At 36.6% G+C, this 127,224-nt stretch overlaps 2 protein-coding genes and 1 pseudogene across 4 annotated transcripts; 2 read left to right on the top strand and 1 right to left on the bottom strand.

Annotated features, from left to right (window-relative positions):
- Positions 1-6,023: 6,023 nt before the first annotated feature.
- GLIPR1L1 (GLIPR1 like 1) lies at positions 6,024-42,653 on the bottom strand. The gene is made up of 6 exons (XM_049627454.1): positions 42,360-42,653; positions 24,428-24,673; positions 20,648-20,748; positions 11,250-11,338; positions 6,266-6,292; positions 6,024-6,177 (listed from the first exon to the last, which is right to left on the bottom strand). The coding sequence occupies exons 1-6, from the start codon at positions 42,633-42,635 to the stop codon at positions 6,086-6,088; spliced, it is 831 nt and encodes a 276-aa protein (XP_049483411.1). The 5' UTR covers positions 42,636-42,653; the 3' UTR covers positions 6,024-6,085.
- Positions 42,654-49,633: 6,980 nt separating this feature from the next.
- CAPS2 (calcyphosine 2) lies at positions 49,634-106,818 on the top strand. Of its 3 annotated transcripts, none has more exons than XM_049627443.1 (17): positions 49,634-50,032; positions 53,299-53,405; positions 58,755-58,804; positions 60,455-60,500; positions 60,935-61,096; positions 65,697-65,819; positions 68,871-68,938; positions 72,927-73,046; positions 77,864-77,938; positions 79,086-79,181; positions 79,270-79,363; positions 83,084-83,202; positions 84,635-84,708; positions 89,582-89,736; positions 92,148-92,267; positions 95,652-95,748; positions 100,585-103,029. In XM_049627443.1, the coding sequence occupies exons 2-17, from the start codon at positions 53,328-53,330 to the stop codon at positions 100,758-100,760; spliced, it is 1,653 nt and encodes a 550-aa protein (XP_049483400.1). In that variant the 5' UTR covers positions 49,634-50,032; positions 53,299-53,327; the 3' UTR covers positions 100,761-103,029. The 3 variants fall into 3 exon arrangements, with proteins under 3 accessions (XP_049483400.1, XP_049483401.1, XP_049483399.1); XM_049627444.1 differs by lacking the exons at positions 49,634-50,032; positions 100,585-103,029 and adding exons at positions 50,091-50,392; positions 105,131-106,818; XM_049627442.1 differs by lacking the exon at positions 49,634-50,032 and adding an exon at positions 50,091-50,392.
- Positions 106,819-114,542: 7,724 nt separating this feature from the next.
- On the top strand, positions 114,543-119,282 carry LOC125919886 (cyclin-G2-like; annotated as a pseudogene).
- Positions 119,283-127,224: the final 7,942 nt, after the last annotated feature.

The raw sequence follows: 127,224 nt of genomic DNA, 5'->3' as shown, positions 1-127,224 counted from the left end.
TTAGTAGGGTGTTCTTTAACCTCCATGCTTTTGGAGGTTTTCCAGACTTTTTCCTGTGGTTGATTTCAAGCTTCATAGCATTGTGGTCTGAAAGTATGCATGGTATGATCTCAATTCTTGTATACTATGAAGGGCTGTTTTATGACCCCGAATGTGATCTATTTTGGAGAATGTTCCATGTGCACTTGAGAAGAAAGTATATTCTGTTGCTTTGGGATGCAGAGTTCTAAATATATCTGTCAAGTCCATCTGATCCAATGTATCATTCAGGGCCCTCGTTTCTTTATTGACTGTGTGTCTAGATGATCTATCCATTTCTGTAAGTGGAGTGTTAAAGTCCCCTGCAATTACCACATTCTTATCAATAAGGTTGCTTATGTTTGTGAGTAATTGTTTTATATATTTGGGGGCTCCTGTACTTGGCACATAGACATTTATAAATGTTAGCTCTTCCTGATGGATAGACCCTGTGATTATTATATAATGCCCTTCTTCATCTCTTGTTACAGCCTTTAATTGAAAGTCTACTTTGTCTGATATAAATATGGCTACTCCAGCTTTCTTTTGACCTCCAGTGGCATGATAAATAGTTCTCCATGCCCTCACTCTCAATCTAAAGGTGTCCTCAGGTCTAAAATGAGTCTCTTGTAGACAGCAAATAGATGGGTCTTGTTTTTTTATCCATTCTGATACCCTATGTCTTTTGGTTGGCGCATTTAGTCCATTTACATTCAGTGTTATTATAGAAAGATATGGGTTTAGAGTCATTGTGATGTCCATGGGTTTCATGCTTGTAGCGATGTCTCTGGTACTTTGTCTCACAGGATCCCCCTTAGGATCTATTGTAGGGCTGGTTTAGTGGTGACGAATTCCTTCAGTTTTTGTTTGTTTGGGAAGACCTTTATCTCTCCTTCTATTCTAAACGACAGACTTGCTGGATAAAGGATTCTCGGCTGCATATTTTTTTTCTGTTCATCACATTAAAGATCTCCTGCCATTCCTTTCTGGCGTGCCAAGTTTCAGTAGAGAGATCGGTCACAAGTCTTATAGGTCTCCCTTTATATGTTACAGCACGTTTATCTCTAGTTGCTTTCAGAATTTTCTCTTTATCCTTGTATTTTGCCAGTTTCACTATGATATGTCATGCAGAAGATCGATTCAAGTTACGTCTGAAGGGAGTTCTCTGTGCCTCTTGGATTTCAATGCCTTTTTCCTTCCCCAGATCCAGGAAGTTCTCAGCTATTATTTCTTCAAGTACACCTTCAGCACCTTTCCCTCTCTGTTCCTCCTCTGGAATACCAATTATGCATATATTATTTCTCTTTAGTGCATCACTTAGTTCTCTAATTTTCCCCTCATACTCCTGGGTTTTTTTTTATCTCTCTTTTTCTCAACTTCTTCTTTTTCCATAATTTTATCTTCTAGTTCACCTATTCTCTCCTCTGCCTCTTCAATCCGAGCCGTAGTTGTCTCCATTTTATTTTGCAGCTCATTGATAGCATTTTTTAGCTCCTCCTGGCTGTTCCTTAGTCCCTTGATCTCTGTAGCAAGAGATTCTTTGCTGTCCTTTATACTGTTTTCAAGCCCCGTGATTAATTTTATGACTATTATTCTAAATTCACTTTCTGTTATATTGTTTAAATCATTTTTGATCAGTTCATTAGCTGTTGTTATTTCCTGGACATTTCTGAGGGGAATTCTTCCATTTCGTCATTTTGGATAGTCCCTGGTGTGGTGCAGGATTGCAGGGCACTTCCCCTGTGCTGTCTTGAATAACTTGCCTTGGTAGGGGAGGCCGCAGTCAGACCTGATGTCTGCCCCCAGCCCACCGCTGGGGCCACAGTCAGACTGGTGTGTGCCTTCTCTTCCCCTCTCCTAGGGGCGGGATTCACTGTGGGGTGGCGTGGCCCATTTGGGCTACTTGCACACTGCCAGGCTTGTGGTGCTGGGGATCTGGCGTATTAGCTGGGGTGAATCGGCAGGGTGCACAGGGGTGGGAGGGGCAGACTCAGCTCGCTTTTCCTTTGGAGATACGCTTAGGGAGGGGCCCTGTGGCACCGGGAGGGAGTCAGACCCGCCGGAGGGATGGATCTGCAGAAGCACAGTGTTGGGTGTTTGCGCGGTGCAAGCAAGTTCCCTGGCAGGAACTGGTTCCCTTTGGGATTTTGGCTGGGGGATGGGCGAGGGAGATGGCGCTGGCGAGCGCCTTTGTTCTCCGCCAAGCTGTGCTCTGTCGTTGGGGGCTCAACAACTCTCCCTCCTGTTGTCCTCCAGCCCTCCCGTTCTCTGAGCAGAGCTGTTAGCTTATAACCTTCCAGATGTCAAGTCCCACTTGCTGTGGGAACACACTCCATCCGGCCCCTCTGCTTTTGCAAGCCAGACTCAGGGGCTCTGCTTGGCCGGCGGGCCACCCCTCCACCCCAGCTCCCTCCCGCCAGTCAGTGTAGCGTGCACCGCCTCTCTGCCCTTCCTACCCTCTTCCCTGGGCCTCTTGTCTGCGCTTGGCTCTGGAGACTCCATTCTGCTAATCCTCTGGTGGTTTTCTGGGTTATTTAGGCAGGTGTAGGTGGAATCTAAGTGATCAGCAGGATGCGTGCGGTGAGCCCAGGGTCCTCCTATGCCGCCATCTTCCCAGGATCCAACATTTATTCATTTTTGAGAGACAAGAGAGAGACAGAGCGCGAGGAAGAGAGGGAGACACAGAATCTGAAGCAGGCTCCAGCTCCTAGCTGTCAGCACAGAGGCCTACACGGGGCTGTAACTCACAAACTGCGAGATCATGAACTGAGCTGAAGTTGGTTGCTCAACCGACTGAACCACCCTGGCACCCCTCTTTAGCATTAATTTTTAATTCATTATTATGTCATCCTTTTCAGGTTCAATTATTGTGTATTTTAAGATATATATTGCTTTATTATAAAAATACATATGATGCATGTAATTAAATGATACATATATACTTTTTTTTTTAAAGTAGGCTCCATGCCCAATGTGCAGCTTGAACTCATGACCCTGAGATCAAGAGTTGGATGCTCCACAAACTGAGCCACCCAGGCTCCCCAATACATTTTTACTTTGATTCAAGTTTAGGGTTGCCAACTTCCTGGTTTGTTAGGGAATTCCCTGGGTTTAGTGTGTTTTTCTGTCCTGGAGAACTCCTCAGTCTTACGCAAACCAGGACCGTTGGCCACTCCCACTCTACTATATATATATATATATATTTTTTTTTTTTTCTCAGAAGGATGCATAATCAAAAAACTATAGAGACTACTGTTTAAACCATTTGTTCATGATTGTTTCCAAGGGGTAAGGATGGAATCAATCTGGCCCAACTAAGACTGATGAGTGTGATCACTTTACCTCTAAGTGATTAGCCAAATTTGTTTAAAATCAAACATAGCCTAGTAGAACAAGAGGATCCCCAGAAAAAAATACACTGTTTAAATCCTAAGCTAACTGCCTTCAGTAATTTGAAAAGGCCAAACCCAGAAGAGTTTGTCTTATAGTTGCAACTGAGTGAAATAGGAGGGTTATTTAAGGTCACAAAAGATCCTGCTCAGAGTAAAAGAACTGCTGTGATGTCAGGCCTCCCAAGATACCCTATGAAGAGTCTGTGGTTGTGATCATAAGGAATAGAAGAAACAATTCCTTGACTGAGAATTTTTTCTTCTTGCCAATGAGGGAAAGCCCCACTAAGTAAGACACCGTGTACTCCATTTACCCAGCCTCAATGTAGATAGAGAACTCTGCAAATAGAGACCCCCTTTTCTGAGAAATCACACTACTTACAAGTTCCTATAGCAGAGCCAACTTAATGTTCTGACAAATATTTCTTCAAAATCAGTGAATATGATTCTATAAAAATTCATTTTTTTATGTGTTCTGTAGAATTCAAGTTAATCTGATTTAAGGAAACAAGATTTTGGATGAATAAGGTATCTGCAGAAGTAAGGAGGTGATTATATTAAAAATCAGAGGATAGTTTTAATTATTCATGAGAAAGTTCAGTTAAAAAAATCCATGAGGGGGGTGTCTGGGTGGCTCAGTTGGTTAAGCACCTGACTCTTGATAATGGCTTAGGCCATGATCTCATGGTTCGTGGGATCTGTGCTGTCAGCGCAGAGCCTGCTTGGGATTCTCTCTCTTCCTCTCTCTCTCTCTGCTCTTCCCCTGCTTACTCTCTCTCTTTCTCAAAATAAATAAACGTTTAAAAAATCCATGAAGGCAACATAATAATAATACAACAGATAGTTAAGTGTATGTGTATGTGTCAGTTTACCTTTAGTGTATTTCAAACTGCAAGTTAATTAATTATGGATTTGAATCTTAACAATGCAATAGTTAAACAAATAGCAATAGTTTACTAAAAAGATAATTATTCATTTAATAGTTTACTAAAAAGATAATTCATTTTTTTATTTGATAATTTATTTTCAAACGCATGATGTCAAATAGCAGTGTGATGGATAATTTTATGTGCCAGTGTGGTTAGACTATGGTGGCAAGTGTTTGGTGAAACACTAGTCTAGCTATTTTTATAAAGGTATTTTTTAGATGTGATTAACTTTACAATCAGTTGGCTTTAAGTAAAGCAGATTACCCTCCATAATGCGAGTGGGCTGTATCCAATCAGTTGAAGGCCTTTAGAGCAAAGACTGAGATTTCCAAAAGAATGAATTCTGCTTTTAGATTGCAACATAGAAATCTGCCTAATTTCCCAGACTTTAGGCTCAAGACTGCAACAGCAACTCTTACTTGCCCTGCCAGCTTGTCCTACAGATTTCAGAATTGCTAGCTACCCCAGTTGTGTAAGCCAATTTCTTAAAACCTCCCCTCTCTCTTGGTCTCTGTCCCTGTCTCTGTCTTCCCTGTTGGTTCTGTTTTTCTGGAGAACCCTGACTAATACAAACAGATTTGAAATATAAGATCACTTTTCTTTTTTTTTTTTAAAGAATAGTAACAATCATCCAGCTATATGGAGATTCTTAGGTATTTGGCAATATAAACAACTATTAGTCATGTTAAAAATACATTTCAAAATGGTTTTTAATACCTATAGCTGAGGAAAGTCAGTGGTTGCTTTAGCTGAGAAGAAAAAGATCTAGATAGTTTAGTCCACAGGAGTGAACAATTCAACATAACTGATTTTTAAAACCGAATTAATTGAATAATTTTTTTTTGTCTTCAGACAAAAGAAATGCTGCAATTGACTAATTCTTTGGTTTGTAGAAGTGTTGTTAACTGTATATTACAGTTGTATAGATTTAAAAAGGTATATTATTTTATACAGGACACATTTTAAAATAAAATCTTTAAGGGCTTAAAATTGAATCGATTTCCCTTTTAGTTTAATCCATTTCCCTAACTATTGATTATGCCCATAATATGACATTATACACTATCTGATACTTTCCTTAATAACATTTTGTTTCTGAATAATGTTCATGGTATTCTTAAAGAAAACTACTGGTGTATGAGGAAAATATCTAATATCTGAAATGTTCTTTAAGTCTACTGTAACTAAAATGACAATCTAGAAAATTAGAGAATGGAACTTTTTTGGTCCAGTGTAAAATTGTAATTTTTATTTTTTATTTTTATTTTTTGTTTTCTGAATATAATTGTAAAATTGGCTTACATACAACACCCAGTGCTCATCCCAACAAGTGCCCTCCTCAATGCCCATCACCCATTTTCCCTCTTCCCCACCCCATCCACCCTTAGTTTGTTCTTTGTATTTAATAGTCGCTTGTGGTTTGCCTCCCTCACTCTCTGTTTGTATCTTTTTTTTCCCCTTCGCTTCCCCATAGTCTTCTGTTAAGTTTCTCAAGATCCACATATAAGTGAAGCATATATCTGCCCTTCTCTGAGTGACTTATTTCACTCAGCATAATTTTTTAAAAAAAACCTTTTTTTGTTGTAACCCTTCTATACTACAATACGCTTTTGTTAAAATCAGACATTAAACTCAGATAACAGACAAAAGTGTAGAAATTTTAAGAATTAAACTGATGAGAGTTACATTTAGCCATAAACTATTCGTTTATTGTCATGTCTGAGAATTTTTCTTGTATGTAAATGATGATTAAAATAGTCTCAGAAGAACAGAAACTAGGCACAATAAATTACATGATATCTGCTGAGGTGCCTTCCCTTGTGGACTCCAATTTGGATATTCTGTCAATAAAACACAACAGTTAAAAGCTCCATTTAGTTTCAAGGGGAGGAAGTAATTGAATCAATATTGAAATAGTTTGATACGTACTTTCAGTCTTATCAAGTTCTTTATTACCTAAGATAGAAAAATATTAGAGAATTAAAGACATTCACTTGCTTTTCTGGCCTTTTAAATAAGATAATAAACTTAGGAAACTTAGTTTAGCTCTAAACTTAGTTTAACTTAAGAAAATTAAAGCTTCCTCCCCCAATCCCACAGTGGTTAAAAATCTATATGGTATCCCTGCCAGCAGTCATGTCAACAGATATTTCTAGAGCAGCTCTCATGTTGAAGGCAAAAAAGCCTAAACTCAACAAAACTATATAAAGGAGTTAACTTTACTTGTGGCACTCTGCCATGGCCTTTATTCCCTGAAAAAGAATGTAATTCTTTCATGTTGACTTTTTAGTACCCAGAGCCCTCCATTAAATATTTCATTCCTTTCTGGTGTGGTTCTTGTTCCAAAATTTGCTCTATGTCTTTCCCTCATCATTTTTTCTTTTCCCTGTCTTTAACAAGCTCCTGCATTTTTTAGGAATTCATTTGTTTATTTTTTATTCATTCATTCACTTTTTCAGTGTCTACTATGTATCGAACATAATTATAGGCTTTGGGTATAAATAGTTATCAGGAAAAAATAAAGTTTCCTTACAGAAAAGTAAGGGGAGAAAAATCTATCATCAATTTTAAAATAAATAAATAAAAATGAATAAAGTTTATCATTGCAGAGAGTGATTAGTGCTATGAAAAACACAAACTAGGTCAAATGATAGAAAATAATGAGGCCTTAACTATAATAGTAGCCAAAGTTTATTGAGAACTTCTTTAACTTGGGGACAAATCACTCACCTTCTGAGTTAAGCCATCTGACTCTAAGACCTATACATTTAGCCCTTATGCTATATCTCCTCCCGTCTCTCAAAAAGGAAGTCAGCAAAACTAAAAATTGAGTTTATATAAACACTGGTCAACATAAAAGAGAAAAGGCACAAATTAAAAATCATAGGCTTTAAACAAGTGGAAACCAGAGCAAAGATGTTTCTTTCCCAATTTATCTATAGATTCAATGTAATTCCAACCAAAATTTCAAGGTCTTCTGTGGAATTGATAAGCTTATCCTAACATTAATTTGCAAGAGCAGAGGTCCAAGAAGAGCCAAGTAATTTCTGAATAATTTAGAAAAGAAACAAGTTGGGAAAACAGCTCCTACCAGACAGCAAATGTTAACATAGACTTTGAAGCTGTGTGGTGCTCTCTTGGAAACCCATTGTTAATAACTGCTGGAATCTTGGGATGTAGAAACGTATGACAGACAAAAGTCCTCATTAAGCACAACTAGAAAATCCAGATAAAGTACAACAAGAAAGTGTTTAAGAGCCTCAGAGATTTCCTAAAGCAACAAAGACTGGAGGGTCAAGATTTTAGAGCTGTAGATCCACGGAGAGATGGGCTGGTGTTATGAAAGCTGCTTTTTTCTCTGGAGCCATTTGTTCATTTGGGGCACAGGTATAGGGCTAAAAATCTGGGCTTTGCCCAGGCAGAGGTTGATGTTTGGGAAATAGAACCAGCAGAGCTTTTGTTAGTCTTGTAAGACTAGAGAGAGAAAATTGGAGAATTGAGTAGTTCAAGATCTGGGTGAAAGGTAAAGGTGGAGGAGAGGAAATGAGCCAAAGAGATGGCCATTTTGTACTCAAACTATTTGTTTAATTTGGAAGCTATGAGGGGCAGGAGGCTAAAATCCTAGGGTGAAATTCTCTGGAAAGCAAAGCAGATTTTTCAGTAATTTCAGAGTGCTAAAGCAATAAGCATTGGAATTCAGAACCCATTAGGAAAAGGCAACATTGAACACACCAGTGTCTCAGTGGAAAGTCCTAGAAGTCTACACCCTTAGAACAGGGTCAAACAGTGGAAAGCCCTAGAAGTCTACACCCGTAGAACAGGGCCAAACCCTTACATGAATTCTAAGCCAGCGTTGACTAAGTTGTGTTTGGATTAAGGTGAACAACCCCGACTCTTTCTGTTCAGCAGAGGAAAAGGAGAACTCTACATTTTTGTTTTACACATGTTGTTAGATGTTTAAAAGAAACTTAATAGGCGTATACCAAGTGTTTTTGTAATGTACTGCTATGAAGCAAACTTCCCGAATTAAAGAGCTTAAAACAATAACAATTTGTTATTATTTCTTACAATTATCTGGATTGGCTGACTCTGGCAGGCAATTATTCTGCTCCATGTAATGTCATCGGGTCTCAAAGACATAGCTGCCTATAGCTGGAGTGCAACCGGGGTTGAAACAGAAAGATGACCTGTCCTCTTCCGAGGCTTTTCTCAGTGTGACCTCTCCAGCAGGAGGGGACGAATTTCTGGAAATGCTGGGAGCTTCCATCAGAACAAAAACCTAAGTTGCCAAGTCTCCTCTAAAGGGTAGGCCCAGAACTGGCACAACATGAAGGCCTTATTCAAGGGGAGGAGAAATAGTCTCCACTTTTTTGGGAGGAGTGGCATATGTATAAGGAGGAGAGGAATCACTATTGGCCATCTTTAAAGACAATTCACCACACCAACAAACAGAGCATATTACCAAAACCAAAAGAAAACAAAACAATCTTGGAACTAGAAACAGAACCACAGGTGATCCAGATGCTGGAGATTTCAGAAAGAGGATGGAGTATTTGAGGGTGGTGTTCATGGAGCTTAGTGTGTCAAAAGGAGGATAACAAAAAATGGTAGGGGAGAAAAGGAAGAGCCAGAACGATCATGCCTGGGCTTGTTGATCTTGGAAGACAGTCATATTTTTCTCTAATTGGAGTAAGAAGAAATTGAGGAATTTTAAGAAAAGTGATTTGGGGGTGCCTGGGTGGCTCAGTCGGTTAAGTGTCCAACTTTGGCTTGGGTCATGATCTCACGGTTCGTGGGTTCAAGCCCCACATCGGGCTCTGTGCTGACAGCTCAGAGCCCAGAGCCTGTTTCAGATTCTGTGTCTCCCTCTCTCTATGCCCCTCCCCAACTCATGTTCTGTCTCCCTCTGTCTCAAAAATAAATAAACATTAAAAAAAAAACTTTTTTAAGTGATTTGATCTCGATTTTCTGTAAAACAATTTGGAGAAGAGGAGAAGTGGAAACTACTAGTTCAGGTGAGAAATAACAGTGGCCTACATACTGGACAGGAAGGAGAAGTAAAAAAAAAAAGAGAGAGAAAGTGCCAAATTATGGAAAGAGTCCAAATGTCCATCTACTGATGAATGGATAAAGAAGATGTGGTATATGTATATACATATATATATATGTATATATATATATGTATATACACATACACACACACATATATGTATACATATATACATATATATACATATATATATTTATATACACATATATAATGGAATATTACTCAGGGATCAAAAAGAATGAAATCTTGCCATTTGCAACAACATGGATGGAACTGGAATGTATTATGCTAAGTGAAAAAAGTCAGTCACAGAAAGGTAAATATCATATGATTTCATTCATATGTGGAACTTAAGAAACAAAACAGATGCACATAGGGGAAGGGAAGGGAAAATAAGATAAAAACAGAGAGGGAAGCAAACCATAAGAGACTCTTAAATACAGAGAACAAACTGAGGCTTGCTGGCCGGGTGTTGAGTGGGAGGTGGGATAAATGGGTGATGGGCATTGAGGAGCGCACTTTTTGGGAAGAACACTGGGTGTTAAATATGTAATGGATGAATCACTAAATACTACTCCTGAAACCATTATTACACAATACATTAACTAACTTGAATTTAAATGAAATTTGAAAAAGAAGAGCGATACATATCACTGTTATTTTTATGCCCTTTTAATTAAAAAATATTAATTTTCAAGTAGGAGATATATAATCAATTTATGTTTTAAGCTGCTTTGAATGAAATTTAAAATTAGAGGGGCCATACTTCCGACTCATTGTTTAACTGAAGTATAATATGAATATGGAAGTATGCGTACCTCATAAATGGAAAGATTGATAAATTATTACAAAGTGAACAGATGTAGATCACCATAGCATAGGTGTAGAAAGTCATTCTTGCATCCTCTTCTACTCAACTAATTCCTCTTTCCTCTCTAAAGGTAACCATATCCTGACTCCAAATGCCAAAGGTAGGTTAGTTTGGCTGATTTTTGAACTTTATATAAATGAATCATTTAATATGGATTCTTTTTGTGTCTTCTTTTGTGGCACCAAATCTTCTCTTCCTACTCTTCTCCTTCCTAATCCCCCTCCTCCTCACAATTTTCAGGTCATCTCTCTTCCCGTTTCACTCAAAATTCTTTTTCAATACAGAATATAGGCACTTATCCTTAAAAAAAATCCTCTGTTGTGAGAACCAAAAGGCTGATAATGGAAGAGAAACATAGTAGCTTTAAATCGCAATTCATTTGGACATCGGTTAATGCATTACTTCTGAATGAGCCACTATTTTAACAATAACTAATAAAAGGAGGTGATTAGAAGCAAATACAAATATACCTCAACGAATAGTTATTTTGAGTATAGTAGCAAACTGGATCATACTTATATCTTACTCCTTTCTGTCCTTTAGCTTGAAAGGAAAAATAATCAGTGAAGAAAGGAGGGATCATCTAAATTTAAATATGATAATTAGTTCATGGGATGCCTGGGTGGCTCACTAGGTTGAGCTTCTGACTTCAGCTCAGGTCATGATCTCACAGCTAGTGGTTTCAAGTCCCGCATCAGGCTCTGTGCTGACAGCTCAGAGCCTGGAGCCTGCTTTGGATTCTGTGTCTCCCTCTCTCTCTGACCCTCCCCCACTCATGCTCTGTCTGTCTCTCTCCCACTCTCTGTCTCAAAAATAAACATTAAAAAAATTTAAACATAATTTATGACGAATGATTTATATCATCATATAGCAGCAATCAAATCTTGTCAATAATTCTCTATACACTTGAGGATCCAAATTTTAAAATACAATTAATTCATGGAAACTTTGCTCTCAGAATAAAGTGAATTTTTTTTTTCCTTTTTGCTTACGGCAGAGCTTGTTTTCACAGGTTTCTTCTTTTGCACACAAAGAGCAGGATACTCCTCTAGTGTAAGGGGGCCTATTTGGAAAATTTCCTCTGTAAAAAAAGAGAATCATTGGTTAGCCAAAGGGCTATTAATTTCTCTAAATTTGTGCATGAATTTATGCACGTTGTTTTGGTCACTCACTCATGAATGTTTAAAAGGAAAAATAACAATTTTTGTCCCAAGTTTATGCTCCTTTATTTTGTAAAATGAAACCATTAGAACTGTTCTTTACAGATGTCCCTAATCCACACAACAGTTATATTCTTGAATATTCTATAGAATACAAATTAGGTGTGAATCCAATATAATTATGCATGGGATAGCCACAAAGTTTTTGTAGTAAACACTGAGATTATCTCTTGATTTTATAAATGGAATAAATACAATTTAAATTGCAAGTGGAAACATGCTTTATATACAATACACTAGTTCTTACGTAGTTCAGTTTGATGAGGTACCAAAAAGATTTGCAACTATTATGCCTGCTTTTCAGTAAGGTAAATTGTTACATTTAAGAAACCTCTTCTCCACCCCACACCCATCTCTGTATCTGTGGAACACTTTGAAAAGTATTACGTACCTAGAGTACGCAAAGAAAAGCATTAATAACATGAGTAGTAGTGTTCCATTAAAGAATATGCTGCAATTTATTTATTCAACTGTTGATGGACATTTGGGTTATTACAGATTTTGACTATTACAAATAAAGTTACTGTGCACATTTTGAACATTATTCTACAAGTCTTTATGTGGACCTACATTTCCTTGGATAAATACCTAGAAGTGAAATGAATAGATCATGTGCTAGGTGCATATTTAACTTTTTATGTAACTACCACACAGGTTTTACAAAGTAGTTGTAACACTATATTTTTGCCAGCAGTCTTGAGAATTCTAATTGCTTTACTTCCTTGTCTGGATTTGGATTGGCCAGTCCTTAGCCATTCTAATTGTGTAGTGGTATTCATTGTAGTTTTGATGTGTGTTTCCCTAATGATTAATGATGTTGAGAATTTTTTCTTGTGCTTATTTGCCATCTGCATTTCTTCCCTGTTAATCTTTTGTCCATTTAAAAAAAATTTAAATTTTAAGTTTTCCTAATATTGAATTGTGAGAGTTCATTGCATATTCTCAATATAAGACCTTTATTATAGATGCTTTACAAACATTTTCTCCCTGAGGCATGTTTTTTTCATTTTCTTACCAGTGTCTTTGAAAAACATTAATTTTAAATGTTAATTAAACCCAATTTATCAATTTGTTCTTTTATGGATCATGGTTTTGATGTGATAGCTAAAAAAAAATTGGGGGCTATCTTAAGGTCACAAAGGCTTCATCTGTGTTTTCTTCCAACAGTTTTGGGTTGGAACATTTAGGTCTATGATCCGTTTTGAGTTCATTATTATAGGTTGTGTGTTGTGTAGATCTAAGTTTATTTTTGTTTTTTATATATGGATGATAAACTGTTCCAGAACCATTTGTTTAAAAATCTTTTTTACATTGCATTGTCTTTGTGCATTTTTGGAAAATTAGTTGAACATATGTGAACAACCATGTATGGGGTTTATTTCTGAACTCTACATTCTGTTCCACTGATCTATTTAATTTTACATTAATATCACAATGTTGTGATTATTCTAGCTTTAATAATTCTGAAAAACATAATGTTAGCTCTACAATTTTTTTCAGCATTGATTTGGCTATTCTAAGTCCTTTTCATTTCCATAAGAATTTTATGATCAGTCTGTCAATTTCTACAATAAAAATCTGGAATTTTTATTGGGATTGTACTGAATTTATAGGTCAATTCAGTGAAAATCGCATCTTAACAATATTGAGTCTTTTAATCCATTAATAAGGTATAATCTCTCCCATTGTTTCTTTGTTAATTTCTGTCATGAATATATTTTTTAAATGTTTATTTATTAATTTTGAGAGAGAGCACGTACACATTGCACAACCAGGGGAGTGGGAAGAGAGAATTACAAGCAGGCTCTGTGCTCTCAGTGCAAAGCCCAGTGGGGGGGCCAATCCCACGAATGGTGAGATCATGACCTGAGCTGAAATTAAGTGGGACACTTAACCAACTGAGCCACCCAGATACCCCTGTCATGAATATTGTGTAGTTTCCAGTGTATAGGTCTTTTGTATCTTCTGCCAAATTTATCCCTAGATAATTTATATTTTTGATGCAGTTATAAATGGTAGTTATTTTAATTCAATTTATGATTGTTTATTGCTAGTATATGGACATGTAATTGAGTTTTGTATATTGATCTTATATCCTGAAAAATTGCTAAATTTACTTAATAGTTTTAGAAGAATTTTCATAGATTCCATTAGATTTTTTTTATATAGACCTATAGACCAGAAGTCAGCAAAGTATGACACATAGGCCAAATCTGGCCTGCTTTTGTGTAGTCCGCAAGCAAAGAATTTTTTTTTTTTTTTAATTCTTAATGGACTTTTAAAAACAAAATAAAAACAAAGATGAAGGTAACAGAATGTATATGGCATGCAAAGCCTAGCATATTTACTCTTTGGTACTTTGCGAAAAGTGTTTTACTATTGGTATAATATTATATATAGGTTTTTCACAGATGCCCTTTATTAGGTTTAGGAAGTTCCCTTCTGTTTCCAGCTTGCTGAGAGCTTTTATCAGGAATGAATGTTTGGCTTTTTCTCAATCTGTTGAGATGATCATGTGATCTTTATTTTTAGGTTGATTTCTATGGTGAATTACAGTGATGGATGTATTTAGAATGCTACATCACCCTTATATTCCTGGAATAAATTCTATTTGGACAAGGTGTATTATGCTTTTACTATATTGTTGGATTCAAATGCTAAATTTTGTTTATAATTTTGTACCTATGTTCATAAGAGATACTGCTCTGTGGTTTTCCTTGATTTCATTTATCCTTTGCAGTTTGTGTTCCTGGAGGAACTTTTCCATTTCATTCAGGTTGCTTCTTGATTAACCCTACTGTCATTTTGAAACGACCTTCTTTATTTCTGGTATTATTCTTTGCTCTATAATCCACATTATCTGTTATTAGTATAGATGCTGCTGCTTTCTTTTACCTAATGTTAGCATAGTAAACCTTTTTCCATTCTTGTACTTTTAATCTATTTTTGTTTGTTTTTTGATTTATTTTAATTGTATTTATGTATGTATGTATATATTTATTTATTTATGTAAATTCCAGGTGTAGTCAACATGCAGGGTTATATTAATTTCAGATGTATAACATAGTGATTATACATATATAATGTACATTATATGTATATATTATACATATATTATACATAATATATATATACATATAATACATGTATATATTATACATATATGTATAATATAGTGATTCAATAATCACTATACATTACTCAGTGTTTATCATGAAAAGTGTGCTCTTTTAATTCCTTCCTATTCCCATTCCTCCACCTACTTCCCCTCTGGTAACTATTAGTATGTTCTCTGTTGTTAAGAATCTGTTTTTTTGGTTTGTCCCTTTTTTTCTTTGTTTTGTTTCTTAGATTCCATAAATGTGAAATCATATGATATTTTTCTTTCTCTGGATGACTTATTTCACTTAGCATTATACTGTCTAAATCCATCCATGTTCTTGCAAGTGGCAAGATTTTATTCTTTTTTATGGCTGAGTAATATTCCATTATATATATATGGCTTCTTTACCCATTCATCAATTGATGGACAGCTGGGTTGCTTCCATAATTTCGCTATTGTAAATAATGCTGCAATAAACATAGGGGTACATATATATTTTTGAATTACTGTTTACATGTTCTTTGGATAAATACCCCGTAGTGGAATTACTGGATCACATGGTAATTCTGTTTTCCACAGTAGCTATAGCAGTTTGCATTCTCACCAACAGTGCATGAGGGTTCCTTTTTCTTCACATCCTCACCAATACTTGTTGTTTCATTAGTTTGTTATATTAGCCATTCTGACAGGTGTGAGGTGATACCTCATTGTGGTTTTGATTTGCATTTCCCTGATGATAAGTGATGTTGAGCATCTTTTCATATGTCTTTTGGACATGTGTATGTCTTCTTTGGAGAAATGTCTATTCATGTCTTTGACCCATTTTTATTTTTGTTAATGTTTATTTATTTTTGAGAATAAAAGAGTGCGTGCAAATGCACACACAAGCAGGGGAGGGGCAGAGGGTAGGGGGACAGTGGATCTGAAGTGGGCTCTGTGCTGACAGCAGAGAGCCTGATATGGGGCTAGAACTCTAGAACTCACAAACTATGAGATTATGACCTGACCTGAAGTTGGATGCTTAACTTACTGAGCCACTCAGGTGCCCCTGTTTGACCCACTTTTAATTGGATTATTTGTTTTTGTGTGTGTGTTGACTTGTATAAGTTCTGTATACATTTTGGATACTAATCCTTTATCACATGTCATTTCCAAATATCTTTCTCCCATTCAGTAAGTTGTCTTTTAGTTTTGTTGATTATTTCCTTAACTGAGCTGAAGCTTTTTATTTTTATATAGTTCCAATAGTTTATTTTTACTTTTGTTTCCCTTGCCTTGGGAGACATATCTAGAAAAATGTTGCTATGACCAATGTCAGAAAAATTACTGCCTATGTTCTCTTACAGGATTTTAATGGTTTCATGTCTCACATTTAGGTCCTTAATCCATATTAAGTTTATTTTTGTATATGGTGTAAGAAAGTGGTCCAGTGTAATTTTTTTTCTTTTTCTTTCTTTTTTTTTTTTTTTTTTTTTTTGCATGTAGCTGTCCAGCTTTCTCAGCACCATTTGTTGAAGGGACTGTCTTTTTTCCATTGCATATTCTTGTCTTCTTTGTCAAAGATTAATCGACCGTATAATCATGGGTTTCTTTTGGGGCTCCCTATTCTCTTCTATTGATCTTTGTGTCTGTTTTTGTGTCAGTACCATGCTGTTTTGATTACTATAGGTTTGTAATAGATCTTGAAATCTAGGATTGTGATACTTCCATTTTTATTCTTTTTCAAGATTGCTTTGACTATTTGATATCTTCTGTGGTTCTGTACAAACTTTAGCATTATTTGTTCTACTTTTGTGAAAAATGCTATTGGTATTTTGATAGGGATTGCATTAAGCCTATAGATGCTTTGGGTAGTATAGACATTTTTAACAATACTTGTTCTTCCAATTCATGAGCATGGAATATCTTTCCATTTATTTCTGTTGTCTTCGATTTCTTTCATCAATGTTTTATAGTCTTTCACCTCCTTGGTTAAATTTATTCCTAGATATTTCATTATTTTTGGTGAAACTGTAAATTGGATTGTTTTCTTAATTTCTCTTTCTGCTACTTTATTATTAGTGTATAGAAATGCAATGAATTTCTCTACATTGATTTTGTATCCTGCAACCTTACTGAATTCATTTATCAGTTCTAGTAGTTTTTTTGGTGGAGTTTAGGGTTTTCTATATATAATATCATGACATATGCAAATAATGAAAGTTTTACTTCTTCCTTACCAATCTGGATGCCTTTTATTTCTTTTTCTTCCTGATTGCTGTGTCTATGTTGAATAAAAGTGGTGAGAGTGGACATTCTTGTCTTGTTTCTGATCTTAGGGGGAAAACTCTCCGTTTTTTACCATTGAGTATGATATTAGCTGTGGGTTTTTCATATATGGCCTTTGTTATGTTGGCGTCTGTTCCCTCTAAACCTACTTTGTTGAGGGTTTTTTATCATGAATGGATGTTGTACTTTGTCAAATGTTTTTTCTGCATCTATTGAAATGATCATATGTTTTTCATCCTTTCTCTTATTGATGTGATATATCATGTTAATTGATTTGTGAATATTGAACCACCTTTGCATCCCAGGAATAAATCTCACTTGATCATGGTGAATGATTTTTAAATGTATTGTTGGGTTTGGTTTGCTAATATTTTGTTGAGAATTTTTGCATCTGTGTTCATCAGAGATATTGTCCTACAGTACTCCTTTTTTGTGATGTCTTTATTTGGTTTTTCTATCAAGGTAGTAGCCTCATTGAATGAATTTTAAAATTTTCCTTTTTCTATTTTTTGGAATAGTTTGAGAAGACAAAGAATTACTTCTTTAAATGTTTGGGAGAATTCACCTGTGAAGTCATCTGGTTCTGAACTTTTGTTTTTTGGGGAGTTTTTTGATTACTGATTCAATTTCATTTCTGATCATCAATCTGATCAAATTTTCTACTTCTTCCTGATTCAGTTTTTGTAGGTTATATGTTTCTAGGAATTTATTCATTTCTTCTAGGTTGTCCAATTTGTTGGTATATAATTTTTCATAATATTCTCTTAGAATTTTTTATATGTCTATGGTATCATTTGTTATTTATTCTCTTTCATTTATGATTTTATTTGAGTACTGCCTCTATCTTTTTTTTTTTTTCAATGAGTCCAACTAAAGGTTTATCAATTTTGGTTATCTTTTCAAAAACCAGATTCTAGTTTCATAAATTTGTTCTATTGTGTGTCTTTCTTTCTTTCATTCTTTTTTTCTTTCTTTCCTTTTTTTTTTTAGTTTCTATTTTGTGTATTTCTGCCCTAATCTTTATTATATCTTTCCTTCTGATGTTTTGGAGTTTTTTCTTTTTCTTTTTTAAACGTTTATTTATTTATTTTGAGAGAGAAAGAGAGACTGTGAGTAGGGGAGGGGCAGAGAGAGAGGGAGAGAGTCCCAAGCAGGCTCCAAGCTCAGCACAGAGCCTGATGTGGGGCTTAATCACACAACCCTGGGATCATGACCCAAGCAGAAATCAAGAATCAGATGCTTAACCAACTGAGCTACCCATGTGCCCCTGTTTCTTTTCTTTTTGAGCTCCTTTAAGTAAAGGTTAGGTTATTTATTTGAGATTTTTCTTGCTTCTTGCAGTAGGTTTGTATTATTATAAATGTCCATCTTAGAGCAGCTTTTGCTGCATCCCAAAGGTTTTGGACTGTTGTGTTTTCATTTTCATTTGTCTCCATGTATTTTTTGTATTTCCCCCTTGATTTCTTATTTGACTCATTTGTTGTTTAGTAGGGTATTACTTAACCTCTGTATATTTATGTTCTTTACAGACTTTTTCTTGTGGTTGATTTCTTGTTATTTCCGTCTTTATATTTAAAGTGTGCTTTCATAGGGGTGCCTGGCTGTGTCAGTCAGTGGAGCATGTAACTCTAGATCTCAGGGTTCTGAGTTAGAACCCCACATTGGGTGTAAAGATTACTTAAAAATAAAATCTTAAAAGAAATAAAATGTGCTCCTGCAGGCAGAATATAATTGGTTCTTGAGTTCTTATCCAATCTTGCAATCTCCTCCTTTTATTTTGGGTATACCATTTACATTTGATGTGATTATTGATTCAAGTTAGGTTGAGGCTATCATTTTATTTATTCTGTTTTTCTCATCTGTTTGTTGTTCCCTTTTCCTCTTTTTCTGCCTTTCTTTGTATTAATTGAATATTTTGAAATCTAATTTTACATGCTTTGCTGGTGTCTTTGCTATAGCTGTTTGTTTTATTATTTAAGTAGTTACTTTAGGGTTTATAATATGTATCTTCTACTTAACACAGTCAAGTTAAATTATTGCACTTAATGTAGAGTAGAAGAACTTTAATATACTTCCATTTTTCTCTTTTAACCTTTGTGCTACAGTTCTCACATATTTTAATTTTATGTAGTTGTAACTCTCACAATATACTGCTGTTATCTTTAATTAAATAATTATCTTTGAAAGAGAGTTAAATAATAAGAAAAACATCCTATATATTACCCATGTGGTTACCATTTCCAATGGTTTGTTAATTTTGAAAGATTTTCAAAAGATATAAAATTTTCAGTGGACAGTTTTTTTTTTCTTCCAGTATTTAAAGATATTGCTGTTCTGTCTCTGACATTATTTCCACTGAAAAATCTATCATCCTTATCTTTTCCTCTGTATGTAACATGTCTTAGTTGTCTGGTTGCTTTTAAAATTTTCTCTTATTAGTGGTTTTGAAATTTTTTATTTTAAGGTGAGTTGGTGTAGTTTTCTTTCTGCAGATTTGGGATTTGTTAGCCTTCTTGGGTCAGTGAGTTTATAATTTTCCTTAAGCTTGGAAAGTTTTGGGCCATATTTCTTCAAATATTTTTCTGTCCCTGTCTTTCAGGAAACCATTTCTCCCTAAACTTATCTCACAGATAACTGATGCTCTTTTTATCTTTTTTGGATTCTTTTTTCTCTGTGTATTCTATTTTGAATGGTAATAAATAAGCATTCAGTGGTTCTGCAATTTCTCTGGTATTTATAAAAATTGTACTCTGCCCCAAGTTTTAAGGGTGTGTATTTGTCATTCTTGTTTTTATTTTTAACTGAGAGAGAACCATAGAAAATACAGAAAGAGATGTACACATTTTGTACCTCTCCATAGCAATTTTTGCACATATCAGATTGGTTTTGCAAATTATATATATTTATTCTTTGCCTGTGTTTTCATTTTTTTGTACATTTTGTTTTTAAAATTTTGTTTGTTAAAAGAGTTGAACTACTAACTGATTTTTATCTTCTTTCATGTTTCTATGTATTGGGATAAGAGTTCCAGAATTTCATTGTTTGGGATTCCCCTTAGGCTAATGTTCTATTTCCATTTAGATATAAAGTTATCAGCAAGGCAATTAAAAATTATGATATTCTTTTCCTAGAAAACTATGCTTTTCACTGTCATTCTCAGTCATTTACTCTTCCCCAGTATGTTACACTAAATAAGCCTCTGCCACCCTATTTTGTGTTCCAAATATTTAGATATTACTGTGACAATGTATTTTGTTATCTTTTTTTTTAAACTTTAAAGTTTCCATAATATTCACTCTCAAGTTTAATTATTTCATGACAGGTATAATTTTTTTACATAAGGTAATATTCTCTCACCACCTTCTATTTTAATGTATTTCTTTTGAGTAGTGTTATAGAGAGACTTCACTTATCAATTTTAGTATATGTGCTGCCGAAGCGAGCACGAGACTTCACTTATCAAAAATATACTTGTCTCTTTAGTATAAGGTTCTATTTTGGAAACAATTCTTAACATGTATTTTATTTTATTTTATTTTATTTTTTTCAACGTTTTTTATTTATTTTTGGGACAGAGAGAGACAGAGCATGAACGGGGGAGGGGCAGAGAGAGAGAGGGAGACACAGAATCGGAAACAGGCTCCAGGCTCCGAGCCATCAGCCCAGAGCCTGATGCGGGGCTCGAACTCACGGACCGCGAGATCGTGACCTAGCTGAAGTCGGACACTTAACCGACTGCGCCACCCAGGCGCCCCTCATGTATTTTAATTTAAAATATTTGAATAGCAAAATAACTTACGCAGGTCCATAGTTGCATACATATATGGCAGTTTCATGGTTCCCAAGTGTAGGACACATTGTAATTGCACAACCGACTTTATATGAATTGGCCCAAACTACCTATAAGGAAAGGAATTTTAAAATAAAATATGTAAAACAACTTTATGGAAATAATGCATTATGAGAACAGGTCTAATCTTTATCATGCTATCAAAAATGAATGCACGCTATTTATTGTGTTTTTTTCCTTAATTTTTACTATTAAACAACTATTTTGTTAAGTCTGCTCTCCTGAGGCCTAACTAGTTTTTCCTCACTGTTAATTCTCATAAATCAAAAGGAGAATATAACATAAACAGTTATATTTTTTAGATGACTTATGAAATATATTTAAATTTTCTCCATGGGCATATCATACAAATGATATTAAAATCATAATATAAGGGAAAGCAATAATGAAATTTTCTTTCTTTTTATCAGAAATATTCTACTTCATTTATGATCACATTTCAAATTTTGTGGTCTTAACCATATTCTTACCTTTGTTAAGTCACAAGAGACAGACAGGGATAGAGATTAAGGACATAATGAGTTTACTGAAGAAAGATGCCTGACACAGATATGGTGAATCTTTATTTTTGTCTAGTTGCAAAGAATAGCAAAGTTATTCAAAAAGAAGAAGACTCCTATGGAAAACCAGACATGGGGAGAGAGAGAAAAAAAGAGAAGCAGATTACTATTTCTTTGTGACAATGATAGAAGGGAATTTTTCTCTATTTCCTCAATGAATTAAGGGAGAATACTGATTTCCTCCATTTGAAAAGCAAAATCCTCCAAGGAAAGTTAAAATAGATTTTGACAACATAAATGAATTTTCTGAATTCATTTATTTTATAATTCGGTTAACAAAATTTATTAACATATTTTATAAACTGATGTGTTAGTCACTATTTCCCATGGCGTAGGTGTAGCCAGAATCAACAGTTTTGCAAAATATATTTTAATGCCTCTTTGGTTGCCTGAGAAAAAGCAAAGGGTAATAAAAAGGACAGTGAACTGAGAATTAAGAAATGAGTTTTGCTTCTAACCATGTCTGTGGCTTTAGAGACTGACAGATAAATTCTAGTTTCCTACTTAATAAAATGAAATTAAGCTAGATCCAAAAGAGATCCTTTTCCTTTTGAATGTTTCAAAAAGTTAATAAGTGGGGCGCCTGGGTGGCGCAGTCGGTTAAGCATCCGACTTCAGCCAGGTCACGATCTCGCAGTCTGTGAGTTCGAGCCCCGCGTCAGGCTCTGGGCTGATGGCTCGGAGCTTGGAGCCTGCTTCCGATTCTGTGTCTCCCTCTCTCTCTGCCCCTCCCCCGTTCATGCTCTGTCTCTCTCTCTGTCCCAAAAATAAAAATAAAAAATGTTAAAAAAAAAAAAAAGTTAATAAGCTATACAACTGCAAGCATGTATATATTTTAGGAAACCATGTCTAAAAATTTGGTTCACGAATAAATGACAACTCCATAAAATTCTGTTTGTTTAATGTATCTAAGTTGTGATTCTGTTTTGGCTTTGGGAATGGTAAAAGTAAATATTGACTATGTGTAGGTTTAAAATGTATTGCTTTCATTAAAGGGACTAGATGTGACAATGCAAACACTGCTTGTAACTTCAGTATGAATATCTGCAATGGTAAATGCAAGAAATTTTTGGCTTATTTTGTTTAGAACATAAGCAAGATATAGTTGTTGAACCAATAGGAAGAATGCACCCATTCCTAATTACCTAAGCATATGTGTAAATTAGCCAGTGAGGAGTGAACTTCCAATTCTGATGCAGCAATGCTAGGGGAGGAGGGTTATTTGGGAAAAGGTTCCTTTTTTCTGGAAACAAAAGAGAGAGAGTCAAAGGATTATATAAAGGTTGTAACTTGGTCTTGATGCCATATTAGGGATATTGCATTCTGCTTGTTATCAGTACACCTGACATTTGGATTCTATTCTTTCAATTTTCCCAGCAGTAGCCAAACTATATTCTTTGCAGACAACATCTATCCTGAGAAGAGTGTCCAGACTTACAGTGTCCTGTTATTGGGCAAAGGGTGAATAGAGGGGGAGCATGGAAGCTGCTAACCTCTTTGTTCAGTGCTTCTCTGATAAAAATGACTTGCTTTGAGTCATTGTATACATCTTATACAGATGAGTAAGTTTGGAGAAGACAGCCCTTTCTGTCACTCAAATGAGGCTTCATAGGAGCTCAGTGCCATTTTCAGGATTGGCTTAGCTTAAAAGTGACCTCTACTTCTCACCAAAAATTCCCACTGAAACAACCAGAATACTTGGAAAAATAACAGGAAATAATGTTTTCAAGGTACTAACATCAGGCAACTAACATCAATGCCCGCTGTGGTTTGAGAGGAAAAGATTCAGGCTGTACAATTGTTCCACATTATTGCTGTGAGTTTCCAGGTCATGGCAGGGGAAGTGGGGGGTTGAGGTGTGGGAAACCAGGAGAAGCTTGATGGATTCACACAGCTGAATTCAGCTGATTCAGAGGCAGAGCTGAAAATGTGGGGAGACCAAGGAGGCAGGAACATAGCACCGGGGTGGTAAAAATCGTATAGTGACACAACTATAGCGATCTACAAGGAGTCCTCACCATCAATTCAGCAGAGCATTAATCAGCATGCATGTGAAGAAACTACCCTAGGTCTGGGAAAGAACTACCTATAAAAACTAGAGGAAAGAATGCTAAGACTTAAACAGGGCTGGGAAGGGAGCCTATTTCTACTAGCCACACTGGAAAATATCAATTTCTGGGGCATTGGGTAGAATCTGCATTAAGAGTCTTGCCTTACAGGAACCAATTTTCAGATGAGGTAACTATCCCAGAAGACAGTTCAACAATATTTATAGTTATATAAATAAATGCAGCATCCAAAAAGGCAAAATTTACAAAGTTGAAAATATAATAAAATTTCTCCAGTGGGGTAAGTAGCAGGAAAATTTGACCCATAACGAAGAGGAAAAATCAATCCATTTAAACTAACACAGAACTAACATGGATGGTAAATTAGGAAGGAAAACATTAGAATAGTGAGTATAACTGTATCCCATGTGATTAAAAAGCTAGATGAAAGATTAAACATACTAGATACAGTCATTGATGATATTAAAAGAGGAAAAAATAGTGAACTTAAGGTATAGCAATAGGACTCTTTGAAATTAATCATAGAGGGGAAATAATCAAGAGAGAAGAAAACATCAGTCAACTATGGAAAAACTTCAAGTGGTCTTCTACATGGGTAACAACTCTGAAGGGAGGAACAAGTGAGAATGGTAAATATTTGAAGAAATAATGGCAAACATTTTTCAAAATTTGATTTAAACCATAGACCTACAGTTCCCAGAAGCTTAGTAAACGGCAGCACAAAAAGCATGAAGAAAACTGCAGTGCATTATTATGAAACTGCTGGAGACCTGTAATAATGGGAAACGGTTTAAAGGCAGTCAGAGCAAAAAGACACATTAAGTACGAAAGAATAAATAAAAGATTATAGTAGATTTCTAGTTGGAAACGATGCAAGTGAGATGACAGTCTCACTTTTTAAGATTTTTAAACTTAGAAAAACAAAACAAATACACAAAAAAAATCAGTACATAGAATTCTATTCCCAGTATAAATAGCTTTCAAATAAAGGTGTATTTTTTAGATACTCAAAAGACACTTAAAAGAAAATGCTCAAAAAGTTGTCTTTTGATCGAAATGTGCATAAATAAGAACTAATCAATAAAATATCAAATATTTACCTGTGTGTAATGGCCACAAACTTTGGAACATGATAGGGTATTATAATCATAAAATGCAGTTTCATTAAACCAAGCAATAACAGCAAATCTTGGTGAAAATATGCTGAATCCACCTAGCCAGATATTTTCTCCAACATATTGAAAAGTCGGATGACATCCATAGGATTTTGATAAACAGGAGTTGTGTTTGAACTTGCACTTGTTTGCCCACGCTTTAGCAACCTGCGCTAAACCATCATCCCAAGACTGAAAGAAAAGAATTTAAATTCAATTGTGCATGTTTGCTTGGATTAAAGTTATTCTAATGATTGTAATCAATTCAACTTTTTAAAAATTTATTTTAATAAAAAATATTTTTTTTGTATCATGTTTGTAGTTAGTCATTATTTTTAGTTCTGCTTCAGAAACATTTAGTACCCATTCTATGACAGTTTATCTTTGTATTTCCAATACCTCGCAGATGGCCTGGTACAGTAGAGGCACTCAACAAATGCCTCTTTTGAATGTGATTTAAATAAGCCAAGAGGGGCGCCTGGGTGGCGCAGTCGGTTAAGCGTCAGACTTCAGCCAGGTCACGATCTCGCGGTCCGTGAGTTGGAGCCCCGCGTCAGGCTCTGGGCTGATGGCTCGGAGCCTGGAGCCTGTTTCCGATTCTGTGTCTCCCTCTCTCTCTGCCCCTCCCCCGTTCATGCTCTGTCTCTCACTTTCCCAAAAAAAAAAAAAAAAAAAACGTTGAAAAAAATAAATAAATAAATAAATAAGCCAAGAGTTCTTGGTTTAGTAATTCAGGTCATGAAAATATATCATAAGTGAAAGATGAATACCCATTCATAGTTAAAAAGAGAAAGTGCCTCTTAGATTGCTAGGAATAAAATGTTTTTAATTTGATTAAGAATATCTACCAAAACCAAAAACAAACAAAAAACTCTTCCATGGGCATCAAGATATAATGGTAAGATATTGAAAGCTTTCCCCCCAAATTGGGAATGTAACAAGATGTCTCATTATTTTTATTTAAAATAATACAGGGGACAGGACACCTGGGTAGCTCAGTCGATTGAACAATCAGCTATTGATTTCAGTTCAGGTCATGATTTCGAAGTTCGTGACATCAAGCCCTTCATCAGGCTCTGAACTGACAGTGTGGAGCCTGCTTGGGATTCTCTTTCTCTTTCTCTCTGCCCCTCCCCTGCTCTCTCTCTCTCAAGATAAATAAACATTAAATTAAAAAAAAAATAATAAAACAAAATAATAAGGGGGTTAGGTGGTATAATAAAATATGTGAGCTATAAATACATAATAAAAAAGATATGAAATGTATCATTATTGGAATCTATTATTATTCATACATAACAAGACTGGGTTACATAGAAAATTCAAGTGAATGCACCAACAATACTGTATGAAAAAAGTGAAATTATCAGTTCCAAATGCTAGGAAAATACAGAAAATTGTATTTCCATATATACTTTAGAAACAAATAGCTTCAAAGATAACAAATATATAAAAATATATCCAATAAATGACATAAAAAATCTGTACACTGAAAAACTACAAAATATCACTAAGATAAATTTGTAAAGACTTAACTAAATGAATAGATATAAAATGTTTATGAACTGGGACAGTTAATATTAGAGAGGATTGGATATTGAAATTTAAATAATTTCTAAAGAAAATCCACATAACTTTTTCTTTTTTGGTGGAAATTGATTTCAAAATTCAAAGTAAGTCTTTGAATATAGACAGTATTTTTTTAATTTAATTTTTTATTTTTTAAAATTTACATCCAAATTAGTTAGCATATAGTGCAACAATGATTTCAGGAGTAGATTCCTTAGTGTCCCTTACCCATTTAGCCCATCCCTCCTCCCCCAATCCCTCCAGTAACCCTCAGTTTGTTCTCCGTATTTACGAGTCTCTTCTGTTTTGTCCCCCTCCCTGTTTTTATATTATTTTTGTTTCCCTTCCCTTATGTTCATCTGTTTTGTCTCTTGAAGTCCTCATATGAGTGAAGTCATCTGATTTTTGTCTTCCTCTGACTAATTTCACTTAACACAATACCCTCCAGTTCTATCCACGTAATTGCAAATGGCAAGATTTCATTCTTTTTTATTGCTGAGTAATACACCATTATAGTATAGATATACCACATCTTCTTTATCCATCCATCCATTGATGGACATTTGGGCTCTTTCCATACTTTGACTATTGTTGATAGTGCTGCTATAAACATGGGAGTGCATGTGTCCCTTTGAAACAGCACACATGTATCTTGTGGATAAATGCCTAGTAGTGCAATTGCTGGGTCGCAGGGTAGTTCTATTTTTAGTTTTTTGAGGAACCTCCATACTGTTTTCCAGAGTGGCTTCACCAGCTTGCATTCCCAGCTAAGACAGTCTTTAAAAAGTAGAACAAAGCTAGAGGACTTACTGTACCAGATATCAAGGCATCATAAATCTACATACATACTCTATATAATTTCAATTGTCCTGAATTTGTTATTTTCATTTTATGGCTCAGAATATGGCCAATTGTGGTTAATGTTCCAAGGCACTTCCTAAGAATGTATATTATTTAGTTGTTAAGTGGAGTGTTCTTCTGTAAATGTCATTAGATCCTAGTTGGTTAATGGTATTAGGTTCTTCTACATTCTTGCTGATTTTCTGTCTGCCTGTTGAGAGAAGAGTGTTGAGATTTCCAAATATAATTGGGAACTTTTCTATTTTTCAAGTTGTATCAGTTTTCCTTCCTATATTCTAAAGGTCTGTTTTTTAGGGCATATAAAACTTTAATTAAAATTTCTTTAATGGATTGATTGTTGTATCATTATGTAATGTTGTTCTCTGGTAATTTTCTTTGCTCTGAAATCTACTTTATCTGATATTAATAAAGCTACTCCTACTTTCTTTCTTTTTTTAAGAAATTTTTTTAATGTTTATTTATTTCTGAGAGAGAGAAAGAGAGAGAGCATGTGCGTGCACAGAGAGAGGAGAGGGGCAGAGAGAAAAAGAGACACAGAATCTGAAGCAGGCTCCAGGCTCTGAGCTGTCAGCACAGAGCCCAAGGCAGGGCTGGAACTCAGGGACCTTGAGATCATGACCTGAACCTAAGTCAGACTCTTAACCAACTAAGCCACCCAGGCGCCCCTATAAAGCCACTCATGCTTTCTTTTGATTATTATTTATATGACATGTCTTTCTCTAACCTTTTGCTTTCCACCTATCCAAATCATTATATTTGAAGTGACTTTCTTGGTTATAGCATATTGTTGGCTCACATTTTTAAAAAACCCATTCTGATAATCTGTTTTTTAGTTGATGTATTTGGACTATTTTACATTTAATGTACTTATTGATAAGTTAAAGCATAAGTTTACTATTTTATTGTTTATTTTTTATTTGGTCCCATTGTTTTTCATTCACTTGTTTCACTTTTCCTGCCTTCTTGTGAACTATTTGAACATTTTTTAGAATTCCACTTTGATTTATACATACTTCTTTTTAGTATATATATATATGTGTAATTTTTAGAGGTTGCTTTAGATATTACATAACTTATGTAACTTGTCACGAACTACTGGTGTCAGCATTTTACCAGTTTGAGTGAAGTATAGAAATATTACTTCCATTTAGGTTCCTTTACCACTCAGTCCACCAATACTATAACTGTCTTAAATATTTTTTCTACATGCCTTAAGAACCATATCAAACAATATTATAATTTTTGCTTCAACTGTCTAACATAATTTAGAAAACATTAAGGAAAAATGGTTTCTTATATTTACCCATACTTTTACTTTTTGCTTTTTTCTTCACTCCTGATGGTCCAAGAGTCTTGTTTCATCATTATCTTAGTGTTTGAAGAATTTCCTTAGCTATTCTTTTAGAGTGGGTCTGCTTATGACAAATTATCTTAGTTCTCCTGAATCTGAAAGTGTCTTAATTTCACCTTCATTCCTGAAGTATATTCTCCCTCTGGGTAGGATTCTTGGTTGACTATTCTTTGAAATTGAAATTGAAATTGAAAATGTTGTGCCACTTCCTTTGGGCCTCCATGGATTTGGATTAGAAGTTTGATGACCTTGAAATTGTTGTTTTCCATTAGGTAATGCATTGCTTTTTTCCCACTGCTTTAAACATTTTTCCTTGTCTTAAATTTTCTAAAATTTGATTATGATGTATCTTGGCATGAACTTCTTTGAATTCATCACATTTGGGCCTCACTCAGATTTATGTCCATGTTTGTACCCAAATTTTGGAAGTTCTCAGCCATTATTTCTTAAGATGTTTTTTTCTCCCCCTCCCTATCTTTCTCTATTCCTTTTGAGACTCCAATGACACACATAGATATTTTGTTCTTGCTTTATAGATCCTTATCTGTTCACTTTTTCCCTTTGGTCCATTTTCTCTCTGTTGTTCAGATTTTGTAATTTCTATTGTTCTATCTTCAAGCTTACTGATTTTTTTTCTTTTGTCATTTTCATTCAACTGTTGCGCCCATCCAGTAGGTTTTTTTTAAGTAATCTCTACACCCAACATGGGGCTCAAACTCATGACCCCAAGATCAAGAGTCTCATGCTCTACTGACTAAGCCAGCAGGTACCCATCCAGTGAATTTTTTATTTTGGTTATTATATTTTTCAGTTGTAAAATGTCCATTTAAATCTTCTTTATAATTTCCTTTTCTTTGCTGATACTTTCTATTTTTTCATTTGTTTTAAGCATTTTTATAATTCCTCTTTGAAGCATTTTTATGATGAGCCCTTTAAAATTCTTGTGAGACAATTCTTATGTCTCTGTCATCTGGGTGTTGGCGTCTGTTGTCTTTTCTTATTCATATTGAGATTTTTCTGGTTCTTGGTATGATGAGCGATTTTTCATTGTGTGCTTAACTTTTTGAATTTTATGTTATGAGACTCTAGGTTTTATTAAATCCTCCTGTTTTCGCAGGTCTTCACTAAAACTGCTCCAGTGGGGAAAAAGGGACACCACGTCTTTATCACTTGATTGGTGGGTGAAAGTCCAGACTCCCCACTCTTACTAACCCTGTAGGAGGGATACCTTGTTATTACTGGAAGGAGATGGATATCCAGGTTCCCCTTTTGCTTTTGCTGACATCATCATCCCACTGGGAGAGTAAGGGTTGCCTTTTTATTACCAGGTAGGATGAAAATCTAAGCTCCCTACTCAGCCTCCACTAGCACCATGGGGAGGTGGTTACGAGGGACACTTCATTACTTCTGTGTGGTAGTGAAAGTCCAGGTTCCATAATTGGCCTCTTCAGATACCATCCTGGCTGGGAGGGAAGGGGCACCATATTATTGCCTCATGAGGGCGAGAAGCCTCCTCTGACACAACACTGGTAGAGAGGAGGTGGGAGGGGTCCCTTACTAGCATAGGTCAAGGATGATAGTCTAGGCTCTCCACTTAGCCTTTGCTAAAAAAGATAGGAGGATTGTTGCTTCCCCTCCCCATCCCCATATTTGTCCAAAGTTGGATGGTTATCAAAGAAAAGAAAAAAGAAACATTTCTTCCTGACTAGGTTGCCCTTTTTCTTTGTCAAGAGAGAGCAGACTTTTCTTGAGGCTTTTATTTTCTGTATCCATTGGCATTTCTGGGATTTAGGCTTCTGTCATATCTAGTCCAATATATACAGGAGTCAAAGAGGAAATACACGGAGCTCACTTTGTGTCATTTCTTGAGTCTGGAGTCTCTGGCTACTTTGCTTTTTTATCTCTCCAACTTTAAGAGTCTTCTAGGGGCACCTGGGTGGCTCAGTCGGTTAAGCATCCAACTTCAGCTCAGGTCATGATCTTGTGGTTTGTGGGTTTGAGCCCCACATTGGACTCTGTGCTGAGAGCTCAGAGCCTGGAGCCTGCTTCGGATTCTGTGTCTCCCTCTTCCTCTGCCCCTCCCCCACTCACAGTTTTTCTCTCTCTCCCTCTCTCTCTCAAAAATAAAGATTTAAAAACATTAAAAAATATCTCATATATATGTCATATATATAATATGAGGTTTTTATCTATATTTAATGGGAAGGATAGTGCACATGGATATACTCCATCTTGTCGCTAAGATGATTTCTTAAGTTTTTTGTTCATTGTATGTTCCATTCCTATCTCCATAATTCCAAAAAGGCATTCCAAGTAGGTAGACAGACATTCTGTAATTCTTTGCCTCAAGATTTTTGGCATGCCAGAAAGTTTAAGTAGCTAAAAATAAAGGGGTGCCTTGATGGCTCAGTCAGTTAAGACTCCAACTCTTGATGTGGGCTCAGGACATGACCTCACAGTTCCTGGGACTGAGCCCTGCATCAGCCTCTGCACTGACAGTGTGGAGTCTGCTTGGGGTTCTCTCTCTCCCCCTCCCTCTCTTTCTACCCCTCTCCAGCACTCCTTCCGCTCAAAATAAATAAATAAACTTAAAAACAAAAAAGGAGGTAAAATTAAAGGCTACTGCCAGTATTACAATCACAGCCTTGAGTATACATCAAGATTTCAGACGGTAGCGTGGTGGCCTCTGGAAAGTAGAATATCCAACATGGTTCTCCCAGCCTCCATCAGTATTTCTGTGTCATTGGACTGTGTTGGGTGCATGTCCAAACCCGGAAGGGTAATGATATTGGCATCTCAATGGTGACTAGTTTGGAAGGATAATAATGATTATTGACTTGATTACTTAAGATGATTCACCTATCTTTTGGAACAAAGACCCCAGGTTTTTTGCTTTTTGTTTTTTGTATAACAATAGGGGGAAAGGAGTCCCCAGAATGTTTAAGATCACATTTTTAATCCCCTTGTCAATGTGAGGACTAAACATTACAATTAGGGTAATTTAATGGTAATAAATGAATGACATTTCATTTTCATTTTAAGATTGTAGATTTAAATTCATACTACTAATTTCATTGGTTAACTTTCTACATTTTTTGACACTTTAATCACTCATATTCCTTCAAACTACAAAAATTGTTACATGAAAGTTTGTTTACAGTAGCCAAGAGAGACTTCAGCAGCTCTCAGAGGACAGATCATAATTTACTCTTCTGAAAAAATGACTAGACTGAGTGATGAGTTCTCATATACCACCCTTCACCAAAAATTATACATACTTGAAAGAGGTAAGATACCACAAGGACAGAGCCTCTATTTTTCTCACAGCCACTATAAGACAGATGTAATTACAGAATCAAACAAACAATAAATCGGCAATAGCAAACAAATGTTTTCAAGCCAGGCCTTCTCACTTATATTCCTTGCTAGAAACCAATTCATTCCTTTTCCAAGATATTTCAGTTTAGCTATAAACTCTGGAAAGCTTTATCTCCTCTTATGCGTGTGAAAATCCTTGTCTTTTGCCTGAATCATTGAGAGGTTTCTCTATTTTAAAAGAAAAGGAAAAAAAAAAGAAAGAAAAGACCAGCTTAAATCTGGTATATATTTTTAAAGAAAATATATTAGTTAAAACATAGTTCTAATGTAGAATAACTTGTGTCAAGTCATCCCCTACCCAAAGTACGGTACAAGTGAAAATTATTCTATCATTCTAATTAAGACCTAGTCTTAATATACAAATGATTTGGGATGAGGACTGGGTGTTGTATGGAAAATAATTTGACAATAAATTATATTTAAAAAAATACATATATATATATCTATATATATATATACACACACACAAATGGTGAACACAACATCTTTGAAAGAACAGGAATTAATATCTGATGGCAAAGGAATTATATCCATTAAAAACATGTATTGCAAGTCAGTTCAAACATGCATAGTATGTGTATAAATTGTAATGATCTAGGTATATGTATAACTGCAAAAATCTAGTTGCATTTTGGAATTCTCAGGAACTCTTTGAAGCCCATTTTTTCCCCTGATTGAACAGCATAATTAAAAATCTTTCTTGGGGCGCCTGGGTGGCTCAGTCGGTTAAGCGTCCGACTTCAGCCAGGGTCACAATCTCGCGGTCCTTGAGTTCAAGCCCCGCGTCGGGCTCTGGGCTGATGGCTTGGAGCCTGGAGCCTGCTTCCGATTCTGTGTCTCCCTCTCTCTCTGCCCCTCCCCCGTTCATGCTCTGTCTCTCTCTGTCTCAAAAATAAATAATAAACGTTAAAAAAATTAAAAAAAATCTTTCTAAAAAATATTTTAAAAGGGGCGCCTGGGTGGCTCAGTCAGTTAAGCGTCAGACTTCGGTTCAGGTCATGATCTCATGGTCCCTGAGTTCCAGCCCCACATTGGGCTCTGTGCTGACAGCTCGAAACCTGGAGCCTGCTTCAGATTCTGTGTTTCCCTCTCTCTCTGCCCCTCTCCCTTCATGCTCTGTCTCTGTCTCAGAAATAAATAAACATTAAAAAAAATTAAAAAAAATATTTTAATGACACCTTAGATCTGGTAATGCTTTCATCTAAAACTAAATTGCTATTAAGTCTCTAGTTCTATGGGAAAAATTCTATCAATATTCTGCCTTAACTTGTAAATAGAAGACTTTGACATGATTGTAGACATAAATTTTAAAAAGCCCAATCACCTGTTTTCTGCCTAGCCTAAACTCCAGTACACTCTGCAAGCTCTCCTGACCACAAGCCCTCATATTATGAAGTCCATCCATATCACAGAAGCTCCTCTACACAAGGAAGAATAAGAAAACCTACTAAGAGATTCTTCCAAATATAAACTAAAAACAAAGAGAATTATAATAATTTCATATGGAGAGTTCCCACAATATCTTTTTAAAAATATTCTTATATAAACATGATGCTTCTACTAGTGCTATGGCAAGAAACAGTATATTGTGCATAGAGTTGAGGGTGGGAGAATGCCTGGATGTTGCAGTGTGCTACTGAAGAATTTATGCTATATATGGATGATATAAAAAAGAATGATACTGAGTAATACAAATAGTATAACAGTCAATGTTCAAAATTCCTGAAAGGATTATAAGAAATGATGCCCATAACAAAAATAATACTTTATAAAATCAGATTTATTGAGGTATAATTGATATGATAGAACTTTACATATTTTATGTGTACAGTTTGATGAGTTTGGACATATGCAAACACCTACGATAGCATCACCATAATCTGGGTAAAAGACATAACCAACACCTCCCAGAGTTTCCTTGTGTCCTTTTGATGTTGTTTGTTTGTTTTTGTGGTAAGAATATTTAACACGAGAGTTACCTTCTTCACAAATTTTGAAGTGCCCCATACTATATTGCTAACTATAGACACTATGCTATATGGCAGATTTCTAGAACGTATTCAACTAACATAACTGAAACTTTATACCCTTTGAATAACAATTCCCCAATACCTCAAGCACCTCACCCCCAACCCCAGCATTGTCAGCACAGAGCCCAACGTGGGGCTCAAACCCACGAACGATGAGATCATGACTTGAGTCTCAAATCAAGAGTCAGACGCTTAACTGACTAAGCCACCCAGGCACCCCAGGACTTTCCTTTTTTATGGCTGAATAATATCCCATTGCATGTATATACCACATTTTCCTTTTCCATTCATCTATTGATGGACCCTTGGGTTGTTTCTATATCTTGGCTATTGTGAATAGTACCACAGTGATCATGGAAGTGCAGATATCTCTTCAAGATCTTGATTTCAATTTTTTGGACATACACCCAGAAGTGGGATTTCTGGATCTTGGGGTAGCTCTACTATAATTTATTAAGCAATCTTCATACTGTTTTCCAGAACTGCAGCACAATTTTATATGCCCACTAACCATGTACAGTGTTTCCAATTTCTTTACAACCTCACAAACACTTATCTTAAATTTTATTTGTGTTATTACTAGTTGCCTCTAGGATAAAGATCTGCAATTAATAAGAAATGCAATTAATAAGATCTGCAATTAATAAGAACAGTGGTCTGAATATAAATGCCATATTAATTCAACAAAAAAAAGGGAAGAAATGAGAAAAAAATAACCTCTTACTTTATAATAGCAAGAGAATCAATAGATAGTTATTCTTCACATTGGTAAAGCAATTATCCAATGAATGACTTTGGGATCTCTGGTAATACTGCAGGTCAATGAGCTAACCAGGGTAAGGGTCCCAGCAAGGGACCCAGGGTCTTGTCTCAGCAAGAGAGGTTGAATCCAATTCACCTTCTTTCCAACTTGTGCCACTAAGGAATTAAATTGTTAAGCCACTAAAATTTCAGGGTCTATTTTATAGGACAGCCTAGACTAGCTTCATAAAACTTACTACTCAAAGTAGAGTGAAGCCATAATAAAAATCTAAACTTAAACCACCCTGAGACCTAAGTAGGAAGGATTCCTGCTGTGGGCCCAGATTTTATAGGACATCACATATTACACACACACACACACACACACACACAGGGTATTATAAAATGAAAGATTCTTCTCATTCTAACCTTAGCATATGTTCAGTGTGACCCACGACACCGACATGTTTTTAAAACAAAAGGCATTTATATGTGAATGGTAAAATAGTTTGTGAATATTGTTGCTGATGATGTAAGAGACAGACACTGCTTCAGAGTCCAGGGAAGATTTTAACTATGTTAACTCTTAGGTAAGAGAAAAGATCAACTTGTCAAATCTTTTAAAGCAACATGAAAGCAGTGGATTCTTACATAATATAATATTGTTTAGCAGAACTACTGAAGATCTATTTCCTTCCTTCTCTCTTCATATTCCCATTTTTGGGGTAAGGAAGACATTTTTCAATAGTAACAATTTCCATCACTATTAAGTAGGGGTAAATGTAGATCTGTATGTTACCTAAGTGAAGCATGACATCAGTTCTTTACATTGGCCACTAGATGGACATGATCACCAGAATGGTGAATTTTATATTTATACAAATATACAAGACTTAAATTTTCCAAAAAAAATTTCAATACTTAAAATCGTTATTCACCCATTAGACTTTGCCTTTTAATTTTAATAGTTTTGATTATTTCAGAAGTAAAAATTTAGTTACTGATTATATAAATGAAAATGAGCAAAATTATTCTGATTAAATCCAAATCTGAGCAAGGTAGGTGAAATCCCTGAAACCATACATTCTTTACTAAATAAAGATTGAATTACTGAGCAAACAATGAGATTGTATGTAGGTTTCCATTTTTATTCTTCCTTTAGCCCACAAATGTTGGTGGTAAGATTGCCTGAACCGTGTGGGGAATTTAACAGTTAGCTGGCAAGCAGTGAGGAAACTTATGTCAGAGGCAGGAATAACAGCAATCCATGTGATTCAGGGCCAAAACATCTGAAAAAATGTGATCTATAACACAGAATCATGAGTCCACTGAGCTTGAAGCTCTAAGCAGAGATTGGAAAACAAAATAGTGGTTGTTGGTTGCAGTATGGGTTCAACACGATATTTTAAGAGTAAAAAACTGGCCAGCTTGGAGAAAGAAATGAAAGCTAGAGTCAAGAAATGTGGGGCTTTTGAGGCATGGAAAAGAACTGCTTCTATATAGCATATAATAAGATATGAGATCTTAAAAGACTTTGAGAGACTAATGTCATAAAACTTTCGTGCGATTAGGGCAAAGAGGAGATGAAGAATGTGACTCCAAGGATATCTTCTTAAGTGATTAAAAGGTCCTTAGCAAATTAACAGTTGAGGATGTACCCATTTCCCCAAAAGTCATATTTCAGGATAACTGGCATTAAGGTGAACAAGAAAAGCACCAAAGTGAGAAAACAAAGAAAGACTTGAAAATTTCTCCAATTGGTACTTTAAGTGTGGGTATTGGTATTTGGAATTGATTGGGGGCATATAGCTGAAAGACCTTCAGATTTTTTGAGACAGATGTATTCCCAAAGATATTGTAAACTTGTTATGAAAAAAGCCTATGAATAACTTGGATCTTAAACTTCCATGGGCAGAAAGCAATCTGAGAAGGTTATTGAAGGGGCTGACCTATGCCAGCCGACCATGTCTCCTCCCCTTGAGTAACAGGACTCCGACCCTTCCCCAGCCAATCAGCCAAGGCCACGACCCTTCCCCAGCCAATCGACTGAGGCCACAGCCATTACCTCACCAACTGCCCCTAGACCCCTATAAAACCTTTGTGCTTTTGAAACTCGCTCTCTCTCCCCGGTATCTCACCGCTGTGTCGGTGCAGGTAAGAGATTGAGCTCGAGCTAGCTCGAATAAAGGCTCTTTTGCTTTTGCATCGGACTCGGCTCCCTGGTGGTCTTTGGGGATCACGAATTCTGGGCATAACGGTTATGCCCAGATGGTATATTTCCCAATGCCCAATTCATTTTGGCCAAGGAGGATGGTGAATAAGGAAGAACATTTTAGAGGGAGAAGATAAGATACCACAGAAAACAATGGACAAGGGAACTCCTACTTCCTTAATCAAAAAAACTTTTCTGACCTCCAGTATATTAGGTATGAATACTGTCTACTATCTAAAGATTTCATAATCATTCTGAACCAACAATTGCTGTGTGGTTCCTATTCTTCCACTTTCTCAGTAGAAGTGTTTGTTACGGTTATCTTGTCTTGTGTTGCCTTTGAATATTGTTTCTGTGGAGGACAGATAGAGGCACTAGGCCAAGAGTGTTCACAACTGACTTTGTTGGGTTGTTGCATTCTACTCAGAGATATTAGATTCAGATTCAGTAACTAAACAGGATATTGGGCTTATCCTTTGGAGGAGGACTTGAACTTATTCTGTTTATGGGATGGAAGGAATAAGTAAATATCTGATGACCATAAAAGCAGTCTGTGCTAGTGATAGTTAATGCAAGCATGCTAGGGTCATCAGACTAATTCTGGCCAGAGGGACCTGAGTGGGAATGACATATATCACCTCCAGGTCTGATTATAAAAATACATGTACAGCCCTCTAGCTTTCTCAATGGTGACTCTGAAAAACATATGTTGGCATGATGGAACCAAAATAAAATCAGCCCATGGCACTGCACGAAGAAGTGATGTGGAGAGTGGTCCAACCAGTATTGGACTTTGTGTGAGTGAGATACTAAACCTATATTGTTTAAAGAATTATGCTAAGTGAAACGAGCCAGACAATGAAAAAACAAATACTGTATGATCTTACTTACATGTGGAATCTAAAAAAACAAACTCATACATACAGAGAATAGATTGGTGGTTTATGGATATGGGGGGGTGAAATTGGTGAAGGAGGTCAAAAGGTGAAAACTTCCAGTTTTAAGGTAAATAAGTTCTGGGGGATGTACAGTAAAGCATGATGATGTGACTATATGCAACCATACTGCATTGTATATTTGAAGTGGCTAAGCTATTAGATCCTAAACATTCTCATTACAAGAAAAAGAAATTGTAACTATGTGAGGTGATGGACATTAACTCAATTTGTGGTAATCATTTCACAATATACATATACTGAATCATGTTGTATACTTAAATACAGTGTCATGTCAATAAAAAAATGGGGAAAAAAACGCCTGTGAGCTTTCAGGTTTCATTTGTTAACACAATAGTCTATCATTTCCTGATAAATATAGAAATTGATATGAGAAATGAGGTACTTAGTTTTCCTTGATGATTCAGTAGTGGAAGACTGGAGAAACTCCTATTAAAGTCCCAGCCAATAGTTAGCACTTCTGCTTCTGCCCAAGATGGAATAACAGGACTAGATTTACTTTCCCACTTGAAACAATAAAAATAAAATATATGAAACAACAGGTGTCGGCACACATAACATCAAGCAAAGAAAGACCAGTGCTCCCTGACAGGGAGACCGATAAGCTAAACTTCAGCCTACTGCCTTGAAAGAATTTTCAGGCTATAAAGGAGTACCAGGTAAGAGAGACTTGCATAGAGAGAGAACTCCAAAGATGTTCAGAGGGTCCTGCTTGGATATTTGGCAGAGTAGTGATTAGCACATGCATATGAGGAACTTACCCAAGACCAGGGAATGAATCACTCAAAAAGATAAGGGAAATATTACCTAATGCTCACCCAGTCCTGGGAATAGTGCCTTTTTTCACTAGCCAGACTGGAAAAACCTCATAATCTTGGGAATTATGTAGAGTACTCAGAAGGATCTTGGCTTAATTGTGGGGGATATTTATCCTAGTCTAAACTACGGCTTTTGTGCAGCCCAACAAATCTTAAAAACGAGTCTAAAATGGATCAAAATGCCAAGTAACATGAATGCATGCCAGGAAAAAAATCCAGAATATTTATAGAAATACAAAAATAACCATCACCCAACAAGGTAAAATTAGCAGTATCTGGTACCTGATAAGAAATTATCTGCATAGAGAGATGCAAGAAAATATAGGCCAAAATGAGCAGAAAAATCAATCAATGGAAATCCAAACAGAACTGACACAAATGTTAAAGTTAGTAGAAAAAGCAAGAATGAGAAAAAAAAATAATGAAAAGAGCATCAGTGAACTCAGTGGGAAACTTCAAATGGTATAATGTACGTGTAATTGGAGCCTCTAATATTTTAATAGATAATGCATAAAATTTTTCTGTTTTAATTAAAATCTGCGGATACAAAAAGTTCAATGAACCCTAGGAAACATGAACAATGTGACACTAGGGCACATCAAATTGCTCAAAACCAAGGATGAAGAGAAATTCTTAAAATCAGCCAAAGGAAGAATACATATGATGTATATGGGAACCAAGAGAATGATCCAGCAGATTTCTCATCACAAATAATGTGAAAGAAGATGGAAGACGGTGCAGCAACATCTTTAAAGTTAAGCTTAGAATCCTACACACAATGATAATATCTAGCAAAAATTAAGGAGATCGAAAGTTGTCAAAAGATGCAAACTTCCGGTTATAAGATAAGTAAGTACTATCCATATAATGTACAACATGATTGATGAGGAGAACAAAGGCAAAAGAAATGTAGCTAAATTTAAATTACCTTACAACTTGCAGCCCATCAACAAATACTTGAGACAGAGCAGGACTTTCCTCTAAGAACTCACAATTGTATTAATATTAATGCTTTGCCAGAGGCAAGAAACAATTTTAGCTTGACAATAGCCAGATCTCCAGGATCCCGGAAATCTTTAACATATGAAAATCCTTTTGGAAAGTTACTTAGTCTTTACCACCGACACCCCCAACCCTCCCAACTTAGATGTATATAATCAATTGCCTTTACAATCCTAGCCCTGCTCTTTCTGCCCATGGGTCCTGTCCCCGTGCTTTAATAGAAACACGTTTTTGCACTGAAAACGTCTCAAGAATTCTTTCTTCACTATTTGCTCCTGGCCCACATCACATCACGATGACTATAGCTAACACTGCTGTATGATACATAGGAAAGTTAAGAGAGTAAATCCTATGAGTTCTCATCACAAGGAGAAATTTTTATCCTTTCTTCTTCTTTTTTTAAAATTATTTTTAATGTTTATTTATTTTTGAGAGAGAGAGAGGGAGAGACGGAGGAGACAGAGTGCGAGCTGGGAAGGAGCAGAGAGAGAGGGAGACACAGAATCCGAGGCAGGCTCCAGGCTCTGAGCTGTCTGCACCGAGCCCAATGCGGAGCTCCAACCCAAGAACCATGAGATCATGACCTATGTCAAAGTCAGATGCTTAACTGACTGCACCACCCAAGCGCCCCTTCTTTTTATAAACTGTATCTGTATGAGAAAATGGACATTAGCTGAACCTATTGTGTCATTCATTTCACAATATATGTAAAGCAAACCCTCATGCTGTATGCCTTAAGTTTATACTGTGATGTATGCCAATTATTTCTCATTCGACTGGAAAAAATATACAGTTAATGCAATCGCCTAATAGAGAAAAATATAAGGAGAAATAAAGCTTTTTTATAACGTAAAAAGCTGATACGATTAAAAACCAACAGACTGAAGCATAAGAAACGTTTATGTCCCTTAAGCAGAAGGAAAATGATACCAAGTGGAAATATGGATCTAAACAACGAAATGAGGGGCACCTGGGTGGCTCAGTCGATTGAGCGTCCGACTTCGGCTCAGGTCATGATCTCGAGGTTTGTGAGTTCGAGCCCTGCGTCAGACTCTGTGCTGACAGCTCAGAGCCTTGAGCCTGCTTTGGGTTCTGTATCTCCCTCTCTCTCTCTCCCTCCCCGCCCCTGCTCACACTCTGCTTTCTCTCTCTCTCAAAAATAAATAAACATTAAAAAAAATTTTCTTAAACAAAGAAATAAAGAGTACCAGAAAATGTAAAGGGTTAAATAACAAAAACGTTTACATGTTTACAAACTCAAACATAAAACAAGGTAAATGCAAAGAAGGCTGGTTTCCATTCAGGTCTTCTCCACCCTATTCCTTTCTTCCCTCTTGCCTTCAGCTAGCTATTTAAATTTAAACTAATTTTATGTATATCTTTTTATTATTTCCTTTGGAAACCAAAGCATATATATGTGTGTGTTTATACAGAATGCACATATATGTAAACATATACACACATACATAAATACCATCTTAATGAAATAAGATAGTCCTTAAAAAAATACATTCAAATAAGTGTGGAGGAAATACTGTATAGAAAATCCATGTCATTGACCACCCTAACTTATTAGAGATTAAAGTACATATTACATATTAAAATATTTTAATAGTTCTGTATTAAAGAGATCAGTTTATTGTTGTTTAATCCAGTCCAGTGTTTCCCAAACCTATTTGAAACCTCTTCCCCCTCAAAAAATTCTTTCCCATGTAGCAGAATAGTGCAGTTTTAAATTGTGCTATTTGCTGAATGTGATCTTATAATACTTCCATTTTATGTACTTATTTAAAAATTTTTTTTAAATGTTTATTTACTTTTGAGAGAGAGAGAGAGAGGGAGAGGCATGAGCAAGGGGAGGGGCAGAGAGAGAGGGAGACATAGAATCCACAGCAGGCTCAAGACTCTGAGCTGTCAGCACAGAGCCCAACGTGGGGCTTGTACCCACGGACCGCGAGATCATGACCAGAGAAGTTGGCAGCTTAATCGACTGAGCCACCCAGGTGCCCCGTTTCCATTTTATTTTCTGTTGGATAGAAAGGAACAAAGCTGGAATAGATATGTTTTACAACGTAGCTATACCTGCATAGTATATAGGCAAAACTATGCTGTCAACATTTATATTCATAGTTTCATAATGACATCTACATGCAAGAAAATTTATAGTCAGACATTCGTTTAAAAACTGTAAATTCTATGAATTATTTTAATAATCCAATGTTCTTGATGCTCATTCTTCAACAGAGTACTCTTTTTGCCTTAATGTCTATATGATGAAGGTCTACAAAAGACACCATCAGTTCAATGTTTTTGGAATTAAACTTCACATTCTATTTTTCATGGAAATGACAATCTGATATTGCTCAAATGCTGATTTCATTATTCACATCCTTGTAGAACATTTCTTAAAGATGAATACTACACACGTAGTGCTGTTTCACCCTTGAGTTCATAATAAGAGATCAAGAGAATCTCGATCCCTGTGTTCTTTCTTTTATCCGTAGTATCTCAGTTATGCAGTTGGGGAGTGCTAGCCAAAATAAGGGGACGGGGTGGGGAAACCTGTGCGAAGTTGCGGAAGTACGTCTATTAAGCCTTAGCGATGAAGACCAAGCAACTCCCAAACACCATCCTTCCTGACTCCCCACCCTTCATCCTCCACCCCTACCCTCCATTCCCCTATCCTCCCTCCCCCCCAATCCTTCCTCCCCCCCCCCCCCCACCCCCCCCCCCCCCCCCCCCAAAAGGGAGCTAAGCCTGGGCAAGATACAGGTTTAAGTTTTCCCTTCTCGTCCACGCCTATCACCCCCCTGAAGGATGATAGCCCGGCCAAGGTGTGATTCTTAAGTGCACGCTGAAAGTCCAGACTGAATTCATACAAATGGCTGCATCATATTTATCTGCCAGTTACCTTAGGATGAACCAGAGAAATAAGATCCCAACCCGGGGTTCTTTCTCACCATGTGTTGCATGTCAGCCGCGGCGGGCCAGACTTTGCCGCGCATGTCGTTGTGCGCCTTGACGCTGCTGTCTTTAAAATTCGTGTCTGTGATGGAGGGAACTTTGGCAGACGATTTACTGGCTACCAGACAGAGACCTAGCGTCCATAAGCAACTCAGTTTCTTCCTCAGAACCATAGCGGAATGCACAAGACGCTCTGACTGCGTGGACCAGTAACGGCTCGGCCAGCCAGTCCTCCGCGGCCCCGTGGGGACCACTCTCCGGGCTGGCTCCATCCTCCTGCACAAGCTCGAGCTCAGCGCGGGGATGCTCGGCTGGTTGGCCCCCCAGAGGGCTGCGCCAGAACCCGAGGCAGGACAGGCAGCAGGTAGCACGCGTCAAAGCGCTGCGCTACAGGAGAAAGCCTTGGGTGGCCCTCTGGTGCGTGGTTTTAACCATCCAGGACACTGTCTTAACCATCCAGGACGCTGTCTGAGGACCCAATCCAGAATCACTGGGGAGAGCTCCTGAACTGCAATCCAGATTGCAACACGTTGGCGACACGGTGTTATGTAAAAAGACAACCCGTATTAGATGCTGACAGTGGACGAGGCCGGCACAAAACCCTATAGATTAGTTACATAGCCTCGGTTTTCATATGTAGCTTTTTTTATACTGTTTTAAATTAACTGCAGTGTCATTCTGCCCATATCTCCAGAAACTGGTAATAAGTCAAGAATGGGCATTTTGTGTACTCCACACAGTATGATCCTAAATTATTACTTGGTCAAACATTTAATAATTCAATAATTTGCCTTTGTTTTCTCATTTGGAGACTGACCACCTAGAAAGATAAAGATAGAGAGGTGTGGCTAAGTAGTTCCTCTTGACAAAATCTTACATTCTTGATATTTGAGTTTGAAACAGAAGTAAACTTCAGATAAAGGACCACTTTAGTTGGCATGCTAAAGACTAAGACAGAATACATTTGGTTGCTTATTTTACCTATATTGCAATATAAATCAACTTCATTTGGCTTACTATTTTAAATCCATTATATCAGTTGTTATTCAATAATAAACCAGCATTTTTTGGTGACACTAAGTGACATTTTCAAGTATTTCTGTGTTCAAATAAATATCTTTATTTGATGATTTGAGGTTGTGTACAGTGTCATTTAATTCAAGTAAATACATATTTATATCTACTGACTATTCTAGTCAATAAATCTTGCCACTAAAAAAATCTTTGATGCAACTAGTTACCATTAAAAAAAATTTTTTTTTAAATGTTTATTTGAGAGAGGCAGAGCATGAGCAGGGAGGAGCAGAGAGAGAGACAGAGACACAGAATCCAAAGCAGGATGTAGGCTCTGAGCTGTCAGCAAAGGGTCCCACTCGGGGCTCAAACTCAGGAGCTGTGAGTTCATGACCTGAGCCGAAGATGGATGCTTAACTGACTGAGCCACCCAAGTGCCCAGTAACCATTTTTAATAAGTAAAAAGTAGGGGTGCCTGGGTGGCTCAGTCGGTAGAGTGACTTCGGCTTGGGTCATGGTCTTGCGGTTCGTGGGTTCATATGCCACATTGGGCTCACTGCTGTCAGCACGGAGTTGCTTTGAATCCTCTGTCCCCTTCTCTCTATGCCTCCCTGCTTGCACTCTCTCTCTCTCTCTTTCTCTGAAAAATAAATAAACTTTTTTTTTTAAGTAAAAAGTAAAACATTACGGGGTGCCTGGCTGGCTCAGTCAATGGATCTCAGGGTCGTGAGTTCAAGCCCCATATTGGGTGTAGAGATTACTTAAAAATAAAATCTTAAAAAAAGCAGAAAATTAAATTATAAAATGGGGAAAAATACAAGGATCCTAATGGAAATTCTACCTAGCAGGAGAGACAATATTTCTCATCTGTCTCTGCTGATGGAGAATTGCAATATATGTGACTAGCATTACTTACACAGTCCAAACTGAACTTCTTACATCCCACACCCTAAAACGGGTCCTTCCACAATCTTCCCTATCACAGTTAATGACGGTTTTATCCTTCTGACGGCTCAGGCCCCAAACTTTGGAGGTTTGGGTCCCTTGACAAATTCTGTTGTCTTTGTCTGTATATTTTCAGAACTTGACTACCATTCAGCATTTGAAAGGGCACTCCTTGATTTCATGGATAATTGCAATGGCTTCCTGGTGGACCTTCCTGCTCCTGCTTCCTAACCTCCCATGGTTTGTTCTCCAGACAGCAGTCAGAGTGATTGTATATAGTCTTGAGCATACTTAAGTACTTTCAGTGTCTACTGTGTTCTAAGCACTCTTCCTGGTGTTTGGGCTTACAACACAGGAAACAAAACAAGCAATCTGTTTTTTTGGCATTCTAGTGAAGGGACACAGGGAATAAATGGTGAGCATAATAAATTCTATGATTAAGAAAAACACCCTGATGATATGTATAGAAAAAATATAAATCAGGCTAAAGAATTTGGGAGCACTGGGGTGGAGGTGAGGGTGGCACGTTTGATTTCAAATAGAGTGATCAGTGTGGATGTCTTTGAGAAGGTGACTTTTGAGCAAATACTTGAAGGGGATGCAAGAGGGAAGTGTGTGGCTACTGGAGGAAGAGCGTTCAAGGAAGGAATTTAAGTACAGGGTAGAACTATAATACTTGGCAAAAATCATGTGGAAGATGGGAGAGCTCAGTGGTTATAGTTGAATTATTCTAAAGTCCTTGTATTCCTGGAAGAAGGGTAGAAATACGGAGTGATTTTGACTTTATTAAGTGATACATACATGTTAAACATTAAAAAAAAAAAAAACTATTAAAAAAAAAAAAAGAATACCAGACCTGTAGAGGGAAAACAATTTTCTCAGCATTTCTAGGACTTCATTCTATTGTCTCTATGTATATTTATCTTCCTATTCCAATATTTAAATACTAAGTCTCAACACAGCATCCAAAGTGATCCTACTAATATAAGTCAGATCACTCTGTTCAAAACCTTCCAACTGATGGCTTCCCATAGCACTCAAAGCAAAATCCTCACCAGCTATCCTCACAGATGAGGGAGCATAAGGCAAGCTGACGTCCCACAATCCCACCACCAACTCCCCCCCCCACCTTCCCCAAGTGGGAAATGTGGGACATTCCTCAGGTACTCCTGGATGCCCAAGAACCAAGGAAAGGGAAAAACCAACAGAGCTGATAGAGATCGTGTTCATGTAGCACAGGAGTCCCCATCAGTTTACAAATATCTTAGTAAATTATAAGAAAAAGGCAATCTTATCAATAGCCTAGCCTCCAGAAACCTATAGACTCAGTTTCCTGGAGCCCTAACATCACCCACCACACCCATCACAACTCCCCTTGATGTGGGGAACAAGGGCAAAAAGGAAATGGTTGAAAAATAAAATTTCTTTATAACCTGCAGCCCATTGACAAATACTTGAGATAGGCAGAGTATAACATTTCTCCAGGAACTCCTTATTATCTTATTGTTCATGGTTTGCTAGAGAAAACAAAACAAAACAAAACACTTAAGCTTGACAATAGCTAGGCTTCCAGTATCTTTTGAGTCCTCTTTAGTGTATGAATGTCCTTTTGGAAACTTCTCCTTGCCTTCACCTCTCCCAAGTCCCAAGTATATAATCAGTCACTCCTCACAACCTCAGTCCAGCTCTTTCTGCTCACTGGTCCTGTCTCGGTGCTTTAATAAAATCAAGATGGGGCGCCTGGGTGGCTCAGTCGGTTGAGTGTCCGACTTCGGCTCAGGTCACAATCTCGCATTTTGTGAGTTTGAGCCCCACGTCAGGCTCTGTGCTGACAGCTCAGAGCCTAGAACCTGCTTCAGATTCTGTGTCTCTCCATCTCTCGGCCCCTCCCCTGCTCATGCTCTGTGTCTCTCTGTCTCTCAATAATAAATAAACGTTAAAAAAAATAATAAATAATAACTTAAAAAAAATAAAATCAAGAATTCCTTCTTGGCTTGGGCTCCAGACCCCACCACTCCAAAACCACATCACTCACTGTAGCCTTCAAGGCCCTAAACAAGGAGACCCTTTTATGATCTCACCTCCAGCTTCTGTTCCCTTCCTTTTCACTCCTCTGATACTTGGGCCCCCTTGTTATTCCTTAAAAGAGCGGAAGGAACTGATGCCTCAGGGCACTTGCTCATTTCTTTTGCCTAGAACCCTTTCCCCCAGAAAGCTACATGCCTTGTTTATAACCTCTTTCAAGTATTTTCTCAAATTTCATCTTTTCAAAATACCTCACAGTGGTATTTTACATTACCCATCCTACACCTATCACTTCCTATTGTTTTTTTTCTGCCTTTATTTCCCCATAACCCTTATCCTCATATCATATGTAACTTACTTATTTACATTATCACTTCTCCCCTCAATTGAATGTAAGCCCCATAAGGCAGGGATTGCTTATTAGTATTATTTTTACTACTGTATCCCCAGCATCTCAACAGAGTTCCATATTCAATGAACAAATTAATAAATGAATCCTTTAAGATTCCAATCATTAGTTCCTTTTATGAACTACTCCAATTAGAAGGAATTGTCTGTCATTAAATTACCTCATGATCCTATATCTTATTACTTTCTCTTTTCCCCTATTAGTCAGGGTTACCAGAGAAACAGAACTAATAGACATATATTCCCACCCACTCCCTTTTACACACACATGTACACCCATAGATTTTAAAGAAATTGGCTCATACAATTGTGGGGGCTGAAAAGCCTAAAATCTTTAAGGCAAGCTGACAAGCTGAAGATTCAGATAAGAGTTGATGTTGGAGTCTTGAGTCTGAAGGTTAGAAACTCAGGCAGAATTTCTACTCAGGCAGAATTTCTATGTTGCACTCTGGAAGCAGAATGCTCTGGGAACCTTCTTTTAGGTACTTATGGAGGCTTCACCACAGAGGCATGATTGATGAACTCCTTGGACTTGGATGATTAATTCCACTGGTAGCCCCAGTCCCCTCTTAGGAGGCCTGAGGGTGGGACGGAAACTTCCAACTCTAATCACATGGTCGGCTTCATTGGCAACTGCCCTCCATTCTTAGGTGCTTTCCAAGAGTCACGTCATCACCATAACAAAAGAAGTTTCCTTGTACTCACCATTTAAGAAAATTCCAAGGGTTTTAGGAACTCTGCCAGAAACCTGGAGGAAGATCAAATATATATTTCTTACCATAAATCATAGTATCACAGCCTCCCCTCTTTTCAAAACCCTCTAATGACTTCCTGTCACATTTATAAAATCCAAATTCCTAGGTTTGGTTCAAAAGGCACTACATAATCTGACCATGGCTAATCTCTGCCCCCTATTCTACATTCTCCACTGGCTCCCTTGGCTTCAGCCACATCTATCAGCTTGGCAAGGATGCTCTACCCACTAGCATTTTGCACTTGCTGTTACTTTTGTCTGCAAAATTCCCCTCAATGAAGCTATACATGATCCTACAACTTCTATCTATCAGTGTTTATCCCAGTGTTTATCAGTGTTTATATTTTTCTTTATCACATTAATTGCTACCTGCGATGATAGTCTTTATTTAATGTTTATCGCCTCAGATTTTAACCTTCACTGAAACAGTGGTTTTATTTGCTTTATTTCTATATCTATAGCACCTAGAGCAGCTACTGAACCCATATGCCCTCAATAAATGTTAATTGACTGAATTAATGAGGAAATGAGCACTCCTTAACTTTCTAATAATGTATACAATTTTAAGCTAACTATCTTATTCATCATATACATACTAGAGGCTCAATAAGTATTTTAAACTCAATTTAAAAGGCAATACTAGGTTGGCTTATAGACTTTACTTTTTCTAACACTGGATGTATTTGCAAATAGTAGGTGTTCAGTGGTTGTTTGCTGACCTTCAAATGCAGGTTACTTTGGATCTGTCAATAACATAGTATAACATATGGTTAACATAGTATAACATATGGTTAATGTAGTATTGTTTTGTGTATAAGGAAATTAACTGGCTGTGATAGCAACAGAACTTTTGTGAGGAACTGTTTTGAAAATTGGCAAAAAAGTACAATTTATATGTAGGGGCCAAAGGCAGGCCACCCCAAAATGTGCAACTTTGTTATATTGATTATTTTAAATAAAAGTTACTTAAGTAGTCAATGCAAGAGAGCACTCTGACCTGTTCCCTGCTTTGTCTCCACTAAGCAAGAAATAAACCTCCCATGTGAAAGGTACTGTTCCTATACAAGGATGTAAGGTGACATCCTTATCCCCAGAGAAGAAATTAAGAGCCTAGAAGGGTATATAAACAACCCTTGTTACTTTTTATTAATTTACTACCCCAGAGCAATCTGTTTAGAATAATTTACTAAACTCCCCAAATTCAGTTTTCTTTGTTCTTTGTTTTGTCAATTCTTCAGATTTATTGTCTCTTTGCACCCAAAAATATAAAAACTGCCTGCTTTGGTCATTTCTTTAGGTCAGTTTTATTATTGGACCCCTCCGTGGGCATACCTTGCTTGGAACGCGACAAATCTCTCAAACCAGAACTTTCCTTTTATTGATGAAGGGTTAATGCCCATAGACATTGTGTGCAGAGCAAAAAATAAATGAAAATTTCCTGATTCCTAGTTTTGTTCCCTTACTCCATTGCATCGGTATTTTAATTTATATCTCTCTATATCCAAATATCTATGTACCTGTATGTATGTATCTCTCTATAATACTATATTGCGTCTTGTCTTTTTAAATAATTGCAAGTTCTGGGACGCCTGCGAGGCTCAGTCCTTAAGCGCCGACTTTGGCTCAGGTCATGATCTCTCTCGGTTCGTGAGTTCCAGCCCCATGTCAGGCTCTGTGCTTGCAAGCTCAGAGCCTGGAGCCTACTTCAGATTCAGTGTCTTCCTCTCTCTCTGCCCCTCCCCTGCTCATGCTCTGTCGCTGTCTCTCTCAAATAAACATTTAAAAAACATTTTTAAATAAAAAAATAAATAATTGCAAGTTCCTTGACAGCGGGCATTATAACATAATTTTTCCCCCTCATAATATCTCTCTAGGATCTAAACTCCTGGCAGAGGCTGTATAAAATTTGTTAAAGAGAACTCACTTAAAAGAATTACATACAACACCCGTGGTGGATCCTGGCTGGGCTTTGGTCCCGTCTCTGCGCCTGAGAAGCCCATATATAAGTGAATCCTCTTCCACTTCCCCGCCGGGATTTAGAGGCACCCTGGAACTGGTCCCCGGATGAGACTCGGAGGCCCCCCACAGGATTTCAGCAGCTCGCTTCGGCAAGTACCTCCGCGGGGTCGCTTGCTTCGCTGGCCGGGTTGGCCGAGGAAGTACCCCACTCAGTATAGGGCAAGAGGTGGCGTGGAAGGAGCAAGGGATTTGGGCCGATCATCTTTTCCTTGTATTTGAGAAAGGGTCTGGAGGCCCAGCAAGGGGACGCCAGTTGCTAGGCAACCTGCAGACGCGGGCCTGGGCTTGGCGGAGTCTACTGGGGGCTGTGCCTTTCCAGCTTGTCTCAGCTGTCTCAAGGGAGTTCTCGATGGAATCGCCCCAATGATACATACCTTTGCCACTTCCCACTCAGGACCTGCTCTTTACCTAGCTTGTTGGGTCAATTCAGGTTGGCTGTCGTTGGCTGGTGTCACACCCCAGTCCTTGAATCTCCGATAGGAAGAGGGCGGAGCATTAGTTCAGGTACTTTGCGTTAATGCATAATCTTAACCTTTGTGTGTGTGTTGGGGGGGGGAGGGGTGTACCGACAATTACTGTTTGAATTTAAGAATGACGCCAGGTTCATTCAGATACTTGGGTCTCTTATCACCTGGGCTCCAAGATAAACTTGGTCCTCACTTGCATGGAGATTAAATACTAAATCTTTTCATCTTTTTCTTCTCTCCTTGATTATGGGATGGATTTGACCAATTTATTCTTCGCTTTCTATTATGTTCTGATTTGGTGGAAGCAAATTATAGTCACTAATATCACTAACCAAGAGGGAAATGGTGATAATTGCAATTGGAAATAATTATCCTTGAGAAATGAGAAGAGTGGGAGGTGAGTTCTGTTCTTTTTGGTAGCACTAAAGATAATGTGGGAAGACTTGGATCTGTTTGTTAACAACATTCATGACGTGCCAGCTATAATATCTCTTGACTTGGGGCAGTCCGGATGGAGACAGAGCCATTCAGAAGTACTTTTCCCTGCTTCCCGCCACCTCTCCTCCCCAACATACCCCAACTGAGTATTCCCGTCCGACATGGACAGACTTTGGTGTGCATTCCAAAGATCGGCTCACAGGCCATTTATTTGAAATTCTTTTGCCACCAGGTTTAGGTTTCTGGTGTTCTTGAGTCTCTAGCTAATTCTCCTCTCTTTCTTCTGACCTGTACCACCAGCAAGGGGGTAGTGTTAGAAAGAAATCTGAAACTGGTATAAATTCATGCTCAGTAATAACTGGCAAATAACTTGGCAAAGTAAAATCCCCCTTTTTTGGGTCACTGATTCCTCAGTTTGGAAATCAGAAGATTGAGTTATTTCATCTCTGCAGGCCTGTCCAAATCTTAAGATTCTTTGACAGAGGTTTCAGGAGCCTGACTGCTCCAATTCTGTAGATCCTGGAGTGTTCCCTGTATGATGGCACTGCCCTTTCCTACTCCTGTGATATCTGAATGAACCGTTTGTATGCTGCCAAGGTCTGAAATAACGCACATGTGAACTGACTGAATTCACCTATTCGGCAAATAGTTATTAAGTTCCTACTGTTTTCTAGGCTTTCTGCTAAGTGCTGAGATACAAGGTGAGCAAAACCATAGTCCTTGCCTTTGTGAGGATTACAGTATAGCGTGAAAAATAATTACCATTTGTGCTTTGAATACCATATCTATTGTTTGAAGAACAGTATATGTAGCATGTGATCATGTCATTTGTGTGCCGAGAAGGGAAACTAAGAATATGTTTAAAGTGTGAACAGGTATTTGACTATACATTAATTTATTGACTAAATTAATATTTATTATGTATCTGCTATATTAAGGACATGAAATCCAGCTTCATGGTCTTGACAGTTTATTAGAGACACGAAAAGAGTTAATTACAGTCAAAACTAATGAGTGTTAAGCCTAGGGAAATACAGGGAGTAGGAAGTCCTGGAAAGAAGATTTAAATTTTGTTGTTTTTGTTATTTGCAAATGAATTATGGCGATGTAACGTGACCTGTAGTGATTTGAAATGGCTGTAATGGTTTCTCAGGTATAGGTAATTGTGTGGTTGGTGTGTGGAGAAAATCACTTAGCTGATTGCTCAGCTTCTCTGTTTTAACTTGGGTTTGTTGGTTGCCAACCATCATGGCAAATACAACACCTTTTGTGATGTGGTTAAAAGCAAACAACAGCCTTCTTTCCCCCCACCAAAGCAATAACAACTTTAAGAAAGTTGCTTACTTGTGAAAGATAGCTCAGGAAAAAAAAAGCCAAATTATTATCAAATCCAATATTGTGATCTTTTCCGAATATGCCTGCTGTTGGTTAATAAGTCTTCCTGATTTTACTCTTAACAGTAGAAATCTAGCCTTAGGTCATGGGATCCTAGGGGAGGGGACTATGGAAATGGGGTAAAAGGAACCATATAGCTAAATTAGTGAAGAACTGGGATATCTCAGTAAGAGGATTTCATTGCACTAAAACTACATTTTAATAATAATAATGATGGCTACCACGAATTGAATATGTTCCATATACATAGGAAGGTGAGAAATGTGGTAACATTAAACGCATTTTACAAATTAGACATATTGGCTCGGAAAGGTTAAATTCTTACCCAAGCTTACATTATGGGAAAGTATCAAAAAAATGAGGATTTTAATATCAGTCTATATAACTCTATGCTGGCACTATGCCATGCCATCTTTCCTTAAAAATTAAATTACTATTAAAATAAATCCCAGTCTAATAATAGAAAAAGAAAGTATGAATTGTTAAACAACATATCCTCAGTATGATTAAGGTTGAAGTGTGAAATAAAATATTCAAAATTTGGGTGACTGAGGATTTTGGTTTTGTACAACTTTGCAAGTTGAGGATTTTCAATATTTTCTTACATGCGTTTTACCTGTCACCTCATAATTACTAATTGGACCATCTGCTCTGTTTTATTCTTTGTATTGAAGAATACTGTTTGCATAACAAGATTTTTCATTAGCTTACTCTGGCAAAGTCAGAACTCCTAAAGGTTTAGGAAAAGAGTAAAGAAAATAAATTTATACCACTTTGTGGTAGAGAAGTACAAGCATTAGTTTTCTATCACTACGTGAAAAATTCCCACAAACTTAGTGGTTTGAAACAACATAAATTAACTTATTATTTATTATTTATTTTATAGTTCTGGAGATCAGAAGTGCAAAATGAGTCCTACAGGGCTAACATTAAGATGTCAGCAGGGCTGGCTCCTCCTGGAGGCTCCAGGGGAAAATTCGTTCCTTGCCTCTTCTGACTTGTGGAGACTGCTCATGACCTCTCCCTCCACTTTCAAAGCCAGCTATATAGCCTCTTCATTCCTCTCTGACCTGTGCTGTCTTTCTTACATCTTCTGTTTCATACTCTGATTATTCTGCTCCCTTTTATAAGGACCCTGATGATTACATTGGGCCCTGCAGATAATCCAGGATAATTTTCACACCTCTAAATCCTTTTACATAATCACATCTGAAAAGTCCTCCTTGTTGTATAGGGTAAACATATTCACAGGGCCCACTGATTAGGGCATGGACATCTTTGGGGGAACACTATTCGGACTAGCATTTGCCCCACATAATGTAATCACCCACAAAAAGTTGATTTGAGTGAAAGAAGTAAGAATGATTAACCACATGACTTCTTTCCATGTAGTAGTAGTATGCAATTTGCATGGCTTGTTTAAAATTAGAGTAAGAATGACCGTTTTGTATGTTTTTACCCTTTTCAAAGTATACTGCAGGATAAATACGTGAACTTGAATGGATTTAGAGGTTAAAGGAGTTGCTTCTTCTCCTACGAGTCAAACTCAGCCATTTTCTGAAAGAAAGCTGCTGCAAGTATGTGTGCTATATAGTTTTCCTCTTGTGGGATGATTCATTAAATAATTGCCCGATTATTCATTAAATGATTTGTTAAATTCATTAAAGGATTTATTAAATCATTGGCCATTTTCTTCATGTTTTTTAATGACTACTTATACTTACAAACATTTAGGATCCATATTTTCTAGATTTGAAGAAGTGAGTGGCCAGGATTGAAGATAATCAATTAAAAACTTGGTCATTGCTTGAATTAGTTTTATTTGTAAAAATCAAGCTTATTATTATGGTTTTCATATTATTATCTTAAAAATTATCTGTGTGTATCTGTAGAAAATGTAAGAAATAAGAATAGTAGAAAGAAGAAGAGAGTATCAGTATACATTTTGTGTTAGGTAAGAAGAGAATCTGGGCTTCTATTAAGACCTTTATTCTTTGTAAACCTTCATAATATCACCCTTGTGTATATAAATCATTAATTAAGCACAAATTTACAGCTACTTTTCCCTTGTTTCCATCACAGAATTGGGTAAATATAAATTTTAGTTTAGAAATACATACAAGTGATGTATATTTATATTTCTTTATTCTTATTATTCTAAATATTGAATGCCTACTGCTTGTCCAGACACCATGATAAATGTTTCATTAACTTATATCACTTAATTCTTACAACACACCTTTGAGGTAGGTATTATTATTAACCTACTTTTAGAAGTGGAAGGACTGTGGGTCCTCGAGATTAAGTGACTTGCCAAGATTTTGAACTCCAGTTCTGACTTCAAGATCTGTGCTTTTTACTCAGATATCATTACAAACACCAACAGCTGGGAAATATGTGTAGGAGATAAGAATACAAAAACTTGTTCAGCCCCACTGATAATCAGGGGAATGAAAATTAGCATCATGATATACTTTTATGCCTCTATTAAATTAGAGGAAAAATGTAATATTGAAATACTCAGACTTAGAATCGGTGCATTCTTAACTGGTACCATGAGGGAAAGTGGGTGGGGAGATGGCTTAAACAGGTGATGGGGATTGAGGAGAGCACTTTTGATGAGCACATAGTGATGTATAAAAAAAACCTGACCAAAACATCAATGATAATTCACAGTATTAACTGATTATCATTTATATTAATTGATTTCAATTTACATTGTAATAGTGACATTAGAAAAATTAGTGTATAGAGTTTTGAAAATACAAAAGTTTCTTTATTAATATTGACTCATGCTGCTGTCTTTAAATCTGCTTTGTTAACTTTTTGGCTTTTGAAATAATTAGAAAAGCAGGATATTACATAGAAATCATCACCTTGGGGTGCCTGGGTGGCTCAGTCGGTTAAGCGTCCGACTTCGGCTCAGGTCATGATCTCGTGGTCCGTGAGTTCGAGCCCCACGTCAGGCTCTGTGCTGACAGCTCAGAGCCTGGAGCCTGTTTCAGATTCTGTGTCTCCCTCTCTCTGCCCCTCCCCCGTTCATGCTCTGTCTCTCTCTGTCTCAAAAATAAATAAACGTTAAAAAAAAAAATCCCTGGAATCTATTCTATGGAAATAATCTGAAATATAAAAAAACTCAGATGAAAACAAAGGTATTTTTTAAAAGTGTATGTTTTTTTAATAATGAAAAAATACTGGAAAAGTATGTAGCAATTGAGAAATACTAGATGAACATGACTTTAAGGAGTAACATGGAAGTTGCTTAAAATAAAAGGGGAAAAAGACAGTATGCAAGTCATTACAAATTTGTCTAAATCTATAGAGTTCACACTAAGAGTGAGCTCTAATGTAATGGATTTTGAGTGATAATGATTTGTGAATGTTGGTTTATCAATTGTAACAAATGTACCTCTCTGGTGAGGGATATTAATAATGGGGAAGGCTATGCATATGTGTGGTCAGTAGGGTCTTTTGGTGTTATGAGAACCCTGTTTCAATTTCAACACCTTCAACTAGCAATGCTCTGACGCAGTTGGGTGACCTACAATTCAACTCAGTTTTGACACTATCAACCCAGAGATAGCATCAGGTTCCACAGGTTAAGGGTTCAGTTTTAAAGACTGCACACCTTCTCCAACTTCAAACAAGCCCAGGTTGTTACCTGTGCTTCTGGCTACAGGCTGGAGTTGATACTCAGATACTGGTACTTCTGACCGACAAGCTATGTAAGTCAGAGGTTCCCACAGCCTCCTCCTTGAGTTTGATTAATTTGCTAGAGTGGCTCACAGAACTCAGAGAAACATTTTATTTACTAGATTACCAGTTTATTATAAAAATATATAACTCAGGAATAGCCAGAGAGAAGAGATGGGTATGGCAAGGTATGGGAGAAGAGGGAGGAAGCTTCCATGCCCTCTCTAGGCATGCCACTCTCTCAACCTCCACGTGTTCACCAACCCAGAAGCTCTCTGAATGCTGTCTTTTTGGGATTTTATGGAGGTTTCATTACATAGGCAAGGTTGATTAAATCATTGGCCGTTGGTGACTAATTAAACTTCTAGCCCTCTTCTCCACTCCCTGGAGGTCAGGAGGTGAGAGTGAAAGTCCAACCCTCCAATCACAGGGTAAGCTTTATTGGCAACCAGCTGTCAAGTTTAGGAGCTTTCCAAAAGCAACCTCATTAACATAACAAAATACATTTATTTCTCTTAACTTTCAGAAAACTCCAAAGATTTTGGGAGCTGTAACCCAGGAACTGGACAAGACCAAATATATATGAGAAATCTGTTTTGGTCATATGAATGTCCAAATGTATATTTCTTACAAATCATAATATCACAGGGGATATACAGGAAATATCTGTATCTTCCACTCAATTTTGCTATGAACCTAAAACTCCTAAAAAATAAAGTCTATTTTTAAAAAAAGGACAGGATATAGCCAGCTAGGGGTCCCTGGGTGGCTCAGTCAGTTGAGCCTCCAACTTGATTTTGGCTCAGGTCATGATCTTCTGGTTCGTGGCTTCAGGCCCTGTGTCAGGCTGTGCATTGACAGTGCTAAGCCTACTTGAGATTCTTTCTCTCCCTCACTTTCTCAAAATAAATAAATAAACTTAGAAAAAAGTAAATAAAGGGCCAGCTAGTAATTTTGGCTTTATTGGCTGTTGTCTCTGTTGCAATCACTTAACTCTGCTGATGTAATGAAACAATTCATAAATAAATCAATGTGGTTGTGGTTCAGTAAAAGTTTATTTATAAAACAGAGCTGGACCATAGTTTGCCAACTCCTGGCCCAGGGATTTATAAGCTATAATTTACCTTCATTCTGGATTGGCTAGCAAAATTTTGTTGGAATTAGACAAGAAAGGTAACTGCCATTGTAAAATAGGCCTATGACTTTAAAAGACTGTCTTTAAGTCAAAACACTTTCTGGGGTCTATTAAAACACCTTCTGGGGGGGAGGGAGGGAGGAGGGACGGTGGGGAGGCACCTGTGTGCCCCAGTTGGTTAAGTGCCCAAGTCTTAATTTCGGCTCAGGTCATACTCTCAGGTTTCTGAGATCCAACCCTGCATTGGGCTCTGTGCTGACAGTGCAGAGCCTGCTTGGGATTCTCTTTCTCCTCTCTCTGCCCCTTCCCTGCTATTGTGCACTCTTTCTCTTTCTCAAAATAAATAAATAAACATTAAAAAAAAATAAAAGGCTTTCTGGGGGATAATGATGGTGATAATTATGACAACTACAGTTATATTCTGTTTAGATTTTATTCCTAAGTTTAGATGATATCACGATGTTTTCCAAGTACAATTAAGACAATCTTTGATATGCGATAGAGGTGTGCTGCTACTTTAAGCTGTGATGTATGTGTTATAGACAATTGACCTTTAACTCGTTTGAACTGCATGGGTACATTTATATGCAGATTTTTTTCAATAAATACAATGTGTTTTCTATTCTGTATGATTTTCTTAATAACATTTTCTGTAGCTAACTTTATTGTAAGAATGTAGCGTATAGTACATATAATATAAAATATGTGTCAATTGACTTTATATTCCTAGTCAACAGTAGGCTAGTAGTAGTTAACTTTTTGAGGAGTCAAAGTTTTACATGCATTTTTGACTGTATGGGGGGAGGTGGTTAGTACCTTTAACCCCAGCATTGCTCAAGCAAGGGTCAACTATTTTATATATATATATATATTTTTTTTTTCTAATTAACTGATTATTTTGTGATTTTATATTTCTGCATTTTAACTTTTTATTAATATAGTATTTAAAACAATGCCGTATTAATAAAGTTTATACTGAATTGAATTTGTGTTCTCTTTGATCAATTAGAGTGATGAAGCTCAGTCTTACATGTAATTTCTTCTTCTTCTTTTTTTAATTTATTTATTTTGAGAGAGAGAGAAAGAGTGTGAGGGAGGGGCAGAGAGAGACAGGGATGGAGAAAATCCCAAGCAGGCTCCGTGCTGTCAGTGCAGAACATGATGCGAGGCTCAAACCTGTGAACTGTGAGATCATGACCTGAGCCAAAATCAAAAGCTGGATGCTTAACAGACTGAGCCACCCAGGCGCCCCTTGAATGTAATTTCTATACTTATTGTCAGTATCACAAAAATGACCAGTTAGATAACATTTAAGAAGTAAGCTATAAGTGTTGATGAATTGTTTGCTGCACTTACTAATTTGAATTTCTCTATGGCTCATATGTATTTCTTATTCCATGGTGGCTGAGCTCACCACCATGAGCTCACCACTCAATTTATCATGAGTAAATTTCATGTCTTTGCACAATTTTTTGGAAATAATATTGAACATCTACAAATGTATACATGTATATATTTGTCTCTTCTTTGCTTAAATCCTGCAGTTTTCACATTACCTTTAGGGCAAGGTCCAAGTTCTTTGACTTGTATTATGGAACAGTTCTGGCCACGATCTCCTTGCTCTGGATTTCAACCCTGTCTAGCTGCTAACTCTTGCCTGTGGGCTAGTGCAGGATGAGTTGTTTCCTGACTAAAGTAATATTCTCCCTTCTGCCTTTATCTGGCTAACTGCTACTTATCCTTCAGAGTTCCATTTCAAGGTTCCTTTTTTTTGTTTCTGAAAAAAAGTCCTCAGTTTCCTAGAGTTGTTGGGTACACATGCTGTATGTAGTTGCTCTGTCATAGCACGTGTTTTTCCTCATTATTGTTTGTTTGAATGAATGTCTTCCCCAGTAGACAGGGCGCCATGAGGGTAAAGATTGTGTTGCTTATCATCCTATTTCTGTGTCTCAAGCATAGTAAGGAGAGCCTTAATAAATATTTCTTCTATGAAGTTTACTGAGAAAATAATAATCAGTTTTACTGAATTGACTCATTGCTTATCTTTTAAAGTATAAATAAAGGGTATATACATACTGATTTTTTCTTTTAATTAAAGCAAGGATGGACTTCCAAATCACGGGCAATCCAGAATCCTTGCCTACCTGTGTAAGTCACATTTCTTCACATTTGAGCTATTTAATGGGCGAACATATATAATACGTTAACAAATAAAAAAAAATAAAGCAAAATTTTATATGTAGCTGTGATTGTGAATTGCAAAAAAAATTGATATTCATGTAGATGGCCTGAAAATTGCTATGCCAGAATGGAAGCAGGATGATAGGATTGAGGGTGATACTTGTCTTGTTTTTTATTTTCTTTAATATTCTTACATTTTCCTGAAAAAGTTAAACTATTATTTTATTTAGAAAATTGAGCTAAGTGAATTTATTAAAGAAATGTATGAAATTTTGAATTTTAAAACTAGGATAGTCAAAATGAATTTAATGAAAAGTATCTGTGACCCTAACCTTATCTTGAGAAATATGACAATTTTGTCAATCTTATTTAAATGATTTTAGTTTTGGACGGACTACATTAATTCATGTTTTATATTGTACATTTTTGCCTTTTAAAATTTGGAAGGTTATTATTTTTATATTTTTTCAAGTATTTTAGACTACAGGACTTATTAGATAATAGAAGTTAAAACCCTAGTAATTTGTTAGGCTGAACCGTATGAAATTAATAAGTATCAGCAATTTCATGTGGTTCTACGTAACAGATACCTCTGTACTCATCTAGACAGAGAATAGAGGTAGGTGCAAGCCTTAGCTAAATATATTCAGTGTGTACTGACAATCAATCCCATTCATGTTAAATGTTGAACAACTGGTTTTCTGAAAGTGTACTATAAGTTTATTTAAAATTTTACTTGTTAATCATACATAAACTTAAGTATTTTTTAAGTTGGTTATACATTTTACTCCTATAGAAGATATATAGTAGGCAATTTACAAATACTAATAAATATATAAACTCTCTTTTGGAAATTCCATGTAGCCAATTGATTCTCACGGAATGCTTTTTGTTTTTTGCTGAATTATTGTATCTGCAGCTGATGAACCATTAGTTCAATTTATGAACATTGGTTGATATTTTCATTTATTGTAAAGTGATGTGAGTGATTTATTTGTTGACTTAAGCAATAGTTTCAAATTCTGGTACAATATTTCCTCAGTTTTTTGTTATTTGCAATGTGCCAATTACAGATACGATACACTTTTTAAGTTTAATCTGTACCATTAATGTTTTCTTCACTACTGTTTTAAGTCTCAGAAATCAACAAAATAATAAATCAAGTCCTGATTCATAGCATTTGCCAATGTCCATGTCAATCATCCTGCTGTGGCTGATTTCAAGCTATGTGTAATATTACTGAACCCAGACTTGGAAAGAGATGCACACCGTTATACTACCACACAAATACCATAGGTGTAAATAACTTCTAGAACATAGATAATAGTGAAGCACAGTAAAGTCATTAAGAAGTGATGACTTCAAGTATTTATGATCTTTGTTTTTAATGTAGCTTATTTAATTAGAAGTTTATATAATTTTATCTTTAATAATGCTTTGTTAACAACTAGCTCAAAAACTACTGAACCTTTATGTAACACAAGCCTCTCACAGCTGGTAGGTGCAGCACACCATTGGCTTTAGTGTACCTTTTTATATAAGATGCAGCATGTATGACTTGCAACTATTAAAGCCTCATTTTAAAAAGTAATGGGATGCATAGATTATTTCTTTCAGGGTTCCACGACTTGATTTGGGAAGCCTTGTTGACTCTGATGAGGAGGTAATTTTTACTTGGTATCTACTATAAAAAACATTCGAACACAATATTGCATAGAGCTCATAATAAATGTTATTTAATTTTATTTTAGGATGGCTTTTCATATATCCCACTTAGTACTGCGCATATTCATTTTAACCCACCAGTTTCATAGAACCAGGACTGATCTTCAGCTGGGAAACAAAGTATACGCTTCCTGGTACTTACGACCACAGTCCATCCTGAGCAGTTCCACTTGCTTTGGTTGCTCAGTGATGCTGTACCAGCGAAATATTTTAAATATGACCTCTGTTTAGCATGTAGATCATAATGATCTGTTTCTTAAGCATAAATGTTAAGGTAAATGATAAACCTGTGTATGTTAATAAGGAAAATTAATAATTGTTTTCATTTTTTTTTTTTCTGGTGGATAACATGCTTTTTATTTTTACATCTAGGAGCAAGACATAATACCTGAAAACTTACCAGGACCAACAAGCAAATATAAACTAAAATATCAGCAATATAAAACTGAAATGAAAGAGGGATATAAACAGTACAGTCAGAGAAATGCAGAAAATCCAAAACCAGGTGTCACGCAACAGTCTCCAAGAAACAAGGTAGATGACAAGGCATTGTATGAGACTTCATGAAGTTCTGATGTAATTAAAAAAAAAAAGAAATTCCATGTATCAGAGAAGTCTTTTTGTCTGGGGTGTCTTGCTGTTAGTCACAGTAAGTATAGTAGCTAGCATTTGTTTTTGTGTTCTAGGGACTATTTGAAGTGCTTTGCTTGCATTAAATAGTTTATTCTTTTTTTTTTTTTTTTTAATTTTTTTTTTCAACGTTTTTTATTTATTTTTGGGACAGAGAGAGACAGAGCATGAACGGGGGAGGGGCAGAGAGAGAGGGAGACACAGAATCGGAAAGGCTCCAGGCTCCGAGCCATCAGCCCAGAGCCTGACGCGGGGCTCGAACTCACGGACGGCGAGATCGTGACCTGGCTGAAGTCGGACGCTTAACCGACTGCGCCACCCAGGCGCCCCTAAATAGTTTATTCTTAAGAACTACTCTAAGGGTTTATTATTTATCATTTTCAAATGTGAAAACTCTAGCCAGATGACCTAGTCATCTTTTCTCTCAAGTTTTCATTATTTTGGGATTGGAAATAAGACCATATCACAAAGCTGTTTTTGATGTAGCTATCCTGAACTCTCTTTGTCTCAGTCTAAATTAAAACTGTTTTTAGTTATTTATTTTGTGAGAAAGAGACAGAGAGAGAGACAGACAGACAGACAGACCACGAGATGGAGAGGGGCAGAGAGAGAGGGAGACACAGAATATGAAGCAGGCTCCAGGCTCTCACACAGAGCTTGACGCGGAGCTCGAACTCACGAACTGTGAGGTCATGACCTGAGCTGAAGTTGGATGCTTTAACCGACTGAGCCACCCAGATGCCCCTCACAGTCTAAATTTTAAAGTTGAAAAGTGATTATAGATGTGACAATGACCCTATTTTATTCTAAAACTGTCATCACTCCGTGATTTTCTTCTGCGTCATGTTGGGAGATGTTTTTTTAACATCATGAATTACTAAAGTTATGCTTTTTTTTAATATTAATTAGATGTAAATTCACCATTCATGACTATGAGAGCCAACTAACCATAATATATTTAATGGCTTTTCATAAGCATATTGGAAAGGTCAACCTTGAATTGTGGAAAGAAAGGTTTAGAAACATTGTTTATGACACTACTAGCCATAAAAGAGATAGTAGTTGGATGTAATAGTTAACTTTTTGTAAGAATATTGTATTTTCAGGGAAGTTTGATGGTTGTATCAGCTTAACATTTTTTATAGGTAAAAAGAATTGATTAATTTATAAGTAGGTATGGCATATCATCTATCCATGTAGGAACTATCTTGAACTAACTACTACATCACATGGTGTTTAGTGGAAAGAGTAACAAAAGTTATGGGATTATTTTGTCTCTATTAGGTTAAGACACATATCCCAGATCCAAGCAGATGTATACAAATGTAATAATCTAATGTCTATAATCATAGGCAGGATAATTTCACAGCCCTGTAGCATCCGGCCATGTATTTATAAGTTTTACCATGTAATATTTAGATCACTGTAATAATGTTGGGGAAATAGACTGAAGATATCTAAAAGCTCATGCTCTATTTGCTGCAGCAAAGTAGATTAAAATATTTTTAAGCAAAGCTTTGATTTCCTTGAACATGTGTTCAGATGAGGGCATTTGTTTATTTTTGGTTAAGAGAGGAACCAATATTTCTTGCAAAGCTTCCCATATGTTTGGTAAACACTTATAGTATGAATAAAGAATTTTATAGAAGCCAGCATATGCATATTTTCTTTTGGAAAAAAATTCTGTTTTGCTTTGATTTTTAAAATCTACATATAAATGTATATAATTATTATTTCATGTGTTCTTGATAGTCTTGCAAAAAGACCTGGTTTCTATACATAATAATTTTGTACTTAAGGGTTCGAACAACTTATTCAATATTTTTTTAGATTTTTGCCATTACGAAAATCAAAATTGCTGTATACATGGGCTTTTAGTAAAACTGTTTACAATTACATTAATTAACATTGGAATAGTAATCTCTGGAAATAGAAGTGCTCTCTGATATCAGAAATGTAAGCCTCTTGATAAAGTAGGGAACAACATGTAAATTGATTCTTTTTACTGATTAAAAAAAAAAAGTTAAAGTTAGACTTATTTAGGACCTAGGGCAATAACTAAAGGTCATAATCACCCATTAGTCAAACTGATATTATCAGTCAACAGATAATTAATTAAACAGTAAGATAAAAGTTCCCCTCTGCTTGTTTAACGGCAGATTTCCTTTGTTGAGTTTCCTTCCATTTAGTGTAAAAAGCTGATGAATCCTTATTGTCAAATTATTTCCCAAAATGTGAACTTATATTTTAAATAATGAATTATCTTTAAATAAAGCATGAAAATCATTAAACTTCAATTTTATAGAAAACAGTAATTAACTCAGTAAATAAAACAAATATTTTTGCCCTTACAGAATATATATCATAATGGAAGGACTTAGCAAGAAAAAAATATTAGTGAATGAATGAATCAATCAACGCATCTAGCCTGACAGATGGTGATAAATGCTATAGATGGAGGGGAACTGGGAAGACCAGTGTTCAAGGTTGGGATCACAACTTGTACAGGATCACCAGGGAAGATCTTTCCCATAGGTAGCATTTCAGCACACGACTGGTGCACAAGAGGTGATGCACAAGCCACTCAGAATAAACTCTGAGTGTCAGGAAGCAGGAGGGAGCATAGAGTGTTCAAGAAATATCAAGGAGGATGGGGCACCTGGGTGGCTCAGTTGGTTAAGCCTTTGATTCTTGATTTTGGCTCAGGTCATGATCTCCCAGTTTGTGCGTTTGAGCCACGAGTCAGGTTCTGTGCTGACAGCACGGAGCCTGCTTGTGATTCTGTCTCACTCTCTCTGTCTCTCTCCTCTCTCTGCCTCTTCCCATGCTGGCTCTCTCTATCAAAATAAATAAATAAACACTAAAAAAAGAAGAAATACCAAGGAGGATGGTGTGGTCAGAGGAGGAAGAGGAAGGGAGAGATGAGGAGAGAGTTAAGGGAGGGCGGGGAGGCAGATCTGCGAGGCCTTGTAGACCATGTAAGAACTTTGCCTTTTACTCTGAGGCAGAAAGCGCCTTTGCTGTGTTGAGGATGGGTTTTGCGAAGAATGGGACAAAGCTGGAAGCGGAAAGATATTTGTGGCGTCTGTCACAATAAGCCATACAAGAGATGAGGACAATGGCAGCAGAGTTGGATAAGAAGTGGTCATGATGAGAAACCAGATTCTGGATAGATTTTGAATAATTGAGAATATTTGCTGAGAATATTTGTTGATGGTTTGGTTGCAGGCTTAGGAGAAAGAGATGATGAAGGATGCCTCTAAAATTTTGGGCCTGAACAATTGGAAGGGGAGGGAAGACCACCAGGAAGTCTGGTCTGGGGAGGTTAAATTTGACATACCAAGGGGGAAATGCCACCCTTTCCCTTTTGTAAAAGGATAAAAATAAGCTGAAACAAAATAAATAAAAATCTTTTGAAAGCTTCTTTCAATCTAAACTTAGTGCAGACCTTTGCTTATACTTGAACATAATCTGTTAATTTAATCAGCTTAATTTACCTTATATAATGCTAAAGATCTTTTTTGATGCCTGTTAAAATAAATCACTATGCAGGAAAAACAAATATATTAGCAGGTAAATAAATAAAATTATAAAGTATCCTCACAAGTTGGTTTCCCAATAGTTAATACTTATACAAAATGTGTTATTCATTTGTTGAGTAAATATCGAGTGTTCACAATGTGTGGTCCTGTTCAGGCATCAGGGATACTGCAATAGAAAAGACCGTTCCACCCTAATGGAATGTCTAGCAGGAGAGGCAGGCAGTAATTCACAAACAAATGTATAAGATTTCATGTAGTAATCAAAGGTCATGAAGACAGAGTAGAGTATGAACATGGAGTGTGACCTTTCGAGAAGGATCGAAAGTGAGAACAAACCCTGGAGGAAAAACTCTTGAAATCTATTATGTTTTTGGCAACTGCTATCCCACTGGGACATTTTTGTTGTTGTTGTTAAGGGAATATAAGTACATCTTATACTCAGAGAAAAATTTAGTGTTTATCTTTAGGATCCCAGAGAATCCTTTACCTTAAAGGATAAACCCCATCTCTTAGTACTTCTGAATTTCATTGTATGAAGGAGTGGACATTGCCCATTTTTACTAACTTTACAAAGACTCAAATGGACCATAATAGTTATAATAGTTGCTACTTTGTATCTAATGCTGACTCTATATCAGATACTTTTATAGGAGTTGGGCATTTAAACTGTGTGTGTGTGTGTGTGTGTGTGTGTGTGTGTGTGTGTGTGTGAAGTAGTTACTATTATTAATTCCCATTGCCATGAGTAAGCCAAGGCACAGAGAGGTCATCTAGCTAGAAGGTGGAAGAACTGGATTCAAATAGGCAATCTGATTGTCAGAGATTGTACCGTTAACTGCTACACAAATAACTATTGACATGTTCAGAGGTGATTTAATACTCTATTTTGTTAAAAACAAATATGCTAAGTATGTGAGCTGAGTACAAACTCTCATGAGTTTATTTATTGCTTTCACTTGCAGTGTGTACAAGGTGAAGCAGCCATCATCGATGGTCTTACAACTCTGGATAGGAAGGCCCTCTTACAGCAGGGTTATGCAGACATCCCGTACAATGCACCGTGGTGTATGAGGAAGTCTGATGCCGTAAGTTACCGGTATTTTTATTTACTTGTTAACCCATTAAGTTCATTTGCCCTCCAAGATTTTCCAGACTTAAAACTGAATAAGTAATTGCAACAATTGAATTTGGACTGAGGTGGATGTTCACTAATGAGTAAATCGAGTCCTCATTTTTACCAATGGTTGCTGTTTGGTATATTTGCCGTGGAAAAATAGTCTTGAATCTTTAAGAGTTTGTAAAAATTTAGTTCATGCTATTAAAAATGTTAATTGGCTGCTGTTTTTGTCAGTGGGTTTAATTTAGCATCACCCCTGCCTCCAAAGTAACCTAGTTTTTTGAAAGTGATAAGCAAATAAGACTAGAGAAATTCCAGCACGTTAAGGAAAAGGGCAGGAATCAAGTAATTTTTTTTTTTAAGGAAAAGGGAAGCAAAGCTCTAGATTCTCAATATTAACTCTAAATTGCATCTTTTATAAAATCAATTGGATTGTTGGATGAGGATCGCTTAGGGCAGATCTGATACAAATAGATAATGACACTTCTATAGTGTCCTGGGGTAATCAGACCAAGCTGCTTGAAGCTGGAGTCCACTGGCCAGCCCAGACACCCCCAGGTGATTAATATCTTAGACATATTAGTAATGAATTGATGAAATACCAGTGTGTGGTGGTTCCAAAGTTGGGAAAATTCTGGCTTAAATAACCTAAATATAATAAAACATTACAGTTTTAGCCAGTTACATTATCATTATCATTGACGGAAGTCAATATATATTTTATTGGAATTACAATCATCCAGAATTAGTATGTTCTGAATTGACAACAATGTGTAATCAGTCTCCAGACTATGTACTGATTTTCTGTGGATGACCAAGTTACTACCTTGCTGTAGTTCTTTTACTAAAACAACATAAACATTATTTTATATGCCTATTATTATTGAGATATTTATGTTTAATAGAATAAGGAATCTTACCAGGATTATCCTAAAATTAAAAAAAGCTACTTTATAAGACAAAACAGTATCCCAGATGAGGCTTACTTTGATATGTTCCTGAAGTTACACTTGAAATGAGTATTACTGATACTTAAGGCCTATTGAGTGTTCTTGATTTCATCCAAAGCCATCTGGGTGTTAGTGGATTTCTTTTACTCACAATCATTTTAATTCACTAAATTCAGCATCACGTACATTTTACTTCATTGTGATAGCAGGCATTTATCATCCCCCCCACACCTGCCCAAGGAAATATTTGTGTGAGTACACTTTGAATGTGTTTGAAATTAGTACTGATTTATTTTTAATTTTTTTAAATGTTTATTTATTTTTGAGACAAAGGGAGACAGAGCGCGCGTGGAGGAGGGGCAGAGAGAGAGGGAGACACAGAATCTGAAACAGGCTCCAGGCTCTAAACTGGATGGGCTCAGAGCCCGATGTGGGGCTTGAACCCATGAACCGTGAGATCACGAACTGAGCCGAAGTCGGATACTTAACTGACTGAGCCACCCAGGCGCCCCAATACTGATTTATTTTTAAAATGTAGGTGGAAACATTTTAATTTTTAACCACTTAATTCAACAACAGAAGCAGTGAGCCTGTGTGGTTTTTATATCCATCTCTTTTAGTTTGCTAGTCAGTTTTCAACATTATCAGATCCTTTGAATCAGTGTGGCTTCTGCTTCTGATCTGCTTTTTGTTTACACAGACCTCTAAATCAGTGTGCCTGAGGGTGATTCTAACCTTTCCTACAATAAGCCTCCATAAATGTCAACACTCAAGGTGGGCTTTCTGCATGGGCTTTCTACTCATTAATCTCACCTCTTTTGCTTGCTTCTGAGTTTTACACCTCTGTTCTGGCTGACCTTTTCTGTATATAATTTCATGTTTCAGTCAGTGTTCACTTTCTTCCCCCTTAGACATAAAACATGCTTTGCTGTACCTGTAAGTTACCACAAGTTTTCTAACTTTTTAATTGCTGTTTGACACTGATTACTAAACAAGTCATTATAAATTGTCATGAGCTTAGATAACACCAGATGCAGTCATGTTAAATGACATGAACTTTATATGGGGCGTATTTGGATGTGTAAACTGTATCTTAAGTTCTACCAGACCAAAAAAAAAAAAAAGATGAAATTCAACTATAGACTAATATTTAAATAGTTGTGCCCAAATTCCCAGTTTTCTTAGTAGTTTCTATGATATGCCTTTAATCATCCTTATTTGAATTTTGCCTTAGTTTCAAATGGAGCATTCTCCCTAAGGTTACAAAGCCTTTATCTAAGGAATGTTATTGTACTTGATTCCATTTACTAGAGTGATCAAGGGAGATGACAGTAATTTACAGTGTAAAAATAGAACAAGCTTTATTTTGACTCCTTAATTTTTTTAACTTCTTTTATTTACTCTTGAAAAGAAACATTTTAGTGAATATAGTCACATTATAATCTAATTGGAATTGAATGATTACTAATCTTTCAATTTCATATAACCTAAAATATAGTAAAAATATTTTCAAATGAGTTGGAAGAGCAAAAAATAGTGTGAAGATAGTTTAATCAAACCAGCAATTGAGTAATGGATTATATGCATAGAAAATATTATTATCCTTTTAATGATGGAAGGCTTTTTAAAAATATTTATTTTTAGATTTTTGATATAAAGTTGAATGATTCCAATTCAGTTTTAGCTTCATATCTACTACTTACAGTTTTAGAACAAACTCTTTTTGTGTCAGGGTTGGTATTCTTGGAGCAGGTTAAAGTGCCTTTTACAGGGCATCTGTCAAGGATAGGGATATAATAATGTCCTCCTCCTTTATTCTAGCTCCATGAAATTCGGAGGCTGTGCATGGAAAACTCTGATGATTTCTACAGAAATTTAAGTGTATCACTTTTTAGGAAATAAATGGTATTTTTAGATTAAATAATTAGGATTCTTTTATTAGTGATGGATATAGTAATCTATATTTAAGAAGGAATTTGGAAATTTAACATATATTTTGGATTCTTGTCTTAACTATAGTATTGTTCTATTTTATGGACAATGAAATTAAAAAAAAATTCTCTTCTTAGGAAATTGTGGCTGCAGAGAAGAAGAAACAGACTGTTGCAGAGCAAGTGATGATAGACCACTTATCTAGGTGGGTGAGAGTTAGTAATGAGTAATATAAATCCATTCAGAAAGTTTTCATTAATTTTTTTTATTGTTAGTCAATCAGCAAGTGGCTATCTCAGAGGCTCTCAAACTTTCTCTGTTCACTGCACTCATAGTGTTTTAGTGATTTTGTTTTTCATAGCATTCCTAAGTCAGTAGAAATACCCAACAGTTCTATTTTTAAGTATTTTTATCTAAATAACTTAAGTATTTACTTCATTACAACTTAATGGCCATTTGAAAAAATAATACACATGAATTGAAAGAAAAAATATTTTTATTTCATTCTCAAATAGCCTCAATTACTTGTTTGCACCTTTTGGGACACTGCCCAATCCCTCAAACCGTAGAAATGTGTAGGATACTGTCACCTTCACTTTTGACTGCACATGGCACTTACTATTTATCACAGCAACTGTAGAAGACCCTGCTTTGCAACGTTTTGACATCATTGTAACATGATCTCTTGTTCAAACTGTGAATTACCTTGAGCTAGTAGTTCAGGTAGCATCCAACAAATATCAAGTATCACTGTTTCCCTCAAAAATTAAAAATATCTCACGTAGTCCCTATGAATTTTCTGTGGCACCCTAGAGTGACTTGGTGCACAGTTTGGAAACTGTGGGACTGTTAGAAATTTTAAACTTAATCTCCAGTTTCATAACTCTTAGAAAACTGTGTAAAGGTTAAATACCTGCTGTTTCAAATTGCAGGATAATACATAAATATGGCAGGATTTCAGAAAAGGCGGAATAATCTAGGATGCCTTCAAGAAAGAACTAAGACTTTTGGATAGCTTAAAAAAATGTTGTTTTTTTTTTTAATTTTTTTTTTCAACGTTTTTTATTTATTTTTTTGGGACAGAGAGAGACAGAGCATGAACGGGGGAGGGGCAGAGAGAGAGGGAGACACAGAATCGGAAACAGGCTCCAGGCTCCGAGCCATCAGCCCAGAGCCTGACGCGGGGCTCGAACTCACGGACCGCGAGATCGTGACCTGGCTGAAGTCGGACGCTTAACCGACTGCGCCACCCAGGCGCCCCAAAAAAATGTTTTTTTATGTTTATTTATTTTTGAGAGAGAGAGAGAGAGAGAGAGAGAGAGACTTATGATTAGCTTTGAAAAAAAGTATCGCTTGTATAGATGGCAGAGAGAAAGGTATTTTTATGTGCATGTTTTTCAGTAACTTGTTTTGAAATAATTATTCTTTTTTAAATGTTTTTTTTTTTTTTAACGTTTATTTGTTTTTGGGACAGAGAGAGACAGAGCATGAACGGGGGAGGGGCAGAGAGAGAGGGAGACACAGAATCGGAAACAGGCTCCAGGCTCCGAGCCATCAACCCAGAGCCCGACGCGGGGCTCGAACTCACGGACCGCGAGATCGTGACTTGAGCTGAAGTCGGCCGCTCAACCGACTGAGCCACCCAGGCGCCCCTATTAATTATTCTTATAGGCTTCAATGCACCTCCTTCACTTATCTCTTGAACTCACTTTGTCAGTGTTTTCACCCTCACTGTGCCACCACATCTCCTCATAAGATAACGAGTGGCATCCATGTTGTTCCACTAATGGCGATCTCTCGGTTCTCCTTTATTTGACCCAGCAACGTCTTTCTCCACTGGAAACTTTCTCCTTTTTTGAAATACGTTTCTCTTTCCCATTTGGCTTCCTACACACGACACTTGGCTAGTTTTCCTCCTCCCTTCTGCTCCTTCTCAGTCTTTTCCCCTGGTTCCTTTTCATCACCCCTGCCTTTATATGTGGGAGTACACTGGGCTCCATTCTTGGACTTTTTCTACATGTAGTTCCCAAGTGATCTCATCCAGTATCATGCCTTTAAAAACCGTTTATACGCTGATGCTTCCCTAATCTAAGGCTCCAGTGGAACATTTGCCAATCTGGGTTCCGGGAAGTTCTTTTCCTTCCCTTTCCCCATGACCAAATCCTCTTTAATTTTCCTCCAAGGCAGCTCCATTCTTCAGGTTATTTAGACCTAAAATCTTGGTGATGCTTTTGATGCCTCTCTTTTTCTCAAATCCTATACTCAGTTTGTCAGCAATCACTCACACTTCCACCCTCACAATAAATTTACTCCTTCTTCTGCCATCATCCCTGCTCACACTGTCATCTTCTTTCTCCTGGATTATTTTAGTCACTTTCTAACTACACTCATCGTGTCTCCATTTGCCCCTTGTTGGTCTATTCTTAACCCAGGAGCCAGAGTAAGTCTATTAAAAAGCAAGCCAGATCAAACCTTCCAGTAATTTTCCACATCAGAGTAATATCTATGTATTGATTACATATCAACACAAAACCTAGTAGCTTGAAACAATAATTAATGTTTATTTATTTATTTATTTATTTATTGAGAGTTCAAGCAAGTGGGGGAAGGGCAGAGAGAGAGGAGACAGAGGATCCGAAGGGGTCTCTGCCTGACAGCGGAGAGCCTGAAGGGAGGCTCGAACTCACGAACTGTGAGATCATGACCTAAGCCCAAGTCGGACGCTTAACTGACTAAGCCACCCAGGCGCCCCCTAAGACAATAATTAATTAGAGCTTATGTATCTTCAGATTAACTGTCCAAGCTAGGCTTGGCCAAGTGGTTCTTACTTTTTACTTACTTTGGCCAGTTACATATGAATAAAAACATTGGTCTCAGTTCAGAGCTTAGGACTTAGGAAGCCTTATGTGTTCCCACTTGGCCTTTTTGTGCTTTCACTATATTTATGAGAACACAGCTTGGCCCACCCACTGGTCTTAAGAAGAACGTGACTCTGCCAATGCACCTGGGCCACTTAGCCACGATTATCCTAGACAAGCACATCCACAAACAACCCACACTTACATAAGTTAGTTTAGTTGAGATCAGCAGAGCCATCCAGCTCTATATAATGGCCAAAGCAAGTCAAATGGCTAAGCCCAAAGCTAAAGGGGAAGAAAGTACAGTACACCTATAATGAGGCCATGGCAAGGATATGGATCAGGTGTGCTAAAAAATTGTCAATAATATAGTTTACCCAAGCCCTACATGATCTGCCCATCATTAGACCTTGGATCACTTTTCCTGCTTCTCTCCCTCTCTTATCTATTCTGTTCCAGCCACTCAGCTTCCTCCCTGCTCTCAAACATACCATAAGGTTCACTCCTGTCTTAGGTACCTTGCATTTATCTTCCCTTCTGCTTGGAATGCTTTTCCCCCAGAAATCCATATTGTTGCTTACTTACTTTGCTTCACATCTTTATTCAGAAGTCATCAACACAATGTCTATTTGTTGAAAGAATAATAAGAGAGAGACATGGGGGCGCCTGTGTGGTTCAGTAGGTTAAGCATCTTTTTTTTTAAGGTTTATTTTATTTGTTTTTGAGAGAGCATGAATAAGGGAGGGACAGAGAGAGAGGGGGACAGAGGATCTGAAGTGGGATCCATGCTGACAGCAGTAAGCCCAATGTGGGACTTGAACTCATAAACCATGAGATCACGACCTGAGTTGAAGCCAGATGTTGGGCCACCCAGGCACCCCAAGCATCTGACTCTTGATTTCAGCTCAGGTCATGATCTCATGGTTTGTGGGCTTGACGCCCAAGTTGGGCTCTGTGCTGGCAGCACAGAACCTGCTTGAGATTCTCTGTCTCCCTCCCTCTCTGCTCCTCCTCCTGCTTGTGCGTTCTCTCTCTCTCTCTCTCTCAAAATAAATAAATAAACATTAAAAAAATTAAAGAGAGACACGAAGCTCTGAGTTTTCTCAAAAATTTCAGTGTATTTTTAGATAATATTTATGGAAAAAGATTGATAGGAGTGATTGTTTTTTTATGGCTAGTAGTTTTTAATTATTAAATTTATTCATTCAGTATCTGGCAAATATATAATTGTAAGTTTGCATTGGTAGTTGAGCTTTTCTAGCTGCTTACACATATGTGAATGCTAGAGTCATGCGTTATCACACTGAATTGTCAGACTTTGTATTTTCTGTGTAGGGCTGTGATCAGTGATCCAGAACAAAACTTAACCTCCGAGAGACAAGAAAGCATTCATATCGTTCCAGATTCAAAGATGGCACCTCTTCGATTTAGGAAAAGAACGCTACATGAAACTAAGTAAGAAGACTTCACTGATATCGAATGAGGATATAGTATGTTATAAATGAATTTTTAAAAATATACTTTTGTGTCTAACTGAAAAGACCTTTTTATTGGCTTATTTTTGCTTTTTTCTATATAAAAGGAAGTGGAATTTTTGGAGTTCAGATCTCGGTTCTGCCAATTTAGGGTATTGGGGTATACTTTGCCCTCTAGGGTTTTTATTAGTAACTTAGGAATGACAGCTACAACCTTAGGAGATAATATATGTGACAATATACAATATAGTAACTGAGACATTTGTATGTGCTGAATCTCATTGATATAATGTATTCAAAGTTAGTATTATTTAAATGTTTATTATTATTATTATTATTATTGCCATTTTGCTTTTTACGTTGTAGCTTATGAAATCTTTGGGCTTTCACAGTTTTGGGGTGCAGTCCACTTAAATTTGTCAACAACTTCACTGGCAGGTGATGGCTCACTTCAGCATCAATAGACACAAAATCCACTAGTTTCTGCAGCAATGCTTTCATATTTTCAGACTGCTGGACATGCCAAGAAGTACTTCTTTAGAACTGTTCTCTTTTGTTTCATTCTTATTTTCTGGAAGGGTGTTTCCATACCTTAAATACTCAAAGGTATTGTGTGTTAATTGCCTATGGCTGCTGTGACAGATTACCACACACAGTATTTTAAAGCAACACAAATTCATCCTCTTACAGTTCTGGAGGTCAGAAGCCTAAAAGCAAGGTGTTGACGGGGCTGCATTCCTTCTGGAGGCTTCAGGGGAGAATCCATTTCCTTGTCTCTCTCAGCTTCTAGAGGCTGCCTTTATTCCTTGGCTAATGGCCCCTTCCTCCATGCTCAAAGCCAGCAATGGCTGCTCGTCTTTCTTGTTTTTTATCACTCTGACACTGCTCTTCTGTAGTCACAGTATCCCTCTGCTTTCCTCTCATGAAGACACTTGTGATTGCATTGAATCCAGCTGGGTAATTTCAGATAATCTCCTCATCTCAGTGTCTGGAGTCACACATGCAAAGTCCCTTTTATCATATCATGTAATTGTAACATATTTACATGTTCTGAGGTACAGGGTGTGAACAACTCTGGAGGGTCATTATTCAGCTAACACATCTAAACTCTTTGTGTTTTTAGAGTTTATTTATTTATTTTGAGGGGGGGGGGGAGGCACAAGTGGCGGGGTGGAGGAGGGGAGAGAATTCCAAGCAGGCTCCACACTGTGGGCACAGAGCCCGACTCCAGGCTTGAACCCACGAACTGTGAGATCATGAGCTAAGCTGAAATCAAGGGTCGGATGCTTAACCAACTGAGCCACCCAGGTGCCCCTAAATGTTTCTTTTTCTGAAGTAAACTTTTATTGAAATAAAGTATATGTCCACAAAATGTACACAGTTTAAGTGTACAGCAAAGGAATTTCCACAAAGTGAACAATACTCAGGTCCCAAGTTCCTACATCAAGAAATAGAACATTACGAACATCCCAGAAACTCCCCTTGCCTGCCTATCCCCTTCCCCTACCATAACAGGGTAACTTCTCTGTCCTGATATCATAGATGGTAACTGCCTTATTATAAACTTACTGAAGTCACAAAATTTAGACACTATGTATCTGGCTTCTTTTTGCTCAACATGTTTATGAGTCAACATGTTATGAGTTGTTATTTGTTTTTGTCTTTTATTCTCACTGTACAGTATTTCATTGTATATAAATGTGCCACGGTTTATTTACTCACGACGTTGATGGACATTTGGCTGTTTCAGAGTGGTGCTTCCATGAACTTTGGTGTATGCCTTTTGGTGAACATACGCCCTCGTTTCTGCTCAGTACATACTTAGAAGTGGAATTGCTGGACCATTTAGTATGCATTTGTTCAGCTCTAAAAAATAACGCCGAATAGTTTTTCAGAGTGGTGGCTGCAGTTAGCACTCCCACCTGTAGCAGTAAGAGGATTCTAGTTCACCACATCTTTGCTGGTGTTCAGTATTGTCAATGTCTTTCATCTTAGTTCTTATGGGTGTGTTATCAGTATCCCCTTATATGAAACAGATATCCTCTTACATGAATCTTCCCTTCGAGTCTGTTGGGTTATCTTCTTTGCATTGATCTGTGGAACTTAATTTATATATTCTTGGTACAAGTCCTTTTTCAGTTATATTTGTTGGACAGATCTTTTCTTCCTCTATGGTCACCTTTTCATTTTCTTGATCAACTCTTTTGCTGAATAGGAGTTTACTAATTTTGATGTAGACCAGTTTGCCGATCTTTCCACTTATTGTTAGTGCCCTATGTATCTTTAGGAAATCTCTACCTATCACAAACTCATTGTCCCTCTAACTCATAATGCTGCTTATGTCCTAATATATCAAATTATTATAAATGCATGGTTGGTGTCTAGGCTTTTCCTTTAGTCTCATCTCCCTATTGTGTATTTCTGCACCAATATCATCCTGTCTTAATTGGTATTGCTTTCTTTTAGAGTAATTAGAAAAAAACCTTCAATATTGGCTTGATATACTATGCCCTTTCCTCTTCTATATAAATTTTATTTTACTTATTTTTTAATTTAGTTTGTTAATGCTTATTATTGAAGAGAGAAACAGAGAAAGAGCATGAACAGGTGAGGGACAGAGAGAGGGAGACACAGAATCTGAAGCAGGCTCCAGGCTCCGAGCTGTCAGCACAGAGCCTGACTTGACTTGGGGCTTGACTTCATGAACCATGAGATCGTGACCTGAGCCAAAGTCGGATGCTTACCCAACTGAGCCACCCAGGCACCCCTTGTCAATATAAATTTTAGATTGAGCCTCCTTCAGTGAAAAATACTATAGTGGTATTAGTTAGAATTACTGAATTCATGGATTTCGTCCTCCCGCATTCATTCTTCCTGGAGAAGGAGAAGAGGATTTTGCTTCAGAGTTGGAAGTGGGAATAGCAGGTATAGGGCTGCCCTTCCTCTTCTCTTTTCCTTGGGAGCCAGCTGCCTGCAGAAGCTGCTCAAGGCGTTACATTTTGCAGGGTCCCTACCCACTGGGAATGAGTGGGTTAGTCATATAATATAGTTAGTAATATAATTAGTAATATAGTTAGTAATATAGTATATAGTAATAGTATATAGTGTATAGTAATAGTATATAGTAATATAGTATATAGTTAGTAATATAATAAAATACATATTTTAATCTTCATCTGCCTGATTCTTATTTTGTATTGGTTAAGAACTTGGGTAGAAGTGTTTGGTACTACTTACTGGATACTTAAAACCTTAGCATAGAACTTTCCATTTATAATGTAAATGTTTTATTCTTTTATCTTTTCACGGAGACTCTAGACTCTAAGCTGCTGTTACTTCAACCTATCACTGTTAAATTGAATTCTGTTCATCTTTGAGAAGCAATCTAATATAATGGTTATGAGCAAGGTTGGGCTCTGTCATGCAGTAATTATATGACTCTGTAAAATTTATTTGTAAGATGGGATAATAGTACTTCATGAAGTTATTGCAAGCATTGAATGGACCAATGCACATTTAAGTGATTTTAATAGTGACTGATGTCTAGGAAGTTCTCAATAAATAGTAGCTGTTATTGCTGTTTTTTTCTCAGCATTTAGAATTTTTTTAGGCATGTAGTGAGCATTCAATATGCACATTAATACTAATGGATTAAGTTGAATCGAGATGACCAATTTTTCATGGCTCCATCCTGTGTTCACAAACTCCTTTGGTCCATAGGCTCTTGTGTGTATCCTGTTTACCTTTCATAGAGACTTAGATTTTATTGAAGTATTACTTTTCAAGATCCCAATGACTCATATACTCACTTACTATTTACATTATTGCAGTTTCATTACACCTGCAGTTTCATTGGAGTACCAAAAAATTATTTAGGAAGGAGAGTAAAGACACATGACCAATTTTTCAGATTTCTTAATATAAAGGAGATTACTAGTAACAGGGTTCAAAAGTGTGGATATTTGGGTTTTATTTCATATTATTAAACAAAATTTGAGGACTAGCAATCTTCGTGAGGTCATTTTGTGCTTCATGAAGGCCATAAGATTAAATAAGCCGCCTGGGGTCTTACAGCTAGACCTCTCGCAAGGCTGGAGCCTCTTCCAGCATCCTTTTCCATTATTCTGTTATGTTGGTAAGGAATGTTTTCAGCTGCCTGTGACTGAAAACTTGACGGATGGTGACTTAAACAAGTCAGGATTTATTTTTCTTACATAACCAGTTGCCTGGAGGTAGTGGTTGGTTTTAGGCCAGTGGCTCAGTGATGATGCAGCTCTGGGCTGGCTTTCTGGAGATCTTATTGGCCTTTCTGACACGCTTGCCTGATGGCTGGCATCTTTTCCCTGCCACATTCACAGGCAGGAACTGTTCCCATGCCACACTCTGTCACCAGGGTAAAAGAAAGTCTTTCCTGGAAGTTATTGGCAGGACTTTGTCCCTTAGTCACCTCTAATGGAAAAAAACTAAAAAAGCAAATTATATGGTTGGAGGGAAGCATAGAACAGGGTTAGAAATGGCTGCAGGTAAGACCAGTTACAAATGTGCTGTTTACTTGTGTAGCACTTTGATACTATACATTCAAATAGAAGTCATTCATGTGTTATACACTGCATCTCAGGGTTATTTCCTCCGAGTCGGCTTCAGTGAGCACTCAAAACGCGGGGGGGGGGTTATAACTTCATCTTCATTCTGTGCGTTTCAAAATATCAACGTCACTTTTTCTCGTACTTCATCATCTACATCAAGTGTAGTGTAAGTAACTTTAAAATAATTATTGACCAGTGTATTTCTTAACAGGATAAGAACCCATTCTACATTAACTGAAAACATGCTTTCCCACAAAGTACAGTTTGATGGTAGGATCATATCAAGGTAATTGTGATTTTATTAAACTTCTAATTCTATAATTGTAAAAAATAGTCTCTTCAAATAGAAATAAGAATAATGAGATTAGTTAGTTTTGTCACATTTAAATAAAAAATGTGAATGTAGAATGAACATTTTAGGTAATATATATTAGTATGTTGCAAAAATTATAGGAACTAGGAACCTACAAATAAGACATTTTAATTAGAAGTTATTTAAAAAGTGATTTTAAAATGTCTTTCGAAAAGAAACTTAGAAGTGAATTTTTTGATAATATATACTACTAGTAGAAAATGGTAGACCATTTAAAAATTAACCTTTATGTAAGCTGCTTTATTTGATTTTCCTTTCATGGTTTAAATCACTAGTAGATTATTGATAGATACAGGAAAGTGAGAAGAAAGATGATTCTCACATATGTTATCTCTGTCTTATAAACTTCCAATCATACAAAATGCTGATGTTCTTTGTGTATATTAAAGATGAAGTGTGTTTTTAAAAGTTATCATGTTTGTTTAGTGATTTTAAACTTTCTTTTTTCGTTAAAAATTTTTTTTCTAATGTTTATTTTTGGGAGAGAGACAAAGACAGAGACAGAGATAGAGACAGAGCATGAGCAAGGAAGGGAGGGCAGAGAGAGAGAGAGAGAGAGAGAGAGAGAGAGAGAGACAGAATCCGAAGCAGGCTCCAGACTCTGAGCTGTTAGCACAGAGCCCGAGGTGGGGCTCAAACTCACAAACCATGAGATCGTGACCTGAGCCAAAGTTGGATGCTTAACTGACTGAGCCACCCAGGAGCCCCTTAAACTTTCTATTAATGGCAAAGATGAAAATGTCTATCCTTGAGTGGCTTCTTGCAAGGTCAACATTTAAAAAATTTTTTTCACTTTATCTTAAAATTCTATGTCAAAATAGTAAATTGTAATATATCTATATTCATATCAGTGTAAGGTAAAGCTTTTTCTCCATCCAAATCTTACTTAAACTGACACTTCAGCAAGCCAGGTCGTTTCCCCTGTAGCTGTCCATAATGCTTGCTCATTGGCACACATTCAAGAGAGTAATGCTATTCTTTGACATACACAATTCTGGTTTATTATTTAATTTGAAAATTAACCTATTTGAAAATCTTTAATATTATTCTATTTTTCTAGAAATGGACGTGATGCTTGCAGAGAGCTGATTGGGTTCTTTTTTACTCATGACCAGTCCCTAACAATTTATGAATATCGGCAATTTGGGAAAAATAGGTATGCCATAAAACATTGTTACAACTCTCAAGATGATGACTTCTGAGAGAATCTGACTAACTTTACACTTTTGTCATTTAACTTCTAGAACAAATGTGCTTCCTTTTATTCAAAAAAACATTTATAGTCATCAGTGTGGACGAAGAAAAGGAAAACAATACCAACTTGGTGATTTTTATATTGTAAGTTAAGTATGTATGTATGCCAGTGTTTTAATACCAGATGTTGAATTTTGTAGGATCCTGTGGGGGTGGAGGAACAGGGTTTCTAGTTTTCAATTTATTACCTCTACTCTTTACAGGGCAGGGGCATTTGTGTGAGTGGCTAACGGTTGCTCTTTCCCCAGGAGGTTCTGCCTCTCAGGTCCAGATCCCGGTGGCCTGAATGTAAGCATAGCATTTATTCCCCATAACACTCTACCATTCCCCACAAATCTGAGATATAAGTTTGGGAGAGCTTGTCTCTTGGTACTTTTAAGGCCTTCAAGGCTGTGCCACTAGGTATGTGGCTACTTCAGTAGTACCAGGAGTAATGCTTCTCATAATTGCAGGCTTATCTCCTGAAGATGCATGTTTTTCTCCGTATAGAGGGATACTTGGCCTCTGGAGCTGTCATATATCTGATAGTTAGCTTATCCTCCTTGTGATTTCCCCACCTCACACAACTACTGACTTATGGTGTATAACAAGGATTCCCTAGAATGGGTTGGTCTTCAGTAATATTACAATTTGTATAGTGCTCTTAAATGTTGTTGTGTATTTATTTTTGTTTTTAAAGTAAGCTCTACGCTCAACGTGGGGCTTGAACTCATGACCCTGGGATCAAGAGTCACGTGCTCTGTGGACTGAGACAGCCAGGAGCCCCTAGTGCTCTTAAATTTTAAATTACTATGTTTATATTATCTCAAATGTAGCACTATCTACAGTGACCATCCAGGTAACACATATATACTCATAGGATAAACATTGGAGATAGAACAGTGAATAAGTTAAGTCAGTTTCCTACTTTCATGGAGCTTACACTCTAATGGGAAATACAGTCAAAAAGGAGGGCTGGATAGGAGGGGCAATGATTCAGTTTTGTTGGGTCAAAAGAGGCTTCCTGGAAAAAGCGCCATCCAACATTGACCTAGAAAAGGAATTAGCTAGGCTGGGATAAGTAGATAGGAGAGGAAAGGCTTCCAGGTGGAGGAGACAGCTCATGCAAAGAACAAAAGCATGAAAGAACATGGCTTTTTTGGAGAACCGGAAGTAGTTAGCTGGCTGAACTTTAGTTCAAGTTAAGAGTTGGCAAGAGAGGAGTCAGAGCTTATTAACAGTAGACTTATATTAAAGAGTTATCTAAAATGTATTGGGGAGTCATTGAAAGATGATAGGTGGATGGAACAAGGGGAGCTGACATTATCTGGTTTGTGATTTAGAAAGATCTTTCTAGTTACAATATGGGGAATGGATTGAAGACTAGTAGAAAGAACCAGATTGGACTGAATAATATTAATTAGGAAGGAGGTAACGGCAACCTGAATTAGGCAAGTGGCTGTGTCTCTGAAGCTAATTAGAAAAAAATTTTAAAGTCTTCAGGAGGCAGAATCAATAAGATGTTGTGACTAGTTACATGAGGAGTTGGGGTGAGGAAAAACTTTACATCTTAAACTTGGATTAAATAAATACACTAGACATATGTCAGTCTAGCCTGCTTCTTGAGATCTAGAGAACATCAACTCCAAATCCCATTTCACAACCTGCAGACAGAACGTTTCACGTCTATCCCCAAATTAAAGTTACCTATTGCTTTGAGCTGCTGCTTTAATGATTTAGTGTAGTTTATGATTTATTCTCACTATCCCTGTTCTGTATTACTTGAACCAGATGTGGAACTCTGCTGCCTTTTATGATTTCTAAGAAACAAATGGGGTGGAGAGGAGAAGGAAGAAAGAGAAAAGAAAGCAGGGAGGGAGAGAGAGGAACAGAGGAATGAAGGAAGGAAAGTAGGAAAGAAAAAGGGGAGGGAAAGAACGAAGGGAGCGTCTGGGTGGCTCAGTTGGTTGAGCGTCTGACTTCGGCTCAGGTCATGATCTCGGGGTCTGTGAGTTCAAGCCCCGCATTGGGCTCTGTGCTGACAGTTCAGAGCCCGGAGCCTGCTTCGGATTCTGTGTCTCCTCTCTCTCTCTCTCTCTCTCTCTCTCTCTTTCTGCCCCTCCCCCGCTCATGCTCATCTCTCTGTCAGAAATAAACATTAAAAAAATTTATATATATATACACGTATACATATGTGTATGTATTACATACATATATATGTGTGTATGTATATATATATACACATATATGTGTACATACATACATATGTATATATAATATATATGTATGTATATATATTATATATACATATATATATATAATCCTTAGTGTGGCAGACATTTTGAAGGGCATAATAGAGGGAGGTTTATTTTGCATCAGTGTAAGCAACTTACAATAGACATTTTTATTAAAACTATGTCCCTTAAACATTTCTCATGATAGAAGTCCTCCTGTCCATTTTCTGACTGCTTCCACCTCTTGCTCTTCCCATAGTCTTCCATTTCTGTATGCAGGGATATTAGGCTTAATTTCCTTTTTTGCGAGGGTGGGGGCAGGTCTTGTCTTTTGTGGGGGTGGGGGCAGGGACCTTCCAGGTGTTATCCTGGAACTTACCTTTTCACTTTTGTATGCCCCATCAAGGTCTTTTCCCAGACACTCCCTAAAGGAAATTTTAGTGCCCTGTGGTAAGATAATACTCATATAAACATGTACGTGTGCCCACAGACACGCATGCATAAAAGTGCACCCACATACGTTAACTCACAATCATGCTTTGGATGCTCTGACTTAGAACACGTACAAGTATGTGCACACACATATGTATGTATACGTGTGCTTATAGGCATTATTGTGCTACACGTATCATATAGTCTCTTTCATTGCTTCATATAATCATTTCAAGGGAATTTATATACATTTTAAAGAATGGAGAAAATACTATAATTATAAGTTTTTAAAGTCAATACTCCAGGAAAAAGGAAAGAAATCTCTCCCCTTATTTTCAAGAGAGATAATTAAGCCCCTTATTTTAATGTTTGTCCATATTCGACCATATTTATTTGAGCAGCTCAGAGATTAAAATAATAATTTTCTAAGTTTGGATTAGGGATTTTTGATAGGAATTTTTCACCAAAGCCTTGCTGCTCCAGTTAGGTTACAATTAGTTTTAAATTTATGTGGTGTTTGTTCCAAAAGACCGGGTGAGAGAGGGTGATGGATCCATTGTAGTTCATCAATTTGCAGTACATCTTTCTGTGAATCAATAGTTGTATTTCTAAACTTAAGGATGCCATAATTAAATAACTGTCCTTTCTTCTTCTGACTCTTATAGAAAGTTGGAGTTCTTTTTTCACATCGATTGTTAAATCTAAGATTGTTCTAATTGAGAGATTGAGAAATTATTTCCTTAATTTCCAATATTATTAGCTGGAGCCTGTGTGGTTTCCAAATATTCTCTAAATATACTTTTTTATAGTATAAAAGTATACCATGTATCATATAATCAGAATTGAATATTTAAAATTAGTATTAGTGTGTTTTACTTCTCATATACTTCCTAGGTTTAAATAATTCATCTGCTGGGGCATGTGAGTGTCAGTTGAGTGTCTGACTTTGGCTCCAGTCATGATCTCATGGCTTGTGAGTTCCAGCCCCATGTCGGGCTCTGTGCTGACAGCTCAGAGCCTGGAGCCTGCTTCGGATTCTGTGTTTCCCTTTCTCAGCCCTTCCCTGGCTTGTGTTCTGTTTCTCTGTCTCTCTCTCAAATATAAATAAACATTAAAAATATTAAAAATTAATAAATAATTCATCTATTAATTTCTTTAGGGAGCAAACTTGACATTTTTGAGTTCTGATCATCCCAGACTTCCAGAAAGCATAAAAGAAAACACATTACTTATACTTCGAATCACTAATATTGATCAGATAGCTTTGGATTCTCTCAAGTAAGTAAAATATGCACTTGTCATTTTGAAAGTAAGTGAAAACACTATTTTTTATGATCTTAAAATGATATTCTGTTCTAAAGCATTTTGACTTTAGTTAAGGTTTATATTTTCGAAAAACAAAGCATAGATATATTTGACTCCTTTATGTGCTTATATTGTACTCAAATACACTTTATGTGTGGGAATAGTTAAATAAAGATAAAAAATGTCCCATTTTCTGTTAAAGGTATTTTATTAATTTGCCTGTGTTATATCACCTTTATTTTACCAAATGCCACCAAAGTTATCAATTTTAAAAGGTAGGCTACAGTACCATATTATAATGTTTCCCACATTTTTAGTGTAATGCTTTTTTTTTTTTAGCACTTGCTTATAGTATTCATGGATTGATGGTATACGTAATGAAAAAAAAAGTGCTATGAATCAAAAAGTGCTTTTAAATGAATTTGAGTTTTTTAAATCACAGAATATTTATTACGTAAAACATACATCTTAAACAGATTTTATTTTAGAGAGAGAGACAGAGAGGATCTTAAGCAGGCCCCACACTCAGCACAGAGCCCAACTTGGGGCTCAATCCCATGATCCTGGGATCATGACCTGAACCGAAATCAAGAGTTGGACACTCAGCCAACAAAGCCACCCAGGGGCCCCCACACATATATCACTTATATATATTTTATAATATATATGTATGAACATGTCAATTGCAATATATATTATTTATATATGCTTTATAATATATATTCTGATTTAAAAGAATTAAAATTCATTTAAAAACATGTTTTGATGCAAAGTATTGTGTATAAATAACATGTTTTATATATATTCATATTTATATATAAGTAATATATATAAATAAAATGTAAAATGTGTATAATCAGAATATATAATAAAATATATATTTTAAAATCACAGAATATACATGTATATACGCTGTTCTTGCTGAGTGTTTCTTCGTGCTATATGCATACCAGAATGACATTAATGGTGTACTGTGTGTGTGTTAGAGGACACATCCCATAAATTGGCTAAAGGAAGTCTGTTTCTTTGTTATGTGCTGTATTGCTCAAATGCATGCAATTTTTTTTGCTTTTTAAAATAATGTTTTTACATTTTGTACTTTGAAAGTTAAAACTGATTTTACATTTTATAGTTTTAATAATTTTAAAAGAACATTGAAATAGCTACAAAATGAATATAATGTTTAAAGGTAGTTCTTGGAAGGTTTAAGGATTTTAGCTCTTGATTTAGCATATTCAGTCTTCTGGGGATTAAAGCAGCAAGCAGAGGTGGGACTTGACTAATCTCTAAGCACTCTTCCAACTCTGAGAGTTTCTTTGAGTCTGGAACAGGAAAGGGCTTAGAGTTTCCATACTCAAAATTGCAAAAGAATACATTTTTATCATCGTGAACATGTCAATTGCAGAACTGATTCTGTGGCACATGAGGATATAACCAGTCAAGAAGCCAATGATAGGCTTGTCTTAAAGGCCATTCAAGGTATGTATCATTACCATAGTCTCAAGTCTTCAACCATTCTCTTTGCAAGCAATATTTTCCAGACATTTCTTAGTTTTATAACAAAGGCACTTGATTTATATTTCTTATTTGCCTATTTTGCTTATATTTTATGATATATTATTTAAAAATATTTTTAAGATTTCTTCTATTTTAAAGATTCTGTTTAATTGAATAATATTATATGAATTATGATCTTAAGAATTTTATTTTATTTTATTTTTTTATTTTAGAGAGAGAGCACACATGAGCAGGGGAATGGGGCAGTGGTGGGGGGCGGGGGACAGAGATAGAGAGAGAGAGAATCCCAACATGAATCTCATTCCCAGTGTAGCATTTTTTCTTTTACAAGAGGCTATTATAAATCTCTTTAGGTTATTATCTAATGCATAGGACAAGTATTATATTACAAAAATCACTTATATTTTATTCATTTCATGGATAAAACCCATACTATCTAGTACTTTCTATAATTCTTTTGTTGACCATTAGCATGATAGATGGTTCTTCATCCCCTTGTTTTCAATCTGAAGGTGCCTTTAGGTCTCAAGTGGGTCTCTTATAAACAGCATATAGATGGATCTTGTTTTCTTATCCATTCTGTTACCCTTTGTCTTTTGATTGGAGCATTGAGTCCATTGACATTTAGAGTGAGTACTGAAAGATATGAGTTTATTGCCATTATGAAGCTTGTAGAGTTGGAGTTTCTGGTGGTGTTCTCTGGTCCTTTCTAATCTTTTGTTGTTTTTGGTATTTATTTATTTATATATATATTTTTTCATCTTTTATCCCCTCAGAGAGCCCCCCTTAAAATTTCTTGCAGGGCTGGTTTAGTGGTCACAAACTCCTTTAATTTTTGTTTGTCTGGGAACCTTTTTATCTCTCCTTCTATTTTGAATGACAGCCTTGCTGGATAAAGAATTGTTGGTTGCATATTTTTCTGATTCAGCACATTGAATATATCCTGCCACTCCTTTCTGGCCTGCCAAGTTTCTGTGCATAGGTCTGTTGCAAACCTGATTTGCCTTCCCTTATATGTTAGGGACTTTTTTTTCCCTTGCTGCTTTCATGATTCTCTTCTTGCCTGAGTATTTTGTGAATTTGACTATGATAAGCCTTGTTGATGGTCGGTTTTTGTTGAATCTAATGAGGGTCCTCTGTGCTTCCTGGATTTTGATGTCTGTGTCTTTCCCCAGGTTAGGAAAGTTTTCCGTTGTGATTTGCTCACATAACCCTTCTACCCCTATTTCTCTCTCTTCCTCTTCTGGGACCCCTATGATTCTGATGTTGTTCCTTTTAATGAGTCACTGATTTCTCTAATTCTTAAATCGTGCTCTTTTGCCTTAATCTCCCTCTTTTTTTCTGCTTTGCTATTCTCTATAAGTTTGTCCTCTATATCGCTGATTCTCTGTTCTGCCTCATCCATCCTTGCCGCCGCTGCATCCATCCATGATTGCAGCTCAGTTATCGCATTTTTAATTTCCTTCTGGCTATTTTTTACTTCTTTTATCTCTGCAGAAAGGGATTCTATTTTCCACTCCAGCTAGTATTCTTATTATTGTGATTTTAACTTCTGGTTCAGACATCTTGCTGGTATCTGTGTTGGTTAAATCCCTGGCTGTCGTTTCTTCATGCTCTTTCTTTTGGGGTGAATTCCTTCATTTTGTCATTTTAAAGGGAGAAAAGGAATTAATGAGGTAGAAAAATTGAAATAAAAAAATTAAAATGAAAAAGTATTAAAATTAAAAAATTAAAACCACAGACACACAAGTAGAATAGATGATGCTAGATCCTAGGTGTGTTTTGGTCTGGGTGTTGAAAGAGGTTTTGACAGGTTAGAGAAAAAAAAGGGGAGGAAAAAAAAAAGGAAATCGTTTGAGAATTTGAAAAAATGAATACACTGAAGTATACTAAAATGAGATGATGGGGGTAAAATAGAATTTGAAAAAATATACACAAAAGTGAAGAATATAGTAGAAAAAATTAAAGAAAAATATTTTTAATAAAAATTAAAAATGAATGAATTTTTTCATTTTCCGTATTTAAGAAAAAGAAATGAAAAAGACAAAAAAGATAAAAAAAGAAAAAAGTCATTTGAAAATTTGAAAAAGTGAATACACTATAGTAGACTAAAATAAAATGATGGAAGTAATATAGAATTTGAAAAAATTTACATAAAAGCAAAAAAAATAGTAATAAAAATTAAATAAAAATATTTTTAAAAGAAATTGAAAGTAAAAATGAAGGTTTTCTCTTTCTGCATTCAAGAAAAAGAAAAGAAACAAAAAAGAGAAAAAGGAAAAAGAAAGAAAAAAAGTAAATTGTCAGAAAATTTGAAAAGGTGAATACACTGAAGTAGACTAAAATAAAATGATGGAAGTAAAGTAGAATTTGGAAAAATTTACACAAAAGTAAAAAATATAGTAATAAAAATTAAAGAAAGATATTTTTAATAAAAATTGAAAATAATCATTTTTTTCTCTTTCTGTATTCAAGAAAAAGAAGTGTAAAAGAGAAAAAGAAAAAAGAAAAAGAAAATTGAATAGATGAGCCTGCTAACAGATTGAAGTAGGACTGAAATTGCTTCGTTTTCCCCTAGAAGTCAGTCTATGTAGCTCTTTATACTCCATAAATTAAGCTGGTGGTGAGACTTGTTTTCTTGAAGAGTGAAGTTGGCCCAGTTGGGCTGGACTCAGTGTAACAGCTCTACTCTCCACTAGATGGCACTGCTAGCCTACTGGGGTGGATTGTTGCAGAGCTCGTAGGTGTGTATGCGCATGTGCATGCATGGAACCAGTGAAAATGGTATACTACCCAGCTACCCAGTTTGTTCTCAGGGATCAGCAATTGCTCACTCGTCCTCAGTCTTCAGCTTTCATCCACTCCCTGCTTTTTCACTCTCTGTGACCAGGCCCCAGGCAGTACCTCTCTCCCAAGTTTTGTCTCAGATGTGGCTGTTTTCCCCAGCCCCTTACTTCCAAAGGACTGCAACTTTGACGTGTTCCACCCCTCCGTGGGAGGGTCTCATTGAGCAATGGCCAAATGCCGGCTGCACCAGGAACGCCTGCCAGACCCTGCTGCTGCCGGTGCCCCGAGACTGAGGCTAGGTGCCAGCCCACCCCAGAAAAAGTTTGCGAGATAGTGTTGCAGCAGCTTTTCAGGGATTATGGAAAATCACAACACACGTCTGGCACCAGGCTTCACCCTTAATGACCTTGTTCTAGCAACAGCGAATGTGGCTGTTCCCTGGGGTCTGCTGGGACCAGGTGGCTTCAACAGTCTCTACCAAATGTCCTGGCAGCAGTGGAACCGCTTTTCCCCATGTGGCCTGAGATCCTCCTGGACCCCACTCTGCTCCTGGGGATTCGCCCTTCCCACCAGAGCACTGCCAGGTATCGAGCTGTGGAGTTGCAGCCTTTGTGCTCCCCTTGTTTACAGTCTTAATGGAATTTAAACCCTCTCCTTTCTCCTTTCTCCCTTTTTAGTTTAGTCCCTGCGTCTGTTTCCAACTTTCCACTTTCTCTCCAGCTGCTTTGGGGAGGGGTGCTTTTCCCATATTCTTCCCCCGCCCCAGTCTCTATCCTCTCTCTGCCCGCAAAAGTGGTTCTCTACCTTTCACGACTTCTTGCTCCCCAAGTTCAGCTCTCTGTGCTGTGTACCTGCTGAATTCTGTGGTTTAGGTTGTGCAGATTGTTGTGTTAATCCTCTAGTCAGTTTTCTGTGTGTGTAGGATGGTTTAGTGTTGGTCTGGCTGTATTTCATGGACACGAGACACACAAAAAGCTTCCATGCTGTTCCGCCATCCCTGCTCCTCTCCCCTAGTACTTTCTATAATTCTTATATTTGGTGTGCCTGGGTGACTCGGTTGAGCCCGGTTGGGTGTCCGACTCTTGATTTTGGCTCAGGTCATCATCCCAGCGCTGTGGGTTTGAGCCCTGCTCCAGGCTCTGTGCTGACAGTACGGAGACTGCTTGGGATTCTCTCTTTCCTTTTCTCTCTGCCCCTCCCCTGCTTGCTCGCACTCTCTCCCAAAATAAATAAATAAACATTTAAAAAAGGTGGTCTGGGATTGGTGCTTGAACTGTCCAATATTCTTCATGTTATTGTTAGTAAATTATTTTCTCTGTTCCGTCATGGTCAGTACAATATTTGTCACTGCTGAATCCAGTGACGTGTGTTCTTTATTGTGTTCAATAACTGCTCTAGTAACGTTAACTATGTTTTCTTAAGTAATGATGGCACAAACTGTGTTAAATGTAATCACTGACCCACAAAGAGAATTTTAAGAGCTTGAGAATATAACGTAAACATTCCTAGAAGAAAGGGCTACTTTAAATGTGTAAGTATAAGATAACATTCCAAAGCCTTGATGCTATTTAATATGTAAATTATCCTTTGATGATTTCAAACTATTTTAGAAATGTTGAACACGTGGTTTTGGAGCAACTGGCCTGGCATCAATTTTATCATTATGGGAAAGAGGAAAGAGATTAAAGATGTGGGATCATTAGATGAAGAGGAAGTCTGGAAAGTAGAAACTAAGATTTTATTTGTAACACTTGGATTATTTTCATCCTGATAAAGTGACCCATTATTTTTGTATATTTAAAATACAGCACTCCACCACACAGTGGTGCTATAGTTCTAGTATATTTACATGTGATTTTGTATATAACACTCTACTAAAAGCATTCTATTTTCCAAACTCTTGCCAGTCACACACACCATCTAGTTGCATAAGCACATCCCTTGTATCACTTACATCAGCTTTAATTCTCCTACAAGAGAGACAATTGTAATTTGATACATTTGTACATTGGACCAGTTGGTTTCCATCTCTCTTCTTCCTGAACAGATGCGCTAAAGGAACAGCTACACAAAAGAGGTGTTCGTATTTTGAGTGGATTGGGGAAATACCTCCAACAACTGGACAAGGAAGGAACTGGACTTTTAGCTAAGGCAGATTTTAAGCAAGCTCTAAAAGCATTTCACTTAGAAGTGTCCGAAAACGTACGTGCTGCAATGAGTAACATGGTATTCTTAAGTGGTATTATTCATTTTTCTAGTGAGATTTTTAGTAGCTCATGTGTCTCTTTCTTTGTGCCTCGTAATCAGTGTTAGCCATCAAGCGACAAGTCCTGTTGATTTTTTAAAATTTCAATATTCATTCCTCCCTCCTACATTTAACAAGAGCCTAATAAGAAGGCATTGTTCTCAGCTCCGAGAACACATACTCTGTACTCTTAAGGTCTTCATAATCAAAGGAAAAGAAATATAAATAGATTACAAAACACTTTATGTGTTAAGTGGAGAATGCTTTCAGAACACATGGGATATTTTCCAAGCCAGCTTATGGGGAAGGGGAGGGAAGATCATAGGACTCCTGCAGGAGGGTATAGCTGAGCTGTCTTTTGAAGGATGAGGAAGAACTAAACAGACAAGAGGGGAGGAGGAGTGTGGATCAGACAGCGAGACCACAAAAGGAGAAGCACATATAAAGGCATGAAGGGGAAAGGGAGTATAGCCTGTTCTAGGAATGGCAGAAGGTCACCCTCACACCTCCTACCCTGACCAGAGCCATTACACATCCTGTTCTCTATGCTGGGGGCAATCTCCCACTAGACCTTTGCATGGCTGGATTTTCCATCATTCAGGCTTTCTCTACTGGGAGCGCTACGCTGATAGCCCTGCCTAAAGGAGTGCCCCATCCGATCTCCAGTCCTCTCTATACCATTTCCTATTTTATTTTCTTCATATTACTTTACAAGTATTCTCTGGCTTTTCTGGCAAGTAGGGTATAAGTTCCATCTGGGAAGACACCAAGGTGCTTCTGGTTTCCTGCTGTAACACCTCAAGTAGAACCCTGCATACGCAAGTGCTGAGTAAACAGGCGACGCATTACTTTACATGGGTAGATATATGAATGGAAGGAAAAGAGAAGAATGGAGAGAAATAAGCCTAGCATGGTTCTATTACATTAAAGCTTTTCATGCCATACTAAGTTTGATTTTATTCTAACAGCGAATTTGAAACACGTCTACCTCAAGGGTTTTGGATAAGGGATTCTCTTGCGTTGCTCTCTTGCTTCAAACGGTCTTGTCACAAGGCGTAGTATATTTTGTGGAGGGAACACTGGAAATTGAATTTATGAGGTATAGATTCAAGTTCTGGCCTTACTACTTCAACTGTGTGATTTTGAATTGGTCTTTTAGCTTTTTTAATTGACAGGCTTTGCCTGGACAATCCACAGATACTACCTCTAGTCAGAGTTGCTTTAAACCTCAGATGAGAAAATTTCATGGGAACATGCTTTATTTTTATTATTTTTTAAGTTTATTTATTTATTTTGAGAGACAGAGAGAGTGATTGGGAGAGGGGTAGAGAGAGAGAGGGTGACAGAGAATCTCAAGCAGGCTCCTCGCTGCCAGCACAGAGCCAGATGTGGGACCTCAACCCACGAAACCGTGAGGTCATGACCTGCGCTGAACCATGAGTCAGATGCTTAACAGACTGAGCCACCCATCAGGTGCTCCGTCAGGCTTATTTTTAAACTTAACAGTACATTTTACAGATACTTAAAGTCAGTCGTGTACTGGGCATTATGACAGACAAATTAGGAGTAGTTGAAAAGTGGTGGGGGGCAGAGCATCTTAAGATGGAGTTTTCTTATTAGAATTTTAGTTGAAAAAATTAGGAGGAAGTGGAAGAGAATTTTTTTTGAGTACCTATTTGTCAATCACCTTGCTAGATACCCTATTTACATTCTCACTTAAAGCTAACAACTTGACTGAAACATTTAAAGTATATTTACCTTAGTTTAAGAAAACCTCATGCTGTAATTTCTTTGTTGTTAGGAATTCTGTGAATAGAATATTCTACTAAGTTGTGCATTTGCAAAGGAATAAGTGGCAATGGTAAAATGAACCAACTGACATAAGGTTTGACTCAAAATAACACCTTTCAGTGTGAGTTATGGAATAATATTGGAGCCATTCGAATCTTCTGTACTTTGAAACATGAAGACTAGAAATACTGTGAGCGGTCCTGATGCTTTTGAAGCATTGCAGAACCTGAAGTGACTACATTAAACATATCCAGTGTTCAAATTCAAGTAAATGGTAAACATTTTTGTATAGAAAGGAATTGAACTGAAAATATAAATTTGTGACATTGCCACTCCTAAATGGTCCTTAACTTACAGAACTGTTTACCATAGAGTCCCTTTAAATAGCTTTCTTAGTGCCTTTGTAAGCTTTCTTAGTGCTTTTGTTTGGGTTTATATATAACTTTTTCAAAGTTTTAAATGAAGCCTGTTACCTTGTCTGGGGCTAAAGTAGTAACAAAATACTATTGAGATGAGTTTTGTTGTGGTCATATACAATTTCAAGGTGAAACAACGGTATCTGTGTGAATATTTTTAGGATTTTAAACCTGCATGGCAAATTCTGAATGGCAATGACAGTGGCAAGGTTGATTACGGAGAATTCAAACGTGCCATTATTGGTGAAATGAATGAGTACAGGAAATCATTTGTTCGAAAGGTAACTTTGTTAAGTAATCTTTTAAATAGTTACTTTTAATAAGGTGTTGGTCTCATTTAAAAAAAATTAATGTTTATTTATATTTGAGAGAGAGAGAGAGAGAGAGAGAGAGAGAGAGCAAGTGGGGGAGGGGCAGAGAGCAAGGGAGACAGAATCTGAAGCAGGCTCCAAGCTCTGAGCTGTCAGCACAGAGTCCCGATGTGGGGCTCGAACTCATGAGTCATGAGATCATGACCTGAGTCAGACTCTCATTCGACTGAGCCACCCAGGTGCCGCAGGGCTCATTATTTTAAAACGTCATTGAATTACTATTGAACAAATTTGTTTATGTATGTATGTATGTATGTATGTATGTATTTATGTATTTACTTATTTAGAGTGCATGCAAGCAGGGGAGGGGCAGAGAGAGAATAAGGGAGAATCCCAAGCAAACTCTGTGCTGACAGCACAGAGCCTGACTCAGGGCTCAATCCTGTGAACCATGAGATCATGACCTGAGCCTAAATCAAGAGTCAACCCTTAACTGACTGAGCTACCCAGAAGCCCCACCATTGAACATGTTTTAAATCCCTTTACCTGTCATTTGTTTTGGGTTTCGTAAAATACAAGCAAATACATACATATACAAATCTACCAGGATAAAGCAAAATAATTTATACATATGTTTTAGGAACAGATTTTGTTTTATTAAAAAAATTTGTTTTAACATTTATTTAGTTTTGAGAGACAGAGAGAAACAGAGTGTGATTGGGGAGAGGCAGAGAGAGAGGGAGACACAGAATCTGAAGCAGGGTCCAGGCCCTGAGCTGTCAGCACAGAGCCCAATGCAGGGCTCGAACTCATGGACCACATCAGATGCTTAACTGACTGAGCCACCCAGGCACCCCAGGAACAGATTTTAAAAGGAAATTAAAATCTGAAATCAAATTTTGGTTCACAGACTACTAGTTCCATAAATTGCTGGCTCCATAAATGACTAGTTATATGACTATCTATTATTAAATATCTTTGAGCCTTAGTTTTGTCTCATAGGGTTGGTATAAGGATTAAACATGTAAAATCTTAGCATTGTGGCTATTCCAGTGTCAAGGCTCAATACATGTTATCTTAGGATGATGACTGGTTTTATAATCTCTGGTTTTATAATATGTTTTTCTGGTTTTATAATATGCATGTTAGCTGTTCAAATGAAGATTAAAATGACTGTGTTAAATTGGAATTAAAAACAGGACCCCTGAGGTGCTTGGGTGGCTCAGTCATTTAAATGTCTGACTCTTGATTTCAGCTCAGGTCATGGTCCCATGGTTTGTGGGATCGAGCCCCACATTGGGTTCCCTGCTTCCAGTGTGGAGCCTGCTTGAGATCCTGTCTCTCTGCCCCTTCCCTGCTCACACACTCTCCCTTTCTAAATAAATAAATAAATAAATAAATAAATAAATCTTTAAAAAACAAAACAAAACAGAAACCCCGATTTTTATAGGAAACTATGTATTACTTAGGTTCTTGTAGCCATTTTTGGAGCATATTTTGAGCAATGTAGTTTGTTTTTCTTTTGTATATGTACCTATTAGAAAATGTAGATGTATCTAATATTGGAAACAAAGCTATTGTGTACAGAAAAGTATAAACAATTACATCAGGCATAAATCTGAAATAGAAAATATCAAAATCTTTATCTTTACTGGCTAAAAGACACAATAAAAACTTTATGTTAAATGAATTCAGCACATAATTTTTTTTTTTTTTAATTTTTTTTTTTTTAACGTTTATTTATTTTTGAGACAGAGACAGAGCATGAGCAGGGGAGGGTCAGAGAGAGAGGGAGACACAGAATCTGAAATGGGCTCCAGGCTCTGAGCTGTCAGCACAGAGCCTGATGTGGGGCTCAAACTCACGGACCGTGAGATCATGACCTGAGCCGAAGTCGGCCGCTTAACCGACTGAGCCACCCAGGCACCCCCAGCACATAATATTTATAAATGTGCATTTATTTGTACTTTACATGTCCTGGTGAGAGGTTTGAATATCAGGAGTAGAAATTGGAGGGTTGTCTCTTTCATAAATCTTGATTCTGGGAATAGAGGACAAAAATAGAGTTATAAAGTACTATACTAATTTGCCAGGGCTACCATAACAAATACCCCAGGCTGTGTGACTTAAATAACAGAAATTTATTATCTTGCTCTTCTGGAGGCTAGGAGTCCAAGATCAAGGTGTCAGCAGGTTTGGTCTCTCCTGAGGCCTCTCTCCTTGACTTGTGATTTGCTGTCTTCTCTTTATGTGCTCAAATCCTCAGTCTGGTTGTCTGTGTCCTAATCTCCTCTTCTTATGTGGACACCAGTTATACTGGATTAGGGCCCACCCTAGTGATTTCATTTTAACTTAATTACTTCTTTAAAGGCCCCATCTCCAAATAGCAGTCACATTCTGAGGTACAAGGTGGGCTAGGGCTTCAACACATGAATTGGGGTAGGACATAGTTCAGCCCATTACAGGTGCCATATTTCTGTGAACAGATTATTGTGAATAAACAAACTTGATTCCAGTTTCGACTCTTTTGCAAATGTGGGCTGTTGTTTTGAGTTGGTTTTGTGTTTCTATATACCCACTCCTCCATAAAATATTTTTTATTTTATGATGCTAAAAATTGTATTGAGTTAGAGGAGCAATAAAACAACTGGCATATCAAAAGGTAGTGTTAAATTTTAGGAAATAGAATAACACAGGCCATTTATTTATTTATTTAAAAAATTTTTTTTAAAGTTTATTTATTTTTGAGACAGAGAGAGAGCATGAACGGGGAAGGGACAGAGAGAGAGGGAGACACAGAACCGGAAGCAGGCTCCAGGCTCTGAGCTGTCAGCCCAGAGCCGGATGCGGGGCTCGAACTCATGGACCGCGAGATCGTGTCCTGAGCCGAAGTTGGACGCTTAACCGACTGAGCCACCCAGGCGCCCCAACACAGGCCATTTAAAAAGTATTGCAATTTCTCATTGATTTTAGTGATGAATATTTACATGATCACTTTTTGAATCAAAGTAATTTGTCTTGGCCATTTATCAGTTTCCTGTAAATTCTAGAGCAGGAAGTTACCAGAAAGGTCTTTTACTCAACTCTAAAGTGTGAGAGGAAAGCCAGTGCAACAGAGGTAAGGTTACTTTTTCAAGGTCAGGGTTCCAGGAAGTGGTAGAAATAATACTCCAGCGTAGGTTACCTAACATCTTGTTCTAATATCTTCCTGGATTCATGACGCTTTTGTCATATACCAGTTTAGTACTTTTAAACTGGCTTGTTTAGAGATCATAAATAACCTTCAGAATAGGGAGTTAGATTCTCATGTCTAATGAGTTTATAGAAAAAAAAATAACATCTCTCTTTATTTAGGTCTTTATGAAACTGGATTTCAACAAAACTGGCTGTGTGCCTATTATAGACATAAGAAAATGTTATTGTGCAAAGAAGCATCCTCAAGTAATTTCAGGTAATTATTATGAATCAAAATGCATTACATTTCTAAAATGTTAGTTAATAAAAGTAATATGTTTAAATCATATTAACTTACAGTGTGGACTTGAGGCTATTAAGGGAGGAAATAAACAATTATTTTTTAAACCAGAAACATAAGAGTCATTTGGCCTTCCTTTAAAAATTCATAGGTCTATTGTCTTCTTATTTTTTTCTCTGATATTCATAAACTGAGATTGAACTTTTATTTCTTACTGAGGAGATGGCGAGGAATCTGAGTTGGAACAGAATAGATTTAGAGGACAGATAATTACATGTGCAAGTTCTCTGAGTTGGTTTTACTGTATGTGCTTACACTTGAAGATTTAAGGCAGAAAGTGAACGTCTTTCTCTAGGAATGGAGGTATACATGTAATGAGCATACATACGTTTGTCAAAATTTGAGCATCTAGAAAATACATGCATACATCCAGGTGGTCCCCAACTTCGGATGGTTCAACTTAACGGTATTCTGACTTCATGATAGTGTGAAAACATTAACTGTTTAGTAGAAACTACTTCAAATTTTGGATTTTGATCTCTTCCCCTGGCTAACGCCGGGCGGTACGGTACTCTCTGCAGCTGTCGTGCGGGGGCGACAAGCTGTCGCTCCCAGTCAGCCGTGCGATTGGGAGGGTCAGCAACCCACACGCTTCCAGCCATTCGCTATCAGTACAGTATTCAGTCAATTACATGAGATATTCAACTAGATTATAAAATAGGCATCAGGTGATTTTACCCAGCTGTAGGCTAATGTAAGTGTTCTGAGCACGTGTAAAGTAGGCTAGGCCAAGCTATGGTGTTCAGTAGATTAGGTGAATTAAATGCATTTTCAGCTTAGGACCGTTTCAATTTACAACTGATTGGTTTATCAGACATAACTTTATCATAAGTCAAGGAACATCTGTAATTTTAGAGATGTATTGCCTACTATATTTCTTCAGACTTTAATTTTTACATAATTGATTTATAAATGAATTCTTATTATAATGAAAGCATTTGGCCATAGTAACTCTCCTCTTTTCATTATACTTTCCTCTATAGAGGTAACAGTTATTGTCATTTAATATATATACATTTCAATCCTTACTCCATGAATTTTGTATGAATATGTATATGTACTATAAAGATCTAATACTTCTTGAAGATTTTTCTTTCTTTTTTTTTTTTAACATGAAAGGTACACTAAACACATTGCTATGTAATTTATTTTTTATGCTCCAAAATACCTTTTGGAGCTCTTTCCATATTAATCCCATTGATCCACCTTATTTTTATTTGTTGTATATTACTCTTTGTAAAAATCAATATACTACAATTTACCTACCTATCTAGTCTCCTGTTGGTAGACTTTTAATTTCTAAACAATGAAGAAGTGAATAGGCATATTTGTGACTCCATAGGCTCATTTTCTGCTGTTTCCACGGTGGAGGGGGTAATTTTATGACTTAGGATATCTGCATTTCAAATGTTAATGGATACTTTCAAATTGCATTGTAAGATGGCTATACCATTGCATTGTAAGATGGCTATATTGCCATTAGATGGAGAATTCAGTTACACTCCTACCATGCTAACACCACAAATTTTTGCCTATCTGATAGACTAAAAATAATTTTATTTTCATTTCCCTGGCTACTTGGAAGGCTAAACACATTTTTGTATATTTTTTGACCACTTATAATTTATATTTTATGAATAGTTTCTTTCTAATTTATAATTTTGATCATCTACTATTAAGTACTATAGAATACTATTATTCTAGAATTTTCCTTTTTCTAATATTAAAAGAATTTCTAATAATCTGTTTCAGGTCAAAATAGTTTAATGTGCTTATCAGTGACTTTAAATGAACTGCAGTTGCCATAAGAAAATTTCTAGCATTATTTAATTGGATTTAGCGTATCTTTTCCTTTAAACCTTTGTCATTCTCTGCTTTTCTCCTTTAATTAGTCTTACCAAATATAAGAACAAGATAGTTTACTTATTTCAGAATTAGGTGATTTCAACACCCTATATTGTGTTTCTCTTTATTTTCTCCCCTCTAATAATCTTAATTAAGTAGCTTTAGTTTTGTTAGATGTCACGGAATTGTTGGTGAGGGTTTTGTTTTTGTTTTTGGGTAAGCCTTTGTTAATTTAAGAAATTCCATACCTCGTCTTTGCATTCTCATTAAGGAAGATCTAGCAAGGCATAAAAAGCCTTAAAAAGAGGAAAACTCATTACTGTTTTTTAAAAAAGAGAAACAAAAACCTTTATTGTTGTCTATCATTACAAATTATAATATATTTACATACCCATCTCTGGAATATAGATTGTTTACAATTTATAATTCATTTAAATTAAGGCTTTTGTAGCACAATCTAACTGTAGAAAATACTTTTTTTTACTTTGCATAAATAACTTATTAGAAAAAGCTATTTTCAGCTTTAATAGAAATAAGATATTTCAAATATATTTCTTGTGAAGATAATAGAACTTAACATTGTTCATTAAAATACTTGATGGTCTCTAAGAGGAGAGAAAGAAGTTAGTTACAAGTGATAAAAGCTATGTATTTCCTAGGTGGGAGTACAGAGGAAGTATAAAATTCTTGAGTATTTGAAACACAAATTTAAATAAAAAATGCTAAGATGCATAGCTGGCTCCATTGGCTAAACATCTGATTCTTGATTTTGGCTCAGGTCGTGATCTCATGGTCTTGTGTTTGAGCTCCACTTTGGGCTCTGTGCTGACAGCACAGAGCCTGCTTGGGATTCTTTCTCTCCCCCTCTCTCTCTGCCCCTCCCCTGCTCACACTCTCTCTCTCAAAATAAATAAAAACTTATAAAATAAAAAAAAATAATGTTTTTATTTAAAAAAGTGTTAAAACTCATTTATCCTAAAGTACGGATGGTAAACAAAGGAAGAAATCTCTACTGCCAACAGGTATATATGTTTTATATAGATCAGATCTTGATTAATTTTAATCCTTGACTAACATTCAATCACAAATTCAATTTATTGTTTTATATTACCATTTCTGCAGAACATACTTATTCAGTCGTTGTTCATTCAGCCTGTGTTTAAAATAAAATAATCACTTGTTCTGTATTTCTCATGCATGTTTTTAGTTTTTATTTTTAAATATTTATTTATTTTTATTTCTTTATTTTTGACAGAGGCAGAGAGAGAGAGGGAGAGAGAGAGAGAGAGAGAGAGAGAGAGAGAGAGAATGAGGGAGGGGCAGAGAGAAAGGGAGACAGAATCCCAAAGAGGCTGTGTGTTGTCACCAGAGTCTGATGGGAGTCTAAGACTCACTAGCTGTGAGATCATGACCTGAGCCGAAACCGAGTCAGATGCTCTGCCGACAGAGCCACCCAGGCGCCCCTCGCATGCATGTTTTTAAAAGACAGCAAACATTTTATCCAAAGCATTCTTTCAGTTTGAAAGGCACTTTACGATGAATTATTACCGAGTCCATTAGAGACCTCTGGTGTTTGAAAAAGATCCAACTCTTGCCTAATTTTGCCCACCTCATTAGACAAGGTGGTATTCCCATTTAAGTGTGTTATTTTGAAATGCGACATGACTTCAGAATGATTTAGAGAGTCACATAGATTTCTCTGACCCTTTTTTGCCTTTATATATATGGGCATCTATTTTCTTTGAGTATTACCTGACCGCCTTCTATAGCTTACTTCCATCTTATTATTACTTCCTCTTATTAAAAACTTAATGAGGGGCGCCTGGGTGGCTCAGTCGGTTGGGCGTCCGGCTTCAGCTCAGGTCACGATCTCGCTGTCCGTGAGTTCGAGCCCCGCGTCGGGCTCTGGGCTGATGGCCCAGAGCCTGGAGCCTGCTTCCGATTCTGTGTCTCCCTCTCTCTCTGCCCCTCCCCCGTTCATGCTCTGTCTCTCTCTGTCTCAAAAATAAATAAAAAACATTAAAAAAAAAATTAAAAACAAAAACAAAAAAAAAACCTTAATGAATGTCTTTTTTCCTGTTCGATGCTGGGATCCTGGGAGTAGATCTGCGTGAGGAGGGTAGTGGCTGAGATGGTTCCTTCCCTTTAACTGACCACAATACAATCCGAGCTACTTATTTAAATAGCTTATTGTTCTCTTTATGAATTAAACAAAGCAAATGAATTAAAAGACTGAATCAGATATTTTATGTTCTCTCTTAAAATGACAAACTAAAAAATTATAATTTGTTTACATTATGTCATTCTTAATAGCATCTTCCTATAGAATGAGATTAATCATATTTAACATAACCTAGTGGAAATAACCTACTTAATTGCAGAGTTTAAAATAGGGTGATTTAATCCAGTGAAAGTTCTTCCAGCAAAGATTTTCATAGGCCTCTGAATCCTATGTTCGCAGTAATATTTTCTAGCTGCAATTATGAGTAACTGATTCATAAAATAACTAATGCCTGAATATAAGGATATTTCTCATACGTTGCATTACTGCGTTAACAGCCTATAAATCTTGGAAATTGTTTTCTTCTTTCCTTATTTCTAATGGAAATAAAGCCGAGTCCTCTAAAATATTAAGAAATAGAAGAATGTCTACATTAGTGACTCTTATTTTGCCTATATGTATTACATTGTATAAGAGGCTTAAAAGAGGCCTCAAATGTGTACTAAACTCATCACCATTAAATTCTGATTCATGCAAGAAAATGTTTAAATAAATTGGAGGGAAGTTTGACATAGATTTCAAATTGTGGAAGAGATTTCATAAGGTGATTAAGTATTTCTTTATCATCATCAGTCACTTTACTAGTCTTCTAAGGAGAATGTTTCACAGTCAGTACTATTTTACAGGCCATTCCACAGAGGAAGAAATCAAATTATCTTTTCTAGAAACACTAAAAGATGCCTGCAGCAAGTCTGATGAAGTGTCGTACGGTGAATTTGAAGATTACTATGAAGGTCTAAGTATAGGGATAGTAAATGATGAAGATTTTGTTAATATCTTACGTACCCCATGGGGGATTTAGTTTTTCAAAATGAACGTGTCTTCAGCACGAAGCATTTTAAAGGAGAGAATGAAGTGATTGTAAAATACAAACACTGGAATATATTTTTCTAGGACTTTTTTTTTTCCTCGAAAAGATTGAGTCTGAAAAGAGAAATCAGAAAGATAGATGAAGTTATATGTATGTTCATGTGCATGTATGAGTGTCTCTAAGTTTGTAAAGTCCTGTCATTTTGATTTATTACTTATCTTGAATAGATTTTAAAGGTCATTTTTAAGTAGGCTTCATAGGAAAGTTATGTCTTCATGAAACTATATGGGAGCATCTATATAGTAACTGCGTTACACATCCATTTTTTTTTTTTGCTACCTGTTCCCCAAAATATGATTGCCAACACTCTCAATCTGATAGACTGGAATTGGGCCCAAAGCCTATAAGACTTCAAATAGTTCAGCTTGTTTCAAACATGAAAATGTTAAAGGAATTAACGGATATGCAAGGGAAATTTTCCCTGTGGGGTGATTGTAGATGTTTTCCATAAGATAAATTATTAGAATGATGGAGGCTTACCCCTAAAATGCTTATGTAAACACTGACCTGTCTTGTGAATTCTTCTAAATTATGTGCTGTTTTTTTTGTTTTGTTTTGTTTTGTTTTTTTGGTCCAGTTGAGCACAGTGTAATTATTTGAGTGATCAGCTCTGTTCGTTCTTTTATTCTATTTTTAACTGCAATCCTTCTTACCTACACAGAATTACTAGTTAGCTAGAAACAGTGTAAAATGGGAGGGGGAATGTTTTCTGAAATTTTTAAGTAAAGATCTCAAAAAGTGCATTATCACATGTATGGACTAAGGGATAATTTTCTAATTCTTAACAAAATGTAAAAGGATGTTTGTGTCCTAAAATGAATGTATGTTATTCTAAACCTCCTTTTGTTATACTAAAACAACTGAAACATTTTCTTCTCAATAGATATTATTTAATGATTAAATATGTTGTAATTATCCTTTCTAAATTTTCCTTCACTTCTCCTCACTTCTGCTTGGAAATACAGAGAGAAGAGAAAACTCAGTTGTTTCCAAGTTCATACTTTTAAATGTTATATATTATGATAACATAAATTAGAAAAGAATGGTGTTGAGTAAAATAAGTTGTAGAATATGACTTTTGGCATATAACTTTATTCATCTATGCCATTGGCAACATTATCAGTTGTGTGATATGTGGGAACACAGTACATTCAAAGTGGTACTTTTTCGAGTAGGTACTAAAACTCACCACTAAAATATCAGAACATTTTAGTGCTATTTTCACTAGCTAAATTCTTTATTCCTTTGAATTCACCCCCGCCATTAGGTTATTGTAATTAAAACAATATGCTGGAAGACATTTTAGCAGAAATAAGTCTATAGTAAGTATAGTAACTCGATAGTAACACCATTTCTGAATCACATTCTTATTCTTAGAAAAATGTATCCAACTATAGTCATTTTAAAACCTACAAATTGTTCTCATATTAAAATGACTAATTCTGTGGGTGCTCAATATGCATGTACTGTTTTTCATTGATAATTTTTTATTCATAACAAATCCATTCTTAACATTGTTGGGTCATCTTGTGAATATAATCACAAAATGTATTGTGTAGGCTGTCATATTGGGAAAAAAGGGAAGATTCTTCTGGGATTTAACATGTTAATGTCACATCTTACTCTTAATAAACCATCACGCTCTTAATATAAGTACTGATATGTGTTTGTTTGCAAGAAGTTTGTCTATATAGGAGTTTAGGAATAGTTAATTTCTTATTACTTTCCACTGTTATTTCAATGTAGAGTTAAGGAATATGTATTCAATATGTTATCTGTATATTTTGTTAAATTATAATTCTTGGCCCAGTAAATCATTCTGCATTTGCCTTACTGTCTGCATTGTTCTCTGATTTCGGTGTAATAAAATCTATTATTTAGTATTCAGTCTAATAGGAGAGCTTTCAATTACATGGTTATATTTTCAAACATGGACAATATAATAACTGGCTTTTAAAATTCTTAACAGTCTTCAAGAGTCTAAAATATTTCTTGATTAACTTTAAAATATTAAATATGAAATTATATGTTATGGTGATGTTACATACATTTTATATCAAGTGTATTCCATCATTCTCTAGATCTTTAAAAGGTCTTTACTTGTTTGTGGTAAAGAGCTGCTTTCCCAATAGCTATACTGTTTATTGAAGTCTATATATTCATTTTAGTGTCTCTACTCTTATTAATAAAGTTTTACAGAGTTTTTGGGAAAACTCACATTTTTTTAGGAAAAAAAAAAGGAGTACTGTATTTTAGTTAGGAAGGAATATACATTAGAATGCTGGAGTAACTAGAGTATAATACAGGTAAAAGTGTATGTTCCTGTTTTAAATGTTTTACTATATGAACATATGTTCTTAACGAACCAGTGACTCTGCACAGGTAAATTGACTTAGAACAATCCATAGTGTTGCCACATCTATAAGACACATTTTATTAATTACTTTGAATTTCCAGTCAAAGTTGTAAGTTACTTCAGGAGAGAACTGTATACAATAGGCTGTGCTTACCTCCCAGTATTTAGCATGCGTATATACGTGAGATTATGGTTTATAGTCCTTGCATAAATAAAACATGTACTGTGATAAACTGTAGTCGCCACTCAGTTGCCCAGCAAGGACAAAAATCTACAGTGAAAGTGCTTGAAAAAGTAGGAGGAACCAAACCTGTATAACAAGCCACGCAAGAGAAGAGCAAAGAGAATTCAGTGGGTTGACGGGGAAGCGTTGTATCTGATAATGAGGAAAAGCTCCTGTTATAGCCTTCCATTTTTATTTTATGGTTCTACAAACTTCTAAGGAGAACATTTTTTTGGATGTCTTCCTAGGATAAAGAATAAGTGCCTCATCGTGGAGCCACTGTTCATTTGATCATGACCTCATTCTGTCAGTCATGTATAATATGGTTGACCCTTAAACGACAGAGGTTAGGGATGCTGATCCCCCTGTGCAGTCGAAAATCCACCTATAACTTTTAACTCCCCCAAAACTTAACTACTAATAACTTACTGTTGACCAGAGCCCCTTACCGATAACATAGTCAACTAATACATATTTTGTATATTATATGTATTGTATACTGCATTATTACAGTAAAGTAAGCTAGAGAAAATAAAATGTTATTAAAATCATTTTCAGTACTGGGCCCCCTGGGTGGCTCAGTTGGTTGAGTGTCAGACTTTGGCTCAGGTCATGAGTTCGAACCCTGTGTCTGGCTAGCTGCTGTCAGGGCAGAGCCTGCTTCGGATCCTCTGTCCCCCTCTCTCTGCCCCTTCTCTGCTTGTGCTCTCTCTCTCTCAAAAATAAATAAACATTAAAAATATATAAACCATAAGAGACTCTTAAAAACTGAGAATAAACAGGGTTGTTGGGGGGTGGGTGACGGGTCTTGAGGAGGGCACCTGTTGGGATGAGCACTGGGTGTTGTATGGAAACCAATTTGACAATAAATTTCATATTAAAAAATATACATATAAAATAAAATTGTTTTCAGTACTGTAACCCCCCCCAAAAAATCTGCGTGTAAGTGGACCTGCACAGAACAAGCCCATATTGTTCAAGGATCAACTATACTTACTGTGTAGCACTATTCTGTTCAATTGCCCAAGGCTCTCAGTGTAGATTTTTCTCACACTTTGTGTATCTACTTGGTCTCAAGTCCTTGGGTTTCTTACTTTTGAATCCATCCCTTTCACTATTCTCAGTGCCTATTCCTTTGCTTAAGCTCTTACCACTTTACATGTGTATTACCCCCACATCAATTCTGCTTCCTTTCCGTTCCTACTTTAACCCATCTACACATTGCTTCTAGAATTATCTTTCTCAAATGTACTTTATTTCAATGATTAAAGTTCTTCCATGGTATCCCACACCTTTAAGAGAAGTTCAAACTCCTCACCTTATGACAGACAACCTAAATAATCTAGTCTCCCCAAGCTGATCTCCCTCTCCACAGTTCATTCTCTTTGTTCCCCCAGCCATTCTAAGCTACTTACAGTTTTTAAACAGGATTATGAGGTTTTAATTTTTTTTAAATGTTTATTTTGAGAGGAAGAGAGAGAGAACAAAACTGGGGAAGGGCAGAGAGTGGGAGAGAGAAGGAATCCAAGCAGGCTCCATACTGTCAGTAGAGCCCGACATGGGCTCGAACCCACAAACCATGAGATCATGACCTGAGCTGAAACCAAGAGTCGGATGTTTCACTGACCGAGCCACCCAGATGCCCCTGGATTATGAGGTTTTAAACCTCTGTGCCTTCAGTACTGCTCTGATACTTTTGTCTAACATTGTTTCCTCCATTAGCGCATCTAAATCAACTGCTACTGTTTTCTAACACTACCTCAAGAACCATCACTTCTGGAAAACTAAAGCCAAGAAACTCTGGAGTCTGATATACTTGCCGTTCTTTGGATCCTATTGGCATTGGATAAATGAAGCATCTATCACTTCATACTATAGTTATTAGTTGGCTTATGTTGTATTGTATTGTATTGTAAGCTTCTTGAGTATAAGAACCATATCTTATTTCACTTTATGACCCTGGTATCTAATGGAAAGTCTCTTGAGGTGTGGTAGATATTAAATCAAAATTTGCTAAGTGAATACATGTGTGATTTAAAGCAACAATTGTTATGGTTCTTACATTTGAACACTTTTGCATTAAAACACTGTAGCATAGGGATGCCTGGGAGGCTCAGTCTGTTGAACGTCCGACTTCAGCTCAGGTCATGATCTCGCGGTTCGTCGGTTCGAGCCCTCCATCTGTGCTGATGGCTCAGAGCCTGGAGCCTGCTTCAGGTTTTGTGTCTCCCTGTCTGTGTCCCTCGCTCTCTCTCTCAAAAAGCAAATAAGCATTAAAAAAGTTAAAAAATTAAATGCCCCTAGTTCATGCTTGATATAACACAGGTATAAACTAGACACAGTGGAGCATGGAAGAACTGTGTCCTATCGGGGAGTAATAATAATAATTCATCCCTCTGAAGTCATGATTTATTAAGGTATTATTGAGATGGCATTTCAGATGTTCTATAAAAAACTGAAATGGTTAAGATTTTGGAGATTTGATTGAATAAATTATAGAAATGTATTACTGGATACACATTTTAAGATTTCTTCAACCTGTGTAAGCTAATTTGTATAGTTTTTGGATTTCTAAGCAAGACAAAGTTATTTGTAAGGGTTTGAATAAAATTATTTATCTGGTGATGAATTTTATGCAAGGAGAAAACAACCATGGTGTCTGTTGTGTTTAAGTATTGCTTTTATCAAGTTAGAATGGGATTTCTGAGTATGGCTGAAGTTTAGATACAAATGAAAAGATTCTCACCTTTGCAACTGTATGCTGAGTTTCCTGGGATTTTCAGATGATTAGAAAGCCAATATGGAACAGGTGACTGCCATTCAAGGAAATCATTATGTGTCACTTATGAAAGTTGTACACTTATCCAGTAGTTGAAGAGATTCATATAGAAAAACTTAAAAAATATATGATGTCAAGGAAAAGTAATTTTGATGATGTATTTGGATATGACCATTACATCAAGAAAAAAACATGTACTTTAATAATATTTTAATATAAATGATGTGGAAAGGACACAACCTTTGAAGTCACTGAATATTGATTTCAAAGTTGAGCTCTGATACAAATTAGGTATGACTTTGGGAAGCTACTTAATGTCACTGAGTCTTTACTGAAGGACTCACTATAGGTATAAATATGGATATACTTAAGAGATGTAGATGTGGCTATATCTCTAGGTATAGTGCTTAATACAATCTAGCAGACACATGTAACTCAGTATACATTTATTTCTTTTGTATTTTTTTGCCTGAAATAAAAAATTAATGAAGAATTTTCTTTATTTTTCTGATTAATCCCAAATGGCAATCATATGAACCATTCTTTTTTTTATTTTTTAATAAAGCTTATTTATTTGTTTTAAGAGAGAGAAAAAATAAGAGAAAGAGAGAGAGAGCAGGGGAGGGGCAGAGAGAGAGGGAGAGAGAGAATCCCAAGCAGGCTCTGCACTGTCAGCTCAGAGCCTGGCACAGGGCTCGAACTCACGAACCACAAGATCATGACCTGCAGAAATCAAGAGTCAGACACCTAACCGACTGAGCCACCCAGATGCCCCAGAATTATTCTTTAAAAGAGAGATGAATTCTCTTCTTTCATCAGAGCCCATGAAGGAAAATCAAAATCTTGTATTAAAGCTATCAATTCTTTTCTTACGAAGTATGTAGTAAGGTGACAGTTTGAAAGAGTGATTAGTAACAAAATTTATTGTTACTGAAATTAATTGGAAGATGATACATGTGGAAGATGAATTTTATATCTATAGAGATGTTAGGCAACATTCCTAACATCTTCGGCGTGTACCCTAAGGCAGTCAATTGTCTTTTGCATCCAGTAAGAGATTGTGTCTTCTACAGATGGCTGGGACAGTATCTCATCCCATAAAGTGTTCTTACCTAGTGAGCTTAACCTCACACCCAGAGGTGGGGTGTGTGTCTTCTCTAGTTGGATATGTACTTGTTACTTGATTGTAACAATAGATTGTGGCTGAAGTGATGCTGTGTGACTTCTCAGACTAGGCAAGAAAAAGCCACAAAGTGTCTTCACTGCTTGTTGCAAGATTTGACCACCAAGTAAGAAGTCAGACTATATGAGACTGCCAGATTGGAGCCGTTGTATGAGGTGCTCTGGTCTCCCAGCTGATAGTATCAATTGTCTACCATGGGCGTGAGTCATCTTGGGTCGATTGCAGCCCCAACCAACCTCTCACCATATTCACTTGACAGATCCCAAGTGAGAACCACCTAGATGAGCTTTTCTACATTCTGTTTATTTTTAATTTCAGGTTTATTGAAGTATAATTGACCCATAACTCTGTGAGCAAAATAAAATGGTTGCTTTAGGCTGCGAAGTTCTGGGGTTATTTTTTGTACAAAAATAGTAAGCACAACAAATCCTTAATTAGAATTTGAATAAAACAAAGATATTAAAAACATTTTGCTAACTAATCAGGGAATGAATTAATATGGCCCATGGTTTATAAAATTCTTTTGAGACATTAAAGAAGAAAATAGGCATGATATGTCTATATGAATGAGTGATACATAGAATCCAAAGTTATACTTTATTAAAGATAAATGAAATTGAACTATAATATAAAGTCATAGCTTTGCAGAACATATTTTACCTCTGCAACAGTTACTCATTATATTATATTAGTTCTGGCAGTTAGTGAGTTTATCACTGTCTTAGATTAAGCATCATATAATTCTCTTGATGAAAAAAATTTGTCCATTTCCCCTGTTTCACCAATGACTCTAATAAATATGGCAAGATAATTTGTAGAGAGAATAATTTATGTTTGGTTCTTATTGCTATAAGATGCAGAAAAAATTCAGATCCTGAGTTGAGTTCTTATCATTTCTGCTTCCAACTCTGGGACAGTAAAAACAAAAGCTTGCCTGTTTTCTTAGAATGAGGCTCGAGGGATCATTTATTCTCACTTTGAGTAGTGTGTGTGTGTGTGTGTGTGTGTTAAAAGGGAGTTTGTTTAAGTAGACTACAACTGTAATGGATATAGGCCCACCTGAAGTGGAAAAAGGGACTTTTGAGAGCTTCTAGTGAGACAGAGAAGCGAGGGGTATTGCTTAGACCCCCTCGTAGAATAAGGTCTGCTTTCTGTCCTCAAGAAGCTTTATAGGTCCCAGAAACTGCAGATGAAGAAGCCAGTGACTGCTAAGTGTGATAAGTGATTGGCAGCATGGACAGATATGGAAATTATATTCTAGATGAGTGTGTGTGTGTGTGTGTGTGTGTGTGCATGTAGATACGTATTTGCACATATGCTAGAAAAATAAGGGAAGAGACAGGAAAGATGACACTTGCATAAGTTGTAATGGAGTTACTTCCCTAAGACAACGAAGGCTGGAAGGCAGATGTAGGGTAAGATTTTGATGCACTTCCTACTTACGTTTCCTTTCGTATTTCAGTGTCATTCAGAAGATATCATTCTAGTTCTGAAATTTCTTATAAACAATTCAAAACACACTTTCAGGTTTCATCTGTAGTGCCAGAAATTTTAGAACTCCTTTTACTCACCATAGCACTATTTATCCTCTGTACCACTTTGCCACTCACATTCGTTTATATCAACCATTACCTGCCTTGAGAGGGCAATTGCCACTTTTAATTGTTCGTCACTAAGTTCCCATAGTCTAGTATAGCCTCCGGCTTTGCATCTGATGCATAAATACACAATAAATACCTGTCAGCTGACATAAATCCATAAAATTGTATCTGCCTCAGCAATCCCAATATGTTTGGATCATTAGTATATCAGATGTTTTATGCTTTTTATGTTTTTCTTTCTCTCCTGTCACATTCTTTAGGACTGCTATATGAAAAACTGATGTTTTTTTAACGTGCAATTTTGTTCCAGAAATTATTGGAGTTATTTACAATCCACGCCAACTTCTTTCCTTCGGGGCGTTTGTATTTTACCCCTTTAAGTGGCCATTCTCTAATCTCCCCATTATTTACACATCACTAAAATAAGTAATTTGTAAGACATCTGAAGATGTTACTTCGAATTTTCCTGCAATCCTTTGTTAGTAGTGTTCTAAGTACCACACTCTATTGTTCTCTGAAGAACGATGTATGAGTGGAAGGGATGTTGGAAATTGGCATCTCTTAGAATAGGAGTGTACCAGTCTCGGATCACACACTTTCTCTTTCAGACTCTGACGGTGTCACCCCACTGTCTGATAGTCTGAAGCACTCTTGACTTTGGTTTCCTGATAGTAAGTTGTTTACTGCTTTTGGAGTTCAGAGAATTCTTTACTTACTTTTTCTTGAAATTTAAGCCTATTTTAGGGCATATCACAGTATTCAGCTTGCTCATCTGATACTGGGCATATTTTCTGATTTTTCACTTATCTTTGTATTTTTTTTTTAATTTCAGAATTTTTATGTTGAATATTTATATTCAATTTTTATATTTTATATGTTGATTACCAATTTTTCTGTATTATTCAGGTGTTGTTTTCATATATTTTAAAGTTAAATTTCAGTGGTGTAATATCCATGTCTATATTCTCTTATATTAAATTAATGTGATTCCCCATTTTTTTGAATCTCTATCTTCTGTCTTATAAATGGCATATTTATACATCATTATATCCTAAATATCTTTTTTTTCTTAATGGAGTGAGATTAATGTCTCCCCATTTTCCTCTGTTACCTTCAAGATCCCCCCACCCCCAACCTCCAGGTAGGACCCAGCAATTATATTTCCTGAGACATCTGTTCCTCAGAACTCAGTAAGAAGAAGTTATCTTATAGAAAAACAGAAACAAAGAATATGTGATATGCATGTATGTGTGTTTGCACATACATACACCCCAGAAACAATTATTTTGTACGGTCCCTGTTTCACTATTATTTTCCAATTAGATGATCGAATTCTCATTTCTGCATTAAGAGTCTCACTGGTGTTCCTTATGGTTGGCTAATTCTGAAGCTAGAGATAGACTCTGATCTTAATTGAAAGTATTTAGCCTAATTGCTTTTTATCCTTAAGCAAGTCTGTAGTTCTTCTCCTTTGTTTTTTCCTTCAACAAATACATATTGAGTACTTCCTATATGTCAGGTGCTGAGCCAAGCACTAGAGAATGCAAACGTGAATGACAGACTCATTACGTTCATGTGACTCTTTGTCTAATGTGGGAAACAGTCATATTATAAAAAGGTAAGCTGGGCGCCTGGGTGGCTCAGTCAGTTAAGCGACCAACTTGGGTCGTGATCTTGCAGTCTGGGGGTTCAAGACCCACCTTGGGCTCTGTGTGGACAGCTCAGAGCCTGGAGAATGCTTCAGATTCTGTGTCTCCCTCTCTCTCTGCCCCTTCCTGGCTCACTCTCTGTTTCTCAAAAACGAACAAACAAACATTGAAAAAAAAGAAAAGCCAAATTATAAAATATAAACAACTATGGAGGTCCCAGCAATGTGATGGTGGTGGCTAATCATAGGAAAATGCTCATGGAGTTAGCTAGTGGATATCAGAGACAAAGATGGGAGAAGTGTGGAGGAGAAAGGCATTCTAGACTCACTGAGCATGAGCAAATGTTCAGAAGTAAGGGACAGCATAGTATGTGCTGTGCTCTGCGCATGTGTGTTTCTGTACTCTTGTGAGTGCATGCACGTGTATGTTCGTGTACCGCTTTGTCTTTGCTGGAATTTGACTGGTCCTATAAGGAATGGCAGAAACCCGGAGGTATTGGTAGGAGCAGGTTCTGGGAGCCTTGTATGCCATGAGAAGGGACTTGGATTTTATTCTGAAGGTGAGTGGTCCTTAATCTTTTGACAGTGTTCCCCTTTGAGAATCTGTTGACAGCCCTGGAACCCCTCCAGAACAGTGAGGAGAGACTTGAACATGTTCCTAAGTTTAAGGGCTTCAAGATGGTTTATATCTTTTGCTCCAAATGCAAGCAAGTGACAAAAAATTAAATGAGCTACTCAATGAAGTTATTTTTTGTATGGATTTAAAATAAAGGATAAAATGAAAACTCTAAACAAATAAAGGATAAAATGAAAACTCTAAACAATAACAATAACACCGTGTGGGAAAAGATTGTAAAAGACAGTGTGATTGGTTAGGGGTAGAGGTAGAAATACTGTTAACGTTTGTTAAAAATTATAGTTAAGTATTCATGCCAAAATTTTAGCGGAAATCACCAGAAAGAATAAAAATGCAATCTTCAGCTTTGAAATCATCACAGAGGGGTACCTGGGTGGCTTAGTTGGTTGAGCGTCCTGATTTTGGCTCAGGACATGGTCTCCCTGTTCATGAGTTCAAGCCCTGCATCAGGCTCTGTGCTGATGGTATGGAGCCTACTTGGGATTCTCTCTCTCTCCCTCTTGCTCTGCCCCTCCCATACACACACACACACACACACACACACACACACACACACTGTCTCTATTTCTCTCTCCCCTCTCTCTCTCTCCCTTACAATAAATAAATAAATAAATAAACTTAAAGAAAATAAATCATCATAGAAAAAAAAGAAATATAAAAATATTTATCAAACAGAAGATAGGTAGGGAAGGAATCTATGAAAAACTGTGGCTAAACAGAAACCACAAAATAAGATTTAGTAAAATCCTAATACAATATCAGTAACTGTAATAAATACAATTAGGCTAATTTCATCAGGCAGATTTTATCATATTGAATAAAAATTTTAGCCACATGCTACTTATAAGGATACCCAAATTAAATAATTAATTACCTAAATTAAAACCATATCAAAATGGATGAGGAAATATATACCATTCAAAAAATGATCAAAAGAAAGATGAAAAAGCTAAATTAATACCAGACAAAATTGAATGTAAGGCAAAACACACTTGTGAAGATAAATCAAGGGTACTACTTAAGAATAATAAAAAGAAGGTAAAAGGGAAGGAGATTTAAAAAACAGGAGGTACTGATGGAGTAGTAGGTCGTTTGGGAGAAGATGGGGTCAAGAATACACACGGATGAACATTCAGATTTTTTTGAAAAAGGGTGGGGATGGTTGGGAATGGGTGTATTCCAACTGTTGGCCTTTCCTGGCTGTGGTTGGAAAAATGGGGTTAGACATGGGAAGTGCATTCTCACTTATGTCCAGTGGTTAGTAGCCACCCACGTATTCCACAGACATTCATCTCACTCTAAAGCTTTCCCAAGCTACTCGGCAGGTCTTGAAAGTGGTATTTCATTCATATGTTCCCATTCTACCAGCTGCATTAAACTGTGCTTGTTTTCTGAGGTTCGGGGATAAGGTCCTAATGTTAGTACTGAATCAACTACCTACTGTCAAGAGCATGTGGTTCATATTTTTCTTTTTGGGTTTGCTGAAAGCAAATCTCGGAACTGCAGCTACATAATAAGCAAGAGGAGGCTGATTATTCGACAAATGATCACTGCACTTATTTTGGCAAAACTACAAAACATCAGCCAAGATGGCTCCTGCCAGTGGGGGAAGCTTTCTTCTCCTGCATTCTACACCCACTTCTTCTCACCAGATAAGGGTTCTGTCAGTGGTCTAGACCCCTTCTACAAAAGGCAGCCACAGAAGAGAGTTAAGAGGCTGGTACACACATATTAGAGTGACAAATGAACGTTATGTCAGATTTAAGTCTGGGGAGAAAACAAAGCCTGTTACTTAACATGACTCCTAGGCATTTAGTCATTGAACAGTACAAGCATAACGTAGGACATCTCCTCTGAATGCTAGCAAGCATAGTGTGAAGTCAGCTCTTGGGGAGATTTCAGGCATCAGAGTAAATCCAGATTGGCTTCTGTCATTTGCTATACTGTTTGAATCCACATGATAGATGATAGTGTCTTGGTCAAGGATGATATCACTGAATTGGGATGATAGCTGCTAGGAGGCTCAAATTCTGATTATTCTTTGAAGGTGGAGCCAGAAGTCTATTCTAATGTTACATTTGTTATATGGCATTACATATTGCCCCCAAACCATATGTATACCTATGATGTTGTCCAATGTTTTAGAAATATCAAGTTAACTATGGAGCCCTTCAAGTAAAACTTAGTAGGCTGACCATCTTTGTCCAGCAGTTCTCCCTCCAAATTTTTCATTAAAATATCAGTGAAGAATAGTGGATGAAAGATTTTTTTTAAGTTTAGACAACAAACTTACGGAGGAAATTTAATGGTTTTAGCAGACCATAAAAAAGGGGAATCCAAATGCCTATAAGAGGAGGAGTACCTGTAAGAATTGATCTAATTTCCCTTTCAGAATGCTTAGAACATGGAGTGAGGTATGATTAGCAACAGGAATGGTTGAAAATCTATATACAAATTGGTTGAATTTCCCTGGTCCCTTACACTTTCTGAGCAGTCAGGAAACTACCCCACCCACATGCATCATAGGTAATAGCATGCTTAGTCTGGAGAAACTGAGCCCAAGGAGCCTCTGAGTTCAGAGACAACAGGCACACAGGATAAGGTGTGTGTGTGTGTGTGTGTGTGTGTGTGTGTGTGTAGGGAGTAAGAGTGGTAAGATAATGCAAAAATCTACATGCTGAAATGCAAGACCAGCAGGCTGCTTCTCCTGTCTAGCTCCTAGAATCCCAGACAACCAGGTTAATATCCTCCACCCATCAACACAAACCCATGCACTTCTTCCAGTCAGCTTCTCACTTTTACATATGAAAGGACAGCCAACAATCAGTGGACATTCAAGAAAAGACAATTTTTGGGGCGCCTGGGTGGCTCAGTCGGTTAAGCATCCGACTTCGGCTCAGGTCATGATCTTGCGGTCTGTGGGTTCGAGCCCCGCGTCGGGCTCTGTGCTGACAGCTCAGAGCCTGGAGCCTGTTTCAGATTCTGTGTCTCCCTCTTTCTCTGACCCTCCCCTGTTCATGCTCTCTCTCTCTCTCTCTGTCTCAAAAATAAATAAATGTTAAAAAAAAATTTTAAAAAAAGACAATTTAAGAGAGACAAAAAACAAACAGGAAAACGCAACTTGCACAATAACAAAGACCATCAGTGGAACAGAAGAAACCAAATAAAGTATAGTTAATACCATCAAGGGTGTGAGAAAAGATAGTCTGCCTATGAAACAAGAATGGGGTCCTATAATGAAAGAAAAATTCAGAGGGCAATTTTTAACTTTGGAAATTAACAAATGATGAACAAAAAGAGGTTTTCTTTGGCCTCCACCACTGGCGTGGCATGGCTCCAGAGGGGCTGGGGACATACAACCCCAGAGTCTGCAGGAGGAGATGTTGCCAGCAGGCAGGTTGGCATGGGCAGGGGCATGATGCTGGGGCTGTGAGGTTGAGAGGAGATGTTAGTGCCAGTGGAGAGTCGGATGCCTTTTGGGGGCACTGCTAAACTGGTGGGTACCTGACCCAGGGAAGAGTCTGTCCGGTCCCTCTGTGCTCAGCCATCTCTAGGCCAGATGCAGCATCTCCTACCTAGTTTGAAGGATCTGGGGGCGTAGATCTTTGGCAGTCTGGAATAAGTCTAGCTATCTGAGCTATTGAAAATCTCCCTGGAGTAAGAACAGAAATTGCAACCACAAAAAAAGAGGGCCAAGCCTGATGAAGGTTACCCTTGAGAACAATAACATTTTGTGTTGGAGACAGGAAAATGTAAAGACCTAAGGGATTTAACCAACATTTTGGGGGAATCTTGCACATAAACTTTCATCCTGGCTACCAATATTTTGGACAGATCCTTGGCTTTTACGACAAGGAGACCTAAGATTTGCCTCACATTGGAGTCTGTTGTGTTTGCTGGTTGCCGGCATAGTTGAACAAGAATGCATTTCTTCCACTCCTGAAGTAATCCAAATTAGTCAGTGTAAATGCACTGGTTCTGACAGAAAATGAAGGGAAAATATAATTCTGGAAAAAATTCAGAACTATGAAATGGAACAGGCTGCTGTCTTGAACTTTGTTCTACTTGTATAAGAACATTATACTTCATATTTCAGAAAGGAAGGAAATATCGAGCCTTGGTAACCTGGAAGCTCAGCTGAAAGCTTACAATTTTCAACTAGTCTTTTTAAAAGCAAAGCCATCTGTGTGAGCTTTGTACCTCCTCAGTCTGGAAGTACAAACGTAAGTCAGCAAATTATCACGAATATTCCTGCTTGTTATAAAGCATTTGAAGATTAATGGCACTGAGTTCTTTTATTGAAGGGAAGTAGTTTCTAAGCGTCTAGCTGAATATTTTCTCTCAAATGTTACAAGAAGTTGGTTTGGGGTGTTTCTCGGTGCAGAGCCCAGACCTCCAAGACAGCAGCTAGGGTATTTCTGAGTCGTAAACAACACTGGTGGATAGCCACCTTGATGAAAGTGAGGACTCTGAAGAGGTGGGTTCTAAAGAATGAAGTCTCAGCAGCTCTGTCTCCATTGCAGTGATCAAAGATGCACTGTCGTTTTCAACCTGAAAGTGGCACAGTTTCCGTGCTTTCTGTTTTAGAAATCTAATTGTACTGTGTCAGAATTTAAAGTATGTATATAGTTTATAAGCAATAAATGGAGGACTGGGTAGTTTTTCATTCAGCCCTCGTTGAAGCAGGAATACACAGACTAGAATGCTGTCGTCTATAATTATTCAGAGCAGATCTGGTCTATTTTCATATTCTAAACTATCAAATGGGTTAGGGCCTCTCAAACAATTGAAAATAACTTAAATATAGGCACTATGTTTTTCACTTTAAATAAAAATGATCTTTAGCTACATGTTAATACGATAATACATTTTGTGAGAAAGGATGTAGGAAGTGAAAGGAGAGAGCATTTGTTTTCTTGATGAAGTATGAAGTAAGAGGCAGAAATCTGCTGAGAATAAAACAGAGTCCAGTCTGAGAGGGAAAGAGGTTTCAGGGGAGCAAGTTCTGAATGGGTTTTGAGGGGAATGTTGAAGGGAACTAATCAGAACAAGTAAAGTCCTGAAATGATACAGAGGTCCTAGCCAATGTTGGAAACCATGAATTCAGTAGTGCAAGATCAAAGAAAGAACCAGGGTTTTTTATCTAGCATTACCAAGTTCCAAAATGCAGAAACCAAAAAAGGGTAACTCACTGCTCTAGGATTTGGGTTTGCAGGTTGCTGGTGATGAGGAACTTCAGATGAACAACCTTGTCAGTGAGAAAAGAAGGTAGACTAGGATGAAATCAACAAATAAAAAAAAAGGGGGGTGGAATCCAGGGCCTGGAGGGTTTGTTGTGATTCCTGTGCATATTTGGTGGGAAGGATAGTATATAAGAGGTGAAAAATCAAGAATTTGTTGACAATGAATGGAATGTAGAACTTCGAAGTTTCAAGTTACCTCTTCAAGGCATGTACCTTAATTTTTTTTTTAATTTTTTTTTAACGTTTATTTATTTTTGAGACAGAGAGAGACAGAGCATGAACAGGGGAGGGGCAGAGAGAAAGGGAGACACAGAATCTGAAACAGGCTCCAGGCTCTGAGCTGTCAGCACAGAGCCCGACGCGGGGCTTGAACTCACAGACCATGAGATCATGACCTGAACCGAAGTCGGACGCTTAACCGACCAAGCCACCCAGGCGCCCCTGTACCTTAATTTTTTAAAATGTTTTTTAAATTTATTTTTGAGAGAGAGAGAGAGAGAGAGAGAGAGAGATTGAGCATGAGCAGGGGAGGGGCAGAGAGAGGGAGACACAGAATCTGAAGCAGGCTAGCTCCAGGCTCTGAGCTTTTTGCACAGAGCCTGATGCGGGGTTCTAACCCACGGACCACGAGATAAGGCATGTCCCTTAGAAAAGGGCTACAGTGCAGAGGGGAAAAGGGTAAGGCAAAAGAAGTCTAGGGCATTTGAAATTAAGATGTGAATTTTTTTGTCTATGTAAACTCTGAAATCACCTAGAATTGTGGTACAAGTATGGCAGAGAAAGACTATGAACCAGCTCTGAAAGTCTACATTGAAAAAAGTGACCTTAACAAGCACAATATAAGATAAATTGTTTTAAATGAAGATAGATTTTTATTGGAAGATGAAAATGTAAAGGTCAGGAAGCAGAATTAGGGGGTTGGGGGAACGTCACCTCTACAATCTCTCGATATACACACTTTCCTGTGGACCTGGAGAAAAGAATAGCTTCCGGGCTTACGTGAGTACTGAAAGTCATAATTAATCAAGGCCTATCTTCCTTTAGCATCAATTTCCATGGTTGATAAACAATTTCATACATTTTGGATTCATACAAACTCAGATACAATTGGAAGTAAGTAGGATGCAAAATTTATGTACATGTTAATGATAACACAAACATGTCAAAGAAATCTACACTTGGGAAATGCTGCTTTGGGCTAGTACTCTGGTTCCTTTGGAAGACTTTCTTTCCCCTATCGTCTGTATGAAGAACTTTGAAGAGGTCCTGAAAGAAAGGTTGGGATGCAGGACAGTTCATTATCCACAGGAAAGAGTCTTGCTCTGCAACGGATAAGGTGGCGGGGGGTGAGGGTGGGTGAGGGGGTGGGGGAGTGGTTGGGGTTGTTCAATAGAGAAAAAGATTAGAAAGAGAAATCTGAAAACAGTAACGGTCAAGTGCCCTGACATAGAAAAGAGGAAGTGTGGGATGTTAACAATTTTCAGTCATTAAAACAGGAATGAGGATCATTCAAAGGTCATCAACCTCAGAGATTTCCTATTCTAGATTCTGCACTCATCATGTTTGTGCAGGAAGTACTGTACCCTGCCTGTCTCTGGGAAGCACTGAGTACCATGTGTGAGGAGATTCTCAGCAAGCATCAAGAGTTCTGATTAAATCCAAGGCTTTTCCACGTGCTGGGAGCAGTGAGGGGTTGTTAGTCCGTTCACCGCAACCCTCCAGGTAGCTCATAATTCACTCAAACAGTGACAAGATGACTTACTTTATGGCTCAGCAACTCTTTCTTCCAGGTCAGAGACAACCAGTGAAGACCCCAAAACAGTATTTTACTTTTTCCCTATTTGGTTTCCACGATGCTTGTCTCTCCGACCTCTTGACAACAGTAAATACTTGCGAACTGCTGAACAATGTTGAGTGCCTCAGCAAACTTAACTTTTAAGTCACCAGATGTTTTGGTCTTCCGTCCTAATTATTTTGTTAGAACTGTTTTTAAAAATCTTCATTTATTTATTTATTGAGAGAGAGATAGTGGAGGAGGGGCAGAGAGAGAGAGAGAGAGAGAGAGAGAGGAGAGAGGAAGCCCGACTCAGGACTTGATCCCACGAACCGTGAGATCATGACCTGAGCCAAAATCAAGTCAGATGCTTAACTGACTGAGCCACGCAAGTGCCCCAAGAAGTAATTACCTTCATCAACAAATGTAGCAACACCAGCTTCCCCTCCCCCCCCCCACATAGAGCTTTTCTCCCTCAGAGAGATGTCTGAAAATGCATCTGAGTAGACATACCCTAGAATCTTTGAAGCTCGTTTCCTCTATTGCCAAAATAAAATGATTCTGTTATTTTGAAATTATACAGCACTTTTCACCCAGAAAGCTTTGTGAAGAAATACTTCCTTCTTCAAATGTTATTGGATATTGAATTACAGTCTCTGTTTTCCCTGTCAGTGAAAGTGATCACATTATCTTCAGACCAACTAATATCATGACTTATTAATAATCGTGTAGCAGTAATTTGGTCTGGTATGGCTATGAACAGTGAAATAAAGGAAACGTTTTATGAGAAATTCTGGAATTTAAAGAATTACGTTTTTTATGTAGCCTGAAAGACAGGCAATCATTTCCAGAAGAACTGAATGCCAGCCAGTTGGAAAAGACCGAGTTTGGAGCAATTGAAAAAGGAATTTTTCTAAAAAGACAAGCAAGTGGCCTCAGGAAAGGAGGCTTGCTAAAATGTACTGGGTACAGGCAGATAATAATAGGAATTGCCAAATTGGGTTTTTGAGGATATTGAGATGAGGCTTAACTTGGAATTATTGAGTTTCAATCTAGCAGGAAAGAACAGAGTAACACCTGGGGCTGTTCTCAGTGGTTTGCTAGCGTGGGTGGGGGGTGGGGGTGGTGGTAATAACAAAGTAATACTAACTCTGGGATGAATTGTTTAATTTTTACTTTTAAGAAATACTGTTCTCTTCTAGGTACAATAAAACAGCTATATCTACTAAACAAAATCTGAATTTATTCAATCATTTAAGCATCAAATGACTTCCTCAATTTTTTAAAAAGATGGCTTCACTTGTCTTAGACAACTTCACAACTGTTGAGAGGGGATGGGGGTTGTGGTGGATACTCAAAGATGACATGACTTAGTCTGAAAAAGAACATTTGTGACATAAGAACTAGGACAACGGTACAGGTGGATGATAAAAAACGTGACTTGGTTTGAGCACATGCAGGGTGCCTGGTGAAGAACCCCAGAAGCATTTTGGAAGGAAAAGGATTTTGCAAGGGATTGGTCCTAAATTATGAAATATGGAGAAAAATTTAAAAAGAGGTGAAATTTGAATTGGTATGGAACAAACTTTGTGGTAGGTAGAATAATGGATCCGCAAAGATGTTCAAATCCTCATCCCAGAATCTGTGATTATTACATGGCAAGGAGAAATTAGGGTTGAGGATGGGATTAAGGTGCTAAATCAGCTATTCCAGGAAATTATTCTGGATTATCCAGGTGGGTTCAGTATAATCACAAGAGTCATCAAGGAAGAAGGAGATAGAAAAAAAAGAACCAGAGAAATGGCATCATAAAAAAAGGCAACCATCCATTGCAGGCTTTCTCACTAGAACAAGTAAGCAATGCAGCCCTACTAACTAGTGGCACCTTGATTTTAGCCCAGTGAGACTCCTTTCAGACGTCTGTCCTCCAGAACTGTAAGATGATAAATTCATATTGTTTTAAGCCAATTAATAGTGATTTGTTACAACAACAATAGGAAACTAATACAGATGTGAATTTATGAGAACTGATATGATTGATAAAGGAAAGAAAAGAGCCAAACAAATATATGAAATTTTTTTTTTAGCTTAAGTGGTCAATTGGGATAACAATGCATTCAGAGAAGATGGCAGTAATTGGCAATCAGAGATGATTTTGGTGGGAAGATGATGAAATTCAACTGATTTATTTTGAGTTTGAGGTAATAGAATGATATGAAAGCATCAATATCCAGATGAAAAAATAGATTTGGATTTGGAAATTGACAATATGGAGAAACTATGAGAATAAAGGATTAATCTAAAAAGTGTTTTAGGCAAAAACAGAATGGTTTAGCTTTTGGCGATTTTCAGGTTTAGGGGTAGATTAAAATGAAAAAGATAAAATAATAGAGCCATCAGAGAAGCAGATGGGGAATCGGTAAAGGACAGAGATGAATTCGCAGAGAGTTTGAGGTATGAAATTAGAGTTTTGTAAACATCTGCTGAATGAATAAAATAGAAGTATCTTAGAAAGTAGACAAAGGTTCAGACTGATGTGTTAAAAGTGGCTTTGCTAGTCAAGAGTGATAAAACTCTTGACAGTTATAAAAGTATAAAACTACTTTTATACATTATTATGTACTTGGTAACTGACCAGGTTATTATATATTCCAAAAACACAGATTGGCATTTAGGTCCTGAAAAGTATCACCCAATAGTAGCATATGTGAATGCTTGTTTCACTGTGGACTTGCCCATACTAAATGTTAAAATTTGAGCAGGATCTCAAGTGCGGCGACTAAATTGAGGTATATTCTTTGGTACGTTATTAGTCAATGTATGACAAGTGTTTATTTTTATAGTTTTATGCCCTTCATCTTCCTATATGATCTCATTCCCATATGCTTTTTCTTGATTTTGTGCTTACTTTATATCCTGTCAATCCACACTCTCCATAAAGGTGTCAGTGTGAAATATACAGTATTGTTGCATGTAATGCATACACATTTGTATATGTGTTGCATTATATTTCTTACTTTTTTCACTCAACCTATATAGAACTGGAAAAATTTTTGCATGAATTTATTGGAATTATCCTTTTCAGTAACCCCCTAAGTTATCTAGTCTTCTGTTGACTGATATCTGGAATGCTTCCAACTTTTTACTACTATTGTACTTCAAATGAGCAGTTTTATCTATGCCTTTTTGTGTACCTCAGCAAGGGTTTCACTGGAATTTTTTTTCTTTTTGTGGGATATATGCATACCCTTATTTGATTACTAGTCAATAGAATTTATTTCCAAAATGAGTGCCACGGATGCCATCTAATGCATCAGGGTTTTTTTCCCTGCATCTGCATCAATACTTGACATTATTTGAACTTTTTCGAATATGATGATAATACAACGTATATCATTATTATTTTTATGTGTACTTCTATGATTTCTACTGCTATTGGTCTCTCCATATGTTTGTGTGTGTGTGTGTGTATATATATATATATATATATATATATATATTTATATGGTGTTTTTGTGTATAAACCGCCCATTCATATAATTTCCCAATTCTTTCTGGTTTCCCCATTTCTTGATAACTTATAATACTTCTTTGTGTATTATAGATCTTAATCCTTTGTCAGTTTTAGATGTTGCAAATACCCCCTTACTTCTAACTTCGTTTGAGAGGCCCTTGTTTGAGAAAATCTTTACCTTTGATGTAACACTATACACAATTTGCTTTCATATTATTAATGCCTTTTGTTCTTATTTAAAAATAATTCTCCATAGAGAGATAAAAGATATTAGAATACACTTCCTACTAACGTTGTTGTTTTTCTTTTCACAATATCCTTCAATCCTGGAGCTTATTTCTGTGACATATGGTCATAACTTCTTTGTGCTTTTCGTACTGCGAACCAATTATTTCAACAACAGAGTCCATACTTCATCCACTATATGCTATGTTAGTCTTTTATCTTTTCACATCTTATGTTACTATTTAGACCTTTGGTCAATGATTCAAATTTAAGTTTACTGTTTTAACTCTAGAAATGTTGAGAATTTCTCTTTGTGTTCAATGCTTTTAAATATTTCTGTACTGCATATAAATATGTACTGCTTTATATTTTCTGCCCTGCTCTGTACTCCATGAGGCTTCTAAACTGAGGGTATGCATCTTTATTTAGTTATAAAAAAAATGACTGTTATATTTTCAGTTCTTTCCTCTCCATTTTCTTTCTTTTTTTTTTTTAATGTTTATTTATTTTGAGAGAGAGAGCATGAGCAGGAAAAGGGCAGAGAGAGAGGGAGAGAGAGAATCCCAAGCAGGCTCTGGAGCTGTCAGTGCAGAACCTGACACAGGGCTCAATTACCTGAACTGTGAGATCATGACCTGAACTGAAATACCAAGAATTGGATGCTTAACTGGCTGGCCACCCAGCTGCCCCCATTTTCTTTTTCTTTTTCTCTTTCTGGGATTTTTATCAGATAGAAATGGATACTTTAACCTTTAGTTTTTGCATCTTATAACTTCATTTTTATAGAGTTAGGGTTAAGTTTTGTACAAGCACATAAAAGCCTATGTCATTCATTTCAATAGCCATGTAATACACTACAATATTATTATGAATAATTTTTTGATGGATATTTAGGTTTCCAATATTTTACTACCACAACAAATAAATCATTCTACTGTGTCTATTTTGGTGCTCATCTATGCATAGTTCTTTTGGATTGTTTTTTAGAAGTAGAACTGCTGAGTCAATGGAGATGAACGATTTTATTTTGATAGACTGTCAACTTGTTTTCCAGAATGGTTTCTGCAATTTGTACTCCCACTAAGAGTGTACAAAAGTACTATTCCTCATTTCTATGCCAAGGCTTGATTTAATCACTGTAATTCTTGTCAAACATATGAAAAATAATTCCTTTTTATATTGCATTTTCCTTATAACTAATCAGGTTGAACATATTTTTGTATATATTTATGTAGATATTTGTGATTATCCATTGTGACTTACATCCTATCCATTATTTCCATTATTTTTATTGTTTTTTTTTAATTGACTTTAGGAACTCTGTGTGTGTGTGTATGTGAGTGTGTGTGTGTGTGTGTGTGTGTGTATTTTAGATAGTAATCTTGGCCAGTAATATAGTAATATATGGTGCAAAATTTTCCCCAGAACCTTGCTGAAATTTTAGCTTTATTTATGATTTATTTTGTTTTAGGGAGTGTTTAGTTTCTAAGAAATAGAATCTGTCAGTTTCTTTTCTTTGGATTTGTGTTTCATTTAGAAAACATCTCTACCAATATTAACTTACAATTTCTTCTACTGCTTTTGTACTATTAATTAACCTGGAATTTACACACACACACACACACACACACACACACACACACAGATCTATTTTTCTTCAATGTGCAAACCCAGTTTTTCAAATACTAGTAACTGAATAGTCCACATTTTCATTTTTGTTTACAATGCTGTCTTCACCACAAACTAAATTAGAGTATATACATGGATCTCTTTACAGAGACTCTTTGTAATATCTTTTAACTTCTGTTATTCATGTCTTTCATCACTAATTTTATTTTTAAAAAAGCTATAGCTCTATTTTCCATAGCATCTAGCTATATTTTCCATAGCATCCTTAGTTTGTTCTTTACATGAACTTTAGAATTAGGTGGTTTTTTTGTTTGTTTGTTAATTTCTTTGATCATTGATTGAGGTTATATTAAAATATAGATTATTTAATTGTTCTTCTATTGCTCATGGCCCATCTTTTCCTTTTCCAGCTCTTCTTTCAGTCTGTCAGTAAACGTTTATAATTTATTTTTGTATCCCACTCTTGATTTTTATAAGTTTTTAAGTCGTAATCCTTGGTTATTTGTATTTTCAAATTTTCTGATTCTTTAGAAACATTTGATAATTTTCCAAATTTTGTTAGATAGTTAAGATTTTGAACCATTCATAGGTTGCAATTATTTTCAATTTGTTTTGTTTTTTTCTTTTTGAACTATTTCTCTTCAGTGAAGTTTTCATAACATTTTTAAATTGAGCTATAACTTACCAACAGTTAAATGCACAGATATTAAGAGTACTATTCAATCAATTGGAAAATATATAAATTCACGTGACCAACATTATAATTGTTGTTTAGTTCAGTAACATCATCAGAGAAAGTCCCTTTCTACTCCTTTCTGGTTGATCACCTCTCCCTTGCTTCATGCCAACCACCATTGTTCTGATTTCTATCACTATAAATTAGTTTTCTATGTTCTAGAAATACATGTAAATAGTCACACTATATTTACCCTGCCTATATCTGCTCTGCATGGTGTCTGACTCCATTCACTCACATGGTATCTCTGAAGTTATTCTTTGGTTTTGTGTATATCAGTAGTTTGTTCCTTTTTATTACTGAGTAATATTTTGTTGAATATACTAAAATTTGATAATATATTTGGATTGTTTTTCAACTTTTGGCTGCTATGATTAATTGGCTCTAATAAGTTTTTGTTAAAGATTTTTAGGGAACATATTGGAATTGAATTTTTTTAATGTAGGGAGAATTTTAACTAATCAATAGAATCAACTAATAAATTACAGAGATGAAGGAATTAGCCAACAAAGATATTATAATAGCTATTTTAATTATGAGCCATATGAATAAGAAGGCAGAAAAAAACACGATCATGAAAAGGAGAGAGTTCAATGATATAAGAAGACTCAAATTGAAATTTTTGAGGTAAAAAATACCATATCTGAGATGAAAAATAAAGTAGATCATACTATAGACTGAATGTCTGTGTGCCTCACAAATCATATGTTGAAATCTAATCCTCAATGTAGTGGTGTTCGGAGGTGGGCATTTAGAGGGTAAGTCATGAAAGTAGAACCTTCATGAATGAAATTTGTGCTCTTATAAAAGAGGTTCCAGAGAGCCTTTTTGCCCCTTTTACCATGCGAGGACACAAAGAGAAGATGACCATCTATGAACTGGAAAGTGTGCCCTCACTAGATATCAAATCTTCTTGTGTCTCGAACTTGGAATTCCCAGCCTTCAGAACTGTGAGAAATAAATATCTGGTTTTTAAGTCACTCAGTCTTTGACACTTTTGTTATATCAACCTGAAAAGACTGAGACAGCATTCACATTAAATTAGATCCAGCAGCAAAAAAGACCAATGAACTTAAACACAAGCTGTAGAAACTATACAAAATTATGTACAGACACAAAAAATGAGGGAAGAAATAAACAGAGCATCAATGACCGGTTGGATAATAACAGGCAGTCTAACATGCACACAATGGTCATCTCAAAAGGAAAAAAGAGAGAGAAGAGATGAGAGAAAATTAGTTGAAGAAATAATAATAAATAATTTTTAGGTTTGGAGGAAACTATAAGTCTACAGACCCAAGAATCTCAATAAATTTTAAGCAGAGTAAACCTTATGAAAATCACTCTAAGGCACATCTTAATCAAATTGTTGAAAACCAATGGTAAGGAGAAAATCTCAAAAGTATCCAAAAGAAGTAAAGACAGATGACTTCACTATGGTAAAACTTAGATAAATATAATATTTGTGATTAGTAGTATTCAATTGACTTAACACATTTAATATAGAGTATAATAAAATTATGGAATATGAACCCCCACTTTTGAAGCACTTTACCATTAATGTTTCATAAAATTGTCATTAAATTACCGAGGGAATATAACAGTAGTGAAAAATATGTATCAAAAATTAATATTGGAAAAGAATGTGGATCTTGCTTCTAAGATTTGAGGAGTTTACAGGCTATAGAAAAGGAGACAATGGGGGCGCCTGGGTGGCGCAGTCGGTTAAGCGTCCGACTTCAGCCAGGTCACGATCTCTCGCGGTCTGTGAGTTCGAGCCCCGCGTCAGGCTCTGGGCTGATGGCTCGGAGCCTGGAGCCTGTTTCCGATTCTGTGTCTCCCTCTCTCTCTGCCCCTCCCCAGTTCATGCTCTGTCTCTCTCTGTCCCAAAAAAAAAAAAAAAAAAAAAAACGTTGAAAAGGAGACAATGTATTGGGGAAGCTATGTTATCCTTTAACTCACTGCATATAAAACTGTAGCCTAATTCAGGAAGAACTGAAAAAACCATTACTGTTACCTAATTTTGAATGGCAAGAGCTGGATAAGAGTGTGGGTGCACAGCAGTTGGTAAGAAGCATAACTTGATCCTAATTAAGTCTACCACCAGAAATTTCCTGGATGTCAGGGTTTGTGCAATGGAGGGAGCCTGCTGTACAGATTATTCTCATATTACACTTTTAGCTAAATCAGGGAGACAGCTGAGGGTAGTTCCCAGTGAGAGCTGTCAAGCCAATGAGAATAATTTAATAGAAAGCATTGGGACAACTGCATAATTACAGACAAGAAAATCTTCAGCAAAGAAGAGAAAACCCATGCTTAACTGCATCCAAGTGCAATGTCCTTGATCATTAACTTTCCAAAGTAAAATTATAACAAATGTAAGTTTTTCTCTTGCTTTTGTGACTTACATAGGACCCTTTCAATTTCTTACAACCCATCTCAACCCCACAATTTTTCAGACATAAGCTTCCCTCTCTATGGTTAAGTAAACCAAAAGGTTGACCAATGTATTTATTGAATGTTTTACTCTGGGGAAGTAAAACAAATGCCCACCTATAAAACAAACTTACTATAAGAAATTAAAGAAACTTTAAAAAAACCCATAATCTGTAAATGTGTTAAAATTTAAGAAAACCAGAGTAGAACATCATTAAAAATCCAAGAAAGATACTTAGAGATTAAAAATATGACTGCTGGATTTTGAAAATGCAATTAAGGTTAAAAAATTAAAAAAAAACCCTGGGTATTGGATTGTATTAATTCACTGACAATTCACTGACAAGTGAATTAATACTTTTATCCTCCAAAATTAAACAGAAAAGAATGCAACGATAATTGGGACAATAA

The sequence above is a fragment of the Panthera uncia genome, chromosome B4 (assembly GCF_023721935.1).
Source record: "Panthera uncia isolate 11264 chromosome B4, Puncia_PCG_1.0, whole genome shotgun sequence".
NCBI classification, from domain to species: domain Eukaryota; kingdom Metazoa; phylum Chordata; class Mammalia; order Carnivora; family Felidae; genus Panthera; species Panthera uncia.
Note: the sequence above shows the minus strand (reverse complement) of the source record. Positions and strands in the feature narration are given on the sequence as shown.

Coding starts and splice junctions, on each gene's coding strand:
- GLIPR1L1 (XM_049627454.1), bottom strand. CDS start 42,635: ATGGAGCCAGCCCGGAGAGTGGTCCCCACGGGGCCGCGGAGGACTGGC. Junction 24,674..42,359: donor CGGCTGACATGCAACACATG/GTGAGAAAGAAC, acceptor CTTTTCTTTCAG/TCTTGGGATGATGGTTTAGC. Junction 11,339..20,647: donor GTATGCAACTATGGACCTGC/GTAAGTTATTTT, acceptor CTTTTTTTACAG/AGGAAATTTTCCAAATAGGC.
- CAPS2 (XM_049627443.1), top strand. CDS start 53,328: ATGGATTTAGAGGTTAAAGGAGTTGCTTCTTCTCCTACGAGTCAAACT. Junction 73,047..77,863: donor AGAACGCTACATGAAACTAA/GTAAGAAGACTT, acceptor ATTTCTTAACAG/GATAAGAACCCATTCTACAT. Junction 95,749..100,584: donor GCATCCTCAAGTAATTTCAG/GTAATTATTATG, acceptor ACTATTTTACAG/GCCATTCCACAGAGGAAGAA.